The sequence below is a fragment of the Panulirus ornatus genome, chromosome 21, assembly GCF_036320965.1.
Source record: "Panulirus ornatus isolate Po-2019 chromosome 21, ASM3632096v1, whole genome shotgun sequence".
Lineage (NCBI taxonomy): Eukaryota > Metazoa > Arthropoda > Malacostraca > Decapoda > Palinuridae > Panulirus > Panulirus ornatus.
The window spans coordinates 14217436-14361614 of NC_092244.1; the positions used below are offsets into that span (position 1 = coordinate 14217436).

Consider the following 144179-nt stretch of genomic DNA (forward strand, 5'->3'; position numbering starts at 1 on the left):
TGTAACTCACCAGCAGGAGTTGCAGGTGTTGGCGTAACTCACCAGCAGGAGTTGCAGGTGTTGGCGTAACTCACCAGCAGGAGTTGCAGGTGTTGGCGTAACTCACCAGCAGGAGTTGCAGGTGTTGGCGTAACTCACCAGCAGGGGTAGGTAGGGCTGTAACACCAGCAGGATGGGTCAGGTAGGGGTGTAACTCACCAGCAGGAGTTGCAGGTGTTGGCGTAACTCACCAGCAGGGGTAGGTAGGGCTGTAACACCAGCAGGATGGGTCAGGTAGGGGTGTAACTCACCAGCAGGGGTAGGTAGGGCTGTAACACCAGCAGGATGGGTCAGGTAGGGGTGTAACTCACCAGCAGGAGTTGCAGGTGTTGGCGTAACTCACCAGCAGGAGTTGCAGGTGTTGGCGTAACTCACCAGCAGGAGTTGCAGGTGTTGGCGTAACTCACCAGCAGGAGTTGCAGGTGTTGGCGTAACTCACCAGCAGGAGTTGCAGGTGTTGGCGTAACTCACCAGCAGGAGTTGCAGGTGTTGGCGTAACTCACCAGCAGGAGTTGCAGGTGTTGGCGTAACTCACCAGCAGGAGTTGCAGGTGTTGGCGTAACTCACCAGCAGGAGTTGCAGGTGTTGGCGTAACTCACCAGCAGGAGTTGCAGGTGTTGGCGTAACTCACCAGCAGGAGTTGCAGGTGTTGGCGTAACTCACCAGCAGGAGTTGCAGGTGTTGGCGTAACTCACCAGCAGGAGTTGCAGGTGTTGGCGTAACTCACCAGCAGGAGTTGCAGGTGTTGGCGTAACTCACCAGCAGGAGTTGCAGGTGTTGGCGTAACTCACCAGCAGGAGTTGCAGGTGTTGGCGTAACTCACCAGCAGGAGTTGCAGGTGTTGGCGTAACTCACCAGCAGGAGTTGCAGGTGTTGGCGTAACTCACCAGCAGGGGTAGGTAGGGCTGTAACACCAGCAGGATGGGTCAGGTAGGGGTGTAACTCACCAGCAGGAGTTGCAGGTGTTGGCGTAACTCACCAGCAGGAGTTGCAGGTGTTGGCGTAACTCACCAGCAGGAGTTGCAGGTGTTGGCGTAACTCACCAGCAGGGGTAGGTAGGGCTGTAACACCAGCAGGATGGGTCAGGTAGGGGTGTAACTCACCAGCAGGAGTTGCAGGTGTTGGCGTAACTCACCAGCAGGAGTTGCAGGTGTTGGCGTAACTCACCAGCAGGAGTTGCAGGTGTTGGCGTAACTCACCAGCAGGGGTAGGTAGGGCTGTAACACCAGCAGGATGGGTCAGGTAGGGGTGTAACTCACCAGCAGGAGTTGCAGGTGTTGGCGTAACTCACCAGCAGGGGTAGGTAGGGCTGTAACACCAGCAGGATGGGTCAGGTAGGGGTGTAACTCACCAGCAGGAGTTGCAGGTGTTGGCGTAACTCACCAGCAGGAGTTGCAGGTGTTGGCGTAACTCACCAGCAGGAGTTGCAGGTGTTGGCGTAACTCACCAGCAGGAGTTGCAGGTGTTGGCGTAACTCACCAGCAGGAGTTGCAGGTGTTGGCGTAACTCACCAGCAGGAGTTGCAGGTGTTGGCGTAACTCACCAGCAGGAGTTGCAGGTGTTGGCGTAACTCACCAGCAGGAGTTGCAGGTGTTGGCGTAACTCACCAGCAGGAGTTGCAGGTGTTGGCGTAACTCACCAGCAGGAGTTGCAGGTGTTGGCGTAACTCACCAGCAGGGGTAGGTAGGGCTGTAACACCAGCAGGATGGGTCAGGTAGGGGTGTAACTCACCAGCAGGAGTTGCAGGTGTTGGCGTAACTCACCAGCAGGAGTTGCAGGTGTTGGCGTAACTCACCAGCAGGAGTTGCAGGTGTTGGCGTAACTCACCAGCAGGGGTAGGTAGGGCTGTAACACCAGCAGGATGGGTCAGGTAGGGGTGTAACTCACCAGCAGGAGTTGCAGGTGTTGGCGTAACTCACCAGCAGGGGTAGGTAGGGCTGTAACACCAGCAGGATGGGTCAGGTAGGGGTGTAACTCACCAGCAGGAGTTGCAGGTGTTGGCGTAACTCACCAGCAGGAGTTGCAGGTGTTGGCGTAACTCACCAGCAGGAGTTGCAGGTGTTGGCGTAACTCACCAGCAGGAGTTGCAGGTGTTGGCGTAACTCACCAGCAGGAGTTGCAGGTGTTGGCGTAACTCACCAGCAGGAGTTGCAGGTGTTGGCGTAACTCACCAGCAGGAGTTGCAGGTGTTGGCGTAACTCACCAGCAGGAGTTGCAGGTGTTGGCGTAACTCACCAGCAGGGGTAGGTAGGGCTGTAACACCAGCAGGATGGGTCAGGTAGGGGTGTAACTCACCAGCAGGAGTTGCAGGTGTTGGCGTAACTCACCAGCAGGAGTTGCAGGTGTTGGCGTAACTCACCAGCAGGAGTTGCAGGTGTTGGCGTAACTCACCAGCAGGAGTTGCAGGTGTTGGCGTAACTCACCAGCAGGAGTTGCAGGTGTTGGCGTAACTCACCAGCAGGGGTAGGTAGGGCTGTAACACCAGCAGGATGGGTCAGGTAGGGGTGTAACTCACCAGCAGGAGTTGAAGGTGTCGGGCGTAACTCACCAGCAGGAGTTGCAGGTGTTGGTGTAACTCACCAGCAGGAGTTGCAGGTGTTGGCGTAACTCACCAGCAGGAGTTGCAGGTGTTGGCGTAACTCACCAGCAGGAGTTGCAGGTGTTGGCGTAACTCACCAGCAGGAGTTGCAGGTGTTGGCGTAACTCACCAGCAGGGGTAGGTAGGGCTGTAACACCAGCAGGATGGGTCAGGTAGGGGTGTAACTCACCAGAGGAGTTGAAGTTTGGGCGTAACTCACCAGCAGGAGTTGCAGGTGTTGGTGTAACTCACCAGCAGGAGTTGCAGGTGTTGGCGTAACTCACCAGCAGGAGTTGCAGGCGTGGACGTAACTCACTAAAAGGAGTTGCAGGTGTGGGCGTAACTCACCAGCAGCAGGGGCAGATAGGGAGCTATGGTATCTACCCGACCCTCTCGCTCCTCCCGGAGCTTCCTCTGCGTCTCCTCCCGGTGCTCCTCCTCGTACACGCGCTGCAACCACAACAGTTAACCCTTGAGCCTTACTAACTACCATTACCTCAGCTCAGGAATAACCATTACCTCCATAACAACCTAACTCATTTGTTGCAATTGGTTGGTACTCCTAGGATCATGTTCTATTATTCATTAAATTGTAGCTTAATCTTCGTCACTCACACTATTTATCTATCTGTCTATCTATATCTATCTATCTATCTATCTATCTATCTATCTATCTATCTATCTATCTATCTATCTATATATATATATATATATATATATATATATATATACACACACACACACACACACACACACACATATATAAAGGGGATAAAGGTGAGTGTTCAAATTACAGAGATATAAATTTCTTGAGTATTCCTGGGAAATTATATGGGAGGGTATTGATTGAGAGGATAAAGGCATGTATAGAGCATCAGAATGGGGAAGAGCAGTGTAGTTTCAGAAGTGGCAGAGGATGTGTGGATCAGGTGTTTGCTTTGAAGAATGTAACACTTAGAAAAAAAGATGGATTTGTATGTTGCATTTATGGATCTGGAGAGGGCATATGATAGAGTTGATAGAGATGCTTTGTGGAAGGTATTAAGAGTATATGGTGTGGGAGGTAAGTTGCTAGAAGCATTGAAAAGTTTTTATCAAGGATGTAAGGCATGTGTACGAGTAGGAAGAAAGGAAGGTGATTGGTTCCCAGTGAATGTCGGTTTGCGGCAGGGGTGCGTGATGTCTCCATGGCTGTTTATTTGTTTATGGATGGGGTTGTTAGGGAGGTGAATGCAAGAGTTATGAAGCGAGGGGCAAGTATGCAGTCTGTTGTGGATGAGAGGGCTTGGGAAGTGAGTCTGTTGTTGTTCTCTGATGATACAGCGCTGGTGGCTGATTCGGGAGAAAAACTGCAGAAGTTGGTGACTGAGTTTGGTAAAATGTGTGAAAGAAGAAAGCTGAGAATAAATGTGAATAAGAGCAAGGTTATTAGGTTCGGTAGTGTTGAGGGATAAGTTAAATGGAGGGTAAGCTTGAATGGAGAAAAACTGGAGGAAGTCAAGTGTTTTAGATATCTGGGAGTGGATTTAGTAGCGGGTGGAACCATGGAAGCGGAAGCGAGTCACAGGGTGGGGGAGGGGGCGAAGATTGTGGGAGCGTTGAAGAATGTGTGGAAGGCGAGAACGTTATCTCGGAGAACAAAAATGGGTATGTTTGAAGGAATAGTGGTTCCAACAATGTTATATGGTTGCGAGGCATGGGCTATAGATGGGTTTGTGCGGAGGAGGGTGGATGTGTTGGAAACGAAATGTTTGAGGACAGTATGTCGTGTGAGGTGGTTTAATCGAGTAAGTAATGAAAGGGTAAGAGAGATGTGTGCTAATAAAAAGAGGATGTATTGAAATGGTTTGGTCACATGGAGAGAATGAGTGAGGAAAGATTGACAAGGAGGATATATGTGTCAGAGGTGGAGGGAACGAGAAGTGGGAGACCAAATTGGAGGTAGAAAGATTGAGTGAAAAACATTTTGAGAGATCGGAGCCTGAACTTACAGGAGGGTGAAAGGGGTGCAAGGAAGAGTGAATTGGAACGATGTGGTATACCGGGGTCGACATGCTGTCAATGGATTGAACCAGGGCATGTGAAGCGTCTGAGGTGAACCATGGAAAGTTTTGTGGGAGCTGGATGTGAAAAGGGAGCTGTGGTTTCGGTGCATTGTTCATGACAGCTAGAGACTGAGTGTGAACGAATGTGGCCTTTGTTGTCTTTTCCCAGCGCTTCCTCGCACGCGCGCGGGGGAAGGGGGGCGCCATATCATTTGCGGCGGGGTGGCGACGGGAATAGATGAAGGCAGCAAGTATGAGTATGTACATGTGTATACATGTATTTGTCTGTGTATGTATATGTATGTATACGTTGAAATGTATAGGTATGTATAAGTGCGTGTACGGGCGTTTATGTATATACATGTGTATGTGGGTAGGTTGGGCCATTCTTTCGTCTGTTTCCTTGCGCTACCTCGCTAACGCGGGAGACAGCGATTAAGTATAATGAAAAAAGATATATATATATATATATATATATATATATATATATATATATATATATAGATAGATAGATAGATAGATAGATAGATATAGATATTATGAGTATATTATTGGGAAGAAAGACTATCCTAATACTTTCCAAGGCTATGAAAACTAGAACAAACTAATTCATCACTGTCTTGCACCGTCTCTAGGGGTGTGTTTGGGGTGAGTGTTGATCCGGTTTGAGGGGAAAGTCTGACACCGAGCGCAATTAAGCCCGAACGATTTAACCCATGTAAGACCTCGGTGGTGGATATACGCAGTCATGACGAAGTAACTGGTGTTGGGAGTGGGGGGTGTTTTACCTTGTGGCGGTACAGCGTCACCCGCCACGACTCCTAAAAACTATATGATACGTATCCGTCAGTCTCTCTGTTGGTGTCTTGTGCGGGCAAGAAGGAGCCATACTTGGATGGACATCATTCGATCATGAGTTGTTGTTTGATGATGGTAGTCAATGTTTAATGGGTATTATAAATAGCGCTTTTGCTGGTTCAAGTATCCAGTGTGTTCCTAACAAGTAGTAACCGGCAGTTAAAAATGAAAGAAAAAAGATGCAGGCAGTGCTGAAAGAATTTTAAGGGGATCTTTTCTTCCATAATTACCAGTGAAAGAAACTGTTGACCTAATGGTGAAGAAATGCTATCTGTCATCGGTGAAGCTAAAAAATAAACTAGAGTAAAGATGTAATTGAGAAACGAGAATGAGTGGATGGTGTAGGTGGGGCGGAAAACTGAATGATACTCGAAACCCTTAGATGACTGGCTGAGTAAGGGACAGGGTCGGGTCAGCATGTTAGAACCTCCTACTATCTCCAGAGGAAGTGATATCGTTGATAAGTAGCCAGCCATCTTAACATGAGAATTCCTGGGCCGCTTTCCAAGGAGGAAGTCACTGTAAGAGCAGCTGGATGAGAGAGAAAAAGCTAATTATTAGATATCCATTGTTCCACGAAGAACGTGTGTTCCCTTGATGAATTAATCTTGCAAGGTAAACACAAACAGAGACTATGTTAATTAATCCTCTTAATTAGTATCTGTATTTAGCAATATCCAGGTAAAGAAAAAAAAAAAAAAAGACCGTGTAGATCCCCTGGGGAATTGAGCTACCATTCTGTGGGAATGTGAGTTCCTTGAGAACTAAGAAAATAGTGGGCCTTCATGCAGTGGTTGACGGCCAGGGAGTTACTGCCATCAATACCCAACGTTGCATTACTGTGATAATCTCATGATTCATTCAGATGACACGAGAATTCGTATTGAAGACATTCTAATACCACTGGGTTGTTATAGGGATCTGGAGGAACTTGCGTCTGCTGAAGAAGAGGAAGACTTTGACGTCTGTGTAGAGTGAGTGTCTACCGTAAAGGCTTCTAGTGTTCAGTTGAGGTTTTGTGTACAACGCACCAGTAGTAAACTTGAGAGTTCAGTTATGGAGAACGCTTGCATATGTAAAATAAGGAGAGCGGTAATAAAGCAGCAAGTTGGATATGCAAGTGTTTGTCACTCAAAGGGCGCTGAGAGCGGGAGTTCTAGGTATTCTTCAGGAAAAAAAAAAGTAGGTGCAAACTTGAAAATTAAGAGGAGGAAATTTGGAGAACAATATGAGGTGTGAAAAAGGATGGTAGAGTAAGAATTGACAGGGTACGAGGTGTGGTTGCAAAAATAGAATGGTTGATTGAGTCGAAGAGGATGTGCCGAAGTGGTTTGGACAGATGGAGAGGATGAGTGAGGAGGGAATGACTAAGACGATCTACGTGTTAGAAGTGGAGGGAAGAAGGAGGAGAGGAATATCGCGGGCGAGATAGCAGGATTAAGTGCAAGTTGCTTTGGCTTATCGGGGTTTGACCAAGCAGGAGGGTGTGAGACGTGTATATGGTATAGAGGGGGCGACATATTGTAGATTGGCAGAACTGGGGCATATGAAACGGAAAACAGACTAGCCTGTGGAGCTTGGGTGTGGATACAAAGCTCTGATTTCGGTGCATTATACAGAACTATTGGAGATGGAATATGAGGAAAACAGACTCTTTTACCTCTGTTCCTGACGCTACCTGGTTAACTTGGGAAACATGTATCATACCTGCTTCAGGATATACTGGACGGTTTCATTCCTCTGGATATCGAATATATGTGGGAGGAGGACGGTGTGGTGCTCCTCCGCGGTCCTGGCCGCCCTTAGGGCTGCTGTCTCCTCCACTCCTCGCCTCACCTCCTCCTGCACCTGCACCTTCTGCCTCCATCTCCGCCTGCAGAGTAGCCCACAGCTGAGGCATGGCCGGCTCCGCCACACTCGGGTCAGGCTGGAAAAAAAATTAAAAAAATAGATAAATAAAATCATGGTAATCTTTTGGAATTTTTATCGCATTTTGATAAATTGTAATGTATTTTTTGAAGTCAGAGTTGGGGGTCAGTTAGAACCAAACGTGTGCCCTGTCTTGGGTGAGAACCTCTTTACAAACACTCACAACTCTGCAGACAGAACATCTGCGGTTGTAATGTGATAACTGTCTTGATACATCTTCAAAGAATACTGATTTTCATTAAGCTTTTCATTGTAATCTGAGGTACGTAACACTAACATAGTTCGACTTTGAAGGGTTAAGTGGCTAGAGTATGAAAGAATCCGACTAGAAAGACCTGTAACTCTTGTAAATGATAGTGAGATGCGAGAGTTGTTGGCCTGGCGAAGGCCAGCGCTGGGTCACCACACCTGGAACCCGTGCGTCATCTCGGGCGTGAGGGCCGTCGCCGCTTGGCCGTTGGAAGGCTTGAGGAAGGACCTGGTGGGCTGCAGGAGGCGGTGACGGCCGTAGTGGTACACCAAAAGGATCCTTCCCTCGCTCAGCTGGAACACACGCCGCTGCACCGCCAGGTGAGGCTCCACGTCCACCGGGCAACCAAACTCCTCTTCGATCTTCTGGCGAAAGAGCAGAGCACTCGCATGTCTTTTCCAACACCTCAAGGTTTATGCTCATGAGTACAGTTAGATGTTGAGCAGTCTATATATCCGATGGCACAATGTGATTAAGTAGATGAGAGAACTTAGCTTACTGGGGTGAACCATGAAAAGTTTTGTGGGGCTTTGATGTGGAAAGGGAGCTGTGGTTTCGGTGCATTATAAATGACGGCTAGAGACTGAGTGTGAACGAATGTGGCCTTTGTTGTCCTTTCCTAGCACTACCTCGCGCTTATGCGTGGGGAAGGGGTTGTCATTTTCATGTGTGGCGGGGTGGCGACGGGAATGAATAAGGGCAGACAGTATGAATTATGTACATGTGTATATATGTATATGTCTCTGTGTGTATATATATGTATACGTTGAGATGTATAGGTATGTATATGTGCGTGTGTGGACGTGTATGTATAGACATGTGTATGTGGGTAGGTTGGGCCATTCTTTCGTCTGTTTCCTTGCGCTACCTCGCTAACGAGGAAGACAGCGACGAAGTATAATTAATATATATATATATATATATATATATATATATATATATATATATATATATATATATATATATTTTTTTTTTTTTTTTTTTTTTTTTCATACTATTCGCTATTTCCCGCGATAGCGAGGTAGCGTTAAGAACAGAGGACTGGGCCTTTGAGGGAATATTGAGGGAATTATTAAACCGAAAAAGAAAAGATATGGAAAAGTATTTACTAATTATTGGAAAAGTGAAAAACCTGTCTTTTGAAATGTTCCAGGTCATAGTTATTGGAAAGACATGAGAGGATAGAGAGTTCCCGAGCTTCGACGTGTAGGGAAAGAAGCAGGTATCATAACGGCCCTCCCTTGAGACGCTGATGGCCACACGATAATCACGTGACGTAGCAGCTTGCCGATTAGTGCGTGGTCACACTAGCAGCCAGCTCTCGGGAGCAAAAACCAAAGTAATACCTACAGAAGAGGGAAAGTGAACCAACATTGCGACGTAGGGCAAGGGGGTCAAGTTTGGACGTTAGCCTGGGACAGTTTATTAGACGGATAGCTTTTCGACTCAACTTTGTCAAATAAAGATGCAGAGCTAGAACCACCCTAGATGTGATAGCAGTACTCCAGGCAAGGACCAATCAATCCCTAGTATAAAAGGAGCAACTGTTCAGAAGGGTAGTAGTTTCAACATCTAAACAGGACACCCAATTTCTAAGATGCAGACTTAGCTACTCCTGTAATGTGGGGTTTCCAAGAAAGAGTGGATGTTACAGTAATATCAAGTATGTTCACTGAGTCAAGAGGTGGAATTACAGAACCGTCAAAGGAGAGACGAGAGTTGTGAGTTTTCGAAAGAGAGACGGGTAGAAACTGGGCCTCGGAGACATTAAACTTAACAATATTTTGTGTACCTCACTGCCATATCCCGTCTAAGTCTGACTTTATAGAGAAGGCTGTGTCAAGGCGAGATGCAGATCGAATGAGGAAAGGGGAGCAGAATTGAAGGATGTGGATGAATGCAGTGTTAAGTCGTCAGCGTATGAGTGCACTGGATTATTTGTGGAGGAAAGGAAATCGTTGAAAAAAGGAGAAAAAGAGTAGGGGACAGGACAGAACCTTGAAAGACAACGCTCTCGATGGAGAAAAGGCTGATCCTGATCATCAACTACACAGATAGATCGGCCAGAGAGGAATATATATATATATATATATATATATATATATATATATATATATATATATATATATATATATATATATATATATATATATATATATTGGAAAGGATCACAATTTTGCGCGTGATCAAGATATTCCTATGAGTCCACGGGGAAGATGAAACACGATAAGTTCCCAAGTGCACTTTCGTGTAATAATCACATCATCAGGGGAGACACAAGAGAGAAATATGTCAGTTGATATACAACGAAGAGACGAAGCTAGGACGCCATTTGGAAAACATGTTTACGTTTACATATATATATATATATATATATATATATATATATATATATATATATATATATATATATATATATATATATATATATATACATATTTTTCTTTTCTTTTTTCTTTCAAACTATTCGCCATTTCCCGCATTAGCGAGGTAGCGTTAAGAACAGATGACTGGGCCTTTGAGGGACTACCCTCACCTGGCCCAATTCTATGTTCTTCTTTTGGAAAATTAAAAAAAAATAAAAAATTAAAAAGAATATATATATATATATTCTTTTTTTTTTCATACTATTCGCTATTTCCCGCGATAGCGAGGTAGCGTTAAGAACAGAGGACTGGGCCTTTGAGGGAATATCCTCACCAGGACCTCTTCTCTGTTCCTTCTTTTGGAAAATTATAAAAAAAAAAAAAAAAAAAAAAAAAAAAAACGAGAGGGGAGGGTTTCCAGCCCCCCGCTCCCTTCCCTTTTAGTCGCCTTCTACGACACGCAGGGAATACGTGGGAAGTATTCTTTCTCCCCTATATATATATGACCTTTTTGACACCTCACCTGGATGGCTCTGGGAGGGGTGGGGTCAGAGCTGATGAAGGTGACACTCCTGGCCAATAGCAGGTCAGGACGCTCGTCAAACTCCTCCCTCCACACTGTCCCACCAATCGTCCGGCTCCTTACAGAAACGTATCGATAAAATTACCATCAAACTCCTCGAATTCTATATCTTATAAGTGAATGCCAACCCTTGGCTGTTATGTTACAGATGAAGGATGTAGAATCCAGGTTAGATTATATTATCTATTTATGAGTTGACGAATTAGCAGAGGGTCTAAGAAGGTAAAGAAGAAAATACGTAACTAATATCACTATTGAACCATAGAAACGAATCTATCGTTGAAATTGATAACGGATCTTTTGTGGGGGTAAGATGTGGTGGCGTGTGTGCCCGACTCACCGTAGGGCGTCGACGCGGAACTTGGAGTGGAACATGAAGACTTCCTCCCCAGGGGTGTGGGTGGAGTTCCGCTCGTCGCTCTCTTCTACCTGCGACGGGTTGTCCATACCAGCCAGGCCGGCCCGGGAGGCCAGAGAAGACGGTGTCCTCCAGTACTGGTGACCTGGCGCGGAACACACGGAGGAACACAGAGTGAACGACCCGACAGAAATAATTGTCGATACGCCAAGGAGTTTGTTACAAGTGATAGCATAACGAGAGCACTGGGTGGAACAGCTATTGCAAGGGGGAAACAGGCTAAGAGATGTGATAGAAGGAAGATTTGTGTTGGGGGAACGTTATCAGCAGGATGAAATTGGAAATATGTATTTAGGATAAAACTTGAAATCTGTATTTGGCGTGTTAAAGGCCGGGAGAGGTTATCGCCATCTGCAGTGGAAGGGTGAAAACGATGCTGCAGTCCAGCGAGCGTTAAAGCTATGTAATTGGACTTGCCAAGAGGCAGAACGAAGGTCTGAGTCCCATATCTGCATCCGACTTTTATGATAGGTTTTTTTTTTTTTTGTAAGATATACATTGTGCACTTAATGTATTCCCCTTCACTAAAGTCTCCTTAAATACTCCCTAGGACATGAAGACGTGACTGTAACACCGGGGTTAAGGTGATGGTTTCTGCTATAACTGGCCAAACAGGTTAGCGTAACACACACACACTCTGCCATACAGAATCCTCCTGAATTCCTATCTTCACATCTCTAATGCTGACTCTCACAGTTAAAGTGGGTCATCTGCATACAGTGACATTCAGTATCTACATCTATTCACGTTCCAGATTGTTTATACATTTACTACCTTAGTGACGTCATTTTGCTCTAGATTTCACATGTAGTAGTAAATCAGTCAGTCCTCAACCTTTATATTATCCCTCATAAAGGCAACAGTACTTCAAGAATTTCGTACATAATCTATTGATATATATATATATATATATATATATATATATATATATATATATATATATATATATATATATATATATATTTTTTTTTTTTTTTTTTTTTTTTTGCCGCTGTCTCCCGCGTTTGCGAGGTAGCGCAAGGAAACAGACGAAAGAAATGGCCCAACCCACCCCCATACACATGTATATACATACGTCCACACACGCAAATATACATACCTACACAGCCTTCCATGGTCCACCCCAGACGCTTCACATGCCTTGATTCAATCCACTGACAGCACGTCAACCCCGGTATACCACATCGCTCCAATTCACTCTATTCCTTGCCCTCCTTTCACCCTCCTGCATGTTCAGGCCCCGATCACACAAAATCTTTTTCACTCCATCTTTCCACCTCCAATTTGGTCTCCCTCTTCTCCTCGTTCCCTCCACCTCCGACACATATATCCTCTTGGTCAATCTTTCCTCACTCATTCTCTCCATGTGCCCAAACCATTTCAAAACACCCTCTTCTGCTCTCTCAACCACGCTCTTTTTATTTCCACACATCACTCTTACCCTTACGTTACTTACTCGATCAAACCACCTCACACCACACATTGTCCTCAAACATCTCATTTCCAGCACATCCATCCTCCTGCGCACAACTCTATCCATAGCCCACGCCTCGCAACCATACAACATTGTTGGAACCACTATTCCTTCAAACATACCCATTTTTGCTTTCCGAGATAATGTTCTCGACTTCCACACATTCTTCAAGGCTCCCAGAATTTTCGCCCCCTCCCCCACCCTATGATCCACTTCCGCTTCCATGGTTCCATCCGCTGCCAGATCCACTCCCAGATATCTAAAACACTTCACTTCCTCCAGTTTTTCTCCATTCAAACTCACCTCCCAATTGACTTGACCCTCAACCCTACTGTACCTAATAACCTTGCTCTTATTCACATTTACTCTTAACTTTCTTCTTTCACACACTTTACCAAACTCAGTCACCAGCTTCTGCAGTTTCTCACATGAATCAGCCACCAGCGCTGTATCATCAGCGAACAACAACTGACTCACTTCCCAAGCTCTCTCATCCCCAACAGACTTCATACTTGCCCCTCTTTCCAAAACTCTTGCATTCACCTCCCTAACAACCCCATCCATAAACAAATTAAACAACCATGGAGATATCACACACCCCTGCCGCAAACCTACATTCACTGAGAACCAATCACTTTCCTCTCTTCCTACACGTACACATGCCTTACATCCTCGATAAAAACTTTTCACTGCTTCTAACAACTTGCTTCCCACACCATATATTCTTAATACCTTCCACAGAGCATCTCTATCAACTCTATCATATGCCTTCTCCAGATCCATAAATGCTACATACAAATCCACTTGCTTTTCTAAGTATTTCTCACATACATTCTTCAAAGCAAACACCTGATCCACACATCCTCTACCACTTCTGAAACCACACTGCTCTTCCCCAATCTGATGCTCTGTACATGCCTTCACCCTCTCAATCAATACCCTCCCATATAGTTTACCAGGAATACTCAACAAACTTATACCTCTGTAATGCCTACGCCTATTCTGTGCTCCATATATTTCAAACATATCTTTTTCATTCACTCTTGTGTTATCAAAGGCCCTTTGTCAACATTCTCAACATGAAGTATTGCTTCATGCAGTTGTATCATCCGTAGGTGTCTGTCTAAATGTTCTCTCCCGTTCATTCCCAAACCTATCCTGTGCTTTCAGTCTGAGAGAGTGTGTGTCAGGCATGATGCGTGTAGCACGTACGTTTGAGCGTGTCCCTCCTAGTCTTGGCGAAGCTTTCAACCACGGAGCCCGCCTGGAGATCACTCACGCGGCCCACCAGACCGTCCTCGCGGTGCTCGAACTCCTCCCGCACCTCTCGAGCCGATCCTGTGCCGCCCAACGGCAGGGGGAAGGTGGAAAAGACTTCACTCAGCCTTCTTCAGACCTCGTGAGTGGATTAACTTATTCAATCCCTCTGGGACTGGCTAATCTAACTTGGATGGTTTCTTCTATCCACTTCCTGTTACATATGTATGTAGTCAGGGGGAAGTCTGTCTCAGAACTTACAAAAAAAAAAAAAAGCTTAATTCACAGTATGTTAAACATTTATATTGTCGAGTTTTCTATTCCTAGTGGTGACAATTTATCTATATATGAAAAATATCCCGTTTGTGTTTACGGTAATAGCCTTGCTCCCGTACAGCCCTTTAATTAAGCCAGGCCTTTCTCTAAAACTAAAATAACCTGGTCCCATAATCCTCGCCAACCATCTGTCCCTTAAAACCCAGCTAGGCTATGAAACAGTTAATCTTCCCGCCTTACATACCTTTAAACCTGTCCGTTGGCAATACTGACTCCCGGCTTGCCACGGCCAATTAAACTCATTTACATCCATTCGTACCAGCGCGTCTTCAACTATTTAATGTCGGCGCCGCAGCCTCGTAGAGTCAGTGAGGCTCAGTGACAGAACTTATTCGTGAAAATTAGTGAAAACAATGGGACGACGTGGTGTAGCGGTTAGCGATACTGACCGTTAAACACATATGGGTCTTCTGAACTTCATTATATTAGACTTATCTTATGACGCCCAGACACGTACATATACCATATATATATATATATATATATATATATATATATATATATATATATATATATATATATATATATATATATGTATATATATATATATATATATATATATATATATATATATATATATATATATATATATATATATATATATATATATATATATATATTCTTTTTTTTCTTTCAAACTATTCGCCATTTCGCGCGTTAGCGAGGTAGCGTTAAGAACAGAGAACTGGGCCTTTGAGGGAATATCCTCACCTCCCCCCCCCCCCTCTGTTCCTTCTTTTGGAAAAATAAAAAAAGAAATAATAATGAGAGGGGAGGATTTCCAGCCCCCCGCTCCCTCCCCATTTAGTCGCCTTCTACGACACGCAGGGAATACGTGGGAAGTATTCTTTCTCCCCTATCCCCAGGGATTATATATATATATATATATATATATATATATATATATATATATATATATATATATATATATATATATATATATCACAACACCCACCGTCGTCAGAGTAGAAAGTGAGGACGAGGGTGGCGCCGCGCTGGTGGGAAAAGGGCGAGTACCGTCGTACCGCCGCCCCACGGTACACCTCCTCCCGCCACCCGCGCGGGAACCTCTGCGTCAGGGCTGCAAACACATACACACTCAAAAAAAGTATCCTTAACTTGTTCCATGTCTCTTGCCTGGGAAGATCTTACTGATACTTGATACATTTGACATTACAAAACAGAATGCTCTCTATCACATAATATCCAATTATATATATTATTCATTTCATATATTTATTTTGCTTTGTCGCTGTCTCCCGCGTTAGCAAGGTAGCGCAAGGAAACAGACGAAAGAATGGCCCAACCCACCCCCATACACATGTATATACATACACGTCCACACACGCAAATATACATACCTATACAGCTCAATGTACACATATATATACACACACAGACATATACATATATACACATGTACATAATTCATACTGTCTGCCTTTATTTATTCCCATCGCCACCTCGCCACACAATGAATAACAACCCCCTCATGTGTGCGAGGTAGCGCTAGGAATAAATAAATAAATATTACTCTCCAACGGCCAGGTTCGATCCTTGGTTTCCTGTGTAGGAGGCGGGAGCTAGGCTATGATCACCTCTTTACAGAAAATGACTATTCGAGTACTTATGTAATCGAATACCCTTCGTCTCACTTTGGTGAGGAACGGGGTCTCGAGGCACTGGTCGTCTCCTCTAGGGTCACAACCAGCAGATAGCATTTTACAGAAACAAACTATTCAACACGGAGGTATGTGTATACGTAAATAGTGCATATAAACGCGTACTACCATATAACATACTAACCAACAACCGGGATCGAACCCGGGTCCCCTGCATAGAGGGAGGAGCACTACTGCAAGGGGTGATCATAGTCTAGCCGTAGTGCTCCCGACTGCTACGCAGGAGACTTGGGTTCGATCCTGGCTGTTGGAGGTTAGTATGTTTTATGGTAGTGGGCGTTTATATGCACTCTTTACGTATACATATACCTCCGTGTTGTACAGTTTGTTTCCGTAAAATGCTATCTGCTGGTTGTGACCCTTAGGGAGACGACCAGTGCCTCGAGACCCCGTTCCTCACCAACGTGAGACGAAGGGTATTAGATTACATAAGTACTCGAATAGTCGCTATTCCGTTTCGAGGTGATTATGTCCCAGCCGTAGTGCTCCCGCCTCCTACACTTGGGACCTGGGTTTGATCCAGACAGAAGAATGTTGATATGTTATATGGTAGTACGCGTTCATATACATTATTTACATTATTATTTTTTTTTTTTTCCAAAAGAAGGAACAGAGAATTGCGATATATATATATATATATATATATATATATATATATATATATATATATATAATACATTTCGCTATTTTCCGCGTTAGCGAGGAAGCGTTAAGATCAGAGGACTGAGCCTTAGAGGGGAAATCCTCATTTGGCCCCCTTCTCTGTTCCCATTTTTTGGACAAGTAAAAACTGGAGGGAAGGATTTCCAGCCGCTCCCATATATATATATATATATATATATATATATATATATATATATATATATATATATATATATATATATATATATATATATATATATATATATGAGAGTTGGGGTGAGAGAGTATCATTAAATTTTAGGGAGAATAAAAAGATGTTCTGGAAGGAGGTAAATAAAGTGCGTAAGACAAGGGAGCAAATGGGAACTTCAGTGAAGGGCTCAAATGGGGAGGTGATAACAAGTAGTGGTGATGTGAGAAGGAGATGGAGTGAGTATTTTGAAGGGTTGTTGAATGTGTTTGATGATAGAGTGGCAGATATAGGGTGTTTTGGTCGAGGTGGTGTGCAAAGTGAGAGGGTTAGGGAAAATGATTTGGTAAACAGAGAAGAGGTAGTAAAAGCTTTGCGGAAGATGAAAGCCGGCAAGGCAGCAGGTTTGGATGGTATTGCAGTGGAATATATTAAAAAAAGGGGGTGACTGTATTGTTGACTGGTTGGTAAGGTTATTTAATGTATGTATGACTCATGGTGAGGTGCCTGAGGATTGGCGGAATGCGTGCATAGTGCCATTGTACAAGGGCAAAGGGGATAAGAGTGAGTGCTCAAATTACAGAGGTATAAGTTTGTTGAGTATTCCTGGTAAATTATATGGGAGGGTATTGATTGAGAGGGTGAAGGCATGTACAGAGCATCAGATTGGGGAAGAGCAGTGTGGTTTCAGAAGTGGTAGAGGATGTGTGGATCAGGTGTTTGCTTTGAAGAATGTATGTGAGAAATACTTAGAAAAGCAAATGGATTTGTATGTAGCATTTATGGATCTGGAGAAGGCATATGATAGAGTTGATAGAGATGCTCTGTGGAAGGTATTAAGGATATATGGTGTGGGAGGCAAGTTGTTAGAAGCAGTGAAAAGTTTTTATCGAGGATGTAAGGCATGTGTACGTGTAGGAAGAGAGGAAAGTGATTGGTTCTCAGTGAATGTAGGTTTGCGGCAGGGGTGTGTGATGTCTCCATGGTTGTTTAATTTGTTTATAGATGGGGTTGTTAGGGAGGTGAATGCAAGAGTTTTGGAAAGAGGGGCAAGTATGAAGTCTGTTGGGGATGAGAGAGCTTGGGAAGTGAGTCAGTTGTTGTTCGCTGATGATACAGCGCTGGTGGCTGATTCATGTGAGAAACTGCAGAAGCTGGTGACTGAGTTTGGTAAAGTGTGCGAAGAAGAAAGTTAAGAGTAAATGTGAATAAGAGCAAGGTTATTAGGTACAGTAGGGTTGAGGGTCAAGTCAATTGGGAGGTAAGTTTGAATGGAGAAAAACTGGAGGAAGTAAAGTGTTTTAGATATCTGGGAGTGGATCTGGCAGCGGATGGAACCATGGAAGCGGAAGTGGATCATAGGGTGGGGGAGGGGGGCGCAAATCCTGGGAGCCTTGAAGAATGTGTGGAAGTCGAGAACATTATCTCGGAAAGCAAAAATGGGTATGTTTGAAGGAATAGTGGTTCCAACAATGTTGTATGGTTGCAAGGCGTGGGCTATGGATAGAGTTGTGCGCAGGAGGATGGATGTGCTGGAAATGAGATGTTTGAGGACAATGTGTGGTGTGAGGTGGTTTGATCGAGTAAGTAACGTAAGGGTAAGAGAGATGTGTGGAAATAAAAAGAGCGTGGTTGAGAGAGCAGAAGAGGGTGTTTTGAAATGGTTAGGGCACATGGAGAGAATGAGTGAGGAAAGATTGACCAAGAGGATATATGTGTCGGAGGTGGAGGGAACGAGGAGAAGTGGGAGACCAAATTGGAGGTGGAAAGATGGAGTGAAAAAGATTTTGTGTGATCGGGGCCTGAACATGCAGGGGGGGTGAAAGGAGGGCAAGGAATAGAGTGAATTGGATCGATGTGGTATACCGGGGTTGACGTGCTGTCAGTGGATTGAATTCAGGGCATATGAAGCGTCTGGGGTAAACCATGGAAAGCTGTGTAGGTATGTATATTTGCTTGTGTGGACGTGTATGTATATACATGTGTATGGGGGTGGGTAGGGCCATTTCTTTCGTCTGTTTCCTTGCGCTACCTCGCAAACGCGGGAGACAGCGACAAAGAATATATATATATATATATATATATATATATATATATATATATATATATATATATATATATATATATATATAGTAAGATTGTGAAAGAGAAGAGAGGCGTTTGGACGATTTTGGCAGGGAAGTAGTGCGAATGACTGGGAGATGTATAAAAGAAAGAGGCAGGAGGTCAAGGGAAAGGTGCAAGAGGGCAAATGAGAGTTGGGGTGAGAGAGTATCATTAAATTTTAGGGAGAATAAAAAGATGTTTCAGAAGAAGGTAAATAAAGTGCGTAAGACAAGGGAACAAATGGGAATTTCGGTGAAGGGGGGGGTAACGGGTAGGTGATAACAAGAAGTGGTGAAATGAGATGGAGTGACTATTTTGAAGGTTTCTTGAATGTGTTTGATGATAGAGTGGCTGATATAGGGTGTTTTGGTCGAGGTGGTGTTCGAAGTGAAAGGGTCAGGGAGAATGGTTTGGTGAACAGAGATGAGGTAGTGAGGGCAATGCGGATGATGGAAGCCGGTAAGGCGGCGGGTTGGATGGTATTGCTGTGGAATTTATTAAAAAAGGAGTTACTGTGTTGTTGACTGGTTGGTAAGGATATTCAAAGTATGTATGGTTCATGGTGAAGTGCCTGAGGATTGGCGGAATGCATGCATAGTGCCATTGCACAAAGGCAAAGGGGATAAAGGTGAGGGTTCAACTTACAGAGGTATAAGTTTCTTTAGTATTCCTGGGAAATTATATGGGAGGGTATTGATTAAGACGGTAAAGGCATGTACAGAGCATCAAATTGGGGAAGAGCAGTGTGGTTTCAGAAGTGGTAGAGGATGTGTGGATCAGACGTTTGCTTTGAAGAATGTATGTGAGACATACTTAGAAAATCAGGTTGATTTGTATGTAGCATTTATGGATCTGGAGAAGGCATATGATAGAGTTGATAAGATGCTTTGTGGAAGGTACTAAGATTATATGGTGTGGGAGGTAAGCTCTTCGAAGCAGTGAAAAGTTTTTATCAAGGATGTAAGGCATATGCACGAGTAGGAAGAGGGGAAACTGATTGGTTCCCAGTGAATGTCGGTTTCGGTGCATTACACATGACAGCTAGAGACTGAGTGTGAATGAATGTGGCCTTTGTTGTCTTTTCCTAGAGCAACCTCGCGCGCGCGCGTGGGGAGGGGGGTACTGTTCCATCTGTGGCAGGGTGGCGATGGGAAGGGATAAAAGCAGCAAGTATGAATATGTACATGTTTATATATGTATTTGTATGCATACGTCGAAATGTATAGGTATGTATATGTGCGTGTGTGGGCGTTTATGTATATGCTTGAGTATGTGGATGGGTTAGGCCATTCTTTCGTCTGTTTCCTTGCGCTACCTCACTAACGCGGGAGACAGCGACTAAGTATGATATATATATATATATATATATATATATATATATATATATATATATATATATATATATATATATATATATATGCTTGCGTGTGTGTGTGTGTGAGTGTGTAATTTCTATTATTTAACCTACTACAGTGCGCTAAAGTGGCCGGCTGTGGGCTGTGTACACTCACCTTCCTTTGTGATGGTTATAGGTCTGGCCCATGATTTGGGCACCTTGAGAACATTCGTAGGTTTACTTCGCGTTTGAGGAGCTGGCCTGGAAGCCTCCACTCCAGTTTCCACAGACCCTTCCCCCACATGTGCCCGGGGAGTTTCCTGGGCAGGTTGTTGATGCTCTGGGCCGTCGTCTTGCTCCTGCTGCCGGCTGGATGACCGCGCTGCCTGACGTGTCGTTGCCGATGAGCTAGTAGACATCGCTGTCGCATCTTCTACAAGAGGTAGCCATACCGATCGCTCTGACAGGTCAAACTAGACGTTGGGTTAAAACGGCTAATTGTTGTATATTCTGTGCGCTTCGGTAGATTATCATCTTGTTTAAAACATAAGAAAAAGTATTAAGAAAAGTATTACCAACCAAAAATTATCGAAGTATTATGGCCAGATAAGAAACTATTTCTCATCCCTATGCATGGGACATAGGAGGAGGGACTTTTATTTGGCTTATGGCATTTCTTCTTCCCAGAGAAGAACAAGACGAAAAAACATGATATATGACAAGTGTACATCAAAAATAACATCGCGCGTAACTGGACCTTTGTATTTTAACGGTCAGCGTTGTTGACCATAGCGCACTCAAGGGCCGGCCGCATGGGGTCGAGCCCACATAGGTTCACATCCTGGTTAAGGCAGCCTGTTCATAGTTAACCCAGCAGTTCATCCTACCCTGGGGGCTGGTCAATAAAAATGGTACCTAGCTTGGTTTGGACATATGGAGAGAATGAGTGAGGAAAGATTGATAAAGAGGATATATGTGTCAGAGGTGAAGGGAACTAGGAAAAGCGGGAGACCAAACTGGAGGTGGAAGGATGGAGTGAAAAAGATTTTGAGCGATAGGGACATGAACATACTGGAGGGTGAGGCGTGCAAGGAATAGAGTGAATTGGAAAAATGTGGTGTACCGGGGTCGACGTGCTGTCAATAGACTGAACCAGCGCATGTGAAACGTGTGGGGTAAACCATGAAAGGTGTGTGGGGCTTGGATGTGGATAGAGAGCTGTGGTTTCGGTGCATTATACATGACAGATAGAGACTGAGTGTGAACGAATGTGGCCTTTGTTGTCTTTTCTTAGCGTTTCCTTGGGCGCGTGCGGGGGTAGAGAGTTGTCATTTCATGTGGCGGGGTGGCGATGAGAATGAATAAAGGCAGTATGTATGAATTATGTACATGTGTATATATGTATATGTCTGTGTAAGTATATATGTGTATACGTTGAAATGTATAGGTATGTATATATGCGTGTGTGGACGTGCATATATATACATGTGTATGTAGGTGGGTTGGGCCATTCTTTTGTGTTTCCTTGCGCTACCTCGCTAACGCGGGAGACAGTGACTAAGTATAAATAAATAAATGTAAATAATATAAATAATATATATATATATATATATATATATATATATGAAGGTGAAATCGCACTTCAGTAGTTCATACAATTCTATTTACCAAGTAGTTTTTCTGTACACGTGTCACGACATGTTTCGTGGAGACAATCCACCTCATCAGATGCCAGTACTTAAAGTTATCTGAATCCCAACATCACACTTGGCTCCCGTTGCACAACACCTGTCTTTCAAGGCCAAGCACTGTCTGCTATAATCTGGTTGTAACCCTTACAAGGGTTACGAGCAGATATAGCAGACACGTATTCCCCACATGTCGTAGAGGGTGACTAAAGTGGGTGGGAGCGGGAGGCTGGAAACCCTCCCCTTCTTGTATTTCAATTTCTAAAATCAGAAACAGGAGGAGGAGTCAGGTGGGGAGTGCTCATCCTCCTCAAAGGCTCAGATTGGGGTGTCTGAATGTGTGTGGATGTAACCAAGATGAGAAGAAAGGAGAGATAGGTAGTATGTTTGAGGAAAGAAGCCTGGATGTTCTGGCTCTGAGTGAAACGAAGCTCAAAGATAAAGAGGAAGAGTGGTTTGAGAAAGTCTTTAGAGTAAAGTCAGGGGTTGGTATTTCAATTTCTAAAATCAGAAACAGGAGGAGTCAGGTGGGAAGTGCTCATCCACCGCAAAGGCTCAGATTGGGGTGTCTGAATGTGTGTGGACGTAACCAAGATGAGAAGAAAGGAGAGATAGGTAGTATGTTTATGGGTAGTATGTTTGAGGAAAGAAGCCTGGATGTTCTGGCTCTGAGTGAAACGAAGCTCAAAGGTAAAGAGGAAGAGTGTTTTGAGAAAGTCTTTGGAGTAAAGTCAGGGGTTGGTAAGAGAACAAGAGCTAAGGCAGGAGTGGCACTACTGAAGCTGGAGTTGTTCGAGTATGTGATAGAATGTAAGAAAGTAAATTCTAGATTGATGTGGGTAAAACTGAAAGTGGATGGAGAGAGATAAGTGATTATTGGTGCGTATGGACCTGGTCGTGAGAAGAAAGATCATGAGAGGCAAGTGTTTTGGAAGCAGCTGAGTGAGTGTGTTAGCAGCTTTGATGCACAAGACCGGGTTTTAATGATGGGTGATTTAATGCAAGGGTGAGTGACTGGCAGCTAAGGTTGTAATTGGTGTACATGGGGTATTCAGTGTTGTGAATGGAAATAGTGAAGAGCTTGTGGATTTCTGTGCTGAAAAAAAGACTGGTGATTGGGAATACCTGGTTTAAAAGGAGAGATAAACATAAGTATATGTATGTAAGTAGGAAAGATGGTCAAAGGGCATTATTGGATTATGTGTTAATTGATAGGCAAGTAAAAGTGAGACTTGGATGCTAATATGCTGAGAGGGGCAGCTGGAGGGATATCTGATCACTGTCTTGTGGATGCAAAGGTGAAGGTCTGTAGAGGACCAAATCTTGGTCCCCAAATAAGTAGTAAGAAAGAAAATAATGATCAGCCAAGCAGGGGAAGGAAGAGACAGCCAAAATGTCCATGTATGCACTGTGGTAAAGGGATGATAAGAAGCAGCAAGACAAGGTCATGTGAGGTACGTCAACAATGGGTGCATATCAAATGTATGAAAGAGACAACTGTTCAACGACAAACTCAATGTGTTAGTGATGAAACTAAGATTAACTTTAAGTGTAATAAGTGCAAAGAAAATGAGCATGATCAGTTACTGAAGCAAGATATTATTGTTAGTGAGGCCAGGGGGAAGAAGATCAACATAGTGGAACACAGAAATGTGAATATCAATCAAGATAAAGTCGGTAGAAGAAAACATGATTAGGATAATGATATACAGGAAAAGAAAAAATTAAAATGTGAATATTGTGAAGGAAGCATATACAAAAACAGTAAGATTGCTACTGTGATTCATATAAGGTGCAGTAAGGATGTCTGTATGAAAAACCTAACATAAAGCAAGCGGAAAATGTCGACTTTATATGTAATAAGTGTTATCTACTGGAATTACCTTTTTCATGCTGAGAAAAATTTTCTGCATTATGGAGTAGAATGTGATGACCATTTAGACTGGTATATCATATGTAGACCCAAGTGAGGAAAATGTATATAATACAAGACCATCTGAAGCTGGTAGAAATTTTTGAATGCTTTGAAAGGAAATGTTTCCACATTATTCATGTAAATAGTAGATCAGTTGTTCATAAAATGTAAGAGATTAAAACATTGGCACTTAAAACAAAAGCTGCAGTAATATGTATCACAGAAACCTTGCTTGATAATTCAGTGATCAATCCAGAAATAGATTTTTTTTTTTTTTTGCTTTGTCGCTGTCTCCCGCGTTTGCGAGGTAGCGCAAGGAAACAGACGAAAGAAATGGCCCAACCCACCCCCATACACATGTATATACATACGTCCACACACGCAAATATACATACCTACACAGCTTTCCATGGTTTACCCCAGACGCTTCACATGCCCTGATTCAATCCACTGACAGCACGTCAATCCCGGTATACCACATCGATCCAATTCACTCTATTCCTTGCCCTCCTTTCACCCTCCTGCATGTTCAGGCCCCAATCACACAAAATCTTTTTCACTCCATCTTTCCACCTCCAATTTGGCCTCCCACTTCTCCTTGTTCCCTCCACCTCCGACACATATATCCTCTTGGTCAATCTTTCCTCACTCATTCTCTCCATGTGCCCAAACCATTTCAAAACACCCTCTTCTGCTCTCTCAACCACGCTCTTTTTATTTCCACACATCTCTCTTACCCTTACGTTACTTACTCGATCAAACCACCTCACACCACACATTGTCCTCAAACATCTCATTTCCAGCACATCCATCCTCCTGCGCACAACTCTATCCATAGCCCATGCCTCGCAACCATACAACATTGTAGGAACCACTATTCCTTCAAACATACCCATTTTTGCTTTCCGAGATAATGTTCTCGACTTCCACACATTCTTCAAGGCTCCCAGGATTTTCGCCCCCTCCCCCACCCTATGATCCACTTCCACTTCCATGGTTCCATCCGCTGCCAGATCCACTCCCAGATATCTAAAACACTTTACCTCCTCCAGTTTTTCTCCATTCAAACTTACCTCCCAGTTGACTTGACCCTCAACCCTACTGTACCTAATAACCTTGCTCTTATTCACATTTACTCTTAACTTTCTTCTTTCCACACACTTTACCAAACTCAGTCACCAGCTTCTGCAGTTTCTCACATGAATCAGCCACCAATGCTGTATCATCAGCGAACAACAACTGACTCACTTCCCAAGCTCTCTCATCCCCAACAGACTTCATACTTGCCGCTCTTTCCAAAACTCTTGCATTCACCTCCCTAACAACCCCATCCATAAACAAATTAAACAACCATGGAGACATCACACACCCCTGCCGCAAACCTACATTCACTGAGAACCAATCACTCTCCTCTCTTCCTACACGTACACATGCCTTACATCCTCGATAAAAGCTTTTCACTGCTTCTAACAACTTGCCTCCCACACCATATATTCTTAATACCTTCCACAGAGCATCTCTATCAACTCTATCATATGCCTTCTCCAGATCCATAAATGCTACATACAAATCCATTTGCTTTTCTAAGTATTTCTTACATACATTCTTCAAAGCAAACACCTGATCCACACATCCTCTACCACTTCTGAAACAACACTGCTCTTCCCCAATCTGATGCTCTGTACATGCCTTCACCCTCTCAGTCAATACCCTCCCATAGATATACCAGGATATAATGTAATTAGGAAGGATGGAAATGAAAATGGAGGCAGAGCATGTATGTACTTCAAAACATGTTTAGCATTTAACCAAAGGAATGATGTAAAAATTGACATGCTAGAAGCAATCTGGTGTGAAATCTTGCGAACAAAACTAAACCAATTGTAAGTGAATGCTGTTATAGGCCTAAGCAAAATGACTTTATAGAATTATTAGAAGTATGCATTTCAAAAATTTGCTATGAAATGGAAGTTGTAATTCTTGGGGATCTGAATATTTGTGATAGGGGATAGGGGAGAAAGAATACTTCCCACGTATTCCCTGCGTGTCGTAGAAGGCGACTAAAAGGGAAGGGAGCGGGGGGCTGGAAATCCTCCCCTCTCTTTTTTTTTTTTTTTTTTTCTAATTTTCCAAAAGAAGGAACAGAGAAGAGGGCCAGGTGAGGATATTCCCTCCAAGGCCCAGTCCTCTGTTCTTAACGCTACCTCACTATTGCGGGAAATAGCGAATAGTATGAACAAAAACACATAAAAAATTAGGATACCTGTATAGAAAGTATGTGAATACTCTGAAAATGTATGAAATGGTGCAGTTAACAAATGAAATAAGTAGGGAAATGAAGAAATCAGCCATGATTCTGGATCATATTATATGTAGTAAAGCAGAAAAATTAATCAGCATGGAGTATTGCCAATAGGAATTAGTGATCACTATATAACATATTATACAAAGAAAGTAGTTAAGGAATATATAAATAAGCATAACTATTAAAGTTAGGTCAATGAAAACATACAAAGTGCAGGAATTTAATGAAAATTTAGCAAGTGAGAATTGGAATCATGTTTATAATGCTGAAACAGCTGATGAAGCATGGAATAACTTTAGGGATATTGTAATCAAAGTACTTGACAAGGTAGCTCCCATAAAGAAAGTAAGAATCAAAGGTCAGAGTCCTGGAAAACTACAGAAATTCTTGAAATTAAAAGAAAGAAATGAACTTTTGGCTGAATAAAAGAAAGATAAAGGCAATAAAGACAAATTTGTTAAGTTCTGTAAAGTAAGAAATAAGATACGACAAGACATTAAGAAATTCAAATCATTATATTTCTGATAGAATACAAGAAAGTTATAATGATAGCAAGAAATTGTGGCAACAACTTAAAGGAAAATTCAAAAACTGTCCTCAAGACTGAAGATAAAGTGCTTTGATGGAAAAAAGATAGCAACTTATAATAAATTTTTACATCTGTAGAATCAAACATAATTAGTAAATTACCATATGCTCTTAGGCTTTTTAGCACTGATTCTTATAATTCTAAAAAATGTTTAGATCAAAAAGGATTATGGAAAATTTTGGGCTTAAAGAAGTAATGAATGACTATACTCTTAGTGTAATAAAAAGTACAGGGGTAGATGATTTACCAGCAAGGTTCATAAAGGATGGGGCACCAGTGCTAAACAGACCAATAACACATATTGTAAATCTCTCTCTAAGTACAAGTGAAGTACTGGCTGAGCTAAAGGAAGCTAGAGTCAAACCATTGTACAAAAAGAATAATAGGCAAGAAGTAGGAAATTACTGACCAGTCAGCATGCTCAATGTAATATCAGAAGAACTGAAAAGGATTGTTTATGATCAATTAGCGAATTACCTAATGTAAAATAATATTATATACAATTTTAGGACAAGATTCATGGGAAAGTACTCCACAGATATATATTTGGTCTACCTTTCAGACTTACTTAAAACTAATATATCAAAAGGAAATTATACAGGACTTGTACTTTTGGACCTACAAAAAGCATTTGACACGGGTGATCATCACATTTTGTGTGAAAAATTAAAAGCAATGGGGATAAAGTCTGTGGAATGGTTTTACTCATATCTGACTGAAAGGAATCAGGTATTGATTGAGAGGGTGAAGGCATGTACAGAGCATCAGATTGGGGAAGAGCAGTGTGGTTTCAGAAGTGGTAGAGGATGTGTGGATCAGGTGTTTGCTTTGAAGAATGTATGTGAGAAATACTTAGAAAAGCAAATGGATTTGTATGTAGCATTTATGGATCTGGAGAAGGCATATGATAGAGTTGATAGAGATGCTCTGTGGAAGGTATTAAGAATATATGGTGTGGGAGGAAAGTTGTTAGAAGCAGTGAAAAGTTTTTATCGAGGTTGTAAGGCATGTGTACATGTAGGAAGAGAGGAAAGTGATTGGTTCTCAGTGAATGTAGGTTTGCGGCAGGGGTGTGTGATGTCTCCATGGTTGTTTAATTTGTTTATGGATGGGGTTGTTAGGGAGGTGAATGCAAGAGTTTTGGAAAGAGGGGCAAGTATGAAGTCTGTTGTGGATGAGAGAGCTTGGGAAATGAGTCAGTTGTTGTTCGCTGATGATACAGCGCTGGTGGCTGATTCATGTGAGAAACTGCAGAAGCTGGTGACTGAGTTTGGTAAAGTGTGTGAAAGAAGAAAGTTAAGAGTAAATGTGAATAAGAGCAAGGTTATTAGGTACAGTAGGGTTAAGGGTCAAGTCAATTGGGAGGTAAGTTTGAATGGAGAAAAACTGGAGGAAGTAAAGTGTTTTAGATATCTGGGAGTTTATCTGGCAGCGGATGGAACCATGGAAGCGGAAGTGAATCATAGGATGGGGGAGGGGGCGAAAATCCTGGGAGCCTTGAAGAATGTGTGGAAGTCGAGAACATTATCTCGGAAAGCAAAAATGAGTATGTTTGAAGGAATAGTGGTTCCAACAATGTTGTATGGTTGCGAGGTGTGGGCTATGGATAGAATTGTGCGCAGGAGGGTGGATGTGCTGGAAATGAGATGTTTGAGGACAATGTGTGGTGTGAGGTGGTTTGATCGAGTAAGTAATGTAAGGGTAAGAGAGATGTGTGGAAATAAAAAGAGCGTGGTTGAGAGAGCAGAAGAGGGTGTTTAGAAATGGTTTGGGCACATGGAGAGAATGAGTGAGGAAAGATTGACCAAGAGGATATGTGTCGGAGGTGGAGGGAACGAGGAGAAGTGGGAGACCAAATTGGAGGTGGAAAGATGGAGTGAAAAAGATTTTGTGTGATCGGGGCCTGAACATGCAGGAGAGTGAAAGGCAGGCAAGGAATAGAGTGAATTGGATCGATGTAGTATGCCGGGGTTGACGTGCTGTCAGTGGATTGAATCAGGGCATGTGAAGCGTCTGGGGTAAACCATGGAAAGTTGTGTGGGGCCTGGATGTGGAAAGGGAGGTGTGGTTTCGGGCATCATTGTGTGACAGCTGGAGACTGAGTGTGAACGAATGGGGCCTTTGTTGTCTTTTCCTAGTGCTACCTCGCACACATGAGGGGGGAGGGGGATGGTATTCCATGGGTGGCGATGGAAATGAATAGGGGCAGACAGTGTGAACTGTGTGCATGGGTATATATGTATGTGTCTGTGTGTGTATATATATATGTACATTGAGATGTATAGGTATGTATATTTGCGTGTGTGGGCGTGTGTGTGTGTACATTGTGTATGGGGGTGGGTTGTGCCATTTCTTTCGTCTGTTTCCTTGCGCTACCTCGCAAACGCAGGAGACAGCGACAAAGCAAAATAAAAAAAAAATGACATGAAAATTAGTGTCTCATGCCAACTTCTTTATGCTGATGACAGTATTTCAATTGTATCACACAAGGATGCTCATGTTATTTCAAGTAGATTAGGATAAGAACTTGAACCATGTAATAATTGGATGATTAATAACAAACTGTCTCTTCTCCTAGGTAAAACTGAAGTTATGATAGTAGGATCTAAACAAAAACTAGAGAAGGTAAACGATTTTACACTAACAGTTAATGGTCAGGTAATAAAAGGAGTAAAGTCAGTGAAGTCATTAGGTGTTCATTTGGATCAATGTTCCTGAGGGGAGTTAACTGTCAGAGTATAATCATGAAAATAAATGCAAGCTTTTAAATTTTTACATAGACAAGCAAATGGCTTTAATCAGAAAATTAAGAAAACCTTATGTTCTGCTTTAATTCAACCTCATTTTGATTATGCATATTCTTCTTGGTATTTTGGAGTAAACAGTAGATCCAAAAAGCAGCTACAAATTATCAAAACAAAATTATTAGATTTATTATAGGAGTAGACCCCAGAGCTCATATTGGCCAAGCAGAGGGAGAAAATAAATATGTTAAGTGCAGAGAATAGGTTTAAGTGAATAAATCTGAATCATGTCTTTGACATATAACAACAGGGGGGCCACATATCTTACAAAAAAATTTCATAGTGTAGTAAATAACCAATCAATCAGTACTAGACAAAGTTAATTTAACTTTTATGTAACAAGAGTGAAGGGAGCTGCAGCTCATGCTTTCTGTCATACTGCTATTAAACAATGGAATTCATTACCAAATGATATACAATGTATAAATGAAAAAAAAAAACTGTTTAGATCAGCAGTGAGGAAACATCTTATTGACGAAGAAAGATTCTCTGAACTAAATGACTATGTATATTACTTGACATGTAAGTAATATTATGTAAGGAGTTTTTAGATCTTTTAACTGTTTTTAAGAGAGGGATATACAGTGTGTCTTGTATGGGGTGCAGTGACTCCTTTGTTGACTGCTCCATCTTGCTCCAATATAAGGACCCTACTGGAAATAAGTTTGTAAAACTTTAGTAGGTTATCCTAGTGGGAGCTACTCTGTACCTTATTGTGGCATATTGCACATGTGTATACCTATCATAATGTACTAGGGTCTCTGAATTAAGTCAATCAATCAAGCTTAGAAAGGAAATTTGTGTGATTGAGTGAAGAATTGCAAAAGATGAAAGCAAATGATGTGAGGGGAGTAGGTGAGGAATGAGATGTATGTAGAGAAGCAATGATGGATGTGTAAAAGATGCATGTGGCATGAGAGAGGTGGGAGGTGGGCAGATTAGAAAGGATAGAGTGGTGGGATGAAGAAGTAAAGTTGTTAGTGAAAGAGAAATGAGAGGCGTTTGGACAATACATGCAAGGAAGGAGTGCAAATGACTAAGAGATGTATAAAAGAAAGTGGCAAGAGGTCAGACGAAAGGTGCAAGGGTTGAAAAAGAGGGCAAATGAAAGTATCATTAAACTTTAGGGAGAATGAAAAGATGTTTTGGAAGGAAGTTAATAATGTGTGTAAGACAAGAAGACAAATGGAAACATTGATGAAGGGGGCAAGTGGTGAAGTAACAACAGGTAGTGATGAGGTGAGGAAATGGAGTGAGTATTTTGAAGGTATGGTGAAAGTGTTTGACGTTAGGGTAGAAAATATAGGGTGTTTTGGTGGGGTGGTGTGCAAAATGAGAGGGTCAGGGAAAATGGTTTGATTAAGAGAGAAGAGGTAGTGAAAGCATTGCAGAAGATGATTTCTGGCAAGGTGGCTGGTTTGGATAGTACTGCAGTGGAATTTATTAAGAAAGAGGGTGACTGTGTTGTTTTGTTGGAAAGGATATTCACTGTATGTATGGATCATGGTGAAGTGCCTAAGGATTGGCAGAATACATGCATAGCAACACTGTACAAAGGCAAAGGGGATAAAGGTGAGTGTTCAAATTACAGAGGCTAAAGTTTGTTGAGTATTCCTGGGAAATTATATGGGAGGGTATTGATTGAGAAGTTGAGGGCTTGATAGAGATCCTTTGTGGAAGGTTTTAAGAGTATATGGTGTGAGAGGTAAGATGCTCGAAGCAGTGAAAAGTTTTTACCAAGGATATAAGACGTGTGTACAATTGGAAAGAGAGGAGAGTGATTGCTTCCCTGTGAATGTCAGTTTGCGGCAGGGGGTGTGTGATATCCCCATGGTTGTTTAATTTGTTTATGCATGGGGTGGTTAGGGAGGTAAATGCAAGAGTTTTGCAGAGAGGGATGCGTATGTAGTCCATTGGGGATGAGAGGGCCTGGGATGTAAGGCTGTTCTTGTTTGCCAATGATATAGCTCTAGTGGATGATTTGAGTGAGAAACAACAGAATTTGGTGACTGTGTTTGGGAAACTGTGTGAAAGGAGGAAGTTGAGAGTAAATGTGAATAAGAGCAAGGTTACTAGGTTTAGTAGGTTTGAGGGACAAGTTAACTTGGATGTAAGGCTGAATGGAGAAAAATTGGAGGAAGTGAAGTGTTTTAGATGTCTGGGAGTGGACTTAGCAGCAGATGGAATCATGGAAGCAGAAGTGAGTCACAGGGTCGGGAAGGGGGTGAAGGTTCTGGGAGCGATGAAGAATGCGTGGAAAGAGAGAAATTTATCTTGCAGAGCAAAAATGGGTATCTTTGAAGGAATAGTAGTTCAAACTGTAATATGGTTGCAAGATGTAGGCTATAGTTAGGGTTGTGCGGATGAGGGTGGATGTGTTGGAAAATGAAATGTTTCAGAACAATGTGTGGTGTGAGGTGGTTTGATCGAATAAGTTATGAGAGGGTAAGAGAGATTTATGGAAATAAAAAGAGTGTGGTTGAGAGAGAAGAGATTGTGTTGAAATGGTTTGGACATATGGACAGAATGAGCAAGTAAAGATTGACAAAGAGGATATATGTGTCAGAGGTGTAGGGAACAAGAAGCAGGAGACCAAATTGGAGGTGGAAGGATGGAGTGAAAAAGATTTTGTGCGCCAGGGCCTGAACATGTAGGAGGGTGAGAGGTGTGCAAGGAATAGAGTGAACTGGAACGATATAGTATACCGGGGTTGACGTGCTGTCAGTGGACTGAACCAGGGCATGTAAAACACCTGGGGGTAAACACTGGAAAGGTTTGTGGGCCCCAGATTTGGATAGGGAGCTGTTGTTTTGGTGCATTACACATGACAGCTAGAGACTGAGTGTGAACGAATGTAGCCTTTTTGTCTGTTTTCATGGCACTACCTCGCTGAAACGGGGTAGCAGTGCTGTTTTCTGTGGGGTAGAATAGTGACAAGAATAAGTGAAGGCAAGCAAGGATGAATATGTGCATGTGTATATATGTATATGTCTGGGCATATATGTATGTATGTGTGCGTGTATATATATATATATATATATATATATATATATATATATATATATATATATATATATATATATAAAATATACATATTTTTATTTTTTTTTTATTTTGCTTTGTCGCTGTCTCCCGCATTTGCGGGGTGGCGTGGGGGAGCAGACGGGGAGGTGGCCCAGCCCACCCCCATACACATGTATATACATACGCGTCCACACATGCAAATGTACATACCCATACATCTCATGTACACATATATATACACACACAGACACATACATATATACATATGCACACAATTCACACTGTCTGCCTTTATATATATATATATATATATATATATATATATATATATATATATATATATATATATATATATATATATATATATATATTATCCTGGGGATAGGGGAGAAAGAATACTTCCCACGTATTCCCTGCATGTCGTAGAAGGCGACTAAAAAGGAAGGGAGCGGGGGGCTGGAAATCCTCCCCTCTCATTTTTTTTTAATTTTCCAAAAGAAGGAACAGAGAAGGGGGCCACGTGAGGATATTCTCTCAAAGGCCCAGTCCTCTGTTCTTAACGCGACCTCGCTAATGCGGGAAATGGCGAATAGTATAAAAGAAAAAGAAAAAGATATATATATATATATATATATATATATATATATATATATATATATATATATATATATATATATATAAGTATATGGTCTTGATTTGGCCGTAAAAGTCGTCTGTACCACCTGAACTGACATGAAAATCATGAATTGGATCTTACATTAATGTCCAGTATTTGCTCTCGGTTTTATTGCTCTTTGGAATCTCTGACATATCAAATATGCTGCAATGCATAACATTCGCGGATGGAAACCCAAAATAAACCTAAACTCCAGACTGAAAAGAACGTCAAATTTCAAAAAATTTAAACATTTGAAATTATGGAATAATACTTGAATAATCATTTTATTTGATGCACGAAACCGTTTGAACTACTGCTTGATTTTAATTTTACATCTTTATGACGAAAATAAAGCCTGACTTGTGAACATAAGCTGTTCCGGTGAGTGCTGTCAAATTGTGCCGAACGTCCTTCATTTAAAGAATGAAAACAAGTTACGTTATGAGAGTGGCCATTATATTCTCCCCCTCCCCACGTTGCTTTGCGGTGGTATGAAGCTGAACTCTTAAAAGATTAATATAAACCTATCTAATTTTGTTCACGATTATACTATGTGATTTGGTTTTGACAGTTACCTTGAAAGTTAATATAAGAAAGACAGTTGTTCTTGATATATATAATTTTGATCATGATTATACTGTGAATTGTTCTTAACAATTATCTTTAGAGTTAATATAATACAATTGTCTCTGAAACGTATCTAGTTTTGATAGTGATTATACTATGATCTTTTTTATAATTATCTTGAAAGTTAATGTAATAGACATTTAAAAACATACCTAGTTCTGATAACGATTATACAATGTAATTTGGTTTTGACAGTTATCTTAAACTTAATATAATAAAGATAATTGCCCAAAAAACATACCTAGTTTTGATAATTATAATGATTATACCATGTAATTTGGTTTTGACAGTTACCTTAAAAGTTAATATAATAAAGACGATTGTCTTAAAAATATCAAGTTCTGATAATAATTATACTATGAAATTTGGTTTTGACAATTCAAAAGTTAATATAATAAACATTTGTCTTAGAAATATATTGTCTAGTTTTGGTAATGACTATACTGTGTAATATGGTTTTGACAGTTATGTTAACAATTAATATAAAATAGGACAATTGTCTTTGAAGCATACCTAGTTCTGATAATGATATTAGAGACTAGTTTGGTATTAATGTTGGCAAATACCAAAATTGATGCCCTTTTATTCCACAAGATTCCAACGAAGATAGGGTGAAAAAAAATACCAAAAGTTTAATCATGGAACTAAATATTTGTAAAAGAACAGCGAACGTTGAGGGGAAAAACGAATAACAATATGACAATATGTTAACGGTAAAAATCATGATAGGTAACTCGAACAATGGCGCGAATGGTACAGAAAGAGGATGTGATGAGAACTGAACAGTTCAGACACCATGACTTAGTATGAAGATGAAAACTAATGAACACGAAAGCAGTGGATAAAGTTGTGAGATATGTAGAATGATATCTTCTTAGGGAAGTATGAACAGTGGAGTGAAAATAACACTAAATATGTTGACGTACTAAGAAACTTCGATGACGATATAAACAATGCGTCACAGAGACAGAAAAATAAGTGAGCTTCCTAACCAGAAGAAATAGACGATGGAATGCAACAAAACAGGCGGTGTGAAATACTACAATAAACATGAATGCAACAAAACAGGTGGAGTGGAATACTTCAATAAAGAATTGAATGCAGCAAAACAGGTGGTGTGAAATACTACGATAAAGGATGCAGGAAAATAGGTGGAGTGAAATACTACGTTAAACAGATGAATGCAGCAAAACATTTGGCGTGAAGTTTTACGATAAACGATCGAATGCAACAAACAGGTGGTGTTGAATGCTACGTTAAACGATCGAGTGCAACAAAACAAGTGTGTAAAATACTACGATAAACGATCGAGTGCAACATAGCAGTTTGTGAAACACTATGATGTTGGATTACGAACCCTCTTCATCTTCACGTAATTCCGCTCGAGGTTCCATAAGGATGTCCAGTCTAGGGACAGAGGCCCAATACTACTGACAGGTCTTTTGAGCTTCCCAGGAGCAAGAATGTACATTACTATCAATCCACGACTAAGTATCTCTTTCCCACCATAACTCACCATGTCGTATGAGACGGCCTCGTCGAACTTGACACATGCCCAGTAGTTTGTGTGGTCAAACACGGCGTGGATCCTTACGTAAGGCACGGTATGGGTGGGGCCTAAGGGCATGACCTGGCCCGTGGTGGGTTCCACGAAGGTCGGAGTGGTGACCTCTCTCTGTGGGGGCAACACCAGCACCCAAAAGTGGAGGTGGGCCTCAGCCTCGCGCGGTGCACTCGAGGTTGAAGAGTCCTGCGGAATACACCAATATCCTGACGTGAATTTATAACAAAAATCCTAATTATCACCTTACAAAGTTTCACGGTAGAATTATCGAGAATGTCTCAGTTACATTTACGAAAGACCTTAGGTTGAAATTATTATTTTCATCAACAGCGTACCAAAAGTTTTCTTGAAAAATATATAGGCTTTCTTTGGGTCTTAAATATACCCCTTGGTGCTTCACTCACGCCAATGGCTTTATATCCCCAAGTGTCGCGCTAATCCTAAGGAAACTGTTTTCCTGGTACAGTACTGTAACAGGACACGGTGTCCGTCAAACCAAAGGTCATTAAATAATAATGGGACAGCATGACAAAGAGTACATAAATACATGAAAGGCAGTGTCCTCACCTTGGCCTTGTGGTCTGGCTGACTGGTGGTGTCTCTTGCCTGCTGCTGTTCCTGCTCCTGCTGGCGCCGCTCCCGCTCCTCCATGATGAGCACGTAGCGGCTCCTCAGATCCGGAGGCGGTCGCACACTGTACTTGGAGGGCGCCACCTCCTCCTTCGCGCTTCCCTCCTGACGAACACTCAGACTTATTCTCTCTGGCGTTTTTCGATTAAGGACTTGACCTGCCACGGACCCTTCTCCTCCCCTTTGCAATTGATGCTTTAACAAAGTTATTGAGGACTGGATGTGCTACTGAGATAAACCTTGCCATTACACTCTGCAGTATTTGATTAATAGCGACAGTGGTTAGTAGTCGTGGATATATTATTAGTAGGTGCAGTAGTAGTGGTTACGATCGTAGTTGTAGCAATGGAGAAACTGAAATTATTATTAGCCTGAGTCACACCTTGCATGAGATGAGACTTGCTGAGTCTCTTTAAGGCGTTTTCATGAATATCATTAGAGTCAGGAGATGAACCACTCTCTCTGTCTGAAGCACGCTGGAGATAAGGTGACAAATAAGACATCAGGTCTAAAACACATCATATGGCGTGCAGTTGCAGTTGCTTTTCGACGGAAGATGCAGGAACAGGTTTATTATCTAAATCGAAATAAGGAATGATCTTAGAAAATAAAGCATAATGAAACAGGGAGGTAATGTACGAACTTAAGAAAAGAAATGGTGCCAAACCAGTAAATGTATGTGGTATATTTGTAACATAAGAAAAAAAGAAGCAAACTGAACAATCCTAATGAAAAAGAAAGAATGCTTACGGGACTCGAATAATAATTGAATATAACGATTGCATGTGAATGTGGCCATATAATTTCGCGTAACAGCTGAAATGACTTCAAGTGTCATGAGAGTATGGCATGAAATACCTTACTATCCGTGTATGTAGAAGATTACCTTACTATCCGTGTATGTAGAAGATTACCTTACTATCCGTGTATGTAGAAGATTACCTTACCGTTTCCTCATGGCTGAGGTAAGGGCAGGGGAGGTGTGAGGTGTCGCAGGCAACGAGTGCTGCAGGTGCTGCCCCCTGGACGACGAAGGCGCGGTACCCGGCTCCTAGCAGTACCGACGCCACCACCAGGGCACACTCCGATCCACTACCCTTCTGCCTCTCCACCACCACGGCCGGTGATCGTACCTTCCTGGGCTAACACACACACACAGGTTTTTTTTTTTTTCACAAACTAAATTGATCTATACTCAGAGTAGAACCCCCTACCCCCGTGTAGTACAAGTAGGCACTGCCACACAAAACAGATGGAGCTCTACAAGTGTGTAACTCCCTCCCCATACAATAAATATGGATAATTACAAACACATACATAACAGTTCTATGTAGAGTGCTCCTGACGTACCATTGAGGGTGGTGGTCGAGGTGGCTTGTAGGTGATGAGATCAGCTAGGACCCGTGCCGCCTCCTCCAGGCTCAGCAGCTGAGGATGTGGCACCCTGCTAGGCACCACCAGGCTCACCACACTCACCTGTCAACGAAACACACATTAAATGAATCATCTACATACTCCAACCACCTCTGCTAATCATCATCTGTGGTCACTATGGTTACATCTCCCTCTATCAAATACAGGTCCTGTGTGATGAATTTCCCTGAAGCCACTAACACGTGATTTCAGGTTTTCAGAGTCGTGTTATACAACCTGTTCGTGAAATTGAAGTGGGTTTTCTGGATGCCTGTTATACACCAGGGTTGATGAACCAGTGTATATGGCTTGTTAGAAATAGAACTTAGAATCCTTTGGCATCTGTGTCGACCCTCTTAGCAAAAAAATTTGAGACGCAGACTTGAAAGCAGACTGAAGAATGAACCGACTCATTCTCTAGAAGTCACTGATGCACCAAATCTAGATCATTATGGTTTCTTTTAGAAATTGTCGTGGCCATTACCACTGATGTCGTATACTTAAGAATAAAATAGGAAAACTTTTATCTGGAAGGTGGGTTTACGATAAGATAAATCTTCATTTAATGAGAGTCTATGTACGGTCGACCTGTGTGTAAAACCATAACCCCAGTTAACTTTATAACCCTTTGCAGCACGACGGTAAAGACGCTTTGAGAGTTTAATCGAACAACCCTCAAACACAACGGTACGATCTTTGGCATACATGGCATGAGACATTGTAGGAATGAGGGAGATGGCTGAAGCGTGTAATGAGGCAGGTGGCTGAGGTGAATAAACAAATGGATAAATGAAGAGACAACCTTTCCCACCGAGAATATAATCGACAAGCCAAGAGACAGAGCAACATTGGGACATCACCTGCTGTGTGGAGGTACTACGAGGGACTGTCATTGGATGAATAGTACAAGAGATGATTGGGGGAAAAAAAGAGACATGCAAATCAGGATATCCCGTCAACATGACAATCATAACTGACACGGAGGACACTTAAGAGGGGCAGACGACTTTGAGCGGACGTAAATGTAGTGCATCATAAAGTGCAGGAAAAATAGGTTAACCGGAAAAGGGATTTTTGTGAATGCTACAGCATCATACAGTTCTAACGTTTTATTGTCTTATTTCAACTGAGATGCTCAAACCTGAAAGAGGGAGGGAGGGCCTGGGGGAATTATCATCAGGTCTCGGAATATATTTCTTCGGAGCTTCTGCTCAACATATGCAGAAGTTTCGTCTATCACTGTGTCGTGTAGAGGTGAACCACCTTCCTTCCGAGCAGAGTTCAGCCAAGAGAAGCACACTTCATAAACTCGCCCTCCTACACCACGTAACTTGAACTTGTTTTTATATCTTGTCTTTCTCTCTATTTGCAGAGGGGGTTGTCCTTTCTGCCGTCTAGAGTTGGCTGTTATCGTGTTTCTTCGTGCGTCACATAACATCCGACAGGACGCCTGCATCCCACAGGTATGGCTTAATCTCTTGGACCTCAAGGACTAAACTGACATGATGTCTGCTCCCCCCCCCCCCTTCCACTGGGAGACTGTAGAGCGCTTTATGTTATAATAATGATCTGTATAACAGTCAACATCTTTCGACATAATAGTAGAAATGTTCTACAAAATGTAAAATATACGTCACACAGTTTTCATAGAAAAGTTATTTTGTGATTTTTCTTTATAAAAGATATAAAAGATTTATTTCCAAGATGAAGCTTTTGTAGCTGAAACTGAAAATACCATTTATCCGAATAAGAAATTGTCATGGTAAGTTCTACAATAATGGAGGTGATAGCATTTGATAATAGTTGATGTTAGCCAGGCTTAGGAATACGAATTACATAATATTCACCGTTAAGTGTTCTTTATATGTTCATGACATTTTTCCAATTATGTACATAAATGAACGCACTTGATAGATCGGTTGTAAATGCATGACTACTTTTAAGAGTGTATTCATGCTGTATTGGTACAATATTACGTGATATTGTATCATAGAAAATATTAAATCTTTCATAAGTACTTTCAACTTAGGATGAGCAAATAACATGTAAGTAGAGATGTTGGGACAGTGAACCTACCATCCTGTCATTCTCATTCTGTGGAGTTAAGAGGAGCAAAGGTCCTCTCGGATATAAGGTGTTATAACGTCTTCTGTAGCTTGCTATTAGATCTAACAGTTCATCGTCTGCTGCCTTATTGGCTCTAAAATTGGCAACTCGGTCACCTTTCCACATTGAGATTCTCTGTAAAATGCAACACACCAATACATAAAAGATAGTTCTTTGCTCTACGCGTGCTCATGTCTCTATGGCAACGAGAACGCTACATTCAAAGGGTAACGAGCATATATTACTTCACTGTAAGTTAAACGAATTTAGGATTTAAATGAAGCAAGTTAAACGAATTTAGGATTTCTTGATGGGTGGAATAAAAGAATATTAATATTCAACAAATACTCGCGACTATGGCTTCTTTTTCAGGAGTAAGCTCTTTACCCTTGATATAGTTTTTGAGGACAAAAGTGTAAGATGCTCGAATTTCCATTAGATATCTCAAAAGTAATGGAACTGTATATGAATCTCAGTGCTTTGTGATGAATGATGTTGACTCGACAATAATTGTTTTTATTGGCATAAAGACAATTTATTATATTTTTTCAACATATCATTACAAAGGTAATCTGAGGTAGAAATAGATTTCCTCTGCTACGAAGTATTTCCTAAAATATAAAGAGATATTCTAAGAAGGATTTATAATAGTTTTTCACCGTCTCACGTGGTTATTATATCCCGTATAACCATGGCTGACGAAGTACGTTCATATCCGCTAAAATAACACTTCATATTTTTCGTTATTCTCTTTGGATATTCCTCTTTAAGAAATTTAGCAAATTTATATTTAATCCTAGATAGTATTACTTGAATATATACGTTGTTAAGGGATGATACAGTCTCGTTAATTATCAGCTACTTTCGTCTAAAGGGAAAAGTACTTTTACTGGATGGGATACACGGATCACAACAATAACATTTAGCCCATGCTGTGTGCCGGTAATCGTAGAAACTGAAAAATTTTGTGGAATACAAGCAACAAGAAGATAGGGAAGACCCGTAAGTTGATATTTCTGTTGCTGATGCTTGTTGAATTTAACGGAGGACCATTTTATTTAAAATGGAGGCTTGTAGATATCAAAACATTGTATCCATTGGTTATGTCAGATTGGGATAGGCTAGGTTAGGGCAGATAAACACGGAAATGTAAAATATTACATCATTTAACGAAAATACTAGCATTTTAATCAATAGATTAGCTATGCTGAGCAGAGTCTATTGTTAGAAGAAGACATGAGATATTGTACATATAAGTCTAAGAAGATCGGTTTTCCCCTAGCGGTCTGGGCTTTGTAGCTGGGAGAAATTGCGGGGAAAAAATGCGTAAAATGCATAAATTGAGAGTGAACCTAACCAGACATTCAAGACTTCACAACATGATTTTTTATTGATTAACCAAAGTTAGGCCAAAATTACCTTAGCCCAGATGTAGCAACAATGTATAAGAACTTAAGGAGTTAGGACACTGTAAGAAGCCTATTGGCCCATGATAGGCAGGTCTGTCCACACTACAACCAACTACCTGAACCTATATACACATCTAACCTTCGTTTAAAGCTGCATAAAGACCGAGTTTTCACTACTGTACTTGGCAGCTTGTTCCATACATTGACCACCCTATTCCCAAAATAATATTTACCCAGATCCGACCTGAATCTATTTTGTTTCTAACTTAAATATATTATTTCTTGTCCTATCCGGTGGGGCCATTCTAAGAATTTTATTCACCTTTTTTAATACCCTCCATTTAAAGACTTCAATCATATCCCCTTTAGCCCTCCTCCTCTTAAGTGAGTGTAACTTATAGGTTATTTATCATTTTCGGTCTTCATCATTGTCACCTTTGATTGCGAGTGTAGTTTTTGTTCTGCAATGCTGGTATAATATTTAAAGATAGAATAGAAGTTGCTTTGCATGATTTTGGGTCTCCTTTAACAATGAAATTCACCAAAGTCCAAGAGAGTTGTAGTGTAATAGAAGAACTCTTCTTATACTCTATGAAACTCAATTGAACAATGAAATACATGTTTATGTTAATAAGTTATACATTTCCTCCAAGTATATGTTTTTATGATTTTGATTTTTGATCGTCATCCAGATTATGCAATGCCATACTTCCCATTAAGTAGAAGCAAACTAACTTAAGATTCTATAGTTGATTGGAACTCCTACAGAATTACTGGTATATATTACGAGTCTTAAAGCAGTTCTCTTGCATTACATAGCCTTTGTTGTTTAGGGATATTGCATGGTTTGGAGTATATGACATTGAATAATGTGGTAAGAGTTTGTATATCAAGAAAATTGTGGGGTTAGTTATGTAAAAGTTGGTAATGCATTTATGAAATATTAGCAGAACCTATGAAAAATATACTTAGCAGAAATAGGTAAAAGCCATGAATAGAGATGCCACTGTAATAGGTTTGATATTTTAGTTATTTATATTTGTCTCTTTGTTGCTGCTGTAAGGAATGATATGAAATTGTGGAATTTTACTTTATTACTTTTCAAAACTATCTTTTGATATTAATTCACTTATTAGGGGTAGGGTCATGAGAGAGAAAATGTAGGGTTGAAGAGTTATATGATAATATTGTGAAATGTGGAAATCAAAGAATATACAATATTAATGTTGAAAAACTTATTTTGTGTAAAGGTTCTTGATTGTATCTTAAATTCTTAACAAAAAACATGATTAGTGCTTTACTTGAATTTAGGTAGACATGAACTTACCCAACATATTTGCAAAACTTGTATTGTCAGATTCACGTGTAACAAGCATGGCGGCATTCACTGGAAGGCATAAATAGTAAAGGATAATAAGCATTTATACACTCTACAGGCAAGTTTTAACAATTTCATTTGCTTTTTATGTCAAGATACAAACTAATGAAAGTTCTACGGAATCTGAACAAGCACCAGGGGAATGTTTTTGGTCAGCCGTTTGCAGAAAGATTACTTCTCTAATCTCCTCATGTGTTTACTGTGAGCTTCTGTAACACAGAAATGTATTTCTTAATTTTGTCATATTTTCTTTTCTTACCCCATTTAACGCAGAAACGTATTTCTTAATAAATTTTGTCTTTTTTTTCTTTTCTTACCCGACATCATCCATCTTCTTCCAAAGCCCTGCCCACTTCACAAAATATTGATTGATTGGGTCACTACATATATATCCCAAACTATCACCTCCACACATTATAAGAATGCTCTCCTGAAAATTCTTTTTAATTCTATTACCTAGAACAGTAGTCTCTGTAAACTAGGATATTACTTAGAAATGAGAGTTCAAATAGATAATGATTAAATATCTCTGCTGACACTCAGTTAGTCTTCTGTTTGTTGAGACTTATTTGTTTATGGCCATGCTAAGTCTTGGGTTTTACTGGTATAGTTTGACTAAAATATTGAAGGTTAAGTTTGCCTTTAAGAAAACTAAGAGTTCTGTTTAGTTGTTGAAATCCCTTTTTTTCCAGACAGTTGATCTGTTTGTACAAAGAATTGATGCATCCATGTACAGCAGTGGTTCTTAAGCTTTTTTAGCCTTGTGCCATCTCTCAGCATAGTCCTGAATACCATGCCCCCCACCCTTTACTATTTGAAGTTTTCTTAATAATCAATCATTTTTATACCAGTATACAGTACTTACTTGTGAAAGTGGAATTACTGGAGTGGATCTTCATACTAATGAACATATTGCTTCCTTGATTATGAGATTGTGGATGAATGAAAGTTTCCTGCTTCTGTATTTTAGTTTTATATTTTCTTTATGCACCTAGTTTCAATGAAACTTATAACATCAACTGGAATAGTAACTACAATTAGATAAAGATTTACTTTATTTCCGTAGCACTAATTGATTATTTATATTATTATATTTATTCTATTATACTTTGATGCTATCTCCTGCGTTAGCAAGTTAGTGCAAGGAAACAGACAAAAGAATGGCCCAACCCACCCACATACACATGTATATACATAAACGCCAACACACACACATATACATCCCTATACATTTCAATGTATACTTACATATACATACACAGACATATACATATATACACATGTACATATTCATACATGCTGCCTTCATCCATTCCTGCTGCCACCCCGCCACACATGAAATGACACCCCCTCCCCCAACATGCGTGCGAGGTAGCGCCAGAAAATGACAACAAAGGCCACATTTGTTCACACTCAGTCTTTAGCTGTCATGTGTAATGCACCAAAACCACAGCTCCCTTTCCTCATCCGGGCCCCACAAAACTTTCCATGGTTTACCCCAGACACTTCATGTTCCCTGGTTATTTTATTTTATTATACTTAGTCACTGCCTCCCAGGTTAGCGAGGTAGCACATGGAAACAGATGAAAGAAATGGCCCAACCCACCCACATACACATGCATATACATAAATGCCCACACCCGCACATATACATACCTATACATTTCAACGTATTCCTGTAAGTCCACGGGGAAAATGAAACGGAATAAGTTCCCAACGTATACACACATATACATACACAGACATATACATATATACACATGTACATATTCATACTTGCTGCCTTCATCCATTCCTGTCGCCACCCCACCACACATGGAACAGCAACCCCCCTTTTGTGCACGTGAGGTAGCGCTAGGAAAAGACAACAAAGGCCACATTCATTCACATTCAGTCTTTAGCTGTCATGTGTAATGCACCGAAACCACAGCTCCCTTTTTAACATGCAGGCCTCACAGAACTTTCCATGGTTTACCCCAGATGCTTCACATGCCCTGGTTCAATCTGTTGACAGCACTTCAATCCCAGTATACCACATTGTTCCAGTTCACTCTATTTGTTACGTGCCTTTCACCCTCCTGTATGTTCAGGCCCCGATTGCTCAAAGTCTTTTTCACTCCATCCTTCCACCTCCAAATTGGTCTCCCACTTCTCGTTCCCTCCACCTCTGACACATGTATCCTCTTTTTCAATCTTTTCTCACTCATTCTCTCCATGTGACCAAACCATTTCAATACACCCTCTTCTGCTTTCTCCACCACTCTCTTTTTATTACCACACATCTCTTTTACCCTTTCATTACTTACTCGATCAAACCACCTCACACCACATATTGTTCTCAAACATTTCATTTCCAATACATCCACTCTTCTCCACACAACCCTATCTGTAGGTCATGCCTCGCAATCGTATAACATTGTTGGAACCACTGTTCCTTCAAACACCCATTTTTGCTCTCCAAGATAATATTCTCACCTTCCACACATTTTTCAATGCTCCCAGAACCTTCGCTCCCTCCCCACCCTGTGACTCACTTCCGCTACCATGGTTCCATCTGCTGCCAAATCCACTCACAGATATCTAAAACACTTCTCTTCCTCCAGTTTTCCTTCATTCAAACTTACCTCCCAATTCACTTGTCCCTCTACCCTACAGAACCTAATAACCTTGCTCTTAATCACATTTACCCTCATCTCTCTTCTTTCACACACTTTACCAAATGCAGTCACCAACTTCTGCAGTTTCTGACCTGAATCAGCCACCAGCACTGTATCATCACTGAACAACAACTGACTCACTTCCCAAGCCCTCTCATCCACAACAGACTGCATACTTGCCCCTCTCTCCAAAACTGTTTCATTCACCTCCCTAACAACCCCATCCATAAACACATTAAACAACCATGGAGACATCACACACCCCTGCTGCAAACCGACATTCATGGAACCACTCACTTTCCTCTCTTCCTACTCGTACACATACCTTACATCCATGGTAAAAACTTTTCATTGCTTCTAGCAACTTATATCCCACCCCCATTTTTAATGAATTACACTGCAGTACCATCCAAACCCACTGCCTTGCCACCTTTGATCTTCCGCAAAGCTTTCACTACCTCTTCTCTTTTACCAAGCCATTCTCCCTGACCCTCTCACTTTGCTCACCACCTCGACCAAAACACCTCATACCTGCCACTGTATCATCAGACACATTCAACAAACCTCCAAAATACTCACTACATCTTCTTACTTCACCACTACTTGTTATTACCTCCCCTTTAGCCCCCTTCACTGATGTTTCCATTTGTTCTCTTGTCTTGTGCACTGTATTTAACTCGTTCCAAAACATCTTTTTATTCTCCCTAAAATTCAGTGATACTCTCTCACCCAACTCTCATTTGCCCTCTTTTTCACCTCATACACCTTTCTCTTGACCTCCTGCCTCTTTCCTTTATACATCTCTCAGTCATTTCCATTACTTCCCTGCAAAAATCATCCGAATGCCTCTCTTTTCTTTCACTAACAATCTTACTTCTTCATCCCACCACTCACTACCCTTTCTAATCTGCTCTCCTCCCACCTTTCTCATGCCACAAGCATCTTATGCACAAGCCATCACTGCTTCCCTAAATACATCCCATTCCTCCCCCACTCCCCTTACATCATTCGCTCTCACCTTTTTCCACTCTGCACTCAATCTCTCCTGGTACTTCCTCACACAAGTCTCCTTTCCAAGCTCACTCTCTTCACCCCAACATTCTCTTTTCTTTTCTGAAAACCTCTACAAATCTTCACCTTCACCTCCACAAGATAATGATCAGACATCCCTCCAGTTGCCCCTCTCATCACATTAACATCCAAAAGTCTCTCTTTCACGTGCCTATCAATTAACACATAATCCGATAATTCTCTCTGGCCATCTCTCCTACTTACATACGTATATTTATATATATTTCTCTTTTTAAACCAGATATTCCCAATGACCAGTCCTTTTTCAGCACACAAATCTACAAGCTCTTCACCATTTCCAATTACAACACTGAACACCCCATGTACACCAATTATACCCTGAATTGCCACATTACTCACCTTTGCATTCAAATCACCCATCACTATAAGGTATATATATATATAATATATATATATATATATATATATATATATATATAATATATATATATATAATATATATATATATATATATATATATATATATATATATATATATATATATATATATATATATATATATACAGCGCTGGTGGCTGATTCATGTGAGAAACTGCAGAAGCTGGTGACTGAGTTTGGTAAAGTGTGTGAAAGAAGAAAGTTAAGAGTAAATGTGAATAAGAGCAAGGTTATTAGGTACAGTAGGGTTGAGGGTCAAGTCAATTGGGAGGTGAGTTTGAATGGAGAAAAACTGGAGGAAGTGAAGTGTTATAGATATCTGGGAGTGGATCTGGCAGCGGATGGAACCATGGAAGCGGAAGTGGATCATAGGGTGGGGGAGGGGGCGAAAATCCTGGGAGCCTTGAAGAATGTGTGGAAGTCGAGAACATTATCTCGGAAAGCAAAAATGGGTATGTTTGAAGGAATAGTGGTTCCAACAATGTTGTATGGTTGCGAGGCATGGGCTATGGATAGAGTTGTGCGGAGGAGGATGGATGTGCTGGAAATGAGATGTTTGAGGACAATGTGTGGTGTGAGGTGGTTTGATCGAGTAAGTAACGTAAGGGTAAGAGAGATGTGTGGAAATAAAAAGAGCGTGGTTGAGAGAGCAGAAGAGGGTGTTTTGAAATGGTTTGGGCACATGGAGAGAATGAGTGAGGAAAGATTGACCAAGAGGATATATGTGTCGGAGGTGGAGGGAACGAGGAGAAGTGGGAGACCAAATTGGAGGTGGAAAGATGGAGTGAAAAAGATTTTGTGTGATCAGGGCCTGAACATGCAGGAGGGTGAAAGGAGGGCAAGGAATAGAGTGAATTGGATCGATGTGGTATACCGGGGTTGACGTGCTGTCAGTGGATTGAATCAGGGCATGTGAGGCGTCTGGAGTAAACCATGGAAAGCTGTGTAGGTATGTATATTTGCGTGTGTGGACGTATGTATATACATGTGTATGGGGGTGGGTTGGGCCATTTCTTTCGTCTGTTTCCTTGCGCTACCTTGCAAACGCGGGAGACAGCGACAAAGCAAAAAAAAATATATATATATATATATATATATATATATATATATATATATATATATATATTTTGTCCATGGAGGAGGATGGATGTGTTGGAAATTAAATGTTTGAAGACAATATGTGATGCGAGGTGGTTTGATCAAGTAAGTAATGAAAGGATAAGAGTGATGTGTGGTAATGAATAGTGTAGTTGAGAGAGCAGAAGAGGGAGTGTTGAAATGGTTTTAACATATGGAAAGAATGAGTGAGGAAAGGTTGACAAAAAGGATATATGTGTCAGAAGTGGAGGGAACAAGAAGTGGTAGACCAAGTTCGAAGTAGAAGGATTGAGTGAAAAAGATTTTGAGTGAGTGGGGCCTGGATGTGGATAGGGAGCTGTGGTTTTGGTGCATCACACATGACAGCAAGAGAATGGATGTGAGCGGGTGTGGCATTTCTCTATGTTTTCTGGAGCTGTTGCAGGGAGTGGCGATGCTGTTTCTTGTGGGGTGGGGTAGTGCTGGAAAATGGATAAAAGCGATCAAGTATGAATATGCATGTGTATATATGTATATATGAATATATCCCTGGGGACAGGGGAGAAAAAATACTTCCCACCTATTCCCTGTGTGTCGTAAACGTCGACCAAAAGGGGAGGGAGTGGGGGCTGGAAATCCTCCCTTCCTGTTTTGACTTTTCCTAAAGAAGGAACAGAGAAGGGGGCCAAGTGAGGATACTCCCTCTTAGGCTTAGTCCTCTGTTCTTAATGTGACCTCACTAATATGTATGGGGAAAAAAATCAATACTTCCCATGCATACCCCCCAATGTCGTAAAAAGTTACTTAAGGGTGTAGGGGGCTAGAAACTCTGGCCTCCCTGTATTTCAGATTCTAAAAGAGGAAACAGGAGTCATGTGGAGAGTGCTCATCCTCCTTGAAGGCTCAGATTGGGGTGTCTAAATGTGTGTGGATGTAACCAAGATGAGAAGAGGAGAGATAGGTAGTACGTTTAAGGAAAGGAACCTGGATGTCCTGGCTCTGAGTGAAATGAGGCTCAAGGGTAAAGGAGAAAAATGGTTTGGAAACACCTTGGGAGTAGAGTCGCGTTGGTGAGAGGACATGAGTAGCACTACTCCTAAAGCAGGAGTTGTGGGAGTGTGTGATAGTGTAAGGGACTAAATTCTATATTGATGTGGGGAAAACTGAAAGTGGACGGAGAGAGATGGGTGATTATTGGGACTTATGCTCCTGGTCATGAGAAGAAAGATCTTGAGAGACAGGTGTTTTAGGAGCTGCTGGGTAAGTGTGTCACCAGTTTTGGAGTAAGAGACTGGGTATTAGTGATGGGTGATTTGAATGTGAAGGTGAGTAATGTGGCAGTTGAGGGTATAATTGTGAATGGAAATGGTGAAAAGCTTGTGGATTTGTATGCTGAAAAAAGACTGTTGATTGGGAATACCTGGTTTAAAAATAGATATACACAAGTATACGTATGTGAGTAAGAGAGATGGTCAAAGGGCATTATAAGATTAAGTGTTAATTGATAGGCATGTAAGAGAGACTTGCATGTTAATGTGCTGAGAGGGGCGGCTGGTGGGATGTCTGATCACTATCTCGTGGAGGTGAAGGTGAAGATTTGTAGAGGTTTTCAAAAAAGAAGAGAGAATGTTGGGGAGAAGAATGGTGAGAGTAAGCGAGCTTGGAATGGCAAAAGGTGAGTGCAAATGACGTGAAGGGAATGGGTAAGGAATGGGATGTATTTAGGAAAGCAGTGATGGCTTGTGCAAGAGATGCATGGTATGAGAAAGTTAAGAGGTGGGCAGATTAGAAAGGGTAGTGAGTGGAAGGATGGAGGAGTAAAGTTGTTAGCGAATGAGAAAAGAGAGGCGTATGGATGGTACTTGCAAAGAAGGCGTGCAAATGACCAGGAGATGAATATGAGAAAGTAGGAGGAGGCCAAGAGTAAGGTGCAGGATTTGAAAAGAGGCAAATAAGAGTTGGGGTGAGAGCATATCATCTAACTTAAGGGAGGATAAAAAGGTGTTTTGGAAGGAGGTTAATAACTGTAGATAAGACAAGAGAACAAATGGGAACATTGGTGAAAGGGGCAAGAGGGTAAGTGATAACAGGTAGTGATGAAGTGAGAAAGAGATGGAGTGAATATTTTGAGCTGTCATGTATAATGGACTGAAACCACAGCTCCCTTTCCACATCCAGGCCCCACAGAACTTTCCATGGCTTACCCCAGACGTTTCACATGCCCTGGTTCAATCCATTGACAGCACGTCGACCCCGGTGTACCCCATCGTTCCAATTCACTCTATTCCTTGCACGCCTCTCACCCTCCTTCATGTTCAGGCCATGATCACTCAAAATCTTTTTCACTCCATCTTTCCATCTCCAATTTGGTCTCCCACTTCTCCTCGTTCCCTCCACCTCTGACACATATATCCTCTTTGTCAAACTTTCCTCACTCATTCTCTCGATGTGACCAAACCATTTCAAAACACCCTCTTCTGCTTTCTCAACCACGCTCTTTTTATTACCACGCATCTCTCTTACCTTATTATTACTCACTCGATCAAACCACCTCTCACCACTTATTGTCCTCAAACATCTCATTTCCAGCACATTCACCCTCATCCGCACAACTCTATCTATAGCCCATGCCTCACAACCATTTGACATTGTTGGAACCACTATTCCTTCAAACATACTCATTTTTGCTCTCCAAGATAACGTTCTCGACTTCCACACATTTTTCAACGCTCCCAGAACTTACGGCCCCCTCCCCCACCGTGTGACTCACTTCTGCTTTCATGGTTCTGTCTGCTGCTAAATCCACTCCCAGATATCTAAAACACTTCACTTCCTTCAGTTTTTCTCCAAACTTACCTCCCAATTAACTTGTCCCACAACCCCACTGAACCAAATAACCTTGCTCTTATTCCCACATATTCCCTGCGTGTAGTAGAAGGTAACTAAAAGGAGAGGGAGCAGGGGGCTGGAAATCCTCCCCTCCTGTTTTTAATTTTCCACAAGACGGAACAGAGAAGGGGGGCTACGTTAGGATATTTCCTCTGAGGCTCTGCCCTGTTCTTAATGCTACCTCACTAATGCAGGAAATGGCAAATATTGCAGTTTACTTTTCTATATAATTCTGTGTAATCATTCTATCAGTTGAATAAGACAGGATTCCATTGATCTAGGCCTAAGTGCATCTCAGCCCCCTCACCCTTTGAATGCATCATAAAATTTCAATAGCATTCTCTGAAAGTGAAATAGACCCCCATCAAAATTGAAATTACTATTTTAAAGCTTTTAATTACTTGTTGTCTTATGAAAATCATGAGGTTTCCATACATTCCATTTGAATCCTTTGTAAATCCAGTCATATATTGAAAAATAAGGTTAAAAAAGATATGTGGAAAACTGATTCTTAGTAATGTGCATGATATTCACCCATTTTACTGATGGCCAGAACTTATGAATGATGTATAATAAATGGTTTTTTGTCAAAAAATTTACTTACTCAGATTTGGGTGAAAAATGAACAAAAATATGGAAAAATTATTTCCAATAAAATACATTATATTTGCCCATTTTATTGAAAAGGTCTGTTGGCCTGGTTATAGAAAGAGAGATGTGCTTTTAGTGCATTGCTCATGATAGCAAGTGAATATGTAGATGTGAGCAAATGCAGCGTCTCTTCATCTGAGTTTGGTGCTATCTCACTAATTGCGGGAAGCAGTGATTAAGCTTGAAAAAACATTATTGAGGGGCTAAAGATTCAGAAGCATGTACTATAAATCATGAATTCATTTGCAGTTCAACATATCATAAATCGTTTAGATTTAGGTAAAGATTCAGTAATTGTCAGGAAAACATATGCCTGTTTTATAGATGATAGAATGTTACGAAATTGGTACTAATGACCTCCATGCAATAAGTAAACTTGAAATATGTTATGGGATTTTCGTTGTAGCACTTTGATATTTTTAAGTTTTTGTAAATTGGGTAAGGCTTTGAAGTAGAAGCGACTTGAGGTAAAAACCCCTAAAATTGGCAGTTATTTTAAGTGATACATTTTAATATTTTCATTGAAATCTTGCTAATAGTGAACAAACAGTAGGGATGTCTGTGGCATTCCAGTGTTTTTTGTCCTTGTGTATAGTGCTTAGACTTTAGAAGAGTGACCATCCTGATAACAATTGACAAAAAACATACAGCTGGTGCTTGTTCAGATTCTGTAGTGCTTTACTTCATTTGTATGTCTATTTACAAACCATTTGAAGCTGTATAAAACAAGGAAGGGTATAGAAATATTTATTTTTCCTTTACAGTTTATGCATTCCATAATGACACCATGAATTTTAAAGTTTGAAGCTTACTGAATCCAAGTTTTGCAAATAAGTTGGGCAAGGTCAGATGAATGCATAAATATAGGGCTCAAATTAATGCTTATGACATCTGTCTTGCACAAGGGCAGATTTCTGTATCTCTGTAGACATCAGAAGCATAGTTTACATTCCAAACCAAATGGAAAACTAACAGACATTTGTGAGTACTTCTTTATTCTCTTATCCAATGACATTAAATCTTCCAATTTAGTCTTTTGCATTTACGTCATAATTTCCCATCATTATCCAAATTAACAACTGTAGAATACCACCTTTCCCAATCCTTATGTCACTGAACAACATTTCTTTATAGAAAAGAAGTTTGAATGGTAGTAAGCAATCATCAACTTTTATGTATTCCTTTACAGTGCAACAAATTATTCCTAATAAACTAGAGTATCAAACCTATAAAAGTGGTGTCTTTTTCCAGATTATACCAAAATTCACAAAGAATGCTGGTTAAAAATAAAAATGTAAAAATTTTCAATTGTAGAATTGATTCAAAAGTCAATACCACTTGAACAGATGTAAGTACAAGAGCATTCAGATTCTTTACTGCCATTCATTACTTCTATTGAATTAGAACATCCAACTTTATATAATGTAATTGACACATTCCTGCTGTAATGGTAAGATTCGCATCCAGCCTCCTGATTCATCAATAATCAACCTTACTACCACAACATCAGTCACCCTTTTTTTTTAAATTGCTATATCCATCAAACCTTGCTTCTTTATTGATAATTTATATATATATATATATATATAATATATACTATAATCAACCATTGACGTGCTAGAAAAACACAAAAGGCCACATTCGTTTCCCACCTCTAGGCGTCGATATATGCCCGAAAACACAACAGCCCCTTTCACACCGCTCCCAACTGTCATGTTTATCCCAACGCTTCCCCTGTCAATCCATGACAGAACTTCAGTACCCGGCTCACATGCCGTTCCAATCACTTATCCTTCAACCCGTTACCCATCTGCATTCACGATCCTTGATCGCTCAAATCCTCTTTCATCATCCTTCCACCTCAATTTGTTCCCCATTCCTTCCCCCATCTCCCTCTGACTACTTGTACATCCTGAACTTGTCTCTTTTCATCTTTCTCCTCCTATGTCACCAAACCATTTTAAAACACCCTCTTTCACTCTCTCAACCACACTCTTTTTATTCCCACACACCTCTCTTACTCTTTCATTACTTACTTGATCAAACCACCTCACACCAGATATTGTCCTCAAACATCTCATTTCCAACACATCCACCTTCATCCACACAACTCTACCTATAGCCCACGCCTCACAACCATATAACATTGTTGGTACCACTACTCCTTCAAACCTACCCATTTTTGCTTTCGGAGATAATGTTCTCACCTTCCACACATTCTTCAACGCTCCCAGAACTTTCGCCCCTTCCATCACCCTGTGACTCACTTCTGCTTCCATGGTTCCATCCGCTGCCAAATCCACTCCCTGATATCTAAAACACTTCACTTCCTCATTTTTCTCCATTCAAACTTATCTCCCAGTTGACTTGTCCCCCAACCCTACTGTACCTAATAACCTTACTCTTATCCACATTTACTCTCAACTTTCTTCTTTCACACACTTTACCAAACTCAGTCACCAGCTTCTGCAGTTTCTCACCCGAATCAGCCACCAGCACTGTATCATCAGCGAACGATAACTGACTCGCTTCCCCAGCCCTCTCATCCACAACAGACTGCATGCTTGCCCCTCTCTCCAAAACTCTTGCATTTGCCTCCCTAACAACCCCATCCATAAACAAATTAAACAGCCATGGAGACATCACGCATCCCTGCTGCAAACCGACATTCACTGGGAACCAATCACTTTCTTCTCTTCATACTCGTACACATGCCTTACATCCTTGATAAACACTTTTCACTGCTTCTAGCAACTTTCCTCCCACACCATATACCCTTGATACCTTCCACAAAGCATCTCTATCAACTCTATGATATGCCTTCTCCAGATCCATAAATGCCACATACAAATCCACCTGTTTTCTAAGTATTTCTCACATACATTCTCCAAAGCAAACACCTGAGCCACACATCCTCTACCACTTCTGAAACCACACTACTCTTCTCCAGTATGTGTGAGTTTCTGCAAATTATATTGTGTAAAATTTTGCAAACCTAGCATCCCGTATATGGTGCAAAATTTTGTTTTTGGAAATCCCTAACACTTTTTAGTGGTTTGGATTAGAATATTATACATTCATCATTCAGTACCGTAAAGGCATTGAAGATAACGTATATCTGCACTCCTGGTGTATGGTTTAGTGAAATTTTTATCTTTAGTTGCTGGTTTGACTTTGTCTTAGTTCTGTGAAAGAAATATCTGAGATTCCTTGTTCTTAGACGCCGAAAACTCTGCTAGAATTTATTTTCTCTTTGTGCTGTTATTGCCTTGAAATAAAAGAAAAACTAAACGGACGAAATAAGCTTCTAAGTGGACGCAATTGAACATGGGCTGACGCCCTCTTATCTTTGCCTTAAATTCTCAAAACACCGCAAATTAGATATTTTTACTATATAGGGTAATAATGCATACAAATTTGCAAATCATATAATGTTAATATATCAATGTTTTCTCCCAGTTCAATGTAAAAATAAAGAATTATTGCTGATATCATGACGTTACTTTAGAGCGTTGTGGGTTATTGACCTATTGCCGCGTTTGTTTGTTTCTGTTTGCCAGTTTCCGGAAGGTAGCAGCACCTACCGATAGTATTTAATTTACTCTCAGTTTTTGACCGTCTCCAAGATGATACAAGATGATTCGTTAGTTTGGCTTTGAGGCTGGAATGGTTTAGGGTTTGGCTGCTCTTGCTTTAGGCTACTTTTATGGTAAGCAATCTACTTGTACATTATGCTGCTGGCCCGGAGCAGGTTTGGTTTTTCTACTTGGAGTGTCGAGCTGACGAATTATGTATGTATTTTGCATAATATATATATATATATATATATATATATATATATATATATATATATATATATATATATATATTGCATGCCAAGGTGAAGGCTTATATCTAATGTCCTGTTCTTTCGCAGTACTTCTGTTCCACTATTCATCTTTTTTCTTCTTGTACTTTCATTATATGCATTTATTTTTCATTGTATGTTAAGATAGTGCATGCAGAATCATTGTAGAAGGACTTTAGCAGCAATTGAAAATGTTTGCAGGTTTAATGACGTATTTCGGTGGCCGTTAAACCAACCAACCGTTCCACCCTGATGGTTGAGCTAGATTTATACCGACGTACTTATAGTTCAGGTATCTACTGACTGTTGAAGTTAGATAGGTTTTCGAACAAGTAATTAATCATTATTAAATCACAGTTAAGTAAGATAATGAGGGTGGGCCGAGATCACTACCTATCTGCAGGTGAAAAGTCGGCCATCCATATCAACGAGTAGGCAATTTTTTTTAGATTGTAGTTTCGTGTTGGTAGACTGAATTAAATTCGTTATAGAATCAGGTGCACCTGAACACTATATAAACGAAGTGGCAATATCGCTTAATGACATTATAACCCGTGCTGTTTTACTGCAACTTTTTAAGTGGGCTTCGTTCACAAGTTTGTCTGTTCGGTAGATATCACTTGTATCTTGGTTATTTTATTATTCTTGTTCGTTAATTTCATAAGAGATAGGAAATAATGTATATACAGTGTGCCTATGTAGATGTTGGGGGAGCGATCTGGTGGGGGCACTACGATTTTTTTCCCTTGGGTTAGCTTCAAATATCTCCCTTTTGTAGCAAACATTGTTGCAATAGCTCATTTGAACACCTCATGGACAAATTGGACGTTATACTTTGTGTTTACTGTATATTATGGCTAATTTCGGGATTTTGTCACTCGTCATACAGGCTAGAAACCCCTCAAAACGCTGCAAACACATGACTTTTATGCAAATCACATTATATTTTCTACTGTACTATAAAGTAGAATATAAGGTAACTTAGAATAATATAGGGGTAATCCATACAGGCTAGAAACCTCTCATTGCGTTGCAAACACATAAAGACTTTATGCAAATCACAGTATATTTTTTGCTGTACTGTAAAGTGAACTACAATAATACAGGGATAACTAATTTACGTTAAAGGTTATTGTGTGCTTCTAATGACTTTTTTGCGTGCACATTTTATGTAATGAAACGTCAGGATAAGCTTGTGTATTTATATCTTTAATGAACGTCAGTAGCAAAGTAACCATAGAAATAATAAGAAAATTACATGATTTCTTGGACGAAATGTAAGGACAGACCTGTGGATAGATAATGCTTATGAATATCAGTGTAACTTTTAAGGGCGTTTTAATATCTCACAACTTCGTAACTTTATGAAGTTTTTGTTTGACAGTTAAATTCGTTATAGAATTACTTGCGCCTTTTACACTATTATATACGTGGCACCATCGCGTAGGACATTTTACCGTGCTGCTTTTATAGCATCTTTTTAAGTAGGCTACCCTCACAAGTTTGTTTATTCTTAAGTAGATTAAGGCCTATATCATTTGTATCTTGGTTATTTTATTATTCTTACCCGTCCTTTCATTCCATAAGAACATAGATACATTGTATATACATTATTTACTATTTCTTATGAAATGAAAGAACAAGAATAATAGAGTAACCATGATACAAGTGATGATATAAGCTTTAATCTATCGAAGAATAAACAAACTTGTGAAGGAAGCTCTGGGCAAATACGTTTAAAGTGTACTAGACCATCCTGGCTATGGGGGCTGTGTTGGCCTGCAGGCTGCAGCTGCTAACAGCTTGGTGGACCAACGACCCCACCCAACCGCCTGGGCTGAGCCCGGGTCATGGGCGGTAGAAGAATCCCGAAAACTTCACCAAGTATTCGTAATTTGGTTTAGAATTATATAATGAAATGATGCTGGATTTACCTTTTTTACAGCATTGACATTTCCAGTAAGGTTGTCCGTTGAGGTACGTCGTCCATTTATCTATGGCAGCAGTTATCAAACTTTGGTAGTTTTCACGTAAATCCAATTTAACACTTAAAACATATATATATTTTCTTTGCTTTTTAGCCGCGGGCTTTACTCTATCACTATTTGGTCGCCTTCCACTCATGTTCGTATCAGTATAGGGCAAAATAGTAACCCGAGCGAGAGCACCTCATCACAACAGTGGCTGTATTTGAACTGAATTGAAATTGGCGGGAAGGGAGGGGTCAATCACGCGCGACCCGAGGTCATCCCCTACGCATCACAACTGCGCAGCAACGGACAAATGGTGCTTGTTTTAAAAGCTTTAGTAACGTTATTATTCTCTCTGATAACGAAATCGTTTTTAAGTGAAGGCGTTTTATTTGAGGAATGGGTGTATGTCGATTTACGAAAGGGGTTTTCATTCCTGGAAAAATCGGCCAGAAATCGAAAATTCGTAAATTATCAGATATGCTGATTCACTGCCATTATTATATTAGAAGGTACGTTTCCAGGGAGGAAACGAATTCTTTAATGTAATTAAAGAACATTAAAGATGTTTTAAGAACTTTTTATGGGAAATTATGTCTTCTCTGGAAAAACAGTTGTGCATGATAAATTTATTCACTCATAGTAGTGCATTCAGGTTCCGTTTTCTTGTTCTCTAGCATCCTGATCTAGATATATTTCTTTAAAATCTAACATCTTGTTGACATCACTGTCTACTAGTTCAGTAAAACACCACAGGATAAGCAAGGTTCATGGTCTCTCTCACAATGTGACACATTTTGGGAAAGTCTTTGAATGCATTGACGCATCCTAGCTAAATGAGTGCATTGACGCATCCTAACTAGATGAATGCATTGACGCATCCTAACTAGATGAATGCATTGACGCATTCTAGCTAGATGAATGCATTGACGCATCGTAGCTAGATAATGCATTGACGCATCGTAGCTAGATAATGCATTGACGCATCCTAACTAGATGAATGCGTTGACGCATCCTAACTAGATGAATGCATTGACGCATCCTAGCTAGATAGTGCATTGACGCATCCTAGCTAGATGAATGCATTGACGCATCCTAGCTAGATAATGCATTGACGCATCCTAACTAGATGAATGCATTGACGGATCCTGGCTAGATGAATGCATTGACCCATCCTAGCTAGATAATGCATTGACGCATCCTAGCTAGATGAATACATTGACGCATCCTAGCTAGATAATGCATTGACGCATCCTAGCTAGATGAATGCATTGACTCATCCTGGCTAGATAATACATTGACGCATCCTAACTAGATGAATGCATTGACGCATCCTAGCTAGATGAGTGCATTGACGCATCCTAACTAGATGAATGCATTGACGCATCTTAGCTAGATAATGCATTGACGCATCCTAACTAGATGAATGCATTGACGCATCCTAGCTAGATGAGTGCATTGACGCATCCTAACTAGATGAATGCATTGACGCATCCTGGCTAGATAATGCATTGACGCATCCTGGCTAGATTTTTCACCACACACCAATCATACATGTCATTGGCTTTGTTCCAAGAGTTAGCGATAGACAGCATTATTTCTACTGTATCACTTTTTTGGAAAAAAATCAAAACTTAACATGGAAGAGATTGGGTAACTTGGGGCATTCATTTGTAAAATGATGCATCGTTCCTACTTGCATGTTTCGTTAATGGGTAATTTATTGAATTGGGTAATTGTAAGTCGAGGTATAGGCGTCAACTATAACTTTTGGACGATCTCGAGTTCAAAAGCGTTCCGACGTATTCACAATTTTTTTTTTCAAACTTTCTTCTATATGTAACATACAAAACAAGAACACGGTTAGAACTTAGTAGTTCTTCAGCCCTCTTTAATCATGTTGATATAAAAAAAAAACATTGTGTTATCATAATTGCATGGATTTATTTGGGATGAAGCAGGTCATCACATTTGAACACAGCACACATATCCACATAGGAGCCAACTACACTGCAGTTTCACATGAACGACATTGTGCCAGTAATGGCACACCCGAGAACAGGCTGTCACTGACAAGAGCTTGGGCTAAGCTTAGGCGTGGCGCATCTTTACACACACACACACACACACACACACACACACACACACACACACACACACACATTTCAAGCTTCCATAGTTGTCTTTGGCCCTGTATAGAGTACCTTTCATTTAGAAGTACTGTAATTTGCCAAATATATTTTATTTAGCTGGCAATCATCATATTGGGAGCTTTTATTAAAAAGTGATATATTTTGCCAAATATGTTATGTTTAGCTTGGCTAGCACCGTGCTGGAAGCTTTTATTTAAAAGCAGTGTATCTTGCCATATATATTTAGCTTTTCTGGTAAACCATCTTCTTGTAGACCTGTATGTCACATCAGTTGGCCCCCATGTGAAGCTCTTTGTTAAGTAGCATTGAGCTCAGCGAGTTTATATGCTCTGAATATTCAGCGATATTGTGAAGTACTGAGCAAAGCGTCGATTTGCAGTGGCGTAAGCAAGGTTTCTGCCGAAGATTTTGGCCTGAGTTTGTGATAGTAGTTAGCCTCTTGTCCCTATGTGTTTTCATCAGCATTTTGCGACGTCCATTATTTTGTATTTCTGACACATGAAAGAATCAGTTGATATTACTGTATTTACTGCAGCACTCGACCTGAGCTGTATGGCATTGTTGCTTGGTTTAAAGTAATGGAGACCTTGATATAGATTGCCAGTCTTATTCTAGTTCATAGATTATTGTGAGAATTGTAAAAAAAAGAGAACTCTTAGAGTTGGCGCAACGGAAGATCCCCTGTTACTGACTGAGTAGCACAGATTTAGAGCTGTGGTGTGATAGATTTAACTGTGATTGATTATTGTAAGACAGTGTAGAAATACACCTGTATGCATTATCAATAGACAGAGATGAGGAATAGCAAACCAGTGGTCATCACTGATATCACCGTGTCATGTACTATTACCACAGTATCATTACAGATTGTCATTCCAACAGAATAGTTTGACGTGTGCAAGCTAAACGACAAATCCACAAAATACTTAGACAAAACAACATCAAGGACAATCAAACACACTATATCAAGTTACCATATATATATATATATATATATATATATATATATATATATATATATATATATATATATATATATATATATATATATATGATTAGTTACATTCCACACATATGATGATGCCATTGTGGTTACAGATGTTATGAATAGATAATGATGTATATTCATAGACAAAGCATCAAGGACAATTAAACACAATATGTCAACAATTACCATGTATATATTAATTAGTTACAATCCATACATATGATGATGCCTTTGTGGTTACATACATACATAGGTGTCGAGAGATTTTGAAGAGGGCTATTCTCATGGATGGCTTTCCTGGAGGGTTGCAGGCCATGTTTGTTGTTCATTGAGCATACTTTTATTCTTGCAACGTCTCGTGGAATGCATAGGAGGAAATTTGGTGTATTCCTTGTGTCGATTACGGGTTGAGGTTGAATGAAAACAAAGTATGTGTTTAAATAATGGTGAAAACGATAAATTGACCTTCACGAGATTTGGGAATGAGTTATAGCTTAATTCATCGATGACAGTAATATGAATTGTGAGGAAGATAAGTAAGGAAGTGTAACTTGACGTTGATATCCCGTAGGTTTTACAGGACGCAGTTTTCAGCCCCAAATGACAGAGACCCACTCTAGTGAATCATAGAAAATGGTAAATAACGGAGAACGGTTTCCATTTTATGGGTAGCTATATCAGTCATCTTTACCCTTTAGGGGTGGTTAAGCATTATCGTAGGATGCGGATATATATATATATATATATATATATATATATATATATATATATATATATATATATATATATATATATATCATATTTGATTTGCCTTGCCATTGGATCGTGTATGGTAGTCATCTTAGTTTTGTTATCAGCAGAATATATTTTCCGTTCTTTCTTTGTGCGTATTTTAGGTGTATTGAACAAGATATTTACTCTTCAATATATGTATCCAAGTATTGCAACAATAGTTTAGGAAGTTTGTGTTGGAAATATTAACATAACACTTAAAATTCATTCGTCTGCCTGTAAGCAGAACTATATTCTTTCCTATATAGGGGCATGTACGTTACTTACATAAATAGTTTATATAGTACAAGAAATACTGCAAAAACAAAGAGCAACACATTCCCTGTTTACAGACATGTAGGACATATAAACTCAAATAGATTATTGTATATCACATACAGTGCATGTACATTACTTACATGAATAGATTATGTAAGTACAAGAACTACAGCAAAAACAAAAAGCACCACAGTCCCTGTGTACAGACAAGATAAAACGCAGTCATTTTAATCTCCTAATGTGTAATAGGATGAACATTACATTTGTAGCGTCTGGATATGCTAAGATGACATTTAGAAATGATGAGGACCATGGCCTTATTTAAACATGTTATGGAAATTTTCCTTAACGGCTGTTGCTTTCCATTATGTGGCATTCTCTCCTTATTTTAGTGACACTCACATTTAATGCTTGCGTTTCTTACCGCCATGTTACTTTGAGAGACCAATGGACTCTTTGATCGTCTGTGGCAATTTCTTTGAATCTCAAAAGGAAGAGAGAGCAGACGACGTAAAGTAAAAAAAAAAAAAAAAAAAATTATGGACGACGAAAGGGTATCTTTGGCGCCATCATCCATTGAGCGACCCAACTAAAATGCGCCCGGATAGCGTCTTCCGAGTTGCAGGCTCGCAACTTGGATGACGTTACTCATGGCGGCACGCATCCTTATGCGGAGTAAAAATCATCCCCATGATTTCCTATGACTGCACGAGATAAATAGCTTATCCATTGTTAATAAATTTGCTGTTTTGTGCAGTAAATACAGACATTCCATTCAAACACAAGGATAAAGAGGGTTTAATGCAGCGATTTGGTCATCACTGCTATTAGAGAAACCTTGTTAACCACATTATCCAGTTTTGACAGACAGCATATGATAAGTTAAATGTTTGAATACAGTTGGAGTAAGACATAAATGATTTATATGTCTTGTTGAATCAGGGATACCACCAGTATAATATGTAATCTTATTGAGGAGGAAACTGTAGGATTCCTAGAGTCAAAAGACTCTACTCCTTAAAACAATAATGGGGATGAGCATTTATTTCCTTGTAATACTCATATATAGCGTAGAATACGCCAGCACTGAGGTTAGTGTAGTTCAGGATTTTGACGGTACAAGTGATCCACTGAGTAATATAAAGAATACAGTTGTCAGCAAGCCAGACTGCAACAGAATGTATATCGCATAGATGTTAAGTTGAACTGTGTCTTTTCATGACATGTACTCTTGTAGGAAGTTTATACCTGATGACTGCATCGTAGATTATTCATAAGATGAAGACCAGTGTCATATGACCTGGAAAAATGAAGCAGGAAGCTGGAGTGGGCTACTTGTTGAATTAAGGTTAAGCTCGTGTGTTGAGGAGTGTGAGTGTCGCGTGTTGCTACTTTGTCCTTTATGTGATGTCTGTCATAGTCATTTTAGCAGGTTGAATATTTCCTCTCTTTATGAACTTTGGTCAAAAAGAAACCATTATGGTGCTTTTTGTACATATAATTGATGCACTGTTTCGCATATACAAGTAAAGCTATCATGGGAAGAGGCACGTACATATATCATTTTTTGTGGAGGTATGTGGACGATATTGATTATATCATGAAATAATCCATGAACATGAGCTGCAATTTATATATTGACGAATATGATGTATGTGTTGCACCCCCATATATTCGGCGTTTGTCTATTTTTCTGGACAAAAAGAATGTATACTTATTCATAGTGTCCTGTTTTGCTATGTACTTTTTTGACTATACTAATTGAACTGTACTACATAATGATAACAGTGGTGATAATCATACTAATTATAAGATCCTTAGAATAGTATATTCAGAGTTACATCTCAACCAGTCACAGGTCACACTGAAGCAGTTTCAAATAATCTAAACAGTACTTTCCATAGAAATCTACAGTACTTTTGACCATTTGATATGAGATAAATACCCATCAGTCCCTGAATTTGCCTCCTAGCCCCAAGATTTCATATAGAGGGGGCTGAAAGGTTCATAATGAAAATTCGTAATTTTAGGCCCAGATTTGTGTTGCAACCCAATTCAACGTTGTGAAATCAATTGCCATTCATTCTCATATCGTGGTTAACATATATGTTTTCTGTATCTTTTTCTGCATTTTAACTATCCATCTTATGTGCACAATATTTCAGTATTTTCCATACTTTTCGTGTAATTGCTTATTTATTATACATAGGGTATATGTTTGGTGCCTCAACATTTATATCATAGCCAGGGGTAAATGTTTGGTGCCTCAGCATTTATATCATAGCTAGTTCAATGTGAAGAATTCCCTAGCATATGTTGAGAGTATTATTGTGAGATCTTTAAAGAGTGATGGTGTGGAGAATGTCACAATCAATTTGGTTTTTTTTTGACAATATGCTTTTAGCCTACAAAAATGTAGGTAGATAGAAGTTTTAGTCTAGAGATGAAAGATAATTAACTTTATTTCTCTTACAGATACTAGTTTTGAAAAATGGTTCGCTTTGCACGTGCTGTTGGTTCAAAGGGCTCCAACAAACGTGAGTTAGAAGAGCCAACTCCATGGTCTGAGTTGGTTTTACAACATATTGAAAAAGCTGAGACTGGAGATGATGAAGAGAGGTCAAAGAAAAAAAAGAAAAAAGATCACCCTGATGAAAATATGAGTATGCTTGGAAAGAAAGGTGGTAGAAACATAAAACAGCAGGTGGAGGAGAGTCTTACAAGTGCGATTGAGTTGAAGGAGCAAACTGAGGAGGAATGTGAAGTAGTGGAGGAGGCCCCTGATAAAAGTGAGGGAGAAAAGAAGAAGAAGAAGAAGAAGAAGAAGAAGAAGAAGAAGAAGGAAGATCAAGAAAATTTTTCTGATAAAGCACAGCTAGGGTATATTGTTAATCCAGAGGGTCAGCGATTAAAAGTCTTCAGAGATGGTACAGAAAGGACTTGGTTTGACCTTCCATATGAAGAAAATGAGCGCATGACACGATATAAGAATATGTGGGTCAAGAGGGAAATGGTCGAAAAATTGGACCAGCTTCAAGCATGTCTGCAAGATGCTGGCCTTGATGAAACAGAGGTGAGTACTCTTTGATTATTAGTTTTGTGATACAGCATAAAAAGATGTCTGGAGTAACTTAAAAGAATTTGTGGGCTAGCTAAATCTTTCTTATTCTTGAAAACCAAATGGCATCTTCTAAGTCTTTCCTGACACAGAATTTTTTTTAGGGCTGTAATTCCTTTTGGTAGGTAGTATTTATGTTGGCACCAACCAGGGAAGTATATTATGGGGGCACAACCCTCTTGGGTATTGAGAAGATAAGTGATGGCTGTGTAGTGAGCCAGCACTTCACTGGTTGTCAAATTGCGTTCCTATGACCCAGGTAGCTGTCATTTCTTTCTTCCCACCCACTGTGTAGATTGCTGGCATTCTTTCCTGAAAAGTGCAATCTCTTCTTGTCACATATAACACCTGAAAACACTTAATTTGCACAACTCATGTTTCATAACTCCAGATTTTCCTGTGCTTTGCACTAGCCCTGCCATTTGGCAAAATGGTAGGAACAATAATTAGTAATAGTAGTAGTTAGGAACTTCAGGTAGAGGTAGTTGGTTGGAACATTAGTCAGGAGGACTAGGTAGAAGTAGTAGTTTGGAACATTTGATAGCCAATTAGGTAAAAGTTGTTGATAGGAACACTGGTTAGAGCCTCTGGAAACATTGTGCCAGTGGCCTGTTTAGGATGAGCTAAAGGCTAAGAAGTGTCATTGTAATTCACCTGTAATGGAGATTCTTTGCTGTGTCCTTACCCTTGAGGAACTTTGTGGAGAGAACATGTATGAGGTTAGAGAGAGAGAGAGAGAGAGAGAGAGAGAGAGAGAGAGAGAGAGAGAGAGAGAGAGAGAGAGAGATAATTCCATTTAATGCTGGTTAGGGTAATCATATCCAAAATGACATTTCATCTGTTTTCTTTTAGATATGAGATATACTGGTTACAGTTGATTATGGAACATATGATTAAGTTTTTCTGTATATAGTTATCTTTCTCACATTTATATACTTATGATCCTGACATTGGGTTGGTGATACAAATAGCTCACAGCTTTTGTTCAGGTCTTATTACGATAGCGATAACTCTACTGAAGAGCTTCAGATAATTCTAAGAGTTGCAAATCAGTACTTAGCAGCTGACACAACTCAAGAAAAATTGCATCCATTTTGATGAAGTCCTTGATGGCATTGGTATTCAGAAAACATTTGTCTGCCAGACTGGATTGATCCTCAGAGTTCACAGTAGTGAGAAGGCTTGTTGCTCGGTAGTTTCTCTGATATATTTTATTCAGAAAATTATTACAAACCTAGACCACATTCTCTTTCTTGGTTATGTTGTTGGGATTGTGATTTAGTAGATTAATGTTTTAATTTTGAAGTTATTGATGAGCAGGATGGCTGACCATGGTACAACAGAGAGAGTAATATGGTCTTCCACAAAGGGTAATATTATGGCTGGTGATAAGTTTCAGTCTTTGTAGAAAGAGTCATTTAGGCATCAGTGATTGACAGTGACAGTCACCTGAAGATTGACAATGACACTGACAATCACTGACATATACAGTTACATGAACACTGATGATGATGCTGACAGTCACCCAGAGACTGATGATGACACTGACAGTCACCCAGAGATCGATGATGACTGACACATACTCCGAAAGTGACAACTACGCTGAAAGTCTCCCAGAGACTGACAACTATACTGACAGTTGCACACATTCTGACGAAATCATTAATGGTCACCTGGAGACTGAAGATGACACTGACCGTCACCAAAGACTGATGATTACACTGACCTTAACCTGGAGATTGATGATGACATTGAGTCACCCAGAGACTGACAGTTGCACAAAGTCACTAGCACTGAGTCACCATGAGACTGATAACAACTTTACTATTCACTCAGAAACTAACAAGGACAGAAGGCTGTTACAGTAGCTGTGCCTTTTGTCCGCTCATGATAACCAGGCAGGATGAATCAAGGAGAAGACAATCCTCTACATCTTGTATTCTTGCTCCAATCCTGCAACAAAAGAAAGCACCTCTTGTGGCCAAACTCAAGCATTGAAACAAAACAACATAGCTTTAGGTAAACATAACTAAAATGAATGAAGTAATATTGTTACAATGGTCACCTGTGTCTGAAGATAACATGGATGAATAGGAGAGTAAGACTAATTTTCCAAAAGAAGAAAACATACAAGAAATTCAGACCAGTGGGAACTGATGAAAATTGCCAAGAATTAATCAAAATCCAAAGAGAGTGTAAGAAGGTCATAAGACAGAGTATAATATTTAAGATAAAGGTAGAGTAAAAGAAGGAATTAGATCATTACAAAGTGAATATGACACATTACTACTGAAGACATGGAAATGGCTACCATACTGAATTATTTCTTTGAATCTGTATTCACAATTGAAAAAACATCTTGAATACTACAACCAATGAAAATGTTTCAAGGATCTTATGAAGAAGAGTTGAAGGTTGGAAAATAAGAGCTCTGAATTATGTAAATACTGGGACCAATTGAAATCTAACAAATCCAAAGGCTCTAAGATTATAAAAGAGGTCAGAAGACAGCTGATATACCCCATAACAAAAATATTCAACAAATCTCGTTTGGATAGGTTAGTGCCAACTGACTGGAAACAAGCAAATGTTACTCCTTATATAAAAAGGATGAAAAAAGTGTGCCTTGAACTATTGCTCAATTAGCCTAACATTGTTAGGTAAAATGAAGGAAAAAATAACACAATGAAATTGTCACATTTCTAGATCACAAAATTATATCGGATGACCAACACTGTTTCTGTAATAGAAGATCCTTTCTAACAAATTTGCTGGAATTTTTTAATGTTTATCAGAATTGGGACAAGAAAAAGTGTCATCTGATGTAGTATATTTAGATCAGAATTGGGACAAAAAAAAGTGTCATCTGATGTAGTATATTTAGGTTTCCAGACGGCTTTAGATAAAGTACCTCAAAAGAGACTTTTACATATATTCAAAGCATGCAGAATCGGTGAAGAACTGTGTGCTGGTAGAAAGCAGCATATAGTATTAATTGGTAAAACCTCAGATTGGCTAGATGTAATGAGTGGTCTGCCACAGGGGTCAGTCTTTGGTCCAATTCTCTTCATGATATATATTAATAACTTAGAACTTGGTCTCGTATCGTAGATCTTCAAATTTGCTGATGATACTAAACTATGAGATAGAGCTGTAAACAGGTGGGATTGCAAAATGATTCAGAGATTTTAACTTACTGTCGGAGTGGTCAGACAGATGGCAAATGGAGTGTAATGTAGACAAGTCTAAAGTGCACTTTGGAGACAAAATTATACGTTACGACTACAAATATTTCAGAAACTCTCTGACTAAAGTAAATAAAGAAAGGAATCTTGGAGTTGTCATTTGCAACAACTGAAGTACGCTAAACATTGTCAGGTAGCGAGTAAAAACGTATTCAAATGTTAAATTTCATTGCTAGGAACAAAGATTACAAGACACCAGAAACAATGCTCACACTTAATAATTCTATAGTTAGACCACACCTTGAATATGCAGTCCAGTTTTGGACTATAAAAAGACATGGAAAAATTAGACCCAAGTACAAAGATGCATGACAAAATTGATGCCATCCCTTAGAAGTCTGGCATATGAAGAGAGGCTGAAATGATTGGATCTCTTCTCCCTTAAAGAATGAAGACTGCGGCAACTGAATCCAAATGTTCAAAATTCTGAACAGGCTCAATAAAGTAAATCACGAACATCTTGCAATACAAGAAAGTATGGTTACCAGGACAAATGGAATAAAACTCAAAGCTTCTTTTCATAAAGGTGTGTTGAGCATTGGAATAAGCTATTATCAGACGTAGTGAATGCTAAGACTATGAATGCCTTCAAAAGTTTAGACAAGTAATATATAAATTCAGGTATACTCTGAGAAAAACTGTAGAAATAAACTATGAATGACAGTGGTAATGGGATAGTGGAAGGATAATGTACAGCAACTGGGAGTTGGTGATAGCTTAAAAAGCTGCTGAGCAGAATTACATTTTCTTGACAAAATAAACTTTTTTTTTTTACTGGGCAACCCAGTCATGAGCCAATCAGGCCTTTTGTTGTCTGTCTTTCTCATGTGAATATTGACAGTCTATCAGTCTATCTGACAGTTTCCTAGGGACTGTTAATGACATCGACAGTCACCCAGAGACTGACAGTGACACTGACAATTATCGTAAGATTCATGATGACACTGAGTCATCCAGAAATGATTACAGCACTGAGAGTCATCCAGAAGTGATTACAGCTCTGAGAGTCGGTGATGCTAACTGTCACTGAGGGACTAACACCGACAAAGACTGTCACTTGAAGTATGAAAGTGATACCGAGTCTCATGGAGACTGACAGCAAAACTGATAGTCAGTGATGTTGTTAGTCTTCAGGTGTGTGTCATTGTTAGTTACTGTTAGTTTTGTCATCACTTTCTGGGTGACTGTCAGTGTCATTGTCAGTTGCCAGGTTACATTGTGTTGGTGACTGTCAGTGTCATTTACTGTCAGTTTTGTTAAGTGTTTGTGATTACATATAGTGTGTTATGGGGCTTCATATGACTGTTGGTGTCATTATCAGATGCCGAGTGACATTGTGTAGGAGTCTGTCAAATGTCTTCATTAGTCTGTAGGTGATTGTCAGTATCGCCATCAGTCTCCTGGTAATTTTTTGCGTCCTCTTCATTTTCAATGTTGATGACTTTGTTTTGTCATTAGTTTCCAGATGACTGTCCATCTCATTTTCAGACTCTGTTGGCCATCGTTGCCAGTTTTTGGGTGACTGTTCTTGTCATTGTCATTTTCCTGGTGACTCCTGGTGTTCTCTTGATTTTCAGTAATGGTGATTCAGTTTCATTGTTAGTTTCTGGGTAAAAGTCAGCATTGATGACTGTCCTTGTTATCATCAGTCTCTGGATGACTGTCAGTATTGGTGACTGTTGGTCATTTGTTGATTGTCAGTCTCCAAGCGACTGTCAATGTTATCATTAGTGTCCGGGTAAGTCAGTCTTCCGTTTACTGTCAGTATCATTGTCAGATTCTGGGTAACTGTCAGTGCCTTTCTTGTGTGGATTGCAGCTTCAGAGTCGCAAGAACCCCGTAAAAATGCGTGCTGGTGTGTGATTATCATATTGCCTCTTGTTGTTTCCCACCGTAGTGAGATAACACCAGGAAAAGATTTTGGATCCTTAGGAAAATTCCATGTTTGGCCAATACAAGGGTAGAAAATGTGTGGGTAATACTTTTTCCCCTGTACTGAAGATACATGATAGTGATAAGAATGATGATATTGATAGCTATATAGATATTAATGATAGTATGGATGAAAATGATAATTATAATTTTCTTTCTATCATACATGTTTCTTATTTTCAGAGCATGAGTGAGTTAGTGATAGGAACAGATGATTGATCCATAGAGTAAAAATCCATGCCTGGCTCTTTCCTCTGTTTCCATTGTTTGAAAGTAATACATAGTAATACAGGAGAGGATTTCCAGCTCCTGTAAAGCTCCCACCCCACAGTTGGTTTTTTGATATGCATGAGATATGGGGCAGTATTCTTTTTCCACAGGGATGATAATATTAGTAATGATAATTATTATAATAATGATAACGATTATTCACTCTTCTTTTCTGAGGGCCCGTGCAGGTCTTCACCTTGGCCTCCACAAGATAATGATCAGACATCCCTCCATATATATATATATATATATATATATATATATTATTTTTTTTTTATTATACTTTGTCGCTGTCTCCCGCGTTTGCGAGGTAGCGCAAGGAAACAGACGAAAGAAATGGCCCCCCCCCCCCCATACACATGTATATACATACGTCCACACACTCAAATATACATACCTACACAGCTTTCCATGGTTTACCCCAGACGCTTCACATGCCTTGATTCAATCCACTGACAGCACGTCAACCCCGGTATACCACATCGCTCCAATTCACTCTATTCCTTGCCCTCCTTTCACCCTCCTGCATGTTCAGGCCCCGATCACACAAAATCTTTTTCACTCCATCTTTCCACCTCCAATTTGGTCTCCCTCTTCTCCTCGTTCCCTCCACCTCCGACACATATATCCTCTTGGTCAATCTTTCCTCACTCATTCTCTCCATGTGCCCAAACCACTTCAAAACACCCTCTTCTGCTCTCTCAACCACGCTCTTTTTATTTCCACACATCTCTCTTACCCTTACGTTACTCACTCGATCAAACCACCTCACACCACACATTGTCCTCAAACATCTCATTTCCAGCACATCCATCCTCCTGCGCACAACTCTATCCATAGCCCACGCCTTGCAACCATACAACATTGTTGGAACCACTATTCCTTCAAACATACCCATTTTTGCTTTCCGAGATAATGTTCTCGACTTCCACACATTCTTCAAGGCCCCCAGAATTTTCGCCCCCTCCCCCACCATATGATTCACTTCTGCTTCCATGGTTCCATCCGCTGCCAGATCCACTCCCAGATATCTAAAACACTTTACTTCCTCCAGTTTTTCTCCATTCAAACTTACCTCCCAATTGACTTGACCCTCAACCCTACTGTACCTAATAACCTTGCTCTTATTCACATTTACTCTTAACTTTCTTCTTTCACGCACTTTACCAAACTCAGTCACCAGCTTCTGCAGTTTCTCACATGAATCAGCCACCAGCGCTGTATCATCAGCGAACAACAACTGACTCACTTCCCAAGCTCTCTCATCCACAACAGACTTCATACTTGCCCCTCTTTCCAAAACTCTTGCATTCACCTCCCAAACAACCCCATCCATAAACAAATTAAACAACCATGGAGACATCACACACCCCTGCCGCTAACCTACATTCACTGAGAACCAATCACTTTCCTCTCTTCCTACACGTACACATGCCTTACATCCTCGATAAAAACTTTTCACTGCTTCTAACAACTTGCCTCCCACACCATATATTCTTAATACCTTCCACAGAGCATCTCTATCAACTCTATCATATGCCTTCTCCAGATCCATAAATGCTACATACAAATCCATTTGTTTTTCCAAGTATTTCTCGCATGCATTCTTCAAAGCAAACACCTGATCCACACATCCTCTACCACTTCTGAAAGCACACTGCTCTTCCCCAATCTGATGCTCTGTACATGCCTTCACCCTCTCAGTGACAATGTATAATAAAAAAAAATAATATATGGTTATGTGATAGTGTTACTTGTTACTTAGCAGTTTGAATAGTGTTATGAATAAATTTGATGAGTTGGGTAAAAGTTTGAGAAAAATAAATGTGCCCTAATCCTTTGCAGGTAATGAGAAAAATGATGAAAGCAAAGAGAAAAGCTCACAAGGATCTTAGAGATGAACTGATATATGAACAAAAAGGCTTAGTAAATGACGAGAATGCTATAGAGGCTAAGAATGTGACCAAAGACCTTACTGAAGTTAACAAGCAAGGAAAAAAATCTAAGGAAAATAAGGGTAAAAGTGATCATGTAAAGAGTAAAGTTTATGAAATGTTTGAGAAAAAAGAATTTAGTGGGAAAAGACAAGAGATGGTGAGTGATAATGGTGCTTCTAATGAGGGAAAAAAAGATATGCAGAGTAAAGTACACCTTATTTTTGATGGTGAAGAAAATGAGGGAAAAAAAGATATTCAGAGTAAAGTACACCATATTTTTGATGATGAAGAAAATGAGGGGAAAAAAGATATTCAGAGTAAAGTACACTATATTTTTGATGATGGAGGAAATATTCATGTTCAGCTCAAAGATTTTAGTATGGACAAGTCAAAAGATAGAAGATCCACCTTGAACAGGAATGGAGAAATCAGGCCCAAGAAAAATTCTGAAACCTTTAGAGGTGATTTTCAGAGGAAGAAAAAGACTCAATTTTGTGATTTTGAGGAAAATGACATGATGACACAGTATGAAGGCATCTGGGTAAGGCGGGAAATGGTTGAAAGACTTAATGCTGTGAAAGCAGAGAAACTGCAATGCATATATGCTGCAAGAGCAGGCACAAGCAGTGCAGAAGAGTTGACAAGAGGGGAACAGATAACCCTCCAGCGAATCATGAAGAAGGAGAAGCGGTTTGAGCATCGACAGCTAACTATGAAACTAGCAAAGCTCAGATTGAAAAGAGAGGGCAAATGGCCTGGAGCACAAAACACCATGAGGAGAGGAGGAAATATAGAGCATTTGCCTGTGAAAAACTACAGCAGCCCAAAATCTCATGACTCTGAAGTGGCCAGATTTGATGGTTTTTGGGTCAAGAAGGAATCAGCGGATCGACTGAATAGACTTAAAGGTTAGTGTCATTTTTTTGGACTTCATGGTTTAGGTGTGTAATTTAAATAAAACTCTGGTTATGTGATTAGAATTGAGCTATGCACCTCAGTTTTTTGTAATTAAATGGTGTTCATATTATTGTTATTATTATTATTATTATTATTATTATTATTATTACTATTATTATTATTATCATTATTATTATTTATTTATTTTGCTTTGTTGCTGTCTCCCGCATTAGCGAGGTAGCACAAGGAAACAGACGAAAGAATGGCCCAACCCACCCACATACACATGTATATACATACATGTCCATACACGCAAATATACATACCTATACATCTCAACGTATACATGTATATACACACACAGACACATACATATATACACGTGTACATAATTCATACTGTCTGCCTTTATTCATTCACATCGCCACACATGTAATAACAACCCCCTCCCCCCTCATGTGTGCGAGGTAGTGCTCGGAAAAGACAACAAAGGCCCCATTCGTTCACACTCAGTCTCTAGCAGTCATGTTATAATGCACTGAAACCACAGCTCCCTTTCCACATCCAGGCCCCACAGAACTTTCCATGATTTACCCCAGACGCTTCACATGCCCTGGTTCAATCCATTGACAGCACGTCGGCCCCGATATACCACATCGTTCTAATTCACTCTGTTCCTTGCATGCTTTCATCCTCCTGCATGTTCAGGCCCCGATCACTCAAAATCTTTTTCACTCCATCTTTCCACCTCCAATTTGGTCTCCCACTTCTCCTCGTTCCCTCCACCTCTGACACATATATCCTCTTTGTCAATCTTTCCTCACTCATTCTCTCCATGTGACCGAACCATTTCAAAACACCCTCTTCTGCTCTCTCAACCACACTCTTTTTTATTACCACACATCTCTCTTACCCTATTATTACTTACTCGATCAAACCACCTCACACCACATATTGTCCTCAAACATCTCATTTCCAGCACATCCATCCTCCTGCGCACAACTCTATCCGTAGCCCACGCCTCACAACCATACAACATTGTTGGAACCACTATTCCTTCAAACATAGCCATTTTTACTTTCCGAGATAATGTTCTTGACTTCCACGCACTCTTCAACGCTCCCAGTGCTGTATCATCAGTGAACAACAACTGACTCACTTCCCACGCTCTCTCATCCACAACAGACTGCATACTTGCACCTCTTTCCAAAACTCTTGCATTCACCTCCCTAACAATCCCATCCATAAACAAATTAAACAACCATGGAGACATCACACACCCCTGCTGCAAACTTACATTCACTGAGAACCAATCACTTTCCTCTCTTCCTACACGTACAGATGCCTTACATCCTTGATAAAAACTTTTCACTGCTTCTAACAACTTGCCTCCCACACCATATATTCTTAATACCTTCCACAGAGCATCTCTATCAACTCTATCTTATGCCTTCTCCAGATCCATAAATGCTACATACAAATACATTTGCTTTTCTAAGTATTTCTCACATACATTCTTCAAAGCAAACACCTGATCCACACATCCTCTAACACTTCTGAAACCACACTGCTCTTCCCCAGTCTGATGCTCTGTACATGCCTTCACCCTCTCACTCAATACCCTCCCATATAATTTCCCAGGAATACTCAACAAACTTATACCTCTGTAATTTGAGCACTCACCTTTGTCCCCTTTGCCTTTGTACAATGGCACTATGTAGGCATTCCGTCAATCCTCAGGCACCTCACCATGAGTCATATATATATTTATTTATTCATTTATTTTGCTTTGTCGCTGTCTCCTGCGTTTGCGAGGTAGCGCAAGGAAACAGACGAAAGAAATGGCCCAACCCACCCCCCATACACATGTATATATATACACGTCCACACACGAAAATATACATACCTATACATCTCAATGTACACATATATATACACACACAGACACATACATATATACTCATGCACACAATTCACACTGTCTGCCGTTATTCATTCCCATCGCCACCTCGCCACACATGGAATACCATCCCCCTCCCCCCTCGTGTGTAAGGTAGCGCTAGGAAAAGACAACAAAGGCCCCATTCGTTCACACTCAGTCTCTAGCTGTCATGCAATAATGCCTGAAACCACAGCTCCCTTTCCACAATCAGGCCCCACACAACTTTCCATGGTTTACCCCAGACGCTTCACATGCCCTGATTCAATCCACTGACAGCACGTCAACCCCGGTATACCACATCGATCCAATTCACTCTATTCCTTGCCCTCCTTTCACCCTCTTGCATGTTCAGGCCCCGATCACTCAAAATCTTTTTCACTCCATCTTTCCACCTCCAATTTGGTCTCCCACTTCTCGTTCCCTCCACCTCCGACACATATATCCTCTTGGTCAATCTTTCCTCACTCATTCTCTCCATGTGCCCAAACCATTTCAAAACACCCTCTTCTGCTCTCTCAACCACGCTCTTTTTATTTCCACACATCTCTCTTACCCTTACATTACTTACTCGATCAAAACACCTCACACCACACATTGTCCTCAAACATCTCATTTCCAGCACATCCACCCTCCTGCGCACAACTCTATCCATTGCCCACGCCTCGCAACCATACAACATTGTTGGAACCACTATTCCTTCAAACATACCCATTTTTGCTTTCCAAGATAATGTTCTCGACTTCCACACATTCTTCAAGGCTCCCAGGATTTTCGCCCCCTCCCCCACCCTATGATTCACTTCCGCTTCCATGGTTCCATCCGCTGCCAAATCCACTCCCAGATATCTAAAACACTTTACTTCCTCCAGTTTTTCTCCATTCAAACTTACCTCCCAATTGATTTGACCCTCAACCCTACTGTACCTAATAACCTTGCTCTTATTCACATTTACTCTTAACTTTCTTCTTTCACACACTTTACCAAACTCAGTCACCAGCTTCTGCAGTTTCTCACATGAATCAGCCACCAGCGCAGTATCATCAGTGAACAACAACTGACTCACTTCCCAAGCTCTCTCATCCACAACAGACTTCATACTTGCCCCTCTTTCCAGAACTCTTGCATTCACCTCCCTAACAACCCCATCCATAAACAAATTAAACAACCATGGAGACATCACACACCCCTGCCGCAAACCTACATTCACTGAGAACCAATCACTTTCCTCTCTTCCTACACGTACACATGCCTTACATCCTCGATAAAAACTTTTCACTGCTTCTAACAACTTTCCTCCCACACCATATATTCTTAATACCTTCCACAGAGCATCTCTATCAACTCTATCATATGCCTTCTCCAGATCCATAAATGCTACATACAAATCCATTTGCTTTTCTAAGTATTTCTCACATACATTCTTCAAAGCAAACACCTGATCCACACATCCTCTACCACTTCTGAAACCACACTGCTCTTCCCCAATCTGATGCTCTGTACATGCCTTCACCTTCTCAATCAATACCCTCCCGTATAATTTACCAGGAATACTCAACAAACTTATACCTCTGTAATTTGAGCAATCACTTTTATCCCCTTTGCCTTTGTACAATGGCACTATGCACGCATTCCGCCAATCCTCAGGCACCTCACCATGAGTCATACATACATTAAATAACCTTACCAACCAGTCAACAATACAGTCACCCCCTTTTTTAATAGATTCCACTGCAATACCATCCAAACCTGCTGCCTTGCCGGCTTTCATCTTCTGCAAAGCTTTTATTACCTCATCTCTCTTTACCAAATCATTTTCCCTAACCCTCTCACTTTGCACACCACCTCGACCAAAAATATATATATATATATATATATATATATATATATATATATATATATATATATATATATATATATATATTTTTTTTTTTTTTTTTTTTTTTTTTTTGCTTTGTCGCTGTCTCCCGCGTTTGCGAGGCAGCGCAAGGAAACAGACGAAAGAAATGGCCCAACCCACCCCCATACACATGTATATACATACGTCCACACACGCAAATATACATACCTACACAGCTTTCCATGGTTTACCCCAGACGCTTCACATGCCTTGATTCAATCCACTGACAGCACGTCAACCCCGGTATACCACATCGCTCCAATTCACTCTATTCCTTGCCCTCCTTTCACCCTCCTGCATGTTCAGGCCCTGATCACACAAAATCTTTTTCACTCCATCTTTCCACCTCCAATTTGGTCTCTCTCTTCTCCTCGTTCCCTCCACCTCCGACACATATATTCTCTTGGTCAATCTTTCCTTACTCATTCTCTCCATGTGCCCGAACCATTTCAAAACACCCTCTTCTGCTCTCTCAACCACGCTCCTTTTATTTCCACACATCTCTCTTACCCTTATGTTACTTACTCGATTAAACCACCTCACACCACACATTGTCCTCAAACATCTCATTTCCAGCACATCCATCCTCCTGTGCACAACTCTATCCATAGCCCACGCCTCGCAACCATACAACATTGTTGGAACCACTATTCCTTCAAACATACCCATTTTTGCTTTCCGAGATAATGTTCTCGACTTCCACACATTCTTCAAGGCTCCCAGAATTTTCGCCCCCTCCCACACCCTGTGATCCACTTCTGCTTCCATGGTTCCATCCGCTGCCAGATCCACTCCCAGATATCTAAAACACTTCACTTCCTTCAGTTTTTCTCCATTCAAACTCACCTCCCAATTGACTTGACCCTCAACCCTACTGTACCTAATAACCTTGCTCTTATTCACATTTACTCTTAACTTTCTTCTTTCACACACTTTATCAAACTCAGTCACCAGCTTCTGCAGTTTCTCACATGAATCAGCCACCAGCGCTGTATCATCAGCGAACAACAACTGACTCACTTCCCAAGCTCTCTCATCCCCAACAGACTTCATACTTGCCCCTCTTTCCAAAACTCTTGCATTCACCTCCCTAACAACCCCATCCATAAACAAATTAAACAACCATGGAGACATCACACACCCCTGCCGCAAACCTACATTCACTGAGAACCAATCACTTTCCTCTCTTCCTACATGTACACATGCCTTACATCCTCGATAAAAACTTTTCACTGCTTCTAACAACTTGCCTCCCACATCATATATATATATATATATATATATATATATATATATATATATATATATATATATAATATATATTGTATTATATTTTATTGTACTTTGTTGCTATCTCTTGCATTAACGAGGTAGCACAAGGAAACAGATGAAAGAATGGGCCCAACCCACCCACATACACATGTATATACGTACACGTCCACACACGCTCTTATACATGCCTCTACATTTCAGCGTATACATATATATACGTACACAGACATATACATATATACAGATGTACATAACTCATACTTGCTGCCTTTATTAATTCCCATCGCCACCCCTATGAGTCCATGGGGAAAATGAAAGACAGTAAGTTCCCAAGTGCACTTTTGTGTAGTAATCATATCATCAGGTGAGATACAAGAAAGAAATATAACAATTAGTTGATATACAATGAAGAGACCTAGCTAGGACGCCATTTTGTATACAAGTGATTGTCCAAGACGGGCAACAAGCATATCATAAACTTATTATGTTTACAAATTTTATCAACAATAAAGTTATCCAATTTGTGTAGACCTTCACTAATATTTAGGTTATAATTCTTTGTGTATTTAATAATAGAAGATTCAATGATAATTCTCGTGGTACTGGAGTTAGAGTTAATAACTGAGATGGCATTACTCCAATCAATACAATGATCATAGTTTTTAATGTGATTAACAAGGCATCTGATTCTTATCCTGTTCTTATGCTATATTTAAGCTGCTTAAGTCTAACAGATAGATCCTTACCAGTCTGCCCAACATAAAACTTATCACAATTTGTACATGGCACTTTATAGATGCATCCAGGAGAATTTTCTGGTAAGCTTCTGATTAAGATATTCTTAATAGTATTATTGTTGCTGAAGGCAACATTTACATTAAAGGATTTAAGCAACATGGGAAGTAAAGTAAAATTATTATCAAAAGGGAGAACTAATAGATTCTTGATGTCAATTGGAGGTTTGGGCTCAACTCCATAAAACCATTTCTTTGCTATCTTAAGAGATTTATCAATGAAAGTTCTAGGGTACTTTATCTTAGATCCAATAGAGTATATATTGTTCTTGTAGATAACGTTCTCGCCTCCCACACATTCTTCAACCCTTCCAGAACCTTCGCCCCACCCCCTACCACCCCACCCCACCCTGTGACTCACTTCCGCATCCATGGTTTCATCCTCTGCTAAATCCACTCCCAGATATCTAAAACATTTCACAAGGAGAAGTGGGAGACCAAATTGGAGGTGGAAGGATTGAGTGAAAAAGATTTTGAGTGATCGAGGCCTGAACATCTAGGAGGGTGAAAGGCTTGCAAGGAATAGAGTGAATTGGAACGATGTGGTATACCGGGGTCGACGTGCTGTCAATGGATTGAACCAGGGCATGTGAAGTGTCTGGGGTAAACCATGGAAAGTTCTGTGGGGCCTGGATGTGGAAAGGGAGCTGTGGTTTCGGTGCATTATTACGTGACAGCGAGAGACTGTGTGAACGAATGGGGCCTTTGTTGTCTTTTCCTAGCACTACCTGGCACACATGAGGGGGGAGGGGGTTGTTATTCCATGTGTGGCGAGGTGGCGATGGGAATAAATAAAGGCAGACAGTATGAATTATGTACATGTGTATATATGTATATGTCTGTGTGTGTATATATATGTGTACATTGTGATGTATAGGTATGTATATTTGCGTGTGTGGACGTGTATGTATATACATGTGTATGGGGGTGGGTTGGGCCATTTCTTTCGTCTATTTCCTTGCGCTGCCTCGCTAACGCGGGAGACAGCGACAGAGCAAAATAAATGAATAAATGAATATATTCACTTCCTCCAGTTTTTCTTTATTCAAACTTACCTTTCAGTTATTGACTTGTCCCTCAACCCTACTGAACCTAATAACCTTGCTCTTATTCACATTTACTCTAAGCTTTCTTCTTTCAAACACTTTACCAAACTCAGTCACCAACTTCTGCAGTTTCTCGCCTGAATCAGCCACCAGCACTGTATCGTCAGTGAATATCGTCAGCGAACAACAACTGACTCACTTCCCAAGCCCTCTCATCCGCAACAGACTGCATACTTGCCCCTCTCTCCAAAACTCTTGCATTCACCTCCCTAATAACCCATCCATAAACAAATTAAAGAACCATGGAGACATCATGCACACATTCTTCAAACCTTCCAGAACCTTCGCCCCCTCCCCCACCCTGTGACTCACTTCCGCTTCCATGGTTTCATCCTCGGCTAAATCCACTTCCAGATATCTAAAAATCTAAAACATTTCACAAGGAGAAGTGGGAGACCAAATTGGAGGTGGAAGGATGGAGTGAAAAAGATTTTGAGTAATCGGGGCCTGAACATCCAGGAGGGTGAAAGGTGTGCAAGGAATAGAGTGAATTGGAACGATGTGGTATACCGGGGTCGACGTGCTGTCAATGGATTGAACCAGGGCATGTGAAGCATCTGGGGTAAACCATGGAAAGTTCTGTGGGGCCTGGATGTGGAAAGGGAGCTGTGGTTTCGGTGCATTATTACATGACAGCTAGAGACTGAGTGTGAACGAGTGTGGCCTTTGTTGTCTTTTCCTAGCACTACCTGGCACACATGAGGGGGGAGGGGGTTGTTATTCCATGTGTGGCGAGGTGGCGATGGGAATAAATAAAGGCAGACAGTATGAATTATGTACATGATGTACATGTGTATATATGTATATGTCTGTGTGTGTATATATATGTGTACATTGAGATGTATAGGTATGTATATTTGCGTGTGTGGACGTGTATGTATATACATGTGTATGTGGGTGGTTGGGCCATTTCTTTTGTCTGTTTCCTTGCGCTACCTTGCTAACGCGGGAGACAGCGACAAAGCAAAATAAATGAATAAATAAATATATTCACTTCCTCCAGTTTTTCTTTATTCAAACTTACCTTTCAATTATTAACTTGTCCCTCAACCCTACTGAACCTAATAACCTTGCTCTTATTCACATTTACTCTAAGCTTTCTTCTTTCAAACACTTTACCAAACTCAGCCACCAACTTCTGCAGTTTCTCGCCTGAATCAGCCACCAGCACTGTATCATCAGTGAATATCATCAGCGAACAACAACTGACTCACTTCCCAAGCCCTCTCATCCGCAACAGACTGCATACTTGCCCCTCTCTCCAAAACTCTTGCATTCACCTCCCTAATAACCCATCCATAAACAAATTAAAGAACCATGGAGACATCATGCACCCCTGCCACAAACCGACACTCACTGGGAACCATTCGCTTTCCTCTCTTCCTACTCGTACACATGCCTTACATCCTTGATAAAATATTTTCACTGCTTCTAGGAACTTTTCTCCCACACTATATACTCTTGATACTTTCCACCGAGCATCTCTATCACCTGTATCATATGTTACATACAAATCCATATTTGTGTGTGTGTATGGTATTTTGCCTTTATTCTCTAAAAATTTATATAATTTACAAATGTCTCCGTGATGATATTTATAAATGTATGAGCAAAAAGTAATGATTTTTTTTTGGTAAACGTGCACCCCAACTGCCCTGCTAAACTTAATAACCTTGCTTTTATTCGCGTGTACTCTAAACTTACTTCTTTCACTCAGTCTCCCAAACCAGCAGTTTGTTACTCATATCTGTCATCAGTGCTGTCTCGTCAACAAACAACAACTGACTCACTTCTCATCCTCCCCCAAACACACATACGTACACACACACACAGACTGCATACTCGCCCATCTCTCCAAGATCCTTGACTTTACCTTTCTCACCACCATATCCATAAACTTGTTAAATAACCATGATGACACCACATATACCTTACTGCAGACCCATCCTCACTTGGAATCATCCACTCACCTTTCTTGCTACCTACTCACACACTCATTTTTCTGTGGGTTTTTCTTAGAAGTATGGATATCTCTCAATATGTTTTACTTTTTGTTTGCCCTTCCACTGAGAGACTTTGATGTATTAGATAATCTTTCAGACTTTTCTGAAAGAATTAGAAAACTACAGTAACTGAATCATTGGGGTTAGAGTTTTTCTCTTGCATATTATCATAAAAGTGAAATGGATAACTCTGTAAATGTGTTGAGGCCTACTTTCATTTAAATCTGTAGTTTCCAGTTCTTTGTCTAAATGAAAGCTTCTGGAGTTTGTTTTTATCTTTCATAGTCTGTTGGTTTTATGAGTAACTTTACACCTTAGCATTTTCTGCTGTGCCCTTTTTAGCATTAGGTTCAGGAAGAAAAATTTAGACAGAGCCTTCTGATGTTGAGGTTCATCTCTTAAGGGTTAATTAGATTAGCCCTACATTTGTTTTCACATCCCAGTTTTTCCTTTAATTCCCACATGACCATTTCTTGGATCTTGATACTAAGATGCCAAGGCATAAACTACACAGTGGTTCGTGAGTGATAATGATGGAAAGTTGCATGATGTCACCTCACAATTGCACCATGACATCATAGTTCTGGTTGTGTTGCTGTATGGTTTTTACTTCTCTGTGAATGTCAGTCAGCTGGCTTTGCTATTGTTATTTTTTGGCAGGGAAATAAAGCAGTGGGCGTTAAAGCCCTTTAAGAAAGTGCTCTTTCAGATGCTTGAAGGACTCGGCTTATGGTCGTGGAATGTTTTTTTTGTGCTTTATAAACACCTTCTTTGACTATAAAGCAGTAAAGTACTGAAAAGATATTATATAGTGTATCTGGGTTGGGCTTATATAAGGGAAGGATTTTATAGCCAAATCCTTTCTTCAGTCATTAAATAAGTTTTGTGCCTGTTTTCACACTAATACTTAGATCTTTTCAAAAGTTATAAAGTTATCAGTGATTATGCATTCTTTTAGGCAAATATGTGACCATTTCTTTGTAATAAATCATATATTGTTGCATTACAGAGAGATTTATATCAGAAGGTGTTTCTGAAGAAGAGCTGAAGAAAATAATGCAAAAGGAACGGCGGTTAGAAGAACGTATATTGAAAAATGAAAGGAAACTTGTATGCCTTAAGTGTCGCAAACCAGGTCATATGGTTTCTGATTGTCCTGAATTGGTCGATGCTAATGAAGGACAGACAACTATTTGTTATATTGTAAGTACCCATGAGGTTTCCCTGTATTGGTGTTATATTTTTGTCACCATTAAGTTCAATGGTGTGTATCTGCTTATAATGCATATGGACAGCTGGCAGAAGAATTAGCTGGGATATAACTACCACATGTATGGGTGCTGGTTGTGGACTATAGGTGAGAATGTGTGGAGGAGGGTGTCAGATGAAATGTTTAAGGACAATGTAAGGTGTTAGTGAGTCATAGAGTGAGTGAGGGGGTGGTTTTGGGAGCACTGAAGACTGTGTGGAAAGATCATTATCTGGGAAAGCAGGAATGGGCTATAGATAAGACTGCAGAGGAAGGCGGGTGTGTTGGAAATGAAATGTTGAAGGACAATATGTGGTGTGAGGTGGTTTGATTAAGTAAGTAATGGAAAGGTAAGATAGAGGTTTGGTAATGAAAAAAAGTGTGGTTGAGAGAGCTGAAATGATTTGGACATTAGGAGGGAATGAGTTAGCTAAAGGTTGACAAAGAGTGTGTATGTGTCAAAAGTGGAGAGAGCAAAGAAATGAGGGAGACCAAATTGGAGATGGAAGGATGGAGTGAAAAAGATTGAGTGATTGTGCCTGAAGATGCAAGAGGGTGAAAATCGTGTATGGGTTAGAGCAAATTGAGATGCTGTGGTATACAGGGGTCATCTTGCTGTCAGTGGACTGAACTAGGGCATGTGAAGCATCTGGGGTAAACCATTGAAAGGTCTGTGGATCCTGATTGTGGATAGAGTGATGTAGTTTCAGTGCAGTACACATGACAGCTGGAGAATGGATGTGCCTTTCTTTATTTATTCCTGCCTCTACCTTGCTGATATGGGAAATGGTGATTAAGTATGAAAGAGAGCAAGAAAGATTTTGATTGGATCAGTGGACTCTTAAAAGGAACTTTGGGCTCATATCTTATCTGATTATGGAGAATTGTTTTGTGTAATTTGTTGTTATATGTGTAGGTCCTTGGCAGAACATACTTAGATAATCATTGGTGTAATTACTTTATTTTTTTATGGTTTTGAATTGCTAGATTTAGAACACTGATCCATGTATTTTGAGTTCCTCTTGTATATAAACCTTTTTTGTCTGGTCCATTTACAGGACTGGAGCAAGTTTGTGAGAAATTATGGATAAATGTAATGCAGCAATACAAAGGTGGAGACAAGTTTAGATAGCTATCAGTAGTTATGTTTTCATTATTTTAAGGTAATATGAAATTTTTACTTTCCAAAGAATCCCTTCTAATGTAGAAATAAATCTTTTCCATTATTATTATTTTTTTCATTATACTTGATCACCGTTTTCCACATCAGCAAGGTATATCGCCAGGAAACGGACAAAGAATGGCTCATCCACTAATTTACTCATATATATGCATAAACATACATACATGCACATATACATACACATACATGTCAACATATATACATACATATACACACCTTGACACTGCATTATGCACAGGGAGCCAGTGGATAAAGATAAAGTTATATTTGCATACAGTGTTAATAGATGATTTGTTTCCTTTTCCTCTTTATACATTTTACTACATTCTTGAGACATTCTTGAGAAGCTGTGGGTACAGATTATGCCACTCTTCACAAATGGCCACCTCAATCTTGGGAACACTGCTAGTATCCTTCTCTGAAATTCGGGGCCTAATGATGCTCCACAAGCTGTCTATCAGATTAATATCTGGGCTCTTTCTAGGCCAGTCATTGATTAAGTTGATTCCAAAGTCAGTAAGCCACTGCTTCACAGATTTTGCTGTCTGGCAAGGAGCGCCGTCCTGCATGAACATGTCTGCATGGCACTTATGATTACAGTCTGGTAAATAGTTCATCAGTAGCTGGAGGTAGTTGTGCTGATTCATGGTGTGATGTCTGGGCAGTATGAGTGCTGATTCATGGTGTGATGTCTGGGCAGTATGACAAAGTTAACAATTCCATAAACAACCCCAAACCATGAGAGAATCAGGGTATTTAACACTACTGAAAGTGTACTTAGGATTGAGAGGGGTCACTCCCGGGGTGCCGATAAACATGCTAATTCAGTTCTTAGTCACAGAAAACGTGGCTTCTTTGCTCCATAGCATGTGCTTCCATTTCCATTTGGTCTTATCCCACTGAAGGTATGTCGTGGCAAATGCAACCCTAGGCTGCCTTTGCATAAGGGTGAGGAGGTGCTTCTTCCGGGTTTGATGGCAGCTGAAGTGTAGGTTGTCGTGGATGCGTTAATGAACAATCTTTACTGACACTTCACTAGTCAGTCTTGGGTTTTTCCTTTTAATTCTCATGCTGACAAACATAGATTAGCTTCTAGCTGATGTTTCAGGTTGGTTAGTGTGCATGGTGAAGTCTTTCCATCTTCCCAGGTCTTCTCATGTGTGCTGGTATTGCCTTACCTCCACTGTTGTGAAATATTTTGTCCACACATGAATTGATTGGGCATTAGCTCCGTCTTCAATATTTCCCTTACTGGCTTGTATGCCTTGTACTCACTAAGAATTGAAGCTATTTGCTCTTTTGTCAAGTCCTTTCGCTTCCCAATTGTGGCTAGAGAGCATGAAAACCTTCTGCAATAGGGTATCAGAAGGGGACAAACTTGGATAGACCATCAACATTTATCAGCTTCCTACTGGTGATAAAAGGCAATTTGCAGTTGTTTTCCTGGGCATGCTAGTAGCTCTGCCCTTCTCATTGCTGCCTGATGCTTTACAAACAAAAATAATTCAGTGCTATGACTGCTAGGGATAGCGAGCTGGAAGTGGTCATGGGATTATGTGTTAGCCCTCTTTCGCATAATGCAGTGTCGAGGTGTGTACATACACAGACATATACTTATATACACATGTACATATTCATTCATACTTACTTGCCTTCATCCATGTCTTTATTAATTGTTGATTGCCATTGGAATTTATGTCAGAACATGGTAGCATTTTCATGTCATACAAAGTCTCTTTCCATGTTAACCTTTCTGAATGATAACATGTTTAGAATTAACTACTATAATTCATTTGTGTTTGAAGGTGTAAGATGAAACTATGGGTGAAATTAAGTGGTACTGTATATTTTGCATGTCATTTGCTGCCATTTTGATTATTTAGAATGAAGGGAATAGTTTTTACTGGACTGTGCTTGCTTCAGGTAACACCATGAGTGAAAAATCACCCTTGGCACAGCTGTATCATTGGGAATACAGTCTCATCAAAGAGATTCTCACTCCATAGGAGTGTACATTACCCCACTACTGGAAATAGTGCAGCCTTGAACTGTAGGAGTCTTTAGAAAGGACATTGGTAACACCAGGATTTCATAGAAATTGGTGCTTGGGTAATTATTTATATTTATTTATTTTGCTTTGTCGCTGTCTCCTGCGTTTGCGAGGTAGCGCAAGGAAACAGACGAAAGAAATGGCCCAACCCACCCCCATACACAATGTACATACATACATGTCCACACATGCAAATATACATACCTATACATCTCAATGTACACATATATATACACACACAGACACATACATATATACCCATGCACACAATTTACACTGTCTGCCTTTATTCATTCCCATCGCCACCTCACCACACATGGAATACCATCCCCCTCCCCCCTCATGTGTGCGAGGTAACACTAGGAAAAGACAACAAAGGCCCCATTTGTTCACACTCAGTCTCTAGCTGTCATGCAATAATGCCCGAAACCACAGCTCCCTTTCCACATCCAGGCCCCACACAACTTTCCATGGTTTACCCCAGACGCTTCACATGCCCTGATTCAATCCACTGACAGCACGTCAACCCTGGTATACCACATTGATCCAATTCACTCTATTCCTTGCCTGCCTTTCACCCTCCTGCATGTTCAGGCCCCGATCACACAAAATCTTTTTCACTCCATCTTTCCACCTCCAATTTGGTCTCCCACTTCTCCTCGTTCCCTCCACCTCCGACACATATATCCTCTTGGTCAATCTTTCCTCAGTCATTCTCTCCATGTGCCCAAACCATTTCAAAACACCCTCTTCTGCTCTCTCAACCACGCTTTTTTTATTTCCACACATCTCTCTTACCCTTACATTACTTACTCGATCAAACCACCTCACACCACACATTGTCCTCGCAACCATACAACATTGTTGGAACCACTTGGGTAATTATGAATTAATAAATAAATGCAAGAAATACGTTACAGTCACAGCATTTTAGTTACTGTGGGACTGTGGATGGGATCATTGTACAGCTGCTGAAATTTTAATGATTTTCTTTTGATTTTAGCATCTACAGTCATAATGTTTCTTGGTGGGTTATTTTCTTTCAAAACTTATTCATTATGACTTTTTGTATCCTCATTTCGATGTAAACTTACTGAAAACTCTTTAACTGAATTTTTTTCCATCAGTGTGGATCAACAGAGCATGTATCTCAAAATTGCTCTCTTAAACGGAAAGGGGCAGAATATTCCTATGCAACTTGCTTCATTTGTGGAGAGGTTGGCCACATATCCCGAGAATGTCCTGACAATCCTCGGGGTCTTTATCCCAATGGAGGAGCCTGTAGAGGATGTGGATCAGTTGAACATTTTGCAAAAGATTGTCCAGATAAACAGGTTAGTACTCTTGCCAATTTGCTGTAATTCTGTTTTCTGTATTTTCTGTCAACGAGTAGGCTGCCTTTACTGTATTACAAGATGGCATTCTTTACAAATTTCCTCTGACTGCCCCATAATTCTTTCCTTCTTGCATGTGTTTTCTGTCTTCCTTTACCTGTTCTTTGGTGTGCTTATTCAATTTCTTATAATTTCATAAAGATACTTTCGTATAGTCCTTATACACGGTCACTCTCCTTACATGTTCATGTGCATCACTGCACTCACTATGTCAATAAGTCTCCTTTAGAATATTGTATCCTTCTTATTTCCAAATCTTTCACGTCATCAGTTATCTGAACCTTACCTATTTTTCTTTGGAAATCCATGCATACTGCTTGCACTTCATGTTTTCTCTTTGTAGGACCATGTTTCACTGGCATACAAGTGTATGTTGCACTTCTGCTTCTAATGTATCTTAGCTTAATGTTATGGAATTAAAGTTTTCTTTTTTCTCTTCTTTGAGCTCATGCAATTTCCGTCTTTAAAATGTTTTCTGGTGGCTCGAGCTTCATATCAACGTCCTTGCAAAACGCATCATCCAGATAATTTAACTTTTACTCTATGTATGACTGTCTTCTTTCTGTTCAAAATTTTTTCTCAGTAATTCTCCCCTATGAAACCATGGCACTTCAATTTTATGTTCATTTGTGTTTGTCTCTAATGCTCTAAGAGATGTAGATGGATAGATAGGTGTTGTGCTTAGTCTTTCATATACTGCTGAATCTTAAAATATATGGAAGACTTTTACAGAATATAATAGGTTTACTCCCAGTATTTGGTCAATTGTATTTTAGTAAGTGGCCAGTGTTTGAGTGATAAGCTAAGCTTCCTTAAATTATGACATGTCAAAGATAAAGTTTAATGCCATAACAGGCTACATTTTCTAGAATTAAGTAACAAGCCATATATTTTGAAATATTGTTCTTTGTAGGTGAAGTATGAAGAATCAAACATCAGGTTGAATCGCATAGATAAAAATGCTGTTGAGGCTTTGGATATTGAAGAACCAGCAGATGCTTCGTGGGATGTCATTGCCAGTCCAAAAAAAGTCAAAGTAGTTAAATTTTGATGTAAAGCTGTTCTACTCTTCCGTTGTTGATAATTACAGTTTTGTATTGTAAGGAATATGCATGGGATTGCTGTTAGATTTTTTTTCCATTGTATTTGTTTATCCAGAATTCAAAATTCTTTTGGCCATTGTATTTATTTATTCAAAATTCAGAGTACTGTGTATTGTATATTGATGCTAGAACAGATTGCAGAGCTGGCAACATGTTTTCTTGATTATATTATTAAAATTTATTACTTCTTTATGCTCTTCATTCTAAAAGAAATAGAAGTGGCCATAGTTTTGTGATATTGTTTGTAAAATCCATGTCATTTAATTGTTAGGCCATCTCTATTTTGCCAGTCTGCAGAGTTAGGGGCCTCTAGTTCTCTAAAATTGATATCTATGAAGGATGCATGCTGTGTACTTCTCCATTTAAATGGGAATGGAGTTGAAAGGATATTAAACACAAAAAATTTTGCATTACTTTGTAAGTACATTGCTGATTGTTGTACTTGTAAATATCAATTAAACTTTGTAAGTACATTGCTGATTGTTGTACTTGTAAATATCAATTAATGTTTTATTGAATATGTTTGGGACATTACATGAATCATAGACTATAAGTAATACACTTTTATACAATTATCAAATAGCCTGAATGTCTTGAAGCTCCTTTAATTAATATCAAAGAGACTTCAAAATATTCAGGCTTTTTGATAAAGTGTATTAAAACGTAGTACTCTGATTCATGTAATGTTCAAAACAAATTCAGTAACATATCTATCACTATTCATAAGTACAACCATTAACACTGTACATACAAAATACAGTACATTTTTTTGAGAAACCAACTTTACCATACTTCTTTCTCAATTCAGATGAACCAATTTAGCTTTAAGGGGAAAGTAGACCTGGTAAGAGATGCAGATGCAAAAAACATAGAAACAAAAATGAATGTATTGAAATATGGTATACTTGTGTTGATATGTCATCAGTGGACTGAACTAGGGCATGTGAAACATCCAGGGTTAAGTATAAAAAAATCTTTGGGGCCTGGTTGTGGGTAGTGCACTGTGGTTTTGGTGCATTACACATAACAGCCACAGACTGTGGGGAAACAGTGATCAGCTCGTGTAGGGATGTTAGTGGAAGTGGCCTTTCTGTCTTTTTCCTGGTGCTACCTCGCTGATGCAGGGGGTGGTAATACTGTTTCCTGTGGGGTGGAGTGGCACCAGGAATGGATGAAGGTGAATGATTATAAATATGTGAGTGAGTATTTTGAAGGTTTGTTGAATTTGTTTGATGATAGAGTGGCAGATATGGGGTGTTTTGGTTGGGGTAGTGTGCAAAGTGAGAGGGTCAGGGAGAATGGTTTGGTAAGCAGAGAAGAGGTACTGAAAGCTTTTCTGAAGATGAAAGCCAGCAATTTGATGGGTTTGAATGGCATTGCAGTGGACTTTATTAAAAAAGGGGGTGACTTGTGTTCTTGATTGGTTGGTAAGGATATTCATTGTATGTGTGGATCATGGTGAAGTGCCTGAGGATTGGTGGAATGCATGTACACTGTCATTGTACAAAGGCAAAGGGGATAAAGGTGAGTGTTCAAACTACAGAGGCATAAGTTTGTTGAGTATTCCTGGGAAATTATATGGGAGGGCATGTACAGAGCTTCAGGTTGGGGAAGAGCAGTGTGGTTTCAGAAGTGGTAGAGGATGTGTGGACCAGGTGTTTGCTTTGAAAAATGTATGTGAGAAATACTTAGAAAAACAGGTGGATCTGTATGTAGCCTTCATGGATCTGTAGAAAAGCATATGATAGGGTTGATAGAGATGCTTTGTGGAAGGTTTTAAGAGTATATGGTGTGGGAGGTAAGTTGCTAGAAGCAGTGAAAAGTTTTTACCAAGGATGTAAGGCATGTGTACTGGTAGGAAGAGAGGAGAGTGAGTGGTTCCCAGTGAATGTCAGTTTGCAGCAGCAGTGTGTGATGTCCCCATGGTTGTTTAATTTGTTTATGGATGGGGCGGTTGGGAAGGTAAATGCAAGAGTTTTGGAGAGGCGGAGCAAGTATGCAATCTGTTGGGGATGGGAGGTCCTGGGAAGTGAGTCAGTTGTTGTTCACTGATGCATAATACACTGAAACCAGAGCCTAAGGAGGAATGGGGATAATGACAATATTATTATTATTATACTTTGTTGCTGTCTCCCGTGTTAGTGCAAGGAAAGAGACGAAAGAATGGCCCAACCCACCCACATAAATATGTAAATACATACATGCCCACACACGCACATATACATACCTATACATTTCTAACGTATACATACATGTACATATACATAGACATTGTACAAAGGCAAAGGGGATAAGAGTGAGTGCTCAAATTACAGAGATATAAGTTTGTTGAGTATTCCTGGTAAATTATATGGGAGGATATTGATTGAGAGGGTGAAGGCATGTACAGAGCATCAGATTGGGGAAGAGCAGTGTGGTTTCAGAAGTGGTAGAGGATGTGTGGATCAGGTGTTTGCTTTGAAGAATGTATGTGAGAAATACTTAGAAAAGCAAATGGATTTGTATGTAGCATTTATGGATCTGGAGAAGGCATATGATAGAGTTGATAGAGATGCTCTGTGGAAGGTATTAAGAATATATGGTGTGGGAGGCAAGTTGTTAGAAGCGGTGAAAAGTTTTTATCGAGGATGTAAGGCATGTGTGTGTGTAGGAAGAGAGGAAAGTGATTGGTTCTCAGTGAATGTAGGTTTGCAGCAGGGGTGTGTGATGTCTCCATGGTTGTTTAATTTGTTTATGGATGGGGTTGTTAGGGAGGTGAATGCAAGAGTTTTGGAAAGAGGGGCAAGTATGAAGTCTGTTGTGGATGACAGAGCGTGGGAAGTGAGTCAGTTGTTGTTCGCTGATGATACAGCGCTGGTGGCTGATTCATGTGAGAAACTGCAGAAGCTGGTGACTGAGTTTGGTAAAGTGTGTGAAAGAAAGTTAAGAGTAAATGTGAATTAAGAGCAAGGTTATTAGGTACAGTAGGTTTGAGGGTCAAGTCAATCGGGAGGTAAGTTTGAATGGAGAAAAACTGGAGGAAGTAAAGTGTTTTAGATATCTGGGAGTGGATCTGGCAGCAGATGGAGCTATGGAAGCGGAAGTGGATCATAGGGTGGGGGAGGGGGCGAAAATTTTGGGAGCCTTGAAAAATGTGTGGAAGTCGAGAACATTATCTCGGAAAGCAAAAATGGGTATGTTTGAGGGAATAGTGGTTCCAACAATGCTGTATGGTTGCGAGGCGTGGGCTATGGATAGAGATGTGCGCAGGAGGATGGATGTGCTGGAAATGAGATGTTTGAGGACAATGTGTGGTGTGAGGTGGTTTGATCGAGTAAGTAACGTAAGGGTAAGAGAGATGTGTGGAAATAAAAAGAGCGTGGTTGAGAGAGCAGAAGACGGTGTTTTGAAGTGGTTTGGGCACATGGAGAGAATGAGTGAGGAAAGATTGACCAAGAGGATATATGTGTCGGAGGTGGAGGGAACGAGGAGAAGAGGGAGACCAAATTGGAGGTGGAAAGATGGAGTGAAAAAGATTTTGTGTGATCGGGGCCTGAACATGCAGGAGGGTGAAAGGAGGGCAAGGAATAGAGTGAATTGGAGCGATGTGGTATACCGGGGTTGACGTGCTGTCAGTGGATTGAATCAAGGCATGTGAAGCGTCTGGGGTAAACCATGGAAAGCTGTGTAGGTATGTATATTTGCGTGTGTGGACGTGTGTATGTACATGTGTATGGGGGGGGGTTGGGCCATTTCTTTCGTCTGTTTCCTTGCGCTACCTCGCAAACGCGGGAGACAGCGACAAAGTATTAAAAAAAAAAAAAAATATATATATATATATATATATATATATATATATATATATATATATATATATATATGTGTGTGTGTGTGTGTACGGGTAGGAAGAGAGGAAAGTGATGTGGTTCTCAGTGAATGTAGGTTTGCGGCAGGGATGTCTGATGTCTCCATGGTTGTTTAATTTGTTTATGGATGGGGTTGTTAGGGAGGTAAATGCAAGAGTTTTGGAAAGAGGGGCAAGTATGAAGTCTGTTGGGGATGAGAGAGCTTGGGAAGTGAGTCAGTTGTTGTTCGCTGATGATACAGCGCTGGTGGCTGATTCATGTGAGAAACTGCAGAAGCTGGTGAGTGAGTTTGGTAAAGTGTGTGGAAGAAGAAAGTTAAGAGTAAATGTGAATAAGAGCAAGGTTATTAGGTACAGTAGGGTTGAGGGTCAAGTCAATTGGGAGGTGAGTTTGAATGGAGAAAAACTGGAGGAAGTGAAGTGTTTTAGATATCTGGGAGTGGATCTGGCAGCGGATGGAACCATGGAAGCGGAAGTGGATCATAGGGTGGGGGAGGGGGCGAAAATTCTGGGGGCCTTGAAGAATGTGTGGAAGTCGAGAACATTATCTCGGAAAGCAAAAATGGGTATGTTTGAAGGAATAGTGGTTCCAACAATGTTGTATGGTTGCGAGGCGTGGGCTATGGATAGAGTTGTGCGCAGGAGGATGGATGTGCTGGAAATGAGATGTTTGAGGACAATGTGTGGTGTGAGGTGGTTTGATCGAGTGAGTAACGTAAGGGTAAGAGAGATGTGTGGAAATAAAAAGAGCGTGGTTGAGAGAGCAGAAGAGGGTGTTTTGAAGTGGTTTGGGCACATGGAGAGAATGAGTGAGGAAAGATTGACCAAGAGGATATATGTGTCGGAGGTGGAGGGAACGAGGAGAAGAGGGAGACCAAATTGGAGGTGGAAAGATGGAGTGAAAAAGATTTTGTGTGATCGGGGCCTGAACATGCAGGAGGGTGAAAGGAGGGCAAGGAATAGAGTGAATTGGAGCGATGTGGTATACCGGGGTTGACGTGCTGTCAGTGGATTGAATCAAGGCATGTGAAGCGTCTGGGGTAAACCATGGAAAGCTGTGTAGGTATGTATATTTGCGTGTGTGGACGTATGTATATACATGTGTATGGGGGGGTTGGGCCATTTCTTTCGTCTGTTTCCTTGCGCTACCTCGCAAACGCGTGAGACAGCGACAAAGTATAATAAAAAATAATATAAAATATATATATATATATATATATATATATATATATATATTTTTTTTTTTTTTTAATTTTTTTTTCAAACTATTCGCCATTTCCCGCATTAGCGAGGTAGCGTTAAGAACAGAGGACTGGGCCTTGAGGGAATACCCTCACCTGGCCCAATTCTCTGTTCCTTCTTTTGGAAAATTAAAAAAAAAAAAAACGAGAGGGGAGGATTTCCAGCCCCCGCTCCCTCCCCTTTTAGTCGCCTTCTACGACACGCAGGGAACACGTGGGAAGTATTCTTTCTCCCCTATCCCCAGGGATAATATATATATATATATATATATATATATATATATATATATATATCTTTCTTTCTTTCTTTTGTACTATTCGCCATTTCCCGCATTAGCGAGGTAGCGCTATGAACAGAGGACTGGGCCTTAGAGGGAATATCCTCACCTGGCCCCCTTCTCTGTTCCTTCTTTTGGAAAATTAAAAAGAAAAAAAAAAACGAGAGGGGAGGATTTCCAGCCACCCGCTCCCTCCCCTTGTGTACATTGAGATGTATAGGTATGTATATTTGTGTGTTTGGACGCGTATGTATATACATGTGTATGCATGTGGGCTGGGCTATTCTTTTGTCTGTTTCCTTGCGCTACCTCGCTAACGCGGGAGACAGTGACAATGCAAAATAAATGAATAAATAAAATAACATAGACATATACATATATACACATGACATATATACTTGCTGCCTTCATCGATTCCCATCGCCACCCTGCCACACATGAAATGATAACAAAGGCCACATTTGTTCACACTCAGTCTCTAGCTGTCATGTGTAATACACTGAAACCACAGCTCCCTTTCCACATCCGGGCCCCACAAAACTTTCCAGGGTTTACCCCAGACACTTCACATGCCCTGGTTCAATCCATTATTATATTGATATATTTCTTGAAAATGTCTTTTACTACAACTCATATTTCCAGTTTGTCATAGGAGACATGGCCCTTTTTTGTATTAGAGTTTGTTGTAGGTTTGACGTCAAATTTTTAATACTTATGAAATATCCATGCCTTGAGATGTATATGTGAATCATTGCCTTTTTTTGTGGCCATCAGTCATAGCTTACTCATCCAGTTATATGTTAATTAAGACATAGCCATTGATTTAAATATTTCTTAATTAATTTTATTTTATGAAACTGATTGTTTAAGGTGCACTATAAGGTATGAGTAAATCTTTTATTTTTTTGGTCTAATTGGTTTTTATAGGTTTTCTCTGGTAGTAGAGTTTGTTGTATTTGTCTTGTTGGTGTTTCCTCAGTGTATTGGAGTTGTAGCTAAGAGAGGGAGTTAGAGCTAAGACATGAGTGTAAAACTTCTTTCATACCTGATTTACCCTCCAGCCTCAGCAAGGTGACATCAGAAACAGAAGGCATATGGTCTGGGAGGTAAGTTGCTAGAAGCAGTGAAAAGTTTTTACCAAGGATGTAAGGCATGTGTATGAGTAGGAAGAGAGGAGAGTGATTGGTTCCCAGTGAATGTTGGTTTGTGGCATGGATGTTTGCAGTCTATTTGGGATGAGAGGGCCTGGGAAGTGAGTCAGTGGTTGTTCGCCGATGATACAGCTCTAGTGGCTGATTCAAGTGAGAAACTGCAGAAGTTGGTGACTGAGTTTGGAAAAGTGTGTGAAAAGAGAAAGTTGAGAGTAAATGTGAATAAGAGGAGGTCATTAATTTCAGTAGGGTTGAAAGACAAGTTAATTGGGAGGTAAGTTTGAATTGAGAAAAACTGGGGGAAGTGAAGTGCTTTAGATATCTGGAAGTGGACTTAGCAGTGAATGGAACCATGGAAATGGAATTGAGTCACTGGATGGGGAGGGGGCAAAAGTCTTGGGAGCCTTGAAGAATGTGTGGAAGGTGAGAACGTTATCTCAGAGAGCATAATTGGGTATTTTTGAAGGATAGTGGCTCCAACAATGTCATATGGTTGCAAAGAATGGGATTTGGATAGGGTTGTGTGGAGGAGGGTGGATGTGTTGGAAATTAAATGTTTGAGCACAATATGTGGTGTGAGGAGGTTTGATCCAGTAAGGAATGAAAGGGTAAGAGAAATGTGTGGTAATAAAAAGTGTGGTTGAGAGAGCAGAAGAGGGTGTGTTGAAATGGTTTGGACTTTTGGATAGAATACGTGAGGAAAGATTGACAAAGAGGATGGAGGGAACAAGAGGTGGGAGACCAAATTGTAGGTGAAAGGATGGAGTGAAAAAGATTTTGAGCAATTGCATCCTGAACATACAGGAGGGTGAGAGGCGTGCAAGGAATAGATTGAATTGGAACGATGAGGTATACTGGGTTGAAGTGCTGTCAATGAACTGAACCAGGGAATATGAAACGTCTGGAGTAAACCATGGAAAGGTCTGTGGGGCCTGGATGTGGATAGGGAGCTTTGGTTTTGGTGCATTACACATGACAGCTGGAGATTGAGTGTGAACGAATATGGCCTTTTTGTCTGTTTTCCTGGCACTACCTCACTATGGGACGTGGTGGCATCGGAAATGGATGAAGGCAAGCAAGTATGAATATGTACATGTGTATATATTTATATGTCTGTGTATGTATATGTATGTATACGTTGATATGTATATGTATGTATATGTGCATTTGTGGCCGTTTATGTATATATATGTGTATATGAGTGAATGGGCCATTCTTTGTTTCCTGGTGCTACTTCACTGACGTGGGAGACTGCGATCAAGTATAATAAATAAATACTATATGAAATGTGTATTAGAGTGGATGGGCCATTCTTCATCTGTTTCTAACCTTGCTGACGCAGGAGACAGTGATCAAGTATAATATAAATTTTTTTAAAAATTCATTTATTACTTATTATACTTAGTCACTCTTCTCCTGTGTTAGCGAGGTAGCACAAGGAAGCAGACAAAAGAATGGTCTAACCCGCCCACATACACATGCATATACATGAATGTCCACACACGCACATATACATACCTATACATTTCAACGTATACATATACATACACAGACATGTACATACATACATACACATGTACATATTCATACTTGCTGCCTTCATCCATTCCTGTTGCCACCCCGCCACACCTGAAACAGCACCCCCCTCCCTCCACGCATGTGTGAGGTAGTGCTAGGAAGAGACAACAAAGCCGCATTTGTTCACACTTGGTCTCTAGCTGTTATGTGTAACGCATATATATATATATTTATATTTATTTTAATTTGCTTTGTTGCTGTCTCCTGCATTTACGAGGTAGCGCAAGGAAACAGAAGAAAGAAATGGCCCAACCCACCCCCATACACGTGTATACACACACGTCCACACACGCAAATATACATACCTATACATCTCAATGTACACATATATATACACACACAGACACATACATATATACCCATGCACACAATTCACACTGTCTGCCTTTATTCATTCCCATCGCCACCTCGCCACACATGGAATACCATCCTCCTCCCCCCTCATGTGTGCGAGGTAGCGCTAGGAAAAGACAACAAAGGCCCCATTCGTTCACACTCAGTCTCCAGCTGTCATGCAATAATGCCCGAAACCACAGCTCCCTTTCCACATCCAGGCCCCACACAACTTTCCATGGTTTACTCCAGACGCCTTACATGCCCTGATTCAATCCACTGACAGCACGTCAACCCCGGCATACCACATCGATCCAATTCACTCTATTCCTTGCCCGCCTTTCACCCTCCTGCATGTTCAGGCCCCGATCACTCAAAATCTTTTTCACTCCATCTTTCCACCTCCAATTTGGTCTCCCACTTCTCCTTGTTCCCTCCACCTCCGACACATAAATCCTCTTGGTCAATCTTTCCTCACTCATTCTCTCCATGTGCCCAAACCATTTCAAAACACCCTCTTCTGCTCTCTCAACCACGCTCTTTTTATTTCCACACATCTCTCTTACCCTTATATTACTTACTCGATCAAACCACCTCACATCACACATTGTCCTCAAACATCTCATTTCCAGCACATCCACCCTCCTGCGCACAACTCTATCCATAGCCCACGCCTCACAACCATACAACATTGTTGGAACCACTATTCCTTCAAACATACCCATTTTTGCTTTCCGAGATAATGTTCTCGACTTCCACACATTCTTCAATGCTCCCAGGATTTTCGCCCCCTCCCCCACCATATGATTCACTTCTGCTTCCATGGTTCCATCCGCTGCCAGATCCACTCCCAGATATCTAAAACACTTTACTTCCTCCAGTTTTTCTCCATTCAAACTTACCTCCCAATTGACTTGACCCTCAACCCTACTGTACCTAATAACCTTGCTCTTATTCACATTTACTCTTAACTTTCTTCTTTCACGCACTTTACCAAACTCAGTCACCAGCTTCTGCAGTTTCTCACATGAATCAGCCACCAGCGCTGTATCATCAGCGAACAACAACTGACTCACTTCCCAAGCTCTCTCATCCACAACAGACTTCATACTTGCCCCTCTTTACAAAACTCTTGCATTCACCTCCCTAACAACCCCATCCATAAACAAATTAAACAACCATGGAGACATCACACACCCCTGCCGCAAACCTACATTCACTGAGAACCAATCACTTTCCTCTCTTCCTACACGTACACATGCCTTACATCCTCGATAAAAACTTTTCACTGCTTCTAACAACTTGCCTCCCACACCATATATTCTTAATACCTTCCACAGAGCATCTCTATCAACTCTATCATATGCCTTCTCCAGGTCCATAAATGCTACGTACAAATCCATTTGCTTTTCTAAGTATTTCTCACATACATTCTTCAAAGAAAACACCTGATCCACACATCCTCTACCACTTCTGAAACCACACTGCTCTTCCCCAATCTGATGCTCTGTACATACCTTCACCCTCTCAATCAATACCCTCCCATATAACTTACCAGGAATACTCAACAAACTTATACCTCTGTAATTTGAGCACTCACTCTTATCCCCTTTGTCTTTGTACAATGGCACTATGCAAGCATTCCGCCAATCTTCAGGCACCTCACCATGAATCATACATACATTAAATAACCTTACTAACCAGTCAACAATACGGTCACCCCCTTTTTTAATAAATTCCACTGCAATACCATCCAAACCTGCTGCCTTGCCGGCTTTCATCTTCCGCAAAGCTTTTACAACCTCTTCTCTGTTTACCAAATCTGTGGAGGGAACGAGGAGAAGTGGGAGACCCAATTAGAGGTGGAAAGATGGAGTGAAAAAGATTTTGTGTTATCGAGGTCTGAACATGCAAGAGGGTGAAAGGAGTGCAAGGAATACAGTGAATTGGAACGATGTGGTATACCGGGGTCGACATGCTGTCAATGGATTGAACCAGGGCATGTGAAGCGTCTGGGGTAAACCATGGAAAGTTCTGTAGGGCCTGGATGTGGAAAGGGAGCTGTGTTTTCGGTGCATTATTACATGACAGCTAGAGACTGAGTGTGAACGAATGTGCCCTTTGTTGTCTTTTCCTAGTGCTACCTCGCGCACATGAGGGGGGGGAGGGGGTTGTTATTTCATGTGTGGCAGGATGACGATGGGAATAAATAAAGGCAGACAGTATGAATTATATACATGTGTATATATGAAAATTTTCAATTTTCCAAAAGAAGGAACAGAGAAGGGGGCCAGGTGAGGATATTCCCTCGAAGGCCCAGTCCTCTGTTCTTAACGCTACCTCGCTATCGTGGGAAATGGCGAATAGTACGAAAGAAAAAAAGAAAAGTATATATGTATATGTCTGTGTGTGTATATATATATGTATACATTGAGATGTATAGATATGTATATTTGCATGTGTGGACTGTATGTTTATACATGTGTAAGTGGGTGGGTTGGGCCATTTCTTTCGTCTGTTTCCTTGCGCTACCTCGCTAATGCGGGAGACAGCGACAAAGTAAAATAAAAAATAACGCTACCTTGCTAATGCAGGAAATGGCGAATAGTTTGAAAGAAAAAGAAAGAAATATATGTGTGTGTGTGTGTGTTTGTGTGTAAGTCGAGAACGTTATCTTGGAAAGCAAAAATGGGTATGTTTGAAGGAATAGTGATTCCAACAATGTTAAATGGTTGCAAGGCGTGGGCTATAGGTAGAATTGTGCAGAGGAGGGTGGATGTGCTGCAAATAAGATGTTTGAGGACAATATGTGGTGTGCGATGGTTTGATCAAGTAAGTAATGAAAGGGTACGAGAGATGTGTGGTGATAAAAAGAGTGTGGTTGAGAGAGCAGAAGAGGATATTTTGAAATGGTTTGGTCACATGGAGAGAATGAGTGAGGAAAGATTGACAAAGAGGATATATGTGTCAGAGTTGGAGGGAACGAGGAGAAGTGGGAGACCTAATTGGAGGTGGAAAGATGGAGTGAAAAAGATTTTGAGTGATCGGGGCCTGAACATGCAGGAGGGTGAAAGGCGTGCAAGGAATAGAGTGAATTGGAACGATGTGCTATACCAGGGCCGACGTGCTGTCAATGGATTGAACCAGGGCATGTGAAGAGATGAAGCTAGGATGCCATTTGGTAAACATGTGAATTTCCAAAACATACATGTATATCAACTGACTTTTATTTCTCTCTTGTGTCTCCCCTGATGATGTGATTATTACACGAAAGTGTACTTGGGAACTTATCGTGTTTCATTTTCCCCATGGCCTCATAGGAATATATATATGTATATATAATCCCTGGGGATAGGGGAGAAAGAATACTTCCCACGTATTCCCTGCATGTCGTAGAAGGCGACTAAAAGGGAAGGGAGCGGGGGCTGGAAATCCTCTCCTCTTGGTTTTTTTTTTTAATTTTTCAAAAGAAGGAACAGAGAATGGGGCTAGGTGAGCATATTACCTCAAATGTCCAGTCCTCTGTTCTTGACGCTACCTCGCTAATGCGGGAAATGGCGAATAGTATGAAAGAAAGAATATATATATATATATATATATATATATATATATATATATATATATATATATATATATATATATACATATCTTTATTTATTTATTTTGCTTTGTCACTGTCTCCTGCATTAGCAAGGTAGTGCAAGGAAACAGACGAAAGAATGGCCCACCCCACCCACATACACGTGTATATACATACAAGTCCACACATGCAAAATATACATACCTATACATCTCAATGTATACATATATATATATATACACACACAGACATACATATATATACATGTACATAATTCATACTGTCTGCCTTTATTTATTCCCATTGCCACCTCGCCACACATGGAATAACAACCCCCTCCCCCCTCATGTATGCAAGGTAGCGCTTGGAAAACACAACAAAGGCCCCATTCGTTCACACTCAGTCTCTAGCTGTCATGTAATAATGCACCGAAACCACAGCTCCCTTTCCACATCCAGGCCCCACAGAACTTTCCATGGTTTACCCCAGACGCTTCACATGCCCTGGTTCAATCCACTGACAGCACGTTGACCCCGGTATACCACATCATTCCAATTCACTCCATTCCTTACACTCCTTTCACCCTCCTGCATGTTCAGGCCCCGATCACTCAAAATCTTTTTCACTCCATCTTTCCACCTCCAATTGGGTCTCCCACTTCTCGTTCCTTCCACCTCTGACACATATATCCTCTCAGTCAATCTTTCCTCACTCATTCTCTCCATGTGACCAAACTATTTCAAAACACCCTCTTCTGCTCTCTCAACCACACACTTTTTATTACCACACATCTCTCTTACCCTATTATTACTTACTCGATCAAACAACCTCACACCACATATTGTCCACAAACATCTCATTTCCAGCACATCCACCCTCCTCTGCACAACTCTATCCATAGCCCACGCCTCGCAACCATATAACATCGTTGGAACCACTATTCCTTCAAACATACCCATTTTTGCTTTCCGAGATAATGTTTTCAACTTCCACACATTCTTCAATGCTCCTAGCATTTTCACCCCCTCCCCCACCCTATGATTCACTTGCGCTTCCATGGATCCATCCGCTGCCAAACCCACTCCCAGATATCTAAGACACTTTACTTCCTCCAGTTTTTCTCCATTCAAACTTACCTCCCAATTGACTTGACCATCAACCCTACTGTACCTAATTACCTTGCTCTTATTCACATTTACTCTCAACTTTCTCCTTTCACACACTTTACAAAACTCAGTCACCAGCTTCTGCAGTTTCTCACATGAATCAGCCACCAGCGCTGTATCGTCAGCGAACAACGACTCACTTACTTCCCAAGCTCTCTCATCCACAACAGACTGCATACTTGCCCCTCTTTTCCAAAGCTCTTGCATTTACCTCCCTAACAACCCCATCCATAAACAAATTAAACAACCGTGGAGACATCACACACCCCTGCCGCAAACCTACATTCACTGAGAACCAATCACTTTCCTCTCTTCCTACACGTACACATGCCTTACATCCTCGATAAAAACTTTTCACTGCTTCTAACAACTTGCCTCCCAAACCATATATTCTTAATACCTTCCACAAAGCATCTCTATCAACTCTATCATACGCCTTCTCCAGATCCATAAATGCTACATACAAATCCATTTGCTTGTGGCATTAGAAGTGTGGGAGGTGGGCAGATTAGAAAGGGTAGTGAGTGGTGGGATGAAGAAGTTAGATTATTAGTGAAAGAGAAGAGAGAGGCATTTGGATGATTTTTGCAGGGAAATAATGCAAATGAGTGGGAGATGTATAAAAGAATGAGGCAGGAGGTCAAGAGAAAGGTGCAAGAGGTGAGAAAGAGGGCAAATGAGAGTTGGGGTGAAAGAGTATCATTAAATTTTAGGGAGAATAAAAAGATGTTTTGGAAGGAGGTAAATAAAGTGCATAAGACAAGGGAACAAATGGGAACTTCAGTGAAGGGGGCAAATGGGGAGGTGATAACAAGTAGTGGTGATGTGAGAAGGAGATGGAGTGAGTATTTTGAAGGTTTGTTGAATGTGTTTGATGATAGAGTGGCAGATATAGGGTGTTTTGGTCGAGGTGGTGTGCAAAGTGAGAGGGTTAGGGAAAAATTTGGTAAACAGAGTCAATTGGGAGGTAAGTTTGAATGGAGAAAAACTGGAGGAAGTAAAGTGTTTTAGATATCTGGGAGTGGATCTGGCAGCGGATGGAACCATGGAAGCGGAAGTGGATCATAGGGTGGGGGAGGGGGCGAAAATCCTGGGAGCCTTGAAGAATGTGTGGAAGTCGAGAACATTATCTCGGAAAGCAAAAATGTGTATGTTTGAAGGAATAGTGGTTCCAACAATGTTGTATGGTTGCGAGGTGTGGGCTATGGATAGAGTTGTGCGCAGGAGGATGGATGTGCTGGAAATGAGATGTTTGAGGACAGTGTTTGGTGTGAGGTGGTTTGATCGAGTAAGTAACGTAAGGGTAAGAGAGATGTGTGGAAATAAAAAGAGCGTGGTTGAGAAAGCAGAAGAAGGTGTTTTGAAATGGTTTTGGCACATGGAGAGAATGAGTGAGGAAAGGATGACCAAGAGGATATATGTGTCGGAGGTGAAGGGAACGAGAAGTGGGAGACCAAATTGGAGGTGGAAAGATGGAGTGAAAAAGATTTTGTGTGATCGGGGCCTGAACATGCAGGAGGGTGAAAGGAGGGCAAGGAATAGAGTGAATTGGAGCGATGTGGTATACCGGGGTTGACGTGCTGTCAGTGGATTGAATCAAGGCATGTGAAGCGTCTGGGGTAAACCATGGAAAGCTGTGTAGGTATGTATATTTGCGTGTGTGGACGTATGTATATACATGTGTATGGGGTGGGTTGGGCCATTTCTTTCGTCTGTTTCCTTGCGCTACCTCGCAAACGCGGGAGACAGCGAGAAAGCAAAAAAAAAAAAAAAAAAAAAAAAAAAAAAAATATATATATATATATATATATATATATATATATATATATATATATATATATATATATATATATATATATATGGGCCATTCTCTCATCTGTTTCCTTGCGCTACCTCGCAATGTAATTATTTATGTGTAGGTACCTATTTGCACTATGTCAGGAGGGAGTTCTAAACTTGAATATTTTCTGCTGTTGAACTACCTTGTAAAATTCTGTATACTTTTCTCATTTATGACATCCTCATTCAGGTTATTCCAGTCATCCACCAAATATATACCATATGAGCTTCTTTTTTTTAACCAGTTGCTTGCTTAATTTGTCATGGTCTCAGTTTCTGCAAATGAGGTATTTGTTTGATTGACCCTGAAGCTACCTTGCTAATGTGGGAAAAAGTTATCTTCAGAAAAAGAAATAGGACAGTTCATTAATTACAAATTTTTAGGTACGTATTTGTACTGTGTTGGAAGGGAGTTTCAAACTTGTGGACCCTATCTCTTCAATGTTCTGCTATTGAACAGCCTTTTAAAATTTTGCATGCTTTACACATTTACTATATTGTCATTTAGCTTATTCCATTCATTCACCAATTTAAAGTACTTTCTCTTTTCCAACTTCGGGGGTAGGGGAGAAAGAATACTGATGGCATATTCTCTGCATGTCAGAGAAGGTGATGAAGAGGGGTTAAGAGGAGTGGGAGCAGGTGATTGAATATCCTCCCTTTCTGTAATACTTCCAAAAAAAAAGAACATAGCAAGAAGCCCAATGAGGATTTTACCCTTTAAGGCTTTGTCATCTGTTCTTGATGCCATCTTCCTGTTGTGGGAAATGGCGAGCATGAATGGGAAAAAGTTTTTTTTTAAAGTTCCTTGCTCTAATGTTATGGTCTCTGTTTGTTCTATCCTTACAGTTTCCACAGAACTGTTCACTGTTTGTGTTATCAGTCTGGTTTAAAAACCTAAAGGTTTTAGTAAGGTCAACCCTTTCTTTTTTATGGTGGGTAAATTTAAAGCTTCTAGCCTTTCTTTGTAATGTAACTTAAATCTCTTAGCTGTAGTACCATCATTGTTGCACTACTTAGGTGATTGTGGTCTGTTTAAGTGCAGTGACCAAACCTGAGGCATGTTCAAGTTTTGGCTTTGGTAGGATGTAAACAGCTTGCTGAATATTTCCTATGCCATAGATTTAAAAGATATTGTATCTTTTGCCACCAGACAGTGTGTCTCCTTTACTTTACTCCTCATATGGGACTTTAGCATCAAGCTGACGATATTTGCTTCCAATTCCTTGTGCACAACTGTGATGATCTGTTTCTGTGATTTTCTGCATATACATTTTGAGGTGGAAGGTTTTACATATTTAGGGCTCTATTTAATGACCTTACTATTATGTAATCTTTTTTACCTCTTTATTTCTCTTTATCATTAGTGTTTTGTAAGGTCATTCCATTCATATACTGTCACTATACCAGCAAGTGAACTTCTCATCATTTCAAGTTTGTTTCTTGTTCAATTTCTGCACCCTAGTTGAGCACTTGTAAAATTATCATAATTCAGTCTCTTATCCTATACTTTACACACTTTAGCTCACTTCCACTCCCCTTTTCAATCCAGTACTCGTTTTTCTTGCTCTGAATATGTTTTCTCTCTTAATTTGGACATGTGCGACATCTCAGATTGGGAAGCAGTTAATTGGTTAAATTCTTTTATGTAAAATTTCACTTTCTCCTTATATCTCTTTCAGTCTCACTTATTTCCCTTAATTAAATTTCAGAATACTACAGTTCAACAACACAGCAGCATCCAACATGTTGGATAAAATCACGTTCTCACACTGTTTTGGACACCCCATGTAAAGAACATCACAAAATCTGCTTCTGAAAAGTTGGGGGTGTCCTTTAGTTACTGTAATTATTTTTTGGTGAGCAGCTACTTCATATCTAAAGGGTAATATTTGCCACAGTTTGTAGTACTGCATACGTACCTTGGGTGGCTCCTCTTTCACCTCTGTTATAGCTAGAATGGACTCATAAGGCTTCTACCTCATTAACTCTTCTGCTATTAACACTTCTCAACCATCCCTTTCTGTTTGCTAGGATTAAGCTGTCAGCTTGGTTCCAGCAACTAAGACTTGGACATATGACATGCAGTTGACTGCTGCCTCCTATAGTTTCTGTGGAAAGACCAGTAATATGAAGATTGACTTGTGTTACCCTCTATTTTTTGTCTCTTCCCATAATCCTTCTACCTTTAACCTTTAAACAGCTTATTAGGTTCAGAAAGGCTATCATGTTTTGCACAAAATAAAATAGATTAAGTATCCCTTATCTGAAGTGCTTGGGATCAGAAGTGTTTTGGATTTTTTTTTTTTTGATTTTAGAATATTTGCATATACATAATGAGATATCTTGGGAATGGAACCCAAGTCTAAACACAAAATCCATTTAGGTTCCACTTACACCTTATAATTTTGCACATGAAACAAAGTTTATGTGACACTGAACCATCAGAAAGCTAAGGTGTCACAACCTCAGCTGTCCATGTCGACAATCTGTCGTTGTTTGGCATCACTTTCATTCCTGACTGAATTTATATGCTTCTGATCAGCAATCATTTTCATACACTTATTCACACATAAGTACTAGACAGTAAGAAATATGAAATACCATTAATACATTGAAAAAAATAGTGTTTAGGGTAGCAAAGCAGCACACTAGCATCAGCAGAATACCTGTATTAGCTGTAAAACAATAACAACAAATTACTGTAGGTTTTCATTTTCCACCTTTGATGCTGTGTTTTGATTAAAAGGTTACAGCACTCTGTATTTTACTTTTTAGGTTTTTGATTTATTTTGCTTAATTATATATTTATTTATTTTGCTTTGTCGCTGTCTCCCGCGGTAGCGAGGTAGCGCAAGGAAACAGACGAAAGAAATTGCCCAACCCACCCACATACACATGTATATACATATACGTCCACACACGCACATATACATACCTATACATCTCAATGTATACATATATATATACACACAGACATATACATATATACACATGTACATAATTAATACTGTCTGTCTTTATTCATTCCCATCGCCACCCTGCCACACATGAAATAACAACCCCCTCCCCCCCCTCTGCTCGAGGTAGCACTAAGAAAGGACAACAAAGGCCACATTCGTTCACATACAGTCTCTAGCTATCATGTAATAATGCACCGAAACCACAGCTCCCTTTCCACATCCAGGCCCCACAGAACTTTCCATGGTTTACCCCAGATGCTTCGCATGCCCTGGTTCAATCCATTGACAGCACGTCGACCCCGGTATACCTCATCGTTCCAATTCACTATATTCCTTGCACGCCTTTCACCCACCTGCATGTTCAGGCCCCAATCACCCAAAATCTTTTTTACTCCACCCTTCCACCTCCAATTTGGTCTCCCACTTCTCCTCGTTCCCTCCACCTCTGACTCATATATCCTCTTGGTCAATCTTTCCTCACTCATTCTCTCCATGTGACCAAACCATTTCAAAACACCCTCTTCTGCTCTCTCAACCACACTCTTTTTATTACCACACATCTCTCTTACCCTATTATTACTTACTCGATCAAACCACCTCACACCACATATTGTCCTCAAACATCTCACTTCCAGCACAACCACCCTCCTCTGCACAACTCTATCCATAGCCCTTGCCTCGCAACCATATAACATTGTTGGAACCACTGCTCCTTCAAACATACCCATTTTTGCTTTCCGAGATAATGTTCTCGACTTCCACACATTCTTCAATGCTCCCAGAACTTTCGCCCCCTCCCCCACCCTATGATTCACTTCCGCTTCCATGGTTCCATCCGCTGCCAAATCCACTCCCAGATATCTAAAACACCACTTCCTCCAGTTTTTCTCCTTTTAAACTTACCTCACAGTTGACTTGTCCCTCAACCCTACTGTACCTAATAACCTTGCTCTTATTCACATTTACTCTCTGCTTTCTTCTTTCACACACTTTAACAAACAAATGACCATACAATTTACAATAATTACAGGTAGCTGTAAATGTAATGAAAACTAACAAAAATTTCAATGCAATAATGTTACTGTCATGTTACATTCAAACATGGCGTTTTAAGTGAAGATGAAATTTAGGTTTCACATGAAAATAATGTTTTGCATTAACCAAAAAAAAAACTTGACCTCTGCTTACTTCTTTAAAAGAAGATAAATGCAGCAACAAATACTAGAACTACATATGGCCTGAGAAACTTGAAGGGAGGGTACATCACCATTGGCATCATTTGAGAAGTAACATCAGTAGTTGAGGAATCAGGGAGTGGGGTCCTCTAAAGATGAGGAGGCATTCTGCTGGATGGCTATTCTGAATGTTTCCTTCAGAGTCCTCTGCCTCATTAACAGTGGTTTTTGTCTTAGAAGTCTCCCTCTGACTCTATAAACTGACATGATTTCTTATTCTTTTATGAATGCACGCTGCTTCAGTCCTTTAATAAGTCCTTCACACATTTTCGACATGTCGTCTATAGGCACTTTTTCGGCATTGTTAGTAGTCATCTTCATTTCTATTATCGCAATCACCTTGTTCAGAACTATTTCAGCTATTTCACTGTTTTCCGTAGGGGTATCTGCAGACCTTTATGATATTTTCAACAATATCTTTGTTCCTTAAAACTGAGAATAAGCAAAAAATACTTGAGTACTGCACATAGGTCTGGCGGTGACGATGATTTGCAACAAACTGGTGCCGACAGAGCACTGCGTGGGCAAGTGAGGTCAGGTGTGGAATTTACACTTGTAATGTCATGTTGCTGCTCAAAAAGTTTTGGACTTTCTGATTAGGGATGCTCAACCTGTAAAAGGCTTTATGCAAAAGTAAAACATATTAAAAAAAAATTATGTACCTACCTTTGTGTTGTCTGGTGTAGTAATGAGCGGGCGTAAGAGAATGTGGTTCATTTGTCTGGTGGCTTCCAGTGATAGGGAAGGAGATGTAGGATTCTTTCATTCTTTTTCTTGGTTTTATATTCTCATTTCATGCACAAGCACAGAGTTGGTGGTGAATAACAGAAATTTCTAGGTCACTAATGGCACAATAAGTAAGCCAGATATTAAAACAGGTGGGGAAATTTAAGGCATCATTTGTCAGCCAGTGTTCTGTAATAGTACATCAGTTATTAGCAGCCATTTGATGGTATTGTATAAGTCTACAGACTCATAAGGGGATCTGAATTAATCCCTTCATGCCTTTTTTGCATGCCTTTTTTCATTTTGTTTGGGATGGCTACAATTAGGGCATGTTTTTGCCCATGCTATGATGGTTACTAAAAAAAATCATATAAAGTAAATGTTCTGTATAGCTATTGTCCTTTCTTTCAATGGCTACCATCATCTCATCTTTACCCCAGCCCTCATACCTGATGGTGTTTGTTGCAAGCTGTTGGCATCTTTAATCTTTTGCTGTTTACTCCAACTTTTTCATTGGTGAATTTTGCTGCAAGTTGCAACTTTTGTCCACTTGATATTTTAAACTTGGCAATTTCATGATTGTGCCACTTTCATTGGCATGGTTTTGAGAACTGTATGAGGCCTCAAGCTTCCCCCATACGAAAGATGATGAAGGGTTTAGGGCTTAGTTAAAGTCAAATGGAGGAGTATGACTGTGATACCACAGTAGTACAGTAATCATCTGAGGAGTTTGTGTATTTCAAATTCTAATCCATTTCTTGCAAAATAAATATTTATATTTTGACGAAACAAATGCGAAAAATGCAGTAGCATATACATCTAGCAACACTGATGGGCTGACATCATGCCCCTTGTGACACCTTGCAGTAATTTTTTTAATAACTTGGGAGATGTACTATATTTGCTGCCAGAGTTAGAGAAAAAATATTTTCATTTATATATGTATTATATTTAATCGCTATTTCCCCGCATCAGCAAGGTAGCACCAGGAAACAGATGAAGAATGGCCCATCCATTCATATACATGTATATATACATAAGTACCCATACGTATCCTTATATACATACATACTCATATATACGCTTGTAGATATACGCTTTCTCCCCTATCCCTGGGGATAGGGGAGAAAGAATACTTCCCACGCATTCCTCACGTGTAGTAGAAGGCGACTAAAGGGGACGGGAGCGGGGGGGGCCAGAAACACTCCCCTCCTTGTATTTTAACTTTCTAAAAGGGGAAACAGAAGGAGTCACGCGGGGAGTGCTCATCCTCCTTGAAGGCTCAGATTGGGGTGTCTAAATGTGTGTGGATGTAACCAAGATGAGAGAAAAGGAGAGATAGGTAGTATGTTTGAGGAAAGGAACCTGGATGTTTTGGCTCTAAGTGAAACGAAGCTCAAGGGTAAAGGGGAAGAGTGGTTTGGGAATGTCTTGGGAGTAAAGTCAGGGGTTAGTGAGAGGACAAGAGCAAGGGAAGGAGTAGCACTACTCCTGAAACATGAGTTGTGGGAGTATGCGATAGAGTGTAAGAAAGTAAATTCTAGATTGATATGGGTAAAACTGAAAGTTGATGGAGAGAGATGGGTGATTATTGGTGCATATGCACCTGGGCATGAGAAGAAAGATCATGAGAGGCAAGTGTTTTGGGAGGAGCTGAATGAGTGTGTTAGTGGTTTTGATGCACAAGAACAGGTTATAGTGATGGGTGATTTGAATGCAAAGGTGAGTAATGTGGCAGTTGAGGGAATAATTGGTATACATGGGGTGTTCAGTGTTGTAAATGGAAATGGTGAAGAGCTTGTAGATTTATGTGCTGAAAAAGGACTGGTGATTGGGAATACCTGGTTTAAAAAGTGAGATATACATAAGTATATGTATGTAAGTAGGAGAGATGGCCAGAGAGCGTTATTGGATTACGTGTTAATTGATAGGCGCGCGAAAGAGAGACTTTTGGATGTTAATGTGCTGAGAGATGCAACTGGAGGGATGTCTGATCATTATCTTGTGGAGGCGAAGGTGAAGATTTGTAGAGGTTTTCAGAAAAGAAGAGAAAATGTTGGGGTGAAGAGATGGTGAGAGTAAGTGAGCTTGGGAAGGAGACTTGTGTGAGGAAGTACCAGGAGAGACTGAGTACAGAATGGAAAAAGGTGAGAACGAAGGAGGTAAGGGGAGTTGGGGAGGAATGGGATGTATTTAGGGAAGCAGTGATGGCTTGCGCAAAATATGCTTGTGGCATGAGAAGCGTGGGAGGTGGGTTGATTAGAAAGGGTAGTGAGTGGTGGGCTAAAGAAGTAAGATTATTAGTGAAAGAGAAGAGAGAGGCATTTGGACGATTTTTGCAGGGAAAAAATGCAAATGAGTGGGAGATGTATAAAAGAAAGAGGCAGGAGGTCAAGAGAAAGGTGCAAGAGGTGAAAAAGAGGGCAAATGAGAGTTGGGGTGAGAGAGTATCATTAAATTTTAGGGAGAATAAAAAGATGTTTTGGAAGGAGGTAAATAAAGTGCGTAAGACAAGGGAGCAAATGGGAACTTCAGTGAAGGGGGCTAATGGGGAGGTGATAACAAGTAGTAGTGATGTGAGAAGGAGATGGAGTGAGTATTTTGAAGATTTGTTGAATGTGTTTGATGATAGATTGGCAGATATAGGGTGTTTTGGTCGAGGTGGTGTGCAAAGTGAGAGGGTTAGGGAAAATGATTTGGTTAACAGAGAAGAGGTAGTAAAAGCTTTGCGGAAGATGAAAGCCGGCAAGGCAGCAGGTTTAGATGTTATTGCAGTGGAATTTATTAAAAAAGGGGGGTGACTGTATTGTTGAAAGGTTGGTAAGGTTATTTAATGTATGTATGATTCATGGTGAGGTGCCTGATGATTGGCGGAGTGCTTGCATAGTACCATTGTACAAAGGCAAAGGGGATAAGGGTGAGTGCTCAAATTACAGAGGTATAAGTTTGTTGAGTATTCCTGGTAAATTGTATGGGAGGGTATTGATTGAGAGGGTGAAGGCATGTACAGAGCATCAGATTGGGGAAGAGCAGTGTGGTTTCAGAAGTGGTAGAGGATGTGTGGATCAGGTGTTTGCTTTGAAGAATGTATGTGAGAAATACTTAGAAAAGCAAATGGATTTGTATGTAGCATTTTTGGATCTGGAGAAGGCATATGATAAGAGTTGATAGAGATGTTCTGCGGAAGGTATTAAGAATATATGGTGTGGGAGGCAAGTTGTTAGAAGCCGTGAAAAGTTTTTATTTAGGATGTAAGGCATGTGTATGTGTAGGAAGAGAGGAAAGTGATTGGTTCTCAGTAAATGTAGGTTTGTGGCAGGGGTATGTGATGTCTCCATGGTTGTTTAATTTGTTTATGGATGGAGTTGTTAGGGAGGTAAATGCAAGAGTTTTGGAAAGAGGGGCAAGTATGCAGTCTGTTGTGGATGAGAGAGCTTGGGAAGTGAGTCAGTTGTTGTTCGCTGATGATACAGCACTGGTGGCTGATTTATGTGAGAAACTGCAGAAGCTGGTGACTGAGTTTGGTAAAGTGTGTGAAAGAAGAAAGTTAAGAGTAAATGTGAATAAGAGCAAGGTTATTAGGTACAGTAGGGTTGAGGGTCAAGTCAATTGGGAGGTAAGTTTGAATGGAGAAAAACTGGAGGAAGTAAAGTGTTTTAGATATCTGGGAGTGGATCTGGCAGCGGATAGAACCATGGAAGTGGAAGTGAATCATATGGTGGGGGAGGGGGCGAAAATTCTGGGAGCCTTGAAGAATGTGTGGAAGTCGAGAACATTATCTCGGAAAGCAAAAATGGGTATGTTTGAAGGAATAGTGGTTCCAACAATGTTGTATGGTTGCGAGGCGTGGGCTATGGATAGAGTTGTGCGCAGGAGGGTGGATGTGCTGGAAATGAGATGTTTGAGGACAATATGTGGTGTGAGGTTGTTTGATCGAGTAAGTAATGTAAGGGTAAGAGAGATGTGTGGAAATGAAAAGAGTGTGGTTGAGAGAGCAGAAGAGGGTGTTTTGAAATGGTTTGGTCACATGGAGAGAATGAATGAGGAAAGATTGACCAAGAGGATATATGTGTCAGAGGTGGAGGGAACGAGGAGAAGTGGGAGACCAAATTGGAGGTGGAAAGATGGAGTGAAAAAGATTTTGAGTGATTGGGGCCTGAACATGCATGCAAGGAATAGAGTGAATTGGAACGATGTGGTATACTGGGGTTGACGTGCTGTCAGTGGATTGAACCAGGGCATGTGAAGCGTCTGGGGTAAACCATGGAAAGTTCTGTGGGGCCTGGATGTGGAAAGGGAGCTGTGGTTTTGGTGCATTATTACATGACAGCTAGAGACTGAGTGTGAATGAATGGGGTCTTTGTTGTCTTTTCCTAGCTTTACCTGGCACACATGAGGGGGGAGGGGGTTGTTATTCCATGTGTGGCGAGGTGGCAATAGGAATAAATAAAGGCAGACAGTATGAGTTATGTACATGTGTATATATGTATATGTCTGTGTGTGTATATATATGTGTACATTGAGATGTATAGGTATGTATATTTGCGTGTGTGGACGTGTATGTATATACATGTATATGTGGGTGGGTTGGGCCATTCTTCCGTCTGTTTCCTTGCGCTACTTCGCTAACGCGGGAGACAGCGACAAAGCAAAATATATATATATATATATATATATATATATATATATATATATATATATATATATATATATATATATATATATAGTCGCCTTCTATGACATGCAGGGAGCGGGTGGCTGGAAATCCTCCCCTCTCGTTTTTTTCAGTTTCCCAAAAGAAGGAACAGAGAAGGGGGCCAGGTGAGGATATTCCCTCAAAGGCCCAGTCCTCTGGTCTTAACGCTACCTCGCTAATGCGGGAAATGGCGAATAGTATGAAAGAAAGAATATTTTATTATCATTATTTTGCTTTGTCGCTGTCTCCTGCGTTAGTGAGGTAGCGCAAGGAAACAGACGAAAGATTGGCCCATCCCACCCACATACACATGTATATACATACACGTCCACACACGCAAATATACAAACCTATACATCTCAATGTATACATATATATATACACACACAGACATATACATATATATATACACACACAGACATATACATATATACACATGTACATAATTCATACTGTCTGCCTTTATTCATTCCCATTGCCACCCTGCCACACATGAAATAACAACCCCCTCTCCCCCTCATGTGTGCAAGGTAGCACTAGGAAGACAACAAAGGCCCCATTCGTTCACACTCAGTCTCTAGCTGTCATGTAATAATGCACTGAAACCACAGGTCCCTTTCCACATCCAGGCCCCACAGAACTTTCCATGGTTTACCCCAGACGCTTCACATGCCCTGGTTCAATCCATTGACAGCACGTCGACCCTGGTATACCACATCTTTCCAATTCATTCTTGCCCACATTCCTGGCAACACCCTGCCCCACAGGAAACAACATTGCTACACCCTGCTTCAGTGAGGTAGTGCAAGGAAAACAGACAAAAAAGGCCTCATTTGTTCACACTCATTCTCTAGCTGTTATGTGTAATGCACTGAAACCACAGCTCCCTATCCACAATCAAGCCCCATAGACCTTTCCACGGTTTACCCCAGACATTACACATGCCCTAGTTCAGTCCATTGGCAGCAGGTTGACCCCAGTATACCACGTCGTTCCAGTTCATTGTTCCTTGCATGCCTCCTGTATGTTCAGGCCCCAATCGTTCAAAATCTTTTTCACCGTAACCTTCCACCTCCAGTTTGGTCTCCTGCTTCTCCTTGTTGCCTCTATCCATAAACAAATTAAACAACCAAGGGCACATCACACACCCCTGCTGCAGACTGACCTTCACTGCAAGCCATTTGCTCTCCTCTCTTCCTACTTGTACACATGCCTTACATTTTTCTTAATAGATACTTTTCACTGCTTCTGGCAGCTTACCTCCCACCTGATCCACATATCCTCTACCACTTCTGAAACCACACTCCCCAGTCTGATACTCTGTACATGCCTATACCCTTCCATGCAGTTTTCCAGTAATACTTAACAGACATGCCTTTGTAGTTTGAACACTCACCCTTATCCACTTTGTCCTCGTACAGTGGCACTATATATATGCATTTTGCCAATCCTCAGGCACTTGCACTTCACCATGATCCATATATACATTGAATATCCTTACCACTTTGTCTTGTATTCTATATATATACTGACAAATGTAAAGAAAAATTTGTCTCTAGATTTCAGTCTTCCATTCTATATCTGCTGCTGCAGTTAAGAGAAAAAGTGTTGCTTTTTCCCTCTTCTGTACTACATTTACAGTCACAGTTACGACAACTGTTTTCTTCTAGCATACTCTAATTAATTCCTTAGAAAACTTTACTTTTAATTTTTCTGTACTATATTAACTCATAAGTGAGAAAACTACCTTCTCTATTTTGCACTTGTATACTGTATGAATTACCATACTATATATAATGCTATAGTTAATTTTTTTCATTTCCATATTGTATAGTCTGCCACAGTTAATCAGAATATTACATTTTTCCATACACTATTTATTGCAATAGGTAAAAAAGAAGCTGGTGACTGAGTTTGGTAAAGTGTGTGAAAGAAGAAAGCTGAGAGTAAATGTGAATAAGAGCAAGGTTATTAGGTACAGTATGGTTGAGGGACAAGTCAATTGGGAGGTAAGTTTGAATGGAGAAAAATTTGAGGAAGTGAAGTGTTTTAGATATCTGGGAGTGGATTTGGCAGTGGATGGAACCATGAAAGCGGAAGTGACTCATAGGGTGGGGGAGGGGGCGAAAGTTCTGGGAACATTGAAGAATGTGTGGAAGTTGAGAACATTATCTCGGAAAGCCAAAATGGGTATGGGGCCTAGATGTGGAAAGATAGCTGTGGTTTCGGTGCATTATACATGATAGCTAGAGACTGAGTGTGAATGAATGTGGCCTTTGTTGTCTTTTTGTAGTGCAACCTTGCACACATGTGGGGGTAGGGGGTTGTTATTTCATATTTGGCGGGATGGCGATGGGAATGAAAAAAGGCAGACAATATGAATGATGTACATGTATATGTCTGTTTGAGTATATATATATATATATATATATATATATATATATATATATATATATATATATATATATATATATATATTTTTTTTTTTTTTTTTTTCATACTATTTGCCATTTCCCGCGATAGCGAGGTAGCGTTAAGAACAGAGGACTGGGCCTTTGAGGGAATATCCTCACCTGGCCCTCTTCTCTGTTCCTTCTTTTGGAAAATTAAAAAAAAAACGAGAGGGGAGGATTTCCAGCCCCCCGCTCCCTTCCCTTTTAGTCGCCTTCTACGACACGCAGGGAATACGTGGGAAGTATTCTTTCTCCCCTATCCCATATATATATATATATATATATATATATATCTTTTCTTTCTTTTCTTTCAAACTATTCGCCATTTCCCGCGTTAGCGAGGTAGCGTTAAGAACAGAGGACTGGGCCTTGGAGGGAATATCCTCACCTGGCCCCCTTCTCTGTTCCTTGTTTTGGAAAATTAAAAAACGAGAGGGGAAGATTTCCAGCCCCCCGCTCCCTCCCCTTTTAGTCGCCTTCTACAACACGCAGGGAATACGTGGGAAGTATTCTTTCTCCCCTATCCCCAGGGATAATATATATATATATATATATATATATATATATATATATATATATATATATATATATATATATATATGTATATATATATATATATATATATATATATATATATATATATATATATATATATATATTTTTTTTTTTTTGCTTTGTCGCTGTCTCCCGTGTTTGCGAGGTAGCGCAAGGAAACAGACGAAAGAAATGGCCCAACCCACCCCCATACACATGTATATACATACGTCCACACACGCAAATATACATACCTACACAGCTTTCCATGGTTTACCCCAGACGCATCACATGCCCTGATTCAATCCACTAACAGCACGTCAACCCCGGTATACCACATCGATCCAATTCACTCTATTCCTTGCCCTCCTTTCACCCTCCTGCATGTTCAGGCCCCGATCACTCAAAATCTTTTTCACTCCATCTTTCCACCTCCAATTTGGTCCCCCACTTCTCCTCGTTCCCTCCACCTCCGACACATATATCCTCTTGGTCAATCTTTCCTCACTCATTCTCTCCATGTGCCCAAACCATTTCAAAACACCCTCTTCTGCTCTCTCAACCACGCTCTTTTTATTTCCACACATCTCTCTTACCCTTACGTTACTTACTCGATCAAACCACCTCACACCACACATTGTCCTCAAACATCTCATTTCCAGCACATCCATCCTCCTGCGCACAACTCTATCCATAGCCCACGCCTCGCAACCATACAACATTGTTGGAACCACTATTCCTTCAAACATACCCATTTTTGCTTTCCGAGATAATGTTCTCGACTTCCACACATTCTTCAAGGCTCCCAGGATTTTCACCCCCTCCCCCACCCTATGATCCACTTCCGCTTCCATGGTTCCATCCGCTGCCAGATCCACTCCCAGATATCTAAAACACTTCACTTCCTCCAGTTTTTCTCCATTCAAACTCACCTCCCAATTGACTTGACCCTCAACCCTACTGTACCTAATAACCTTGCTCTTATTCACATTTACTCTTAACTTTCTTCTTTCACACACTTTACCAAACTCAGTCACCAGCTTCTGCAGTTTCTCACATGAATCAGCCACCAGCGCTGTATCATCAGCGAACAACAACTGACTCACTTCCCAAGCTCTCTCATCCCCAACAGACTTCATACTTGCCCCTCTTTCCAAAACTCTTGCATTCACCTCCCTAACAACCCCATCCATAAACAAATTAAACAACCATGGAGACATCACACACCCCTGCTGCAAACCTACATTCACTGAGAACCAATCACTTTCCTCTCTTCCTACACGTACACACACACACACATATATATATATATATATATATATATATATATATATTATCCCTGGGGATAGGGGAGAAAGAATACTTCCCACGTATTCCCTGCGTGTCGTAGAAGGCGACTAAAAGGGGAGGGAGCGGGTGGCTGGAAATCCTCCCCTTTCTTGTTTTTTTTTTTAATTTTCCAAAAGAAGGAACAGAGAAGGGGGTCAGGTGAGGATATTCCCTCTAAGGCCCAGTTCTCTGTTCTTAACGCTACCTTGCTAACGCGGGAAATGGGAAATAGTATGAAAAAAAAAAAAAAATATATATATATATATATATATATATATATATATATATATATATATCATAAGCCAATATTCCACTTTCATGATAAGAGAAGTGGTCCAGGCAGTATGATACAGTGGTTAAATTGATGAAAACTACTATTGACGTTTGTGTAAATAAATTATACATTTCCCTTTTCCATAGCCAGAGGTTGAACCATTATGTGACATTCATTTTTTTAATTTAATTTCAAGATAGAAGTTTCAGTTTTCTAAATTATTTCTTACATTTTTTCATATGTATATATATATATATATATATATATATGTGTGTGTGTATATGTGTGTATGTGTGTATATATGTCTATATGTGATGGATTGTGCAAAAGATGCTTGTGGCATGAGAAGAGTGGGAGGTGGGTTGATTAGAAAGGGTAGTGAGTGGTGGGATGAAGAAGTAAGATTATTAGTGAAAGAGAAGAGAGAGGCATTTGGACGATTTTTGCAGGGAAAAAATGCAATTGAGTGGGAGATGTATAAAAGAAAGAGACAGGAGGTCAAGAGGAAGGTGCAAGAGGTGAAAAAGAGGGCAAATGAGAGTTGGGGTGAGAGAGTATCATTAAATTTTAGGGAGAATAAAAAGATGTTTTGGAAGGAGGTAAATAAAGTGCGTAAGACAAGGGAGCAAATGGGAACTTCAGTGAAGGGCGCAAATGGGGAGGTGATAACAAGTAGTGGTGATGTGAGAAGGAGATGGAGTGAGTATTTTGAAGGTTTGTTGAATGTGTTTGATGATAGAGTGGCAGATATAGGGTGTTTTGGTCGAGGTGGTGTGCAAAGTGAGAGGGTTAGGGAAAATGATTTGGTAAACAGAGAAAAGGTAGTAAAAGCTTTGCGGAAGATGAAAGCCGGCAAGGCTGCAGGTTTGGATGGTATTGCAGTGGAATTTATTAAAAAAGGGGGTGACTGTATTATTGACTGGTTGGTAAGGTTATTTAATGTATGTATGACTCATGGTGAGGTGCCTGAGGATTGGCGGAATGCGTGCATAGTGCCATTGTACAAAGGCAAAGGGGATAAGAGTGAGTGCTCAAATTACAGAGGTATAAATTTGTTGAGTATTCCTGGTAAATTATATGGGAGGGTATTGATTGAGAGGGTGAAGGCATGTACAGAGCATCAGATTGGGGAAGAGCAGTGTGGTTTCAGAAGTGGTAGAGGATGTGTGGATCAGGTGTTTGCTTTGAAGAATGTATGTGAGAAATACTTAGAAAAGCAAATGGATTTGTATGTAGCATTTATGGATCTGGAGAAGGCATATGATAGAGTTGATAGAGATGCTCTGTGGAAGGTATTAAGAATATATGGTGTGGGAGGCAAGTTGTTAGAAGCAGTGAAAAGTTTTTATCGAGGATGTAAGGCATGTGTATGCGTAGGAAGAGAGGAAAGTGATTGGTTCTCAGTGAATGTAGGTTTGCAGCAGGGGTGTGTGATGTCTCCATGGTTGTTTAATTTGTTTATGGATGGGGTTGTTAGGGAGGTGAATGCAAGAGTTTTGGAAAGAGGGGCAAGTATGAAGTCTGTTGGGGATGAGAGAGCTTGGGAAGTGAGTCAGTTGTTGTTCGCTGATGATACAGCGCTGGTGGCTGATTCATGTGAGAAACTGCAGAAGCTGGTGACTGAGTTTGGTAAAGTGTGTGAAAGAAGAAAGTTGAGAGTAAATGTGAATAAGAGCAAGGTTATTAGGTACAGTAGGGTTGAGGGTCAAGTCAATTGGGAGGTAAGTTTGAATGGAGAAAAACTGGAGGAAGTAAAGTGTTTTAATATCTGGGAGTGGATCTGGCAGCGGATGGAACCATGGAAGTGGAAGTGGATCATAGGGTGGGGGAGGGGGCGAAAATTTTGGGAGCCTTGAAGAATGTGTGGAAGTCGAGAACAGTATCTCGGAAAGCAAAAATGGGTATGTTTGAAGGAATAGTGGTTCCAACAATGTTGTATGGTTGCGAGGCGTGGGCTATGGATAGAGTTGTGCGCAGGAGGATGGATGTGCTGGAAATGAGATGTTTGAGGAGAGTGTGTGGTGTGAGGTGGTTTGATCGAGTAAGGAACGTAAGGGTAAGAGAGATGTGTGGAAATAAAAAGAGCGTGGTTGAGAGAGCAGAAGAGGGTGTTTTGAAATGGTTTGGGCACATGGAGAGAATGAGTGAGGAGAGATTGACCAAGAGGATATATGTGTCGGAGGTGGAGGGAACGAGGAGAAGTGGGAGACCAAATTGGAGGTGGAAAGATGGAGTGAAAAAGATTTTGTGTGATCGGGGCCTGAACATGCAGGAGGGTGAAAGGAGGGCAAGGAATAGAGTGAATGGGATCGATGTGGTATACCGGGGTTGACATGCTGTCAGTGGATTGAATCAGGGCATGTGAAGCGTCTGGGGTAAACCATGGAAAGCTGTGTAGGTATGTATATTTGCGTGTGTGGACGTATGTATATACATGTGTATGGGGGTGGGTTGGGCCATTTCTTTCGTCTGTTTCCTTGCGCTACCTCGCAAACGCGGGAGACAGCGACAAAGCAAAAAAATATATATATATATATATATATATATATATATATATATATATATATATATATATATATATATATATGAGTCCACGGGGAAAATGAAACACAAAAAGTTCCCAAGTGCACTTTCATGTAATAATCACATCATCAGGGGAGACACAAGAGAGAAATATAACAGTCAGTTGATATACATCGAAGAGATGAAGCTATGGCGTCCTAGCTTCGTCTCTTCGATGTATATCAACTGACTGTTATATTTCTCTCTTGTGTCTCCCCTGATGATGTGATAATTACATGAAAGTGCACTTGGGAACTTATCGTGTTTCATTTTCCCCATGGACTCATAGGAATATCTTGATTATGCGTAAAATTGTGATCCTTTCCAATATATGTATATGTTGAGATGTATAGGTATGTATATACGTGTATGTGGGTGGGTTGGGCCATTCTTTTGTCTGTTTCCTTGCACTACCTCACTGATGCGGGAGTGAGCGACACAGTAAATAGGTAAAAAAAAAAAGTTTTTGCCCTCTTTCATGCTATATCAAGTGTGACAATTGGATAAAAATATGGTTTTTGTTATTCCTCTTTCTTAGTATATTTACCGCAACTGTTAAAAGAATAGTTTTCTCTTTATGTAACATATTGTTACAATTTTTTTTTTTATCCCATACTTTATTTGCTGCCAGTTGAAAATAAAAGTTTTTCTTTTTTCTTTTCCATATCCTGCTGAAGTTAAAAGAAATATTATATATACATTTTCCTATTCCCATCAATACTTAAGTGGTGGGATGATTCATGTCCACAATGGAAATATAAGAAAGTTCCATTCTTGTTTTTCAATATAAGCTTCTGTTAGGATAAATTGGGTAATGATACTCTGAACTGCCAAACACACTTGTACATTTATACAGTATTCGAACAATTCCATTGTCTAGAAATATTGGTTTACAATATTAAGGATATCCAAAGAAATCTCATGATAATTAGAGTTGCTTTGCTGTCAATTTTTTTTATACATCAGGTGTACGTTGCATTAGGGGGTCATCCTGTTGATAAAGTATAAAAGACTTTGAGAAATCACTCCTACTACATTCAGTATTATCATTTGCATGGTACTCAAAATTATGTAGCATTGGAATGACTTGGGGATGGCCACCTCAGTCATGTGACAAGGTTACAATCTTAACTATTTATGGGTATAGTCTCTCAATTCTGCTTATAGCATGAATATTTTGTATTTGGGGAGTATAGGGTATTACTTATGTTCATGTTAAAATGAAGTCCAAAGATGGTCAACTCAATCATTTTACATTATTCATGTTAATATATCTTACCAAATAATTATATTTTCAATATCAAGGGGAAATTAGAAGCAAAGATCATGAATGGGTACAGAATAAATCAAAGTATGATGAAAGACAGAACATTGTTGCTGAAGAAGCAGGGGTACAGAATGATGCAGAGTTGCACGGCTAGCCAGTGGAGTTAGAACTGGGGACCCCCACTTGTGCAAAATTCATTCCCACAAAAAAGTTGCATGCATTTCTCCATTCTCCCATCCCATGTGAATTGTGTGTGTAATGACACATGCAGTCTCACCTACAGATAATTAAGACATTTTTGTTAAAGTACTTCACATGAGCTGGTGTTTTGACATAACTCTGGTATGATTGCTAAATTATGCATGTCACAATAGAATATTGTTCATGTTTTACCAGATATTAATTGACAAATGGATTTTGGATGCTACTCGGTGAAACAACGAATGCTCTAGCACTACTCATTAGGATCCTGTTACAATTAATCTTCTGTGCTGTGGATGTTGGCCTTGGTTTTGTTACTTGTTTTCTTATAACAACTACTCTTGACAATAAGTTTACCTTGTACAATATTAAGAAAAAGGACAAAGAGATGCTCCAACTTTAGTGTATTTTTGGCTTATAAATGGCAAGTAAGAAATGATAGTGAATACAGATTATATTCACTATTTAATGCCAATTATAAACTGACTTGTTTGAAATATGGTCATGGGGACCAAACTACAATACCATGCTCTGTGGGGCCCCCCCCCAAAAAAAAAATCTCTGCTTCACCCCAGCATTTTCTATAAGTGTGGTCCATCCCCACTGTCACCCACCTATACTGGCAGTGAGTTTCCAAACTGATAAAGTTATATAAAACACCACCACCACAGATGCCTTATGCCGAATGAAGATAGTGCTGTGGAGGTTAGACAATGGAGGAAACCTCAGGTGTTCATAAGGCCAAGCAGCAGCAGCAGTAGGAGCAACAGTACTACACATGACCATGACCCCGCTCCTGCAAGAACAAATGGATCACAGTTCCATACAACAAGCCAAATGATTGTGTTTCTAATAAATTCTTCCATGTCTTCATCAAAGTGCCATGTTATCTTCCATTAAACAAAGTGAACACAACCAGAATCTTGTATAAACACTTGGTGTGTCAGACACTTCATTTCTTAAAACAACATTTTAGCATGCTCTAAAATCATGTCCCCATTATTCCTAATACCAATCTCTCGCTTTAGAAATTAGCCAATAAACATAAAAACTTTTAATGTATGGGTCATGTCTGATTTCAAAATTATAAGTACATACACAGTCCAGGAAATGACAAATTTGTTCCAAAACCAATCATGTTTTTAGTCGTTAGTCCTATGAAATAGTGTATAACAAGGTGGCTGTGAAATGTTAAGGTTTCAAAGGATATTTGTAAGTGATAAATCATCTGTACGATGGTGGATATTGAAGTAAAAATGTAAAAGTACAGGGTAACTGTTTAAGATAGAATAAAACATTGCATCACAATAACTTGTGTCAATCCATGAGTTTGGTACTGATGAAAGATGTGGGTAGGGGAGAGAAATTGAAAATATTGGAAGGTGGTGAGAAGGGATCTGATGATCAAGAGGTAAAGAGAATAATGGGTTTAAGGGAGAAAGAATACTTCCCATGCATTCCTCACGTGTCGTAGAAGGCGACTAAAGGGGACGGGAGCGGGGGGGGCTAGAAAGCCTCCCCTCATATTTTAACTTTCTAATATTGTGTGTGGCTGTAACCAAGATGATAAAAAAAGGAGAGATAGGTAGTATATTTGAGGAAAGGAACCTCAATGTTTTGGCTCCGAGTGAAACGAAGCTCAAGGGGAAGAGTGGTTTGGGAGTAGTCAGGGGTGGGTGAGGTGACAAGAGCAAGGGAAGGAGTAGCACTACCGAAACATGAGTGGTGGGAGTATGTGATAGTGTAAGAAAGTAAACTCTAGAATGATATGGGTAAAACTGAAAGTGGATGGAGAGAGACAGGTGATTATTGGTGCATGTGCACCTGGGAATGAGAACTAACATCATGAGGCAAGTGTTTTGGGAGCAGCGGCAGTTGAGGGAATAATTGGTGTACATGGGGTGTTCATTGTTGTAAATGGAAATGGTGAAGAACTTGTAGATTTGTGTGCTGAAAAAGGACTGGTGATTGGGAATACCTAGTTTAAAAAGAGAGATATACATAAGTATACGTATGTAAGTAGGAAAGATGGCCAGAGAGCGTTATTGGATTACGTGTTAATTGAAAGGCACGCGAAAGAGAGACTTTTGGATGTTAATGTGCTGAGAGGTGCAACTGGAGGGATGTCTGATCATTATCTTGTGGAGGCGAGGGTGAAGCTTTGAAGAAGTTTTCAGAAAAGGAGAGAGAATGTTGGGGTGAAGAGAGTGGTGAGAGTAAGTGAGCTTGGGAAGGAGACTTGTGTGAGGAAGTACCAGGAAAGACTGAGTGCAGAATGGAAAAAGGTGAGAGCAAAGGAGGTAAGGGGAGTTGGGGAGGAATGGGATGTATTTAGGGAAGCAGTGATGGCTTGCGCAAAAGATGCTTGTGGCTTAAAAAGGGTAGTGAGTGGTGGGATGAAGTAAGATTATTAGTGAAAGTGAAGAGAGAGGCATTTGGAAGAGTTTTGCAGGGAAATACTGCAAATGACTGGGAGATGTATAAAAGAAAGGGGCAGGAGGTCAAGAGAAAGGTGCAAGAGGTGAAATGAGAGTTGGGGTGAGAGAGTATCATTAAATTTTAGGGAGAATAAAAAGATGTTTTGGAAGGAGGTAAATAAAGTGCATATGACAGAAGAACAAATGGGAACATCAGTGAAGGTTGCTAATGGGGAAGTGATAACCAGTAGTGGTGATGTCAGAAGGAGATGGAGTGAGTATTTTGAAGGTTTGTTAAATGTGTTAGATGACAGAGTGGCAGATATAGGGTGTTTTGGTCGAGGTGGTGTGCGAAGTGAAAGGGTTCGGGAGAATGATTTAGGAAACAGAGAAGAGATAGTAAAATCTTTGAGGAAGATGAAAGTTAGCAAGGCAGTGGGTTTGGATGGTACTGCTGTGGAATTTATTAAAAAAGGGGTGACTGTGTTGTTGACTGGTTGGTAAGGATATTTAATGTACGTATGACTCATGGTAAGGTGCCTGATGATTGGCAGAATGCATAAATAGTGCCACTGTACAAAGCAAAAGGGGATAAAGGTGAGTGCTCAAATTACAGAGGTACAAGTTTGTTGAGTATTCCTGAGAAATTATATGGGATGGTATTGATTGAGAGGGTGAAAGCATGTACAAAGCATCAGATAGAGAAGAGCAGTGTGGTTTCAGAAGTGTTAAAGGCTGTGTGGATCAGGTGTTTGCTTTGAAGAATGTATGTGAGAAATACTTAGAAAAGCAAATGGATTTATATGTGGCATTTATGGATCTGGAGAAGGCATGTGATAGAGTTGATAGAGATGCTCTGTGGAAGGTATTAAGAATATATGGTGTGGGAGGCAAGGTGCTAGAAGCAGTGAAAAGTTTTTATCAAGGTTGTAAGGCACGAGTAAGAGTAGGAAGAGAGGAAAGTGATTGGTTCTTAGTGAATGTAGGTTTGCAGCAGGGGTGTGTGATGTCTCCATGGTTGTTTAATTTGTTTATGGATGGAGTTGTTAGGGAGGTAAATGCAAGAGTTTTGGAAAGAGGGGCAAGTATGCAGTCTGTTGTGGATGAGAGAGCTTGGGAAGTGAGTCAGTTGTTGTTCGCTGATGATACAGCACTGGTGGCTGATTTATGTGAGAAACTGCAGAAGCTGGTGACTGAGTTTGGTAAAGTGTTGTGAAAGAAGAAAGTTAAAAAAAACACCACAACACCCCAACAAACCCACCCAACCAAAACCAACACCAAACCCCCCACAAACCACCCAACAACAAGGGGGGGCACAACACACAAAACCCTCCCCTAACCTACCAACATACCCCCACACGACACCACAAAACCCCCACCCAATACAACCAACAAAACAAAACAACCACCCACCCCACCACCCCCAACCCAACCCCCCCCCCCCCCACAAACACCACACCACACCCAACCAAAACAAAAAAAATGTTGTATGGTTGCGAGGCGTGGGCTATGGATAGAGTTGTGCGCAGGAGGATGGATGTGCTGGAAATGAGATGTTTGAGGAGAGTGTGTGGTGTGAGGTGGTTTGATCGAGTAAGTAATGTAAGGTAAGAGAGATGTGTGGAAATGAAAAGAGTGTGGTTGAGAGAGCAGAAGAGGGTGTTTTGAAATGGTTTGGGCACATGGAGAGAATGAATGAGGAAAGATTGACCAAGAGGATATATGTGTCAGAGGTGGAGGGAACGAGGAGAAGTGGGAGACCAAATTGGAGGTGGAAAGATGGAGTGAAAAAGATTTTGAGTGATTGGGGCCTGAACATGCATGCAAGGAATAGAGTGAATTGGAACGATGTGGTATACTGGGGTTGACGTGCTGTCAATGGATTGAACCAGGGCATGTGAAGCGTCTGGGGTAAACCATGGAAAGTTCTGTGGGGCCTGGATGTGGAAAGGGAGCTGTGGTTTTGGTGCATTATTACATGACAGCTAGAGACTGAGTGTGAATGAATGGGGTCTTTGTTGTCTTTTCCTAGCTTTACCTGGCACACATGAGGGTGGGAGGGGGTTGTTATTCCATGTGTGGCGAGGTGGCGATAGGAATAAATAAAGGCAGACAGTATGAGTTATGTACATGTGTATATATGTATATGTCTGTGTGTGTATATATATGTGTACATTGAGATGTATAGGTATGTATATTTGCGTGTGTGGACGTGTATGTATATACATGTATATGTGGGTGGGTTGGGCCATTCTTCCGTCTGTTTCCTTGCGCTACCTCGCAAACGCGGGAGACAGCGACAAAGCAAAATATATATATATATATATATTATATATATATTTATTATATATATATATTATATATATATATATATATATATAGTCGCCTTCTATGACATGCAGGGAGCGGGTGCTGGAAATCCTCCCCTCTCGTTTTTTTTCAGTTTCCCAAAAGAAGGAACAGAGAAGGGGGCCAGGTGAGGATATTCCCTCAAAGGCCCAGTCCTCTGGTCTTAACGCTACCTCGCTAATGCGGGAAATGGCGAATAGTATGAAAGAAAGAATATTTTATTATCATTATTTTGCTTTGTCGCTGTCTCCTGCGTTAGTGAGGTAGCGCAAGGAAACAGACGAAAGATTGGCCATCCCACCCACATACACATGTATATACATACGTCCACACACGCAAATATACAAATCTATACATCTCAATGTATACATATATATATACACACACAGACATATACATATATATATACACACACAGACATATACATATATATATATATATATATATTATTATATATATATATATTCTTTTTTCTTTTCCATATCCTGCTGAAGTTAAAAGAAATATTATATATACATTTTCCTATTCCATCAATACTTAAGTGGTGGGATGATTCATGTCCACAATGGAAATATAAGAAAGTTCCATTCTTGTTTTTCAATATAAGCTTCTGTTAGGATAAATTGGGTAATGATACTCTGAACTGCCAAACACACTTGTACATTTATACAGTATTCGAACAATTCCATTGTCTAGAAATATTGGTTTACAATATTAAGATAAAGGACAAGAGATGCTCCAACTTTAGTGTATTTTTGGCTTATAAATGGCAAGTAAGAAATGATAGTGAATACAGATTATATTCACTATTTAATGCCAATTATAAACTGACTTGTTTGAAATATGGTCATGGGGACCAAACTACAATACCATGCTCTGTGGGGCCCCCCCCCAAAAAAAAAAATCTCTGCTTCACCCCAGCATTTTCTATAAGTGTGGTCCATCCCCACTGTCCCACCCACCTATACTGGCAGTGAGTTTCCAAACTGATAAAGTTATATAAAACACCACCACCACAGATGCCTTATGCCGAATGAAGATAGTGCTGTGGAGGTTAGACAATGGAGGAAACCTCAGGTGTTCATAAGGCCCAACCAAGCAGCAGCAGCAGTAGGAGCACAGTACTACACATGACCATGACCCCGCTCCTGCAAGAACAAATGGATCACAGTTCCATACAACAAGCCAAATGATTGTGTTTCTAATAAATTCTTCCATGTCTTCATCAAAGTGCCATGTTATCTTCCATTAAACAAAGTGAACACAACCAGAATCTTGTATAAACACTTGGTGTGTCAGACACTTCATTTCTTAAAACAACATTTTAGCATGCTCTAAAATCATGTCCCCATTATTCCTAATACCAATCTCTCGCTTTAGAAATTAGCCAATAAACATAAAAACTTTTAATGTATGGGTCATGTCTGATTTCAAAATTATAAGTACATACACAGTCCAGGAAATGACAAAATTGTTCCAAAACCAATCATGTTTTAGTCGTTAGTCCTATGAAATAGTGTATAACAAGGTGGCTGTGAAATGTTAAGGTTTCAAAGGATATTTGTAAGTGATAAATCATCTGTACGATGGTGGATATTGAAGTAAAAATGTAAAAGTACAGGGTAACTGTTTAAGATAGAATAAAACATTGCATCACAATAACTTGTGTCAATCCATGAGTTTGGTAAAGTGTTGTGAAAGAAGAAAGCTGAGAGTAAATGTGAATAAGAGCAAGGTTATTAGGTACAGTAGGGTTGAGGGTCAAGTCAATTGGGAGGTAAGTTTGAATGGAGAAAAATTTGAGGAAGTGAAGTGTTTTAGATATTGGGAGTGGATTTGGCAGTGGATTGAACCAGGGCATGTGAAGCGTCTGGGGTAAACCATGGAAAGTTCTGTGGGGCCTGGATGTGGAAAGGGAGCTGTGGTTTTGGTGCATTATTACATGACAGCTAGAGACTGAGTGTGAATGAATGTGGCCTTTGTTGTCTTTTTGTAGTGCAACCTTGCACACATGTGGGGTAGGGGGTTGTTATTTCATATTTGGCGGGATGGCGATGGGAATGAAAAAAGGCAGACAATATGAATGATGTACATGTATATGTCTGTTTGAGTATATATATATATATATAATATATATATATATATATAGTATATATATATATATATATATATTATATATTTTTTTTTTTTTTTTTTTTTTTTCATACTATTTGCCATTTCCCGCGATAGCGAGGTAGCGTTAAGAACAGAGGACTGGGCCTTTGAGGAATATCCTCACCTGGCCCTCTTCTCTGTTCCTTCTTTTGGAAAATTAAAAAAAAACGAGAGGGGAGGATTTCCAGCCCCCCGCTCCCTTCCCTTTTAGTCGCCTTCTACGACACGCAGGGAATACGTGGGAAGTATTCTTTCTCCCCTATCCCATATATATATATATATATCTTTTCTTTCTTTTCTTTCAAACTATTCGCCATTTCCCGCGTTAGCGAGGTAGCGTTAAGAACAGAGGACTGGGCCTTGGAGGGAATATCCTCACCTGGCCCCCTTCTCTGTTCCTTGTTTTGGAAAATTAAAAAACGAGAGGGGAAGATTTCCAGCCCCCCGCTCCCTTCCCTTTTAGTCGCCTTCTACAACACGCAGGAATACGTGGGAAGTATTCTTTCTCCCCTATCCCCAGGGATATATATATATATATTATTATATATATATATAATATATATTATTATATATATATATATATATATATATATATATTATATATATATATTATTTATATATATATATTTTTTTTTTTTTTCATACTATTTGCCATTTCCCGCGATAGCGAGGTAGCGTTAAGAACAGAGGACTGGGCCTTGGAGGGAATATCCTCACCTGGCCCCCTTCTCTGTTCCTTGTTTTGGAAAATTAAAAAAAAACGAGAGGGGAGGATTTCCAGCCCCCCGCTCCCATATATATATATATACTATATATATACACACACAGACATATACATATATATATACACACACAGACATATACATATATATATACACACACAGACATATACATATATATATATATATCTTTTCTTTCTTTTCTTTCAAACTATTCGCCATTTCCCGCGTTAGCGAGGTAGCGTTAAGAACAGAGGACTGGGCCTTGGAGGGAATATCCTCACCTGGCCCCCTTCTCTGTTCCTTGTTTTGGAAAATTAAAAAACGAGAGGGGAGGATTTCCAGCCCCCCGCTCCCTCCCCTTTTAGTCGCCTTCTACGACACGCAGGGAATACGTGGGAAGTATTCTTTCTCCCCTATCCCCAGGGATAATATATATATATATCTTTTCTTTCTTTTCTTTCAAACTATTCGCCATTTCCCGCGATAGCGAGGTAGCGTTAAGAACAGAGGACTGGGCCTTGGAGGGAATATCCTCACCTGGCCCCCTTCTCTGTTCCTTGTTTTGGAAAATTAAAAAACGAGAGGGGAGGATTTCCAGCCCCCCGCTCCCTCCCCTTTTAGTCGCCTTCTACGACACGCAGGGAATACGTGGGAAGTATTCTTTCTCCCCTATCCCCAGGGATAATATATATATATATTTTTTTTTTTTTTTCATACTATTTGCCATTTCCCGCGATAGCGAGGTAGCGTTAAGAACAGAGGACTGGGCCTTGGAGGGAATATCCTCACCTGGCCCCCTTCTCTGTTCCTTGTTTTGGAAAATTAAAAAACGAGAGGGGAGGATTTCCAGCCCCCCGCTCCCTCCCCTTTTAGTCGCCTTCTACAACACGCAGGGAATACGTGGGAAGTATTCTTTCTCCCCTATCCCCAGGGATAATATATATATATATTATATATTATATATTATATATACATTTTCCTATTCCATCAATACTTAAGTGGTGGGATGATTCATGTCCCCCCCCCCCAACCCCAACCCCCCCCCCCCCCCCCCCCCCCCCCCCCCCCCCCCCCCCACCACCCCCACACCAAGAACACCCACACCAACAACACACACACAACCACCCACCACCCCCCCCCAACCCCAACCCACCACCCCCACCCCAATACAACCCCCACCCCCCACCCCCACTCCACCACAACACCAAACAAACACAAAACCACAACCACAACAAACGCAACCCTCCCCCACACCCACCCACCCCACCACCCCCACACAACAACACCCCCACAACCCAAAAAAAACAAAAAAAAAAAAAAAACGAGAGGGGAGGATTTCCAGCCCCCCGCTCCCATATATATATATATAGTCGCCTTCTATGACATGCAGGGAGCGGGTGCTGGAAATCCTCCCCTCTCGTTTTTTTCAGTTTCCCAAAAGAAGGAACAGAGAAGGGGGCCAGGTGAGGATATTCCCTCTAAGGCCCAGTTCTCTGTTCTTAACGCTACCTTGCTAACGCGGGGAAATGGAAATAGTATGAAAAAAAAAAAAAAATATATATATATATATATATATATATATATATATATATATATATATCATAAGCCAATATTCCACTTTCATGATAAGAGAAGTGGTCCAGGCAGTATGATACAGTGGTTAAATTGATGAAAACTACTATTGACGTTTGTGTAAATAAATTATACATTTCCCTTTTCCATAGCCAGAGGTTGAACCATTATGTGACATTCATTTTTTTAATTTAATTTCAAGATAGAAGTTTCAGTTTTCTAAATTATTTCTTACATTTTTTCATATGTATATATATATATATATATATATGTGTGTGTATATGTGTGTATGTGTGTATATATGTCTATATGTGATGGATTGTGCAAAAGATGCTTGTGGCATGAGAAGAGTGGGAGGTGGGTTGATTAGAAAGGGTAGTGAGTGGTGGGATGAAGAAGTAAGATTATTAGTGAAAGAGAAGAGAGAGGCATTTGGACGATTTTTGCAGGGAAAAAATGCAATTGAGTGGGAGATGTATAAAAGAAAGAGACAGGAGGTCAAGAGGAAGGTGCAAGAGGTGAAAAAGAGGGCAAATGAGAGTTGGGGTGAGAGAGTATCATTAAATTTTAGGGAGAATAAAAAGATGTTTTGGAAGGAGGTAAATAAAGTGCGTAAGACAAGGGAGCAAATGGGAACTTCAGTGAAGGGCGCAAATGGGGAGGTGATAACAAGTAGTGGTGATGTGAGAAGGAGATGGAGTGAGTATTTTGAAGGTTTGTTGAATGTGTTTGATGATAGAGTGGCAGATATAGGGTGTTTTGGTCGAGGTGGTGTGCAAAGTGAGAGGGTTAGGGAAAATGATTTGGTAAACAGAGAAAAGGTAGTAAAAGCTTTGCGGAAGATGAAAGCCGGCAAGGCTGCAGGTTTGGATGGTATTGCAGTGGAATTTATTAAAAAAGGGGGTGACTGTATTATTGACTGGTTGGTAAGGTTATTTAATGTATGTATGACTCATGGTGAGGTGCCTGAGGATTGGTGGAATGCGTGCATAGTGCCATTGTACAAAGGCAAAGGGGATAAGAGTGAGTGCTCAAATTACAGAGGTATAAATTTGTTGAGTATTCCTGGTAAATTATATGGGAGGGTATTGATTGAGAGGGTGAAGGCATGTACAGAGCATCAGATTGGGGAAGAGCAGTGTGGTTTCAGAAGTGGTAGAGGATGTGTGGATCAGGTGTTTGCTTTGAAGAATGTATGTGAGAAATACTTAGAAAAGCAAATGGATTTGTATGTAGCATTTATGGATCTGGAGAAGGCATATGATAGAGTTGATAGAGATGCTCTGTGGAAGGTATTAAGAATATATGGTGTGGGAGGCAAGTTGTTAGAAGCAGTGAAAAGTTTTTATCGAGGATGTAAGGCATGTGTATGCGTAGGAAGAGAGGAAAGTGATTGGTTCTCAGTGAATGTAGGTTTGCAGCAGGGGTGTGTGATGTCTCCATGGTTGTTTAATTTGTTTATGGATGGGGTTGTTAGGGAGGTGAATGCAAGAGTTTTGGAAAGAGGGGCAAGTATGAAGTCTGTTGGGGATGAGAGAGCTTGGGAAGTGAGTCAGTTGTTGTTCGCTGATGATACAGCGCTGGTGGCTGATTCATGTGAGAAACTGCAGAAGCTGGTGACTGAGTTTGGTAAAGTGTGTGAAAGAAGAAAGTTAAGAGTAAATGTGAATAAGAGCAAGGTTATTAGGTACAGTAGGGTTGAGGGTCAAGTCAATTGGGAGGTAAGTTTGAATGGAGAAAAACTGGAGGAAGTAAAGTGTTTTAATATCTGGGAGTGGATCTGGCAGCGGATGGAACCATGGAAGTGGAAGTGGATCATAGGGTGGGGGAGGGGGCGAAAATTTTGGGAGCCTTGAAGAATGTGTGGAAGTCGAGAACAGTATCTCGGAAAGCAAAAATGGGTATGTTTGAAGGAATAGTGGTTCCAACAATGTTGTATGGTTGCGAGGCGTGGGCTATGGATAGAGTTGTGCGCAGGAGGATGGATGTGCTGGAAATGAGATGTTTGAGGAGAGTGTGTGGTGTGAGGTGGTTTGATCGAGTAAGTAACGTAAGGGTAAGAGAGATGTGTGGAAATAAAAAGAGCGTGGTTGAGAGAGCAGAAGAGGGTGTTTTGAAATGGTTTGGGCACATGGAGAGAATGAGTGAGGAGAGATTGACCAAGAGGATATATGTGTCGGAGGTGGAGGGAACGAGGAGAAGTGGGAGACCATATTGGAGGTGGAAAGATGGAGTGAAAAAGATTTTGTGTGATCGGGGCCTGAACATGCAGGAGGGTGAAAGGAGGGCAAGGAATAGAGTGAATGGGATCGATGTGGTATACTGGGGTTGACGTGCTGTCAGTGGATTGAATCAGGGCATGTGAAGCGTCTGGGGTAAACCATGGAAAGCTGTGTAGGTATGTATATTTGCGTGTGTGGACGTATGTATATACATGTGTATGGGGGTGGGTTGGGCCATTTCTTTCGTCTGTTTCCTTGCGCTACCTCGCAAACGCGGGAGACAGCGACAAAGCAAAAATATATATATATATATATATATATATATATATATATATATATATATATATATATATATATATATATATATGTGAGTCCACGGGGAAAATGAAACACAAAAAGTTCCCAAGTGCACTTTCATGTAATAATCACATCATCAGGGGAGACACAAGAGAGAAATATAACAGTCAGTTGATATACATCGAAGAGATGAAGCTATGGCGTCCTAGCTTCGTCTCTTCGATGTATATCAACTGACTGTTATATTTCTCTCTTGTGTCTCCCCTGATGATGTGATAATTACATGAAAGTGCACTTGGGAACTTATCGTGTTTCATTTTCCCCATGGACTCATAGGAATATCTTGATTATGCGTAAAATTGTGATCCTTTCCAATATATGTATATGTTGAGATGTATAGGTATGTATATACGTGTATGTGGGTGGGTTGGGCCATTCTTTCGTGTGTTTCCTTGCACTACCTCACTGATGCGGGAGTGAGCGACACAGTAAATAGGTAAAAAAAAAAGTTTTTGCCCTCTTTCATGCTATATCAAGTGTGACAATTGGATAAAAATATGGTTTTTGTTATTCATCTTTCTTAGTATATTTACCGCAACTGTTAAAAGAATAGTTTTCTCTTTATGTAACATATTGTTACAATTTTTTTTTTTTATCCCATACTTTATTTGCTGCCAGTTGAAAATAAAAGTTTTTCTTTTTTCTTTTCCATATCCTGCTGAAGTTAAAAGAAATATTATATATACATTTTCCTATTCCCATCAATACTTAAGTGGTGGGATGATTCATGTCCACAATGGAAATATAAGAAAGTTCCATTCTTGTTTTTCAATATAAGCTTCTGTTAGGATAAATTGGGTAATGATACTCTGAACTGCCAAACACACTTGTACATTTATACAGTATTCGAACAATTCCATTGTCTAGAAATATTGGTTTACAATATTAAGGATATCCAAAGAAATCTCATGATAATTAGAGTTGCTTTGCTGTCAATTTTTTTTATACATCAGGTGTACGTTGCATTAGGGGGTCATCCTGTTGATAAAGTATAAAAGACTTTGAGAAATCACTCCTACTACATTCAGTATTATAATTTGCATGGTACTCAAAATTATGTAGCATTGGAATGACTTGGGGATGGCCACCTCAGTCATGTGACAAGGTTACAATCTTAACTATTTATGGGTATAGTCTCTCAATTCTGATTATAGCATGAATATTTTGTATTTGGGGAGTATAGGGTATTACTTATGTTCATGTTAAAATGAAGTCCAAAGATGGTCAACTCAATCATTTTACATTATTCATGTTAATATATCTTACCAAATAATTATATTTTCAATATCAAGGGGAAATTAGAAGCAAAGATCATGAATGGGTACAGAATAAATCAAAGTATGATGAAAGACAGAACATTGTTGCTGAAGAAGCAGGGGTACAGAATGATGCAGAGTTGCACGGCTAGCCAGTGGAGTTAGAACTGGGGACCCCCACTTGTGCAAAATTCATTCCCACAAAAAAGTTGCATGCATTTCTCCATTCTCCCATCCCATGTGAATTGTGTGTGTAATGACACATGCAGTCTCACCTACAGATAATTAAGACATTTTTGTTAAAGTACTTCACATGAGCTGGTGTTTTGACATAACTCTGGTATGATTGCTAAATTATACATGTCACAATAGAATATTTTTCATGTTTTACCAGATATTAATTGACAAATGGATTTTGGATGCTACTCGGTGAAACAACGAATGCTCTAGCACTACTCATTAGGATCCTGTTACAATTAATCTTCTGTGCTGTGGATGTTGGCCTTGGTTTTGTTACTTGTTTTCTTATAACAACTACTCTTGACAATAAGTTTACCTTGTACAATATTAAGAAAAAGGACAAAGAGATGCTCCAACTTTAGTGTATTTTTGGCTTATAAATGGCAAGTAAGAAATGATAGTGAATACAGATTATATTCACTATTTAATGCCAATTATAAACTGACTTGTTTGAAATATGGTCATGGGGACCAAACTACAATACCATGCTCTGTGGGCCCCCCCCCCCAAAAAAAAAAATCTCTGCTTCACCCCAGCATTTTCTATAAGTGTGGTCCATCCCCACTGTCACCCACCTATACTGGCAGTGAGTTTCCAAACTGATAAAGTTATATAAAACACCACCACCACAGATGCCTTATGCCGAATGAAGATAGTGCTGTGGAGGTTAGACAATGGAGGAAACCTCAGGTGTTCATAAGGCCAAGCAGCAGCAGCAGTAGGAGCAACAGTACTACACATGACCATGACCCCGCTCCTGCAAGAACAAATGGATCACAGTTCCATACAACAAGCCAAATGATTGCATTTCTAATAAATTCTTCCATGTCTTCATCAAAGTGCCATGTTATCTTCCATTAAACAAAGTGAACACAACCAGAATCTTGTATAAACACTTGGTGTGTCAGACACTTCATTTCTTAAAACAACATTTTAGCATGCTCTAAAATCATGTCCCCATTATTCCTAATACCAATCTCTCGCTTTAGAAATTAGCCAATAAACATAAAAACTTTTAATGTATGGGTCATGTCTGATTTCAAAATTATAAGTACATACACAGTCCAGGAAATGACAAATTTGTTCCAAAACCAATCATGTTTTTAGTCGTTAGTCCTATGAAATAGTGTATAACAAGGTGGCTGTGAAATGTTAAGGTTTCAAAGGATATTTGTAAGTGATAAATCATCTGTACGATGGTGGATATTGAAGTAAAAATGTAAAAGTACAGGGTAACTGTTTAAGATAGAATAAAACATTGCATCACAATAACTTGTGTCAATCCATGAGTTTGGTACTGATGAAAGATGTGGGTAGGGGAGAGAAATTGAAAATATTGGAAGGTGGTGAGAAGGGATCTGATGATCAAGAGGTAAAGAGAATAATGGGTTTAAGGGAGAAAGAATACTTCCCATGCATTCCTCACGTGTCGTAGAAGGCGACTAAAGGGGACGGGAGCGGGGGGGCTAGAAAGCCTCCCCTCATATTTTAACTTTCTAATATTCTGTGTGGCTGTAACCAAGATGATAAAAAAAGGAGAGATAGGTAGTATATTTGAGGAAAGGAACCTCAATGTTTTGGCTCTGAGTGAAACGAAGCTCAAGGGGAAGAGTGGTTTGGGAGTAGTCAGGGGTGGGTGAGGTGACAAGAGCAAGGGAAGGAGTAGCACTACCGAAACATGAGTGGTGGGAGTATGTGATAGTGTAAGAAAGTAAACTCTAGAATGATATGGGTAAAACTGAAAGTGGATGGAGAGAGACAGGTGATTATTGGTGCATGTGCACCTGGGAATGAGAACTAACATCATGAGGCAAGTGTTTTGGGAGCAGCGGCAGTTGAGGGAATAATTGGTGTACATGGGGTGTTCATTGTTGTAAATGGAAATGGTGAAGAACTTGTAGATTTGTGTGCTGAAAAAGGACTGGTGATTGGGAATACCTAGTTTAAAAAGAGAGATATACATAAGTATACGTATGTAAGTAGGAAAGATGGCCAGAGAGCGTTATTGGATTACGTGTTAATTGAAAGGCACGCGAAAGAGAGACTTTTGGATGTTAATGTGCTGAGAGGTGCAACTGGAGGGATGTCTGATCATTATCTTGTGGAGGCGAGGGTGAAGCTTTGAAGAAGTTTTCAGAAAAGGAGAGAGAATGTTGGGGTGAAGAGAGTGGTGAGAGTAAGTGAGCTTGGGAAGGAGACTTGTGTGAGGAAGTACCAGGAAAGACTGAGTGCAGAATGGAAAAAGGTGAGAGCAAAGGAGGTAAGGGGAGTTGGGGAGGAATGGGATGTATTTAGGGAAGCAGTGATGGCTTGCGCAAAAGATGCTTGTGGCTTAAAAAGGGTAGTGAGTGGTGGGATGAAGTAAGATTATTAGTGAAAGAGAAGAGAGAGGCATTTGGAAGAGTTTTGCAGGGAAATACTGCAAATGACTGGGAGATGTATAAAAGAAAGGGGCAGGAGGTCAAGAGAAAGGTGCAAGAGGTGAAATGAGAGTTGGGGTGAGAGAGTATCATTAAATTTTAGGGAGAATAAAAAGATGTTTTGGAAGGAGGTAAATAAAGTGCATATGACAGAAGAACAAATGGGAACATCAGTGAAGGTTGCTAATGGGGAAGTGATAACCAGTAGTGGTGATGTCAGAAGGAGATGGAGTGAGTATTTTGAAGGTTTGTTAAATGTGTTAGATGACAGAGTGGCAGATATAGGGTGTTTTGGTCGAGGTGGTGTGCGAAGTGAAAGGGTTCGGGAGAATGATTTAGGAAACAGAGAAGAGATAGTAAAATCTTTGAGGAAGATGAAAGTTAGCAAGGCAGTGGGTTTGGATGGTACTGCTGTGGAATTTATTAAAAAAGGGGTGACTGTGTTGTTGACTGGTTGGTAAGGATATTTAATGTACGTATGACTCATGGTAAGGTGCCTGATGATTGGCAGAATGCATAAATAGTGCCACTGTACAAAGCAAAAGGGGATAAAGGTGAGTGCTCAAATTACAGAGGTACAAGTTTGTTGAGTATTCCTGAGAAATTATATGGGATGGTATTGATTGAGAGGGTGAAAGCATGTACAAAGCATCAGATAGAGAAGAGCAGTGTGGTTTCAGAAGTGTTAAAGGCTGTGTGGATCAGGTGTTTGCTTTGAAGAATGTATGTGAGAAATACTTAGAAAAGCAAATGGATTTATATGTGGCATTTATGGATCTGGAGAAGGCATGTGATAGAGTTGATAGAGATGCTCTGTGGAAGGTATTAAGAATATATGGTGTGGGAGGCAAGGTGCTAGAAGCCGTGGAAAGTTTTTATCAAGGATGTAAGGCACGAGTAAGAGTAGGAAGAGAGGAAAGTGATTGGTTCTTAGTGAATGTCTGTGTATATATATATATATATATATATATATATATATATATATATATATGTTGAAATGTATAGGTGTGTATATGTGTGTGTGTGGACTTGTATGTATATACATGTGTATGTGGGTGGGTTGGACCATTCTCTCATCTGTTTCCTTGCGCTACCTCGCTAATGCGGGAGACAGCGACCAAGTATAATAAATAAATAAATAAATAAAATATATTTTATTTTATTTATTTTGCTTTGTTGCTATCTCCCGCGTTAGCGAGGTAGCGCAAGGAACAGATGAAAAAATGGCCCAACCCTCCCACATACACATGTATATACATATACGTCCATACATGCAAATATTCATACCTATACATCTCAAAGTATACATATATATACACACAAAGACATATACATATATACACATGTAGATAATTCATACTGTCTGCCTTTATTCATTCCCATCACCACCCCGCCACACATGAATTAACCTTTCCCTCCCCCCGCATGTGCGCAAGGTAGCGCTAGGAACAGACAACAAAAGCCACATTCGGTCACACTCAGTCACTTAGATGTCATATATAATGCACTGAAACCACAGCTCCCTTTCCACATCCAGGCCCCACAAAACTGCATGTTCAGGCCCCAATCACTTAAAATCTTTTTCACTCCATCCTTCCACCTCCAATTTGGTCTCCCACTTCTCCTCTTTCCCTCCACCTCTTACACATATATCCTCTTTGTCAATCTTTCCTCACTCATTCTCTCCATGTGACCAAACCATTTTAAAACAGCCTCTTCTGCTCTCTCAACCACACTCTTTTTATTACCACACATCTCATTACTTACTTGATCAAACCACCTCACACCACATATTGTCCTCAAACATCTCATTTCCAGCACATCTACCCTCCTGTGCACAACTCTATCCATAGCCCATGCTTCGCAACCATATAACATTGTTGGAACCACTATTCCTTCAAACACCCATTTTTGCCTTCCGAGATAATGTTCTCGCCTTCCACACATTCTCCAACACTCCCAGAAGTATCGCCCCCTCCCCCACCCTATGATTCCCTTCCGTTTCCATGGTTCCATCTGCTGCCAAATCCACTCCCAGATATCTAAAACACTTCACTTCCTCCAGTTTTTCTCCAAAGAAGAGGTGGTAAAAGCTTTGCAGAAAATGAAAGCCAGCAAGGCAGTGGGTTTGGATGGTATTGCAGTGGAATATATTAAAAAAGGGGGTGACTGTGTTTTTGACTGGTTGGTATGGTTATTTAATGCATGTATGACTCATGGCGAGGTGCCTGAGGACTGGAGAATGCTTGGATAGTGCCATTGTACAAAGGCAAAGGGGATAAAAGTGAGTGCTCCAATTACAGAGGTATAAGTTTGTTGAGTATTCCTGGGAAATTATATGGGAGGGTATTGATTGTGAGGGTGAAGGCATGTATAAAGCATCAGATTGGGGAAGAGCAGTGTGGTTTCAGAAGTGGTAGAGGATGTGTGGATCAGGTGTTTGCTTTGAAGAATGTATGTGAGAAATACTTAGAAAAGCGAATGGATTTGTATGTAGCATTTATGGATCTGGAGAAGGCATATGATAAGACTTGATAGAGATGCTCTGTGGAAGGTATTAAGAATATAAGGTGTGGGGGCAAGTTGTTAGAAGCAGTGAAAAGTTTTTATTTAGGATGTAAGGCATGTGTACGTGTAGGAAGAGAGGAAAGTGATTGGTACTCAGTGAATGTTGTTTTGTGGCAGGGGTGTGTGATATCCCCATGTTTGTTTAATTTGTTTATGGATGGGGTTGTTAGGGAGGTGAATGCAAGAGTTTTGGAAAGAGGGGCAAGTGTGCAGTCTGTTGTGGATGAGAGAGCTTGGGAAGTGAGTCAGTTATTGTTCACTGATGATACAGCGCTGGTGGCTGATTCATGTGAGAAACTGCAGAAGCTGGTGACTGAGTTTGGTAAAGTGTGTGAAAGAAGAAAGCTGAGAGTAAACATGATTAAGAGCAAGGTTATTAGGTACAGTAGGGTTGAGGGAGAAGTCAAGTGGGAGGTAAGTTTGAATGGAAAATATATATATATATTTTATTTATATTTTTTATTTATTTTGCTTTGTCGCTGTCTCCTGCGTTAGTGAGGTAGCACAAGGCAACAGACGAAAGAATGGCCTAACCCACCCACATACACCTGTATATACATACTCGTCCACACATGCAAATATACATACCTATACATCTCAACGTATACATATATATATATACATACACAGACATATACATATATACACATGTACATAATTCATACTGTCTGCCTTTATTCATTCCCATCGCCACCTCACCACACATGTAATAACAACCTCCTCCCCCCTCATGTGTGCGAAGTAGCGCTAGGAAAAGACAACAAAGACCCCATTCGTTCATACTCAGTCTCTAGCTGTCACGTAATAATGCACCGAAACCACAGCTCCCTTTCCACATCCAGGCCCCACAGAACTTTCCATGGTTTACCCCAGACACTTCACATGCCCTGGTTCAATCCATTGACAGCACATCGACTCCGGTATATCATATCGTTCCAATTCACTCTATTCCTTGCACGCCTTTCACCCTTCTGCATGTTCAGGCCCCGATCACTCAAAATCTTTTTCACTCCATCTTTCCACCTCCAATTTGGTCTCCCACTTCTCCTCGTTCCCTCCACCTCTGACACATATATCCTCTTGATCAATCTTTCCTCACTCATTCTCTCCATGTGACCAAACCATTTCAAAACACCCTATTCTGCTCTCTCAACCACACTCTTTTTATTTCCACACATCTCTCTTACCCTTACATTACTTATTCGATCAAACCACCTCACACCACATATTGTCCTCAAACATCTCATTTCCAGCACATCCACCCTCCTCCGCACAACTCTAACCATAGCCCACGCCTCGCAACCATACAACATTGTTGGAACCACTATTCCTTCAAACATACCCATTTTTGCTTTCGGAGATAATGTTTTTGACTTCCACACATTCTTCAAGGCTCCCAGAATTTTCGCCCCCTCCCCCACCCTATGATTCACTTCCGCTTCCATGGTTCCATCCGCTGCCAAATCCACTCCCAGATATCTAAAACACTTCACTTCCTCCAGTTTTTCTCCATTCAAACTTACCTCCCAATTGACTTGACCCTCAACCCTACTGTACCTAATAACTTTGCTCTTATTCACATTTACTCTCAACTTTCTTCTTTCACACACTTTACCAAACTCAGTCACCAGCTTCTGCAGTTTCTCACATGAATCAGCCACCAGCGCTGTATCATCAGTGAACAATAACTGACTCACTTCCCAAGCCCTCTCATCCACAACAGACTGCACACTTGCCCCTCTTTCCAAAACTCTTGCATTCACCTCCCTAACAACCCCATCCATAAACAAATTAAACAAACATGGGGATATCACACACCCCTGCCACAAAACAACATTCACCGAGTACCAATCACTTTCCTCTCTTCCTACACGTACACATGCCTTACATCCTAAATAAAAACTTTTCACTGCTTCTAACAACTTGCCTCCCACACCATATATTCTTAATACCTTCCACAGAGCATCTCTATCAACTCTATCATATGCCTTCTCCAGATCCATAAATGCTACATGCAAATCCATTTGCTTTTCTAAGTATTTCTCACATACATTCTTCAAAGCAAACACCTGATCCACACATCCTCTACCACTTCTGAAACCACACTGCTCTTCCCCAATCTGATGCTCTGTACATGCCTTCACCCTCTCAATCAATACCCTCCCATATAATTTACCAGGAATACTCAACAAACTTATACCTCTGTAATTTGAGCACTCACCTCTGTCCCCTTTGCCTTTGTACAATGGCACTATGCAAGCATTCCGCCAATCCTCAGGCCCCTCACCATGAATCATGTATACATTAAATAACCTTACCAACCAGTCAACAATACAGTCACCCCCTTTTTTTATGAATTCCACTGCAATACCATCCAAACCCGCTGCCTTGCCGGCTTTCATCTTCCGCAAGGCTTTTACTACCTCTTCTCTGTTTACCAAATCATTTTCCCTAACCCTCTCACTTTGCACACCACCTCGACCAAAACATCGTATATCTGCCACTCTATCATCAAACACATTCAACAAACCTTCAAAATACTCACTCCATCTGCTTCTCACATCACCATTACTTGTTATCACCTCCCCATTAGCCCCCTTCACTGAAGTTCCCACTTGTTCCCTTTTCTTATGCACTTTATTTACCTCCTTCCAGAACATGTTTTTATTCTTCCTAAAATTTAATGATACTCTCTCACCCCAACTCTCATTTGCCCTCTTTTTCACCTCTTGCACCTTTCTCTTAACCTCCTGCCTCTTTCTTTTATACATCTCCCACTCATTTGCATTATTTCTCTGCAAAAATCGTCCAAATGCCTCTCTCTTCTCTTTCACTAATAATCTTACTTCTTCATCCCACCACTCACTACCCTTTCTAATCTGCCCACCTCCCACGCTTCTCATGCCACAAGCATCTTTTGCGCAAGCCATCACTGCTTCCCTATATGCATCCCATTCCTCCCCCACTCCCCTTACCTCCTTTTTTCTCACCTTTTTCCATTTTGTACTCACAAGTCTCCTTCCCAAGCTCACTTACTCTCCCCACTCTCTTCACCCCAACATTCTCTCTTCTTTTCTGAAAACCTCTACAAATCTTCACCTTCACCTCAACAAGATAATGATCAGACTCCAGTTGCACCTCTCAGCACATTAACATCCAAAAGTCTCTCTTTTGCGCGCCTATCAATTAACACGTAATCCAATAATGCTCTTTGGCCATCTCTCCTACTTACATACGTATACTTATGTATATCTCTCTTTTTAAACCAGGTATTCCCAATCACCAGTCCTTTTTCAGCACATAAATCTACAAGCTCTTCACCATTTCCATTTATAACAATGAATACCCCATGTATACGAATTATTCCCTTAACTGCCACATTACTCACCTTTGCATTTAAATCACCCATCACTATAACCTGGTCTCGTGCATCAAAACCACTAACACACTCATTCAGCTGCTCCCAAAACACTTGTCTCTCATGATCTTTCTTCTCATGCCCAGGTGCATATGCACCAATAATCACCCATCTCTCTCCATCAACTTTCAGTTTTACCCATATCAATCTACAATTTACTTTCTTACACTCTATCACATACTCCCACCACTCCTGTTTTGGGAGTAGTGCTACTCCTTCCCTTGCTCTTGTCCTCTCACTAACCCCTGACTTTACTCCCAAGACATTCCCAAACCACTCTTCCCCTTTACCCTTGAGCTTCGTTTCACTCGGAGCCAAAACATCCAGGTTCCCTTCCTCAATCATACTACCTATCTCTCCTATTTTCTCATCTTGGTTACATCCACACACATTTAGACACCCCTTCGAGGAGGATGAGCACTTCCCACGTAACTCCTTCCTCTGTTTCCCCTTTTAGAAAGTTAAAATACAAGGAGGGGAGGGTTTCTAGCCCCCCACTCCCATATATATATTTTATTTATTTTATTTTGCTTTGCCGCTGTCTCCCGCATTAGCGAGGTAGCACAAGGAAACAGACGAAAGAATGGCCTAACCCACCCACATACACATGTATATACATACACGTCCACACACGCAAACATACATACCTATACATATCAATGTACACATATATATACACACAGATCTATACATATATACACATGTACATAATTCATAGTCTGTCTTTATTTATTCCCATCGCAACCTCGCCACACATGGAATAACAACCCCCTCCCCCCTCGTGTGAGCGAGGTAGCCCTAGGAAAAGACAACAAAGGCCCCATTCGTTCACACTCAGTCTCTAGCTGTCATGTAATAATGCACCGAAACCACAGCTTCCTTTCCACATCC

At 40.3% G+C, this 144179-nt stretch overlaps 3 protein-coding genes across 5 annotated transcripts in view; 1 reads left to right on the plus strand and 2 right to left on the minus strand.

The window, feature by feature from the left end:
• Positions 1-2934: 2934 nt before the first annotated feature.
• Positions 2935-36955, minus strand: lobo (lost boys). Its single transcript, XM_071675791.1, has 11 exons — positions 36841-36955; positions 35831-35998; positions 35216-35449; positions 20265-20562; positions 15089-15214; positions 13753-13878; positions 10989-11151; positions 10589-10706; positions 7858-8064; positions 7228-7447; positions 2935-3067 (listed from the first exon to the last, which is right to left on the minus strand). Exons 2-10 carry the CDS (start codon positions 35912-35914, stop codon positions 7253-7255), a joined length of 1551 nt encoding a protein of 516 aa, XP_071531892.1. The 5' UTR covers positions 35915-35998; positions 36841-36955; the 3' UTR covers positions 2935-3067; positions 7228-7252.
• A 3358-nt stretch (positions 36956-40313) lies between these two features.
• LOC139756390 (uncharacterized) lies at positions 40314-110664 on the plus strand. The gene is made up of 7 exons (XM_071675792.1): positions 40314-40414; positions 63427-64024; positions 71362-72361; positions 82374-82567; positions 86974-87180; positions 88154-88276; positions 105066-110664. The coding sequence occupies exons 2-7, from the start codon at positions 63443-63445 to the stop codon at positions 105108-105110; spliced, it is 2151 nt and encodes a 716-aa protein (XP_071531893.1). The 5' UTR covers positions 40314-40414; positions 63427-63442; the 3' UTR covers positions 105111-110664.
• Positions 110665-134201: 23537 nt separating this feature from the next.
• The window catches only part of LOC139756391 (uncharacterized), a 437124-nt gene continuing 427146 nt past the window's right edge, over positions 134202-144179 (minus strand). For all 3 annotated transcript variants that reach the window (XM_071675795.1, XM_071675793.1, XM_071675794.1), the window contains one exon: positions 134202-135639. In XM_071675795.1, the coding sequence (XP_071531896.1) occupies positions 135569-135639 (71 nt within the window). In that variant the 3' untranslated portion in view covers positions 134202-135568. The remainder of the gene's footprint in view (positions 135640-144179) is intronic.

Bases quoted from the DNA above. Each gene is read 5' to 3' on its own strand.
- lobo (XM_071675791.1), bottom strand. From the start codon at position 35,914: ATGGAGGAGCGGGAGCGGCGCCAGCAGGAGCAGGAACAGCAGCAGGCA. The intron at 35,450-35,830 runs GTGAGGACACTG...TGTATTCCGCAG, and splicing joins AGCCAGACCACAAGGCCAAG to GACTCTTCAACCTCGAGTGC. The intron at 7,448-7,857 runs GTGTGGTGACCC...TTTTTTTTCCAG, and splicing joins AGATGACGCACGGGTTCCAG to CCTGACCCGAGTGTGGCGGA.
- LOC139756390 (XM_071675792.1), top strand. From the start codon at position 63,443: ATGGTTCGCTTTGCACGTGCTGTTGGTTCAAAGGGCTCCAACAAACGT. The intron at 64,025-71,361 runs GTGAGTACTCTT...AATCCTTTGCAG, and splicing joins CTGGCCTTGATGAAACAGAG to GTAATGAGAAAAATGATGAA. The intron at 87,181-88,153 runs GTTAGTACTCTT...TGTTCTTTGTAG, and splicing joins AAGATTGTCCAGATAAACAG to GTGAAGTATGAAGAATCAAA.